Raw genomic sequence first — 124,916 nt, forward strand, 5'->3', positions numbered from 1 at the left:
TTTCCTACGCCCCATAAATGTGAGTTGCGGCTACTATTAATACCGTCTCGGGTGAATGTTACTTCATCGGTAAAAAGGATATAAATATGCCCATAGGAATACCCAAACCAGTACCAATTCTTCGTGAGCTGATCCTTTGCTATCTTCTACTGAATCCAGAATATTTTCTCTTCGTTCTAAGATTATTTTATAACTAGGAAGGAATCGTCCCGGTATTTCCCCCAGAGCTTCCAAAATATGCCCCTTCCCCCCACAGAAAATCGGTCCTGTATTCGCCCTTGTTTCAAAAGAATATGGTTTTTTATTGAAAAAGTTGTGAAATATTTTTAATAGAAGTACTGGTCTGGAAGTTCAAACTTCAAAAAAAGTTTACTTGACTGATGGTAATGATAGATCATCATTAAGTACTACTTAATGATGGTATATTCCCAAACAAAAATTTAATAGAATCTCAGACACTTTTGAATTGACATTTTTATTGCGAATCATATTATCTATATTCTAAATCATACTTTAAATACTTTTAAAGTAAAAGAACTAATCACATTTATTACATATTAACACGTGTTGATCTTTTATATCTATAGGTTCGTTTTATTGAACTGTTTAATAAAACTCCAATCCGTCGTTTTCGAAATTGTTCTTGTTTACTCACGTATCTAATTCTAATAAAAATATGAATGAATGTAATTTGACACAATTTTTTCCAACCTTGTTACATCTGGATAACGTTCAAGTTCAGTTCGGTAAATGCTACCAAAAAATCACATTAATCTATCTGACTCGATCTTGGCCGCTAATCAAAACCTTGAATTTTACTACGAGGTCTCAAATTAAATGTTAATTTATTTTTCTAAAAGAAAAAGCTCACAAAGCTGTGAGCGAACGGTAATAAATAATTTTGATATTTGGTAATAATAAAACAAATAAAAGTTTTTTAGTAGACATAGACATTCGCGCTGTCTCTTATAAAATATAATTTACAATTTCAAGAAAACTGTTAAGCCTTGAATGTTATATTTAATCAAGGTTGACGATTTTCCTTTGAATGTTATTTGTTATCGTATTCAAAGTAAAATGTTAAAAGTCATTAAGTTTAAATACATTTGGAAATTCCAAATTTTGTTTAAAAATATGTTAAAATATGTACCGCTATATCCACCGCGAGCCAACGAACTTGCCTTTGGATGAGATGGCGCGTTGTCCAAAAGAAGAATAGCTTTTCTTGATAGGTTTTTCTTTTTTAAGTAATCCTCAACAACGCAAACGAACTCATAAAAAAAACAATCTTTAAAAATTTGGTAATCCATCAATGCACTACGTACTATACATGGTGAGTAGGCAGTTTACTTGAATATTTTTTAAAAGCTCTTGGATTCTTCGATTTTCCAATAAGTAGAGGTCTTAATTTTAAGGATATAGAAGAGTTGCTACACATCAAAAGAGTTACTCGTTCTTTTGTTTTTTTTTATATCCATGCACAGTTTTTTCACTTTGAGCTGCCAGTGTTTTGGTTGGAAGCATTCTGAAATTAACTGAGACCCGTTTCGTCACAATTAAAGATTTGATCTAACGAGAGATCATGAGATCTCTCAATGTTAAATTAAACGGCTCAATTTCAGATGAATCGGCCTAAAGTTTTTCACCCGAAATGTTTAGACGTCGGATGCCATACCTCTTCTTGCATACGTCGAGCCAACCACCACTTGCAGTTAAATTCCCTAGCCGTCTTAAAACCGTTTGTGAAACTCGACAGCCTTGGCTTGAAGCATAGGGTCACTAATTAGACTTCGACGAAGATTAGAAAACCATAAAAATGAGGTTTCAGAAGTCTGTTCGTATTCACCTTTCTTCATAGTTTTCCGCAATAAATCACTTCCACCACTCACACTTCTATTAACCCATTGTTCAATATCTTTTCGTTTACGTGTCCAATCTCCCACAGTCAGTTCTCCAACATCTAGGTCAGAAGCAACTTTCTTTACTGACTCACCCTTATCCAATCGTTTTATATCACTTAATTTTGTTTCTAAAGAAAGCACAGGTCGTTTACGTTTCAAACTCAAATTGCACTTCAAGTTACGTAGAAACTACACAAAGAGAAGACATGAATGGACTTGTAAGAGCTTACAGTAGGATGAACCGAACAGCTAGCTATGATGACTCAATCTGACAGGTGGGGGAGTGGGTGTGGAAGCGGCCAGAAGAAGCATAGTGGCTAGAGCAATAACACCCGCTAGTGACTCGAAAATTCGGATTTCTACTTTTGTGATTTATTATCAGATGTCGCTAAAGTGTCCATACTGAAGCCATTTTATTGTTGCTTCCTTTTCGTCAGGAAAGATTGTTTTCGCGTTAAGAGCTTCTGTGAATAGGCGCTCTGATGATTCCTTTTAGGATGAAATACGTATAAGCGAATATAAAGAGGCACTATATTATGTGAAATCAAATCCCAACTGTTTCTTTTAAAAAAAAGTCTTTACCTTTCGAACGGTATCCATAGAATTGCCGTATCATTATTATTTTATGCCTTATGTTATAACAAAAAGTTACCTCTGTGATTTTAATACATTTGATGAGAAATTTTGGGGGTTTGTTAAGCACTTTAGGACCCCCTTTGAGAGAAATCACAAAAGTGAAAGTTAATCATTACAATTAACGATTTTGCCTTATTTCGATGTTTTTCGAGCAACAAATTAATTTAAAAATTTTAGAGTAAGTCATTTTAAAGTTTATATTATCTCTAATAATAGTTTATATTATATATATTATAGAATAATAGTTCACATTAATTACATTTTAATGATAACCAAAAAATCCGAAAAAAAGCGCGTTTTTCGGAATACGTTGTTAACAATCAAAAACTAATGTCGAAATTTCTGCAGAAAATATATGCGCATATGTAAATATTAATGGAAAACTTCTGGATGTCCTGTACAATATTAAATGTTGCTTATTTCCCTGAAGTACCCATCTTTGCAAATGTTATAAAATTATTGAAGAAAATTGATATTAAAGAGGCTCCGAATTCGCAATGTATATGTATAAAATTAACACATAAAATGTATAAACTATTCTAAGAAATAACAAAAATTATAACTGATTTCTACCAAAAGTTTTCCCGTTTTTATAAAATTTAAGTCAAATTATAACCATTTTAGATGCAGCAAAGTTAAATCACATCTAAAAATACGACGTGACAAATAAAATGCATAACAAATAAATATAAAATATAGACAGCTAATTTAGACACTTTCACAACCTTGACGTTTCGATTTTTTCGTTGAGACCAACACTTTTCGCTTAAAATATCCGCCACAATGTTTATGACTGTAACATAAACACCGAGCGGAGATACATTGTTTACAGTTGCGGAAGCTTTGCGATACCAAAAACAGTAGCCTTTAGTTTAGTGAGCACGTATTTTTCTGTTTCTTATTCCAAGGCAATAGCAAAAACTGAATAATTTTTTCATCTTTTTTTTATACCTATTAGCAATACAATGTGTGGCAAATGTATGGAATGCTTGAATTATTTTAATTTTAGTGGCGCTCAACAAGAAATTACAAAATTTATGTTATAGGCAGTGACGGTTCAATAAATGCACAATGTGCACGTGCACTCTTACAATTATTTTTATACAAGCATGTATATTGTAAAATTTATAATTCTATAAATAATATTTTTATCTAACTATTTAGGCCCAATTACGACCCACCGCACGGGCGCACTTCTCACTTCTCCACGATACCTCGGCCACAGTATATTGCTTTATTAGCAATATACTGTGCCTCTGCGGTTTAGATTGATTGGTGTGTATAAATGAGGCCACCAGAACCAGAGTGGCCCAAGTGATATTTTTTCATATTTAGACTTTAGATTTAGATTTAGACGTCATGAAAAAGATGTGAAATAATAATATTTTCAAAGCCACAGTGCCCCAAGATTAGTTTTCTCCGAAAATAACAGATGGCGACACTAGTATTGTTTTGGCATTGTAATTTTATACTTAATTTTAAAAATCATAGTGACCCAGGTGACTTGGGCCACTTTGGCATTGGCAACGCTTAACTGTCATTGTGATTATTAATTATTGCGAGGTTATTTGGGTGTTTCTCATTTTATAACAGTGTTTTAATGAGAAAATAAAAAAAAAAACATGAATGAAAGTGAGGACGAAGGCACGGACGGCACTGCATGTAACGTAAAAGGTAAGTTTCACTGTTATTTTACCAACAATTCAACTGTTATAACCTTTGTCAAGTTACATAAATAGTAATTATTGTTGTGTTTGTTTGCTGAAGATGTTCCTGGAGCTGTAGCAACTGCACATGATGGAGGAAGTGGGGTTGAAACTACTGTTAACATCGAAAATGAATTAAGAGATATACTTAGATCAAGCCCAGAGGAGCCCTATCAGGATTCAGGTTCCGAGTATGTTCCAGATCATCGCAGCAGGAGCTCTTCGACAAATTTGCAATATATTCTTGAAGATTTGTCTAATGAAGAAGAACAGTGGTCAGTTTCTACAAAGACGATACGGAAACGCATTCGCAAGGAAAATACGTGAAAAAAGAATGTGAGAAAAAACAAACGAGCTAAAGGTCAGGAATACACTAACACTAAAGGCGTTCTCGTTCTCGCTAAAACGATAAATACACAATATCGATGTACCTGTAAAGAAAAATGCCACGAGAAGATCGACCCTGAAAGACAAAGCGTAATATTTTCCAAATTTTATGTATTATGAAATTTCAATTTGCAAAGCTCATACCTGTTAATTAAAGCAAGATAATGCAAACAAAATGCAAACGATTCCACAACAAAGCCGAGAGAATTTTCCAGACTGTATCATTTACCAGATATGAACGGAAAACAAATTCGTGTTTGCAAGTCATTTATCAAACATCTCCTTCAAGTATCAGATGGACGTTTCACAAGGGTTTTGCAAAATAAAGCAGTTGGTGATACACCCCTATTGACAAGCGAGGTAAACATGTCCCAAAAAACAAAACCCTTGAGCTGAAAGAAAATGAAGTAAAGGAGTTCATTAATACTTTTCTAAAATACGATTCACACTACAACAGACACAAAAGTGAGACAAGACAGTACTTGCCACCTGATTTGAATTTGACAATAATGTATTCCGAATATAAAAGAAAGTCAGCGAACCTGTTTCTAAATACATCTTTGAAAAAATATTCACTGTTCAACTTATCATTCCATGCTCCTATAACAGATTCATGTAAGAAATGCGATAATTTCAAAGTAAAAATAGAGGCCTGTGAAAATAGTGAACATTTCAAGATGGCCGAATTTACCACTGCCAAGGAGATTCATTTAAGAAAAGCGGAAAGTGCCATGACACCACAGTAATCATATTTGATCTGATGAAGACTCTTCCAACTCCGGTAATTTCGACTGGAATATGCTATTATAACGTTTGGGACGAATCGACTGCATCCAGAGGGCCACAGGAAATAGGTTCATGTTTATTAAAATTTATTAGAGATAATGTACGTACAAAGAAACTAATAATGTACTCAGACCAATGTAGCGGTCAGAACCGCAATATAAAAATTGCGGTGTTGTGTATGTACATTGTATCAAATCCAGCTTATACTGTGGAACAGATTGATCAGAAATTTACAGTGAGCGGCCATTCCTACTCATCTTGTGACCGAGCTTTCGGCTTAACAGAAAAGCAGAAGAGGTATTTCTCAAACATATACATTCCGGATCATTGGAACACCGTGGTAACAGCAGCGAGAAAAAAGAATCCATTCAAGGTAGTACAGATGAAACGAAACGATTTCATATCGACGAAAGCCTTAGAAAGTAACATTACGAACAGAAAGATAAGCGTTGATAGGTCTAAAGTAGAGTGGCTAAAAATGCAGTAGATGCTGTATAGTAGGATGCATCCATTCTCCATGTATTTTAAATATTCTAATAATCCAGAAGTCTTTTTTACTGAAGTTAACTTCACAAAAAAAAAGAATTCTCAATCAAGATGCTGCTAACCTAGAGCTCGAAACACTATCCGGATGGAAGAAAAATCAACCCTGAAAAAAAGAAAGGCATTCTGTGTTTACTATAGAATATATTCCGCCCATTTATCATCAATTCTACCACCAACTAGCAGACTCTAACACTGCAAGAAATGAATTAGACGGAGCAATGAGCGATTTTTCAGTGGAGTAGTGTATAATGAAAACATTTAAAAACAATAAAAATGAAAGTTTGATTACAACTTAAGTAAAAAAACTAGCAATAAGTTTTAATTTGTAATTTTTCAGTTTAATAAAAGTCATTATCTCTGGTATATTATGCTTAATTTTTAAAGTATTATGCTGCGAACTAAGCAATGTGTTTAATATGTATTTACTTAATTTTCTACATTAACTCGAAAATTTCACTAAACTATTTTGGCCCATATCTCTAGTTTTGATTTCTATCACTTGGGCCACTCTGGTTCTGGTGGCCTGAAATTTAATGTGATCATATTGTAATTGTAACGTGTACGGCACATATTATACATTTAAATTTTGCTGTGTTGCTTATAAAGTTCGAAACAAGTTAAGAATGGATGATTTGTGAATGTTAGCGTAGAATATTTAAAATCAGTTAAAATTTCTGCACTATTTTTAGAAGAAAAATTAGAAATTAAAAGTGCCGGTCGTCCTAAATCAAATTTGTTATTTTTAATTGGAAATTCTTTACAGAAGATCCGATTACAAAGAACTTTCTGAAGCAGTCCACTTACCTACATTTTTGACTGAAAATAATTTGCAAAATTTTTCTGAAATAATAATTTCTTAAAATAATGAAAATGAAATAATTCTTCTTAAATAAGTACTTGTTACGATGCCAATCGCAACGGCAACCGAAGGAGAACAATGTTTCTCTATATTGAAATGTATCAAAACATTTCTTAGAAGTACTATGGGCCAGGATCTACTAATTACACTCGCAATGTTGTCAATTGAAAAAAAAAATTTAAGAAATTTCACACACATATAATATTATATCTAATAGGTAAATCTACAGCTGGCGCTGTTTCTCGCATTCTAATTTTCAGCGTTTTCTGTCAAAGCAATCTTCAGTTTTTAAGTCCCTGCATCTTCGACATCTCTCCATGACTGTCTTGATCTACCTCGTTTTCTTCTAGTGGATGGAGTGCATTTTTTTTGACCATCTATTTTCAGGTATTCTCTGCTGGTATCCATACCAGTTTAGTCCTTTGGCTTAAATAGTGTCTAGTATGTCTAGGTCAACTTCCATTTCTCTCCTAATGCCTACGTTCCTCACCCTATCAAGTCTAGTGAGCCGGCAACATCGTCTCCAATAGTCCATTTCCATGACCATTTATTGAATAATTTATTATTTTTTTATTTTTATATAAATTATTAATGTGTTATTAAAGAATTTATCTCAAAAAAAGACAGGCGACTTGACTTTTAATACAAAACTTGCTTATATATATATATATATATATATATATATATATATATATATATATATATATATATATATATATATATATATATATATGCTGTCACTATTTTTCCGGGTTTGACTCCGCGTTGTAAAATGCTGGTTTTCTTGAAAACCATTGTTTTGGCGACGTTTCGGCAAGGTCTCACTTGCCATTCTCAAGCCTGGTGGAACTACTTCTCGTCGTTACTCGATTAGGACTGGGCATTTCGGCGCTCGTTTAAATACTCTCTCGGCGGCGCGCGGGCTCTTGTGATTGGTCCTGCCTGTGTGCGAGTGGGCGGGGCCTTGTCTGGCGGTTTCGCTGTTTGTTTTTTCTGTGCGTTAACTGAAGTTGAATTTTTTTGGACGGTTCTTTGCAGAGCTGGTTTCCATGTTGTTGGAAGTCTTTGGGCATCATCTCGAGTGTTTAGGTTATTTGGATATTTTTCTATTTCTATGGCTTCCCTGATTATTCGCTTGGTTTTGTGTTCGATGTTCGCTAGCATTGTTGTCTGTTCTAGATCGATTGTGTGTCCTGTTGTTAGGGCATGTTGTGCAAGGGAAGATGTCTTTTCTTGCTTTGCAATAGCGTTTCGATGTTCTTCTCGTCTTACTTGAATTCTTCGATTAGTCTGTCCGATGTAGGATTTGTCGCAGTCTCCACAGGGAATCTTGTACACTCCTTGGTTTTCTAGTGGGATTTTGGTTTTTGCGGAGTTAAGCATATTAGCAATTTTCTTATCCGTGTTGAATATTGTCTCTATTTTATGTTTTAATATTTAATATATATATATATATATATATATATATATATATATATATATATATATATATATATATATATATATATTAAAATTTTTGATTTATGATTTATATCACACTTTTCAATTTTGTTATCTCAGGTTTTACTCGTGCTTCAATATCTATACTTTACAGCTGATGGGTTAGGTCCAAAGAATAACGGAATAAAACAACATAATATGATATGAAAATAATGTAATAAAATAAACTGATTAAAATACCTCCAAAAATTATTAGCATACAATGTTTATCAAACAAAATTCGTTCTACGTACGTGAACCTTCAATAATGAATGGATAATATAATACAATTACAATCTAAAATCCAGCTTATTATTCTACATAAACAAATCAAATAATATTCAGTGTCCTTCCTAATGCAATTTTGATATATCGATTGTACCAAGAAAAATTTGTATGAATTATCCAATTCTCTCCACAGCTCCGTGTCCCCTCTCAGAACAAATTTGATCTCCTTCGACTATCGACAACTTATTCACACGTTACTAATATGATATAATATTATTTGACCCAAAATTTTTAAATTGAATATCTTATGAATGTTTCTCCCGTTGAAACGCTTCCTCTGTCTTGAGTTGTCCAATTCCTCGTTCTATGCAAAATTAACTATCAGTTTTCAGCAGCCTCCTATGTAATTTGCAATATTAAACAAGATATTGCAATTTAGTGTCTTCAATGCTCTCCTTCGAATGCACGTACCTTTCCAATGATGCTAGCCTCTTTTCCTCTCGCCAAACTTAATCTCTCGTTCCGAAATAAACAGCGATACGTAGAATACAAGTAGGAAAAGTTTACTTACAAATTCACCAACTCACAACTTATTCTTTATCACTTACTACCCTTGGAGACCAACTCGAAAACCAACCATTCATTTTAAGAAACTGGAACTAACTAACTCTCTCATCTCCTCTATCCATCCATCCAATCTCTCATTATACACACACACACACATCCACTTTCCAAATTAGTCTTCTCCCAATTAGTCTTCTACATTCAGCAATTCTTCAAAGTCTTTTTTGAACTATTAATTTCTTTATCGGGATTACATATTGGGTCTCCATTTTTACTTTTACTATAGCTTGTCCTTTTCTTATAGCCACTTTTTATTTCTTTAGGGTCGCTATAAAAGTTTCCTGTTTCTTTCCCTCTTTTTTTCTCACATTTTTCAATTTCTATTAATTTATATTCTCCCTTTCTTATTTAAAGTGTTTTTTTTTATTTGCCGCGTTTAGTCCGACAGCAGGGTACTTGTTTGTATGCATGGAAGAGTGGATAGTTGAAAACTATTCTATCTTATGTAAAATTTTTCGCTGAATACGATTATTTAGATCTCCCATCTTAAAAAGTGGTACCAATATTTATAAACAATTTTTTTATGATCAAATTTTCAACAAACTCAACTTAACTTTTAGTCCTAAAACTTTTTATATGGTGCATATTTCTCTAAAAGCTGCACATAATTAGAAAGTTTGAACATATTTTGACAATTTACTATTGAAAACTGGAAGAAACTATTTTTTATACAATAAATACAATAAGTATACAATAAATATTATATATACATACATACAATAATAAATACAATAAGTATACAATAAATAGTATTATACAGTTTACAATAAATAAACACATAGCTTTTCTCACTTGCAGAACCACAAGCACACAGCGGGCTTGTAACAAAACACCGCTATTTTAAAATTTCTATAATAGCTCGATGCAAGTATAGCCTGGCGTGTGCTTTTAATTCTGCAAAAGCGAAAACCTATTTGTTTATTGCTTTTTAAATCAATGAAGAAGAAAGTTTTTTCCATTTTTTTAATAGTAAATTATCAAAATAGATTAGAACTTTCTTTTTATGAGGACTTAAAATTAGATTAATTAATTAAATCTTCGGTTTCTCGACCTAAAATTTTTAATAACTTTTGAACTATAACCTCACCATTTCCTAGAATTTAGTGTCTACATTTTTGATACTCAACTATAGTTAAATTCATTTCATGCAGATGCTGCTCACATACGGCGATGTCAGTTGTGCATTGAAAAAATATTTACTATGATTGAGGATTCATAAGTAAATCGAAAAGAAAAGAAAAATAAATTGTTTATTTACTGTCATTTTTTTACATTAGTTAAAGATTAAATTTTCCAAATAAATAGCCACTTTATTATTGTGTGTTTAGGTTTCGACTACCTTCCTAAATAACAATATGTATTAATCTGTAAGGAACTAATATTTGCATTCCCCTTTATATTGCGCCATATTCATGAAATAATTAAAAAATTTGAATTTTCAAAGCGGTAACAAAATCTTTATAGAGAAGTCAAGGTTGTGTTAATTAAACCACCATTAATTGTCTTACATGATTCATTCTCAAGCAATAAGTAAATTAGTAACTACAACATTAAAAATAACAATTTTTATATAAGGAATTGTGGAAAATTATATAATATAAAGGTGAAAAAGTGTGTATTCAAATTTAGCAGTTTTTCTTTATATCGACAACTTTTCCGATTTTTTTACACTTTACTTTTAAACAAAATACAAAACTTAAAAAAAAGTTGTCGGTATATTTACCAGATAATACTTTGCTAAAAATGACAGCAAACCGAAAAATTACAAACATGATCATATACACTGGAATATTGCAAACCAGCAAAGTATAAACAAGGACTATAGAGGAACCAAACGAGATCATTACTCCAACATCACAAGAGGAAATATACGAACTAATAAAAAACAGTTTCCCAAGGAAAGCACCTGGTACAGATCATATAACAAACAGAGCTCTGAAATACTTACCAGCGAAAGCCATAGTAATTCTAACAAACATAGTAAACGCGATACTAAGATACAGGCTCTTCCCAAACCGATGAAAGGAAGCCCAATTCATCATGATTCCGAAGCCAGGAAAGAACAACATATTCCCGCAAAACTACAGGCCGATAAGCTTACTTCCAGCAATCAGCAGATTCATCATCAGCAGACTCCAGGCAGAAACAGACCGGCTAGCACTAATCCCGATAGCTCAGTTCGGCTTCCGAGCAGACCACTCCAGCGAGCTACAAGTACTCAGACTAACAGAGTACATAACAGCCGGATTCAACGATATACAATACGAAGGAGCCGCCTTCCTGGATGTAAGCAAAGTATTCAACAGAGTCTGGCGTAAAGGGCTAATATACAAAATGAGAGGCTATGGATACAGACTGATCTACTTGGGAAACCGGGGCGTCGGAGTTCTAATAGGAGAGAGAAGTAATGAGATATGATGCGTTCCATAGATGGCAGCACAAACTTTCTAAACAGCAGATACTGGAATAAACGTAAATAAGTCAAATCAGAGGATAGTTCGTATCTCTATCAAAGTATACGATCACAATCACTGGGTAGGCCCATTATTAATGACATTTTACTTTACAGACATCCTTTAAAAAAACACAAAAACGGCTTCGGTCACCAAAAACATACTAATAAAACCGACGAAATCCAACAAAAAAATTAACAAAAACCAAAAAAACCGGGGCACGAAGGGCCCAAACCCTCGAGCAGAAATTCGCCGAACTGGGCGCAGCCCGGAGCGAAGACTTGAGGCCCGAGCAAGCAATTTAGATTCGCGGATAAGTCACAAGAAGATAGCAGGAGTAAAGCACCTCACGCAAGCCTGCATAGATTGTTTGGGGTACAATGTTGGAGTTGTTGTACCCAGGACTCCCCTATGAAGAGCGTTTGGCTGATAGTGTGCCCCTATCGCGCATCAGAGTGGAGAGTGATATAGGGGGGAAAGCGATGGTCTGGAGCATTGGAGCGCGGTGGGGTGATTCCTGTTCTTACACGAAATAATACACCTCACTAAAATGAATTGTAACACCCGAACGTCATTTCAAGGGGTGTACAAGTCTCTCAGACTGGGTTCAATTAAAATGCTTGCTTGCTTGGCTTTATAAAAAATTTAAGGTGTATACGTCTTGCTCACACTATATTAACATGAACCTAAACAAAGCTAAGCTGATATATATTCACCACCATTATCTCATACCAACCAGCCTTACTAAATACACTATGAAAAAATAGAAACCTTTGACACTGACTGTATAGAAGATCGCTAAAAATTCGTATGTATTATAGGTATGCTGATTATGTTAAACGTGATAGGGCTAATACTCAGTTTTTTAACACGTTTCTAAACAATTATTCTTATAAGCAAAAAGTAAAATATCCTAATACTCCTAATATAGCAAAACATTTTATGTAGGAACATCCTTTAATTAAACTTAAACAAGATTTTGTGTTTGTCTCTGTATACATTAAGCTAAGTAAAAACTTAGGTATCTACTCAAAACGAATTAACCATTTACTGATTGTCTTCAATCTACAGACCCTATATAAATGGGAAATTAAAACAGAGCATTGTCTGTTATAAGAGCTATAAAATGTATTAAGTGTGTAAACTATTAACTCAAACAAAAACATTATACATATAGCATTATTATACCCGTATTTAAGTTTTTTATCTATTGTGTTTACTCTCAGCACCATTGACTTCGTATTATTAAATCATTAGTAATTCAAGCTATTTACATAATCAAATTAAACAAATATACATGGTAAATGCATCTCTCTTGGGAAACAACCTTCAACGCGAGGACATTATGACATTTACTTACTGTTCACTTGTTCAGGTCAAATTTTTCTTATCTGGTTTGCAAGGTCGTCCACCTTAAGTTGTTAGATAATTTTATACTTTTCGCATTTTCTGTCTTTTCTCCACGAAATGACTTAATAGCTTTAATAGAGCCCGAGTGAGTGAATTTTTCCAACAGTTTCTACACATTTGCTTATACGGCTATTAATATTATGGATTTGTTATTGTAGTACAAACAGGAAGAACGAATCTACTGAATTTTGTATTGCTTATACGCCTATACGCAAGTTTAACTCAAGGAAAACAGATAGAAGAAATAGATAAAATGTTCCGTTTGGTTGTAAAAATAACTAAGTATTATATTTTATTATTTACAATAAATACCTATTACTAACATTTGAAAAGCATAGAATTCTGCGTTTATGTCACGTTTAGTTTTTCTACAACATGCCTATTTTACAACGAATACTACTCAAACAAAAAATATAATTAATTTTAAAAGAAGGAAAAAATAAGAAAATCAGAACTTATCTAGAAAATCTGATGCCGTTCAAAGATACAAACTATTCTTTACGGAAAGCGACCAGAAAATTAAAAGAGCCACAAGACGCCATACCTCTTTTAAAAAATGCCAAAGGCAAATGGACAAGAACAGATACAGAAAAAACCAAGACATTCGCAGAATATCTTTCTAAAGTATTTAGTCCATTTATCAGAGAAGTGTCTGTAGAACAAGAATAAGCACTTCATTCTTTTCTTGACGCTCAATATCAAATGGAACTACCAGTCTCCCAATTTAACGTTAAAGAAGTAAATCAATCAAATCAATCAATCAGTTTATACCGTTCTACGCTTCTGATTTCCAGTCTCCATTTATCTCGGTAAAGGTTTTCTTCAACTCCCCTCTCCCTTAAGTCTTTATCGATTCCTTCTCTCCAACTTATTCTCGGTCTACCTTGCTTTCTTCTTCCATGTGGAGTCCAATTCAATACTTTCTTTGATATTCTGTGTTCATCCATTCTTTGGACGTGTCCATACCATCTTAGTTAATTTATTCTGATGTCCTCTGTTATATTGAGCTTAACACCCATAATTTATCGTATTCTTTCGTTTCTAACTTCAGCCGCTCTTCTCCAGAAGTTCTAATAAAATAAAACAGGTAATAAAAAATGAGATAAAACCCAACAAGGCGCCGGGATACGATCTCATTACAGGTAAGGTCCTTCAAGAACTAACCCATGATTGCTACAGAATAATTACAATGAATTTCAATGCTATGTTAAGTCTGCACTACTTCCCTTTGCAATGGAAAGTGGCACAGATTATACTCATTCAAAAACCTGGTAAAGATCCAAAAGATGTCAACACATATCAACACAGATTAGTTTACTCCCAGTCAATTCTAAGGTTTTTGAAAAACTTCTGTTGAAAAAAATCAAACCAATATTGGACAAAAAGGGTCTTATACTTGACCATCAATTGGGATTTCGTAACCAACACGCTACAATAGAACAAGTTCACAGATTATACACAACAATAAGAACTAGTCTCGAAAACAAGAAATACTGTACTGCAGCCTTTTTAGATGTCTCTCAAGCTTTTGACAATTTGTGGCAGACAGGACTTCTGTACAAGCTAAAGAAAAACCTACCTTACACTTACTTGAAACTGCTTAAATCATACCTTACTGAAAAAAGATATTTAGTAAGGTATAGTGAAGCCTACACAAAACTCTAACCCATCATATCTGGTGTACCTCAGGGTAGTGTACTCGCAACTGATCTTGTACCTGTTATGTACGGCTGACTTAGCAACAAACAATAACCTTACGTTTGCAACATTTGCAGATGATACTGCTTTCCTAACATCTCATAGTAATCCAGTTATAGCATCAGAGATACTGCAACCACATCTAAACAAAACTAATGAATAGTTTAAACTCTGGAGAATTAAAGTAAATCCCTCAAAGACCACACATATTACATTGACTCTAAGAAGAGGTATATGTCCTCAAGTTAACCTCGATGAACAACCTTTACTTCAAAAGGATGACGTGAAATATCTAGGCATTCATCTGGACAAACGATTAACATGGACCAAACATATATGGACGAAAAGACTACAACTAGGAATTTTTTGCAGAAAACTTTACTTTATGCTGGGAAAAAACTAACACAACAAGCTGCTGATATACAAAGTTCTAATAATATACGTTTGGTAATATGATTCGCAGCTCTGGGGATGAGATAGCAAATCTAATGTTATGAAAATACAAAGATTTCAATTTAAAACTCTAAGAACAATCGCTAATGCTTGGTATATCCAGATTGACGCCTTACATAGAGATCTGCAGGTACTAACAGTCTGTGAAGAGTGCAAAAGAATGTCTGAACAATATTAAAACAGGTTGAGCGTGCATCCTAACACCCTGGCATACAATCTTCTCCACAACCAAAAAGCGAAGAGATTGAAGCTGTATGATCCCTTGGCCCTACCAACCCGTTCCTAACAGTGCCTACAGTAGTGGAAGCTACGCCTTCAACAGCGCTCAGCCATTGTGATCTGTGCTGCTTTTAGTATTCGTGTTCGTGTATGTGTGTATGTGTGCATCTCACCGGTAAACAAGCTAATATTTGTGTTATGATGTTTTGGTCACTGGACCTTACATCTCTCTGACATTGTAAAGACAAACAATTTTACTTATTGTTTTTATTGTGAAATAAAAAATCTTAGATGTTAATATAAAAAAAATAAATGCATATCAGTCACTGACGATGAACTTCCTTCGAAATTTAGGTTTATACTTATCAACGAAATCAAACACCAAAGCAACACCAAACAAAGATGCACAAGGTTATCAACAACTTCTCGAGATACTGCTCTACACAAACTTTGTGAAAATAAAGGCTTTTAGCTGCATAAATAATGGAATGATAAAAAATAAACTTATCTTTTACATAAAATAAAACAATTAAGAATATAAATCTAAGTTTGATTAGAAGTCTTCAAGTAATCTCAAAATTATCTGTATTTATATGTCGTCGACAATATAGTGGATAAATCGAGACATGCAATCAAAAAGTAAAAAATAGGTAACAAATTACTATTATCTTCCGCTCTACAAAATGTCAGAAGAATAATTATCCTCTAATAATATCTAATAGAATAAAGAAACATTCAAAAGTGACATAACTCCGTGTTTTGAATTAAACAATTATTATTACGACTTCGTTTGGTATAGGTTTGGACAGTTAGTTATTTGTGGGTGAGAAAATGCCGTCATTCCGGCGAACTAAATATAATTTTTCGTCTCTAATTAATGTTAATTTATACGTAACAAATAATTAATGCCCCGCTGACCTCAATAGTAGTGTGACAGTTTTTTCAAACTCGAACAAACTGTAAACGCTTCAAAAATGGATTTCCGGTCATAACGACGCCAATAAAATCAAGCTAATATAAAAAGAATTTAAGTAAGTGTCTAATTCAGGTAATAAAAACCTATAAAATATAAAATAAGATTATATAAGATGGTTTTCAACCTATTTTTCTATGTTACTATATATATTTTTTTTGACGTAGACATTTGCCATTCAGCCAGTCACAACATATAATATATTTAATGTGAATAAATCACAATTTTATAATTACACTGACGAAATTATTGAAGTGGGGAATAAAAGCAAGTCAGAATCAACTGAATGTTAAAAGAGATGACAATACATAACATGAACTAGTGATGAGGAAGGAGGGAATAGGAGAAATATATAACAATGGGAATCGGTAAGTCGAATTTTGCGAATCTAGCAAATTAATCATATAATAATCGAATTCAAATGGAGAAGCATTACAAGACATTAGGAGATTAAAAGAAACTTTACGAAAACGGTAAAAACGGTAGTCCTGGCTTTCTTTCTCTAGTATTGAGGGCTTTGAGCCATTTTGACTTTTGTTTATTGTTTGAGTAGTGTTTAAGCAGTTATTAGAGATCAAAAATATACTTGAGCAGTAGTGTTAGTAACAGCATGGTTATGTTGCAGTCATTGAAATTGTACTTATCAAAAATAAAGATTAATTTGGTTCAGAATATGTCATCTTTGCCAATCCCAGTGAGAGAAGTAAACAAGCCCACACGTCGCAGTAAGATATTACCTATTTTTTTATGTACGCTGCAACAGCAGATTATATGATTGAGCTGAATATTTCCGTTTGATGTCCAATATGAAAAAGGAAACACTTTTAAGATACACTTAGAAATATTTTCCAGTGTAATGCAGTGTTAGTGATTTTTGAAGGGGTAATTTTTTTTATGTTTCGATCACTTTTTTTGCATACAACACTAAATTTTATATATAGATTGTAAGAACTGAAAAACTGCATATCATGATGTAATAATTGCCCAGGTAAATTTTCATTTTTTTAAATATATATATATATATATATATATATATATATATATATATATATATATATATATATATATATATATATATATATATATATATATATATATAAGCGAGGTTCCTACAGCCTCTGCCGCTTCTCGTATTTGGACTGCTATCGTTTTCTGTCCATCCATTCGTCTTCTTTTATGGCTCTATCTTTCATTATGTGCCGTACATTTTCTTTCCAGGCAACTGAAGGCCTTCCCCTTCTTCTTATTTGCTGTGGTATGTAATTTAAAGCTTTCTTTGTCCATCTGTCTTCAGTCATTCGCTTCACGTGACCATACCACACTAGTTGTCTCGTTTCAATTCTGTCTACACTGGAATACACACTCTCCTTAGAAAATCCATTTCTAGTACTTCTATTCTTTTTCTATCTTTTTTCCTGATGTGCCAAACTTCTGCCCCATAAGTCATAATAGGCTCTACCAAGGTTCGATAGATTGTCAATTTCGTTTCTTTTCCATAGTAGAGAGTTTAGAATGTTTATCGCTTTTTTTCCCTGCTGCGTTCTGTTTTCGATGTCTCTTTTGGTAGTGCCTTCTTTAGATATTATAGATCCGAGATATTTATATTCATTGCATGTTTTTGTGTTTCTAATTTTTAACTCTAGATCTTCTTCATCATCTCCTATTTTATGATACTCTGTCTTTGACATATTCATATTAAGGCCCCATTTTTCATATTCTTTCTTTAGTTTTCTAAACATGTAGTCCATGTCTTCCTCATCATTCGCTACGACTACCTGATACTCATCTGCGAAAAATAAAGTTGTTAGACATTTACCACCGCCTATGTCTATTCCCATTCCGGATACTTGTTTCCTCCACTGCTCTGGCGATGATTGAATATATATTTTAAATAAGGTCGAAGATAGACAACATCCTTGTTTAAGCCCCTTTGTTATTGGAAATGATTCAGATATAAAGTTTCCTTCTTTAATGACACTTCTTGCATTTTTGTATATATTGGCGATAGCATCCACATACTCTTTACTGAGACCTACTTTCGTCAATGTTTGAAACAGTTTTTTCAAAGGTACCGTATCGTATGCCTTCTCTAAATCTACAAACAATAGGTGCGTAGATAGATTCAGTGCCTTCCGTTTTTCGGTTAGCTGCTGCAGAACGAATATACCATCAGTGCACGATCTTCCTGCACGAAATCCATTTTGTTCTTCTATGTCTTCGTATCCTGATTCTATTCTTTCTTTTATTATTCGACCGTACAACTTCCCCACTGAGCTAATAACAGTTATTCCCCTATAATTAGAGCATTTGCGTTTATCCCCTTTCTTGAATATTGAGCTGATGTATGCAACATTCCAATCATCAGGGATATTTTGTCCTTTTAAGCATTTGTTAAATAGTTGAACCAACATCTCATGTAATATTTTTGGTCTATACTTTACCAACTTAATGGGGATGTCTCCAGGTCCTGCTACTTTACCATTTTTCGATCTTTTGAGGACATCGCTTAACTCTCCGGTTATTATCTCAATTATTTGTGTATGTTCGAATATTTCTTCCATTTCGATCTCTTGGAATTTACATATATATCATCTGTCAGTAAGACCTCATAATGATGTTTCCACTGTTTCAGATCTATTAACTGTAAGTTAGATGTTTCCTTTCCTTCCCTCCGAAGAGACTTTATCACCTTCCACGCTTGCCCAACTCTTGTTCCACCCCTATACCTATCCACCTCTGCACATTTTCGATCGCACATCTCATTTTTACTTTTCACTACTTCTCTTTTTACATCTCGATTTAATTTTTTATATATCTTGTAATCTTCTTCCTTTCTCGATAACATCCATTTCTGATAAGCAGTTTTCTTCTTGTTTACTAACGTTTGCATATTCTCCGACCACCATTCTGATTTTTTGTTTCATGTTTGTCTTTATACCCCAAAGCTTCACTTGCAGCTTCATGAATGCATTTTTTAAGTTGCTGGTATAATTCTTCCGCTGATATATTTTCTCGATCCACATTTTGTAATTTTGTGATTTTTTTAAATAACATTCAATATTAAGATCAGTATTTGTAAATATGTTTACCAGGTCATCAAGAGAAATTTATATTAACTTTCTATAAAAATGTAAGAAGGCATTAAATTGTAATGAATCTTCTGTAAGATCTAAATTAATATGTCAAATTAAATAAATGTTTTGGCTGATAATAAATATGGCTTGTACGTAACAGTTTTTAATTTTTTTAACAATCTCTTTTTCTCTTGGACAACAGATAAATAACATACAAGGTAAGTGTGTTATTTTCCTGTTATTTGACGATATATATGTACATTGGTTATCGTTTATTGTTATCTGTTTATATATGTTTGGTTTATATGTATATGCTTTAATATCGAAAAAATCTGTACCCTTAGACTTGTGTTGGAACAAGTTAACAAATGACAAAAAGACATAACTGAGTTTTGTGGACTTCGAAAAAGCCTTACACTGTTCTTTAATTAAAATTTTTAATATAATAATAGTAATTGTAATAACATCATATTAATTTACGAAGCCAAAGTTTGTAAAGCTAATAAAATTATAACAAAAAAACTGCAAACTTTTGTGAATAAATCTTTAAGAAATATTCTGAAGATATACTGGACCAATATAATAACCAATACAGAACTATAAGAAAAGAGAAAACACGACAACATATCTTCTAAAATCAAGGAGAAAAAATTGAAATGGGTTAGCCATATATTGAGGAGGCCAAAATAACAGCAAGACAAGCACTAAAATATATCCAGCCAAAGGAGAAAGAAACGGAGGAAAGCCAAGCATTATTTGAAAAAAAATCCAACTAGAGAATATGGAACACGGAGAAAAAATGGGATTTAAATGGTGAAAAGTTAAAAACAACAACAAATAGAAAAAAATGTAAAGAACTTGTACAAAGATGATCCAGGGAATCCTATTGTGAACTGAGATCCTATTAAATAAATATCTTTAGTAGTTACTCCAAAGAGTAACTATTCAAAATACAAAGAATGGCGTTGAATAAAGTTATGCCACTAGAGACAAAGCCCTTTAATTTATTTCATTAAGAGCCCACTACAAATTTGAACTAAGAGATTTACAACAGTATCTAGGTTAGAAGGTAGTTCGTAGAAGGTGTAATACCTTTGACGAAGAAACCCCTCTATTCAAATTACCAAAATACACAAAACCACACAAAATTTACACAAAACAGGGTTGAAAGTAATTTATTTGGCCAAAATTGTTTTCACTTGAAGAATATCTTCTCCAAAAAAGTATATTGGAGTTTGACTACTATTAGTGAACTTATGTTTCTGTGGTTTCATGTTAGGAAGTTATACTCCTTCCGTTTCGGATCTTTTATAATATCCGTATGCTATTTTTTTAAAAAGTTTATTTCTTCTAAAGATTTTCCAATAATCAGTGCTCTATTTCTGAGTATTTTCGTTTTCTGGTTTTCTTACATTCCTTGTAGACTTTACGCTCTTATCCTGCTATGAGCTCTAAACTGTACTGGAGGTATTAAAGGTAGACTACTATAAAATGGACCAATATACGAAAGTTAATAAAAGATAGAACATTTGAAATATGAAAAGCTTTTCGAAATATCTTAGACTACAGTATTTTGTATACATATATTCAATTTGCATTAGTTTCTTGTGTTAATCTCATTAAATTTTATATAGCCGCTCAATAAGACTACAGCATATCTAAAATGACAGAAGTTTATTGTCCCACTAATTAGTACAATCTTTATATCATTCATTAAACTTACATTTCTTTAATAATAATAATAACTATTACGTACACATATAAACATTTTAATACAAAGCTTACTTGATTAAGCGGCGTTTATTTAATAGATGATGTAATCATTTTGTTTTGGATACGAATTTTTTTTAAATTCTTAACATTGTACATAATTCCATTTCTATTTTAATTATTATTATATTATAAAACAATAGTCAAATGTTTCATTCTAAAAGGTTAAATAATATAGTTTGTTTCAATCTCTCGTTTTTGCTTGATGTGGTTTGTAAACTTTTTCTCCTCAAGAATTCCCATTTTCACATAAAGTTTGGAGTTTTAAACCTGGCATATGGGCATCCCTCCTTTACACATCGTTACAAGGGGGTGTGAGACTATGATATTATAGATTGCGAGAAAACCTGAGCCACGTAATGGTTAGATTAAGTCATATATACACACAACCAAACTTATATGGAATCACCCAGTATTTCTTACTAATAATATAAAGGTTTTTGTTGGAAATACGATTCATAATTGATAAAATTTGATCAAGTACACATTGAAAAATTTTATTATTTGTGTCAAGTTGTAAAACCGAGACGTCAAAGTAAAGTTAAGTTTCTGTTCAAAAAAGGTAATATGCCCTACGTAGGTTTATCAGATGTTCAGAGGGGAAGAATTGTTGCTCTTGTTGAGCAGGGAATGTCACAAAGGCAAATTTCAGCTACCCTACACGTCTCGCTGAGCGTTGTTTCAAAAACATATGCAAGATTTTTAGAATTGAGTACACTCAAGAACAGGCTTAGAGAAAGTCGTCGTAGAGTAACTAGTGATCGACAAGACCGGTTTTTAGGTCAAATTGCTAGAAGAAATCCAACCTCTTCTCCTCCGGAGCTCCAAAGGCAACTTTTGCAGACTACAGGTATTGACATTTCAGTTGAAACAGTACGAAAGAGACTTCGTTCCCAAAATTTATTTAGCAGGAGGCAGTTGAGGGTTCCCGAGTTATCCAGACAGAACAAAATTGATCGGCTGAATTGGTGTCTGGAACACCAGAACTGGACAAATGAAGAGACAAATGTCCTTTTTTCAAAATGAAACCAGAATTGGCTTGAGATCAGATGACTGTCGAATTCGGGTTTTAAGAGGTCGAGGCAGACAAGCTCGACTGCAAACTGCATATCCGTTCCAAAATATAAAGGAGGAACTGTAATGTTTTGGGGAGGTATCATGATGGAAGAAAAAACACCTTTGCGTCCCTTACGGCAAAGTTTAACGGGTTGCCAGTATGTCGATTTGGTACTAGAACCCATAGTTAGGCTGTGGCGAGGTGCAGTGGGAAATATTTTCATTTTCATGCACGATAATGCCCCTCCACATATCAGAAGAGTTGCCACAGACTTTCTGGAAACTGAAGATGTCACTGTTCTGAGCTGGCCTGCCTGCTCACCTGATATTAATCCCATTGAACATGTGTGTAACCTCGTTAAAAGAAGGATTAAAGCTCGAAGGGATAATCCAGGTAATGCGGATCAGCTCATTCAAGCCGCTCTAGAAGAATAAGCAAACTTACCTCAAGAACAAGTTGACGATTTGATTAGAAGCATTCCCCGTCGGATAGAATCTTGTATTAGAGCTAGAGGTGGTAACACTGACTATTAAAATAAACAACAAGATTGTATCTTTCTTTAGTCAACCATTGCAATGTTTTCATTTGTTCGTGTTTTTTTGCGTTTTTGTTCATTTCAAGCATTTGTAACATTTTTTGATTGTTTTCTTTTGATAGTAATTTAACTGGTTTAGTATGAAATGTAGTTCATTTTCCATTTAAAAAAATTTAGTAATACTTTACAAAATCGGAAATACTGGGTGATTCCATATAAGTTTGGTTGTGTGTATTATAAATTAAATCACGTATAAAAAATGGATGGTGATTTCTGATCATACAGTACGAAGATACATGCTTAAAATGCCTTTCCTAGTGGACATCTACCCACAAGAGTAATGGTGTAGATAAAACCAAAAAGTAGGCTGCAGGATAATATCTGTATACACAAACGGATCTAAAATTGCAGAAGGGTCAGGTACAAATTTAAACATTTCTTCTGTTTCTGCGGAGAACAAGCAGAAATCGGCTCAGAATCATATCAGGCTTCCTTACTGGATAAGCGCCAGTCAATGTGTTCAATTAAAGCATGTACAAATGTGAAGTAATTAAAATAATTTCTTTTTAGTTTCAGGAATGTATCATAGGTGTGGTTCAAAATAATTAGGAGAGGTAATTTAATATTATAGAGACAATAGCTAAATCAAGTTTATAAAATAGCTTACCAATATTACTGTTATATACACTCGCGCACTGATAGTTGTCATATAAGCAGGGTTTCAATCGCGGTATTTACACGCGGTGGTTTCTCGTATGAGTTTTAATCTGTCTTTCGCGGATTAGTGATGTTTTTCCATAACGAATTCGTGGTATTTTTTTAGTATACACGGTATTGTTTCTTTGTGTGTAGTCGTTCATTAAGAAAGGATAGAAAAGCGTCTATCGTTTACATAAATCAAATTAAGAGAGGTCGAAAAAAGAGAGCTCTCAGCTTATCAGCTCTCTGGTATAGGTTCCGCAGACAACAGACGTATTTTCCGCCTCTCGACGTAATGTTGAAATTATATTTTGAGTCAATATTTCCGATGTCTCACCATGAACGGACTCAAAATTCAATAGTTTCACATGTACACCTTCTAATGGTAAAAAGTATCTAACAATAATCGGTGCCAGTTTGATGTGCTTTTTATTTGAGGTGTCGTTAGTAAAAAAAGCGTTCTGTAAGTCGGTGTGTAACTCTGAAAAAGACAAAGGTGCCAACACATTTAAAATGATCGCTTCACATTTGATTCTCGCAACCCCAAATTTTGATTCAAAAAGTTTTGAAATCAATTTCGACGTACAATCAGATGTTTTGAAGCTTATATCATCAGTACTTGCAATCGCCGTTACACCAGTCTTGTGTTTTGAACACTTTAAGTGATCTTTAATATCTGCTCGCCCACCGTGTGCAATTGAAAATTCTGAAAAACATTGCTGGCATTTCACCCTGCTATTGTCACTACAAAGCTTTTTTATAAAAGGATGATCTTTTTAAAGTTCGCTTGTGAATTTGCAATTTCTTTTCGGCATTTTAAATCAAACACAGCAATTAAATAAAACACAAAGTGTTTTCGTATTTTACCACCGTTCACAAAAAAAACGAAATGTAATCACACTGCAAATGACTAGGGTAAACTGAGATCTGTTTTAATTCATCAATTCTTGATTTTTTTAATGTTTATATTCGTTAACGACTCACTGAATTAATGTGTTTAAGAAATGTGATACGGTGAATTGCTGAATTGGTCATTTTGATGATTTCGAGAATTAAGCACGTCTTCTGTGGGAACCCTATTAAAATATCTTATCAATCAGATGTGCAGTCATCATTATTAGAATTGTTTATATAATGCGAACGTGAATAATCTTATTTATTATCATATCAGTATTTTTGTTTTTTTTTTTGTTAATTTTTTAGACACATTATTTAATTCTAAGGCAGTAAGAAGATCGTCGGATCAGTTAGTTATCTATATTTTCCTTAGTTGTTTCTAAATAATCTCATCTTGTGCGATAACTATTTGTTCGTCAGCGAAATCTAAGATAGGTAGGTATTGTATTCACCTTGAACTAGTATGTCCACTCATCGCATTTTTTGTTTCGTAATTTCAAACGTTTTCTCTAGGAATATTTTGAACAAAGTGTGGTAGAGCAGCCCGCAGTAGTCATTTATCTATATATTTTGTTTACGATTTTAATAAATACTTCGTTGAAAGTGCTTTCGCTACTTATGTTTGTTTTTGTGGAACTTCAATATAGTTTATTGCTTCCCATAGTTTAGTTATAGATATTAAGTAGTATGCCTTGCTGTATGGTTGATAAATACTAAATGAACTAGTCTATTTTTGGTCTTTTGTCTACTTGAATGTATCAATGTAATCTACCGGCTGTGAACTCTATTTGATCTGCAATATTTTCCCTCATATTAATGTCATACATTGATCCTATGATATTTCTTGTATTTTTTCTTATCTCGTTCCTTATATTTGGATGCAATATAAATATGTTTGTGTCCATTTGGTCGGTAAATCTTCTAAATGCAACAGTATGTATCATACTGAGTAATTTGTGCGATCCATTTTTAAATAGTTCGTTTAGTATGCCTCCGGAACTTTCAGATTTTTATTGTTAAATGTTTTAATTTATTTAATTTAACTGTCATTGTTATTTTTTAACTTTCATCGTCTCTAGCAAAATGTAACGTCCAAGGAGAACAACTTAAAATAATTGCAATAAAAATCAAAAGTATTTATTTTTTCCATTTCACGGATATCCCAATTTTTAGCATTCCATATTTTTATTTGTTAAGATCTGAACCCAAAATAATTTTTATCTAAATTTAAAACAAATACTAAAATATATGACACACCCAAACTGTAAAATTAACATTTCTAGGTTTGGCAAAAAACTAATCGGTTTTACAAGGTAAACACAATTACAGTCACTTTTATTGTCAACAAAAAACTACACAATTGTTAATAACTGCACAGTATGAGATGTTATCAAAAAATTATTCGACTTACACATTATACAATTCTCATTAATTTGTTAAAAATCTAAAAAATATTGTTTAATTATGGAAATAAGTGATAATTCTAAAAATAAAAATAAAAATCTAATAAGAAATTAGTAAATCAGCTTAATGTGTAAAGTTATTTATATTTTGGAACAAAAGATTTACTCTCAAGAGGCCATGTGATGCAATATGACGTTATCCAAGGGCTTTATGAGAATCAGAAAACCTTAGAAAACTTTTTGATATTTTTAATGATGGTATGGTAAATCAATTATTCAGTAATACACACAGACAAAACTTGATAAAATGTTACTATGTCATCTTTACATGCTTATTTCTTTGAAAAAAAATAGAAAAAACAAAGTTTGTTTAATTTATTAATGTTTGTATTTTGAGAACGATTTCCGAAGTGGAGATTGAAACGTCAATAAACTTATTTTAACCTTCCATTGTGGCTTATTCCCATTAAAATAGTAACTATGAATTATCATTGATTAGTCATGTTTGAAATAACTTTGTTTTTTATTCAGGAAACCTCGCCTTAAGACTCTTAAGAGGTAATATCAGGTACAACAAAATTAACCATTATGTTTGAAATAAATGCCGATTTCTACAAATAAGTCAAAGTATAAGCAAACCAAACTAATCTAAAATTGTTTCTGTAAAGTGCTTACGTGCAATTTGCTAGTAGTTCTTTTAACAGAAATACAAAATTAGTCTTCAGATATGTTACAAGTTAAAATAATTCATGGTCACTCACTCACCTCACTCTTACAAAGCCAACGATCTATTCAGAGAGGAAACTAAGATATTTAAATAACTTAGATGCTTAGATAGATATACTGACGTGGATTTCATTGTGACATTTTCAGATCTAATATGGTCCTCTAGTCCTAGATTACGTTCTCTAGCCTGACCCTTTTTAAAAGGTCTAATAACTTTGAGACTGAACCTTCCATGTAGCTCTTTGCCGGTGTAGGCTCCTGCCTTTACTTATTAGGTCTGCCGTAAATTTTGGCAAATATTCTCGTCTGTTTTTGTTTTGGTGAATTGATACACCATTCCAGAGATTTGTGAGCTACCCACTTTCTTGTAACCGTTCTTGTTACTGTCTTTACAACGCCGCAGAAGATTTCCGGTCCAATGAATGGCATTGATGAGCCTTGTTTGGCCATTTCATCTGCTATTTCATTGACCTTATGACCATCGTAGCCAACCAGGCTACGGTAACCTTGCGACAGTCTCCTAGTTTATTTAGGAAACTCACACAATCCCATATAATTGACCTCTACAGAATTGATAGCGTTAAACGCTGCCTGGCTATCCGTGAAGACGGCAATTGAACGGTAAGTTCTTTTCTGCCTTTCTATTTTTTCACGCAGTCATGGATTGCTATTATTTCCGCCTGGAATTGTGACATCTTTAGATAGAATTACCAGGAAATATATCCCTTGCTTTGATTCGACATAGTATCAATAGTTTAGCACAGTGTTTCTTAAACTGTGTATTATTGGGTCCATGGTCTTATCTATGGACATTTGAATTAATAAATAAATGCAAGTCTCGTAATCGTTAGGCTCGCGAGCGTGAGTCAGCAAGCATGATCCGACCGAGACTGACCGAGAGAAGACGACCAAGATAACCAAGTGAAGTGAGCAAAATAAGTGCGCGCATAGAACCTTCCCCATTGCCATATCGCGCACAATCCTGCACCACACTTGGATAAGACTCACACTTGGGCTGATTTATTATTCGTATGTTAAGATTTAATTACGCGTATTCATATTGTTTTATTTTGTGTTGCGTTACAATGTAGATAACTTTATAGATATTGCGTTTTTAATGTGATTATAACAATCAAACGCTGGTTAAAGCCAAATAATTCCGCGTTAGACGAAGCAAATGCAACACCATTGACTTCAAACGTTCATAAACGACGTAAGATTTGTGACGAATACTTAGCTTTTGATTTTACATATATTAATTTAAATGGTGAAGAAAGAACTAGTGCATCATATGCTACGAAGTTTCGGCCAAATTTCGACGTCATATTAGAAACAAAATATCAAGACCTACGTGAGAAATCTCAATCATTTTTCAAAATCAAAGCCTCAGAGGTAGAACTAAGCCACATAACTATAATTATGACAGCTACTGGGGCCATTATCGAAAATGTTGTATTGGTGTCTTACCAAGTATCCTTATTAGTTGCAAAAAGTGGTAAGCCTCACACCATTGCTGAAGAATTAATACTACCTAAAAATTCTGATTTTCACGTTTTCACGTTGGAAGAAAAAACTTCAAAAGAATTGAACGTTAAATGGTTATTCAATAGTACACTGAAGAATAGAATTGTTGATATATCAGGAAATGTTAAAAAGCAATTGATTTTGAATGTTAAGGCGGGTAGATTTTATGCTTTGCAATTAGATGAGAGCACAGATATTAGCAATGACCCCAATTTGCTTGCATTTGTTCGTTACAAATTTAACGACGGGATAATTAAGGATTTTCTGTTCTGTAGGCATCTGCCTTTGCATACTACAGGTGAAGCAATATTTGAAGTATTGAATGACTTTATGTCCACTCATGAAATACCGTGGGATAAATGTGTGGCAGTTAGTACGGATGGTGCTCGGATTATGACCGGTACACGAACAGGGCTTCAGACGCGCGTGAACAAGACGAATCCATCTATTATCTGACATCATTGTTTAGCTACTAAAAATATGCCTGATAAATTAAAGATAGTGCAAGCCGTGAATTTTATTAAAGTCAAGCCTCTAAATTCCCGTATTTTCGGTATGATTTGAGAAGTCATAGGAAGCATTCACAAGCAGTTGTTATTGCATGCTGAGGTTCGTTGGTTGTCTCGTGGGAAAGTCGTATCGCGTGTTTTCGAGTTGAGATCAGAATGTTTTTTTGGCAGCGGAAATAAACATGCTGATAATTTCAATAACTTTGATTGGCTTATAATGGTGGCATATTTGGCTGATATCTTCAGTACCATTAACAAGTTGAACTTAAGTCTACAAGGAAGAGGTAACATCTTCCAAGTTGAAGGTAAAATATAAACTATGATAAAAAAACTTGACCTTTAGACTAATTTTAAAGTTTTTGGAATATTCTGGTGGGGAAATGTTACCAACCTAAGTAGAAGAAGAAATTATTAAATACCTCCGTGGTTTGCTGTCTTCTTTTCGGGATTATTTTCCAGAACCCGGCAGAAATAAAAACTGAATAGCTGATCCTTTCAACGCAGATGTTTCAGATATCATCGACTTGACAACGATACAGGAAAATCAATTCAGCTTTAAAACGTAATTTAAAAGAATCTACTTTATCAAGTTTTTGGGTGAATATAAAAACAGTTTATAAAGAAATATCAGAAGAAGCACTGAAACATTTACTGCTTTTCTCATCCACATACCTCTTTGAAAAGGGATTTTTTACTTGTGTATATCTCAAAAACAAATACAGAAACAAACTACAATTGGAATCCGATTTAAGATTACAACTAAGTAAAAATATCAACCCGAATATAACAAATTTAGTAGCCAAAAAGCAGCACCAACATTCATTAATTTTCATAAAAATGTTTTCTTCAGTACTTAAATAAATTATTTTAAATTTATTCCTGTGCTCTTTATTAAGGGGTATAATTGTGTTTAATATTATATGGGTCTGCGGACTGAAAAAGGTTAAGAAACGCTGATTTAGCAAATGAAAGAGATGCAAAACCCTTAAAAGAGCTATAAAATTACAGTTTACAAGATGATTTCCTGAGGTAGTAACAAAAACAAATATAAATTCCAGTATTCCAGTAGTATCACTTAAATTATTTATTCTAGGTTAAATGAAACCCGCTTCAAACTACTTAACCTACAATGACTTAAAAGCATTGAAGCTTTAAAAAAGCAGGCATCAGAAGGATTCTTAAGCGCCGACAATAACACACTACGTATTCACTACTATGCCATATTACTAGTGTAAATGTATTGTCCTAATATATAATATTTATATATACTGTAACTTTGCAAATATTACATATTTTGTACATTCTGTAAAAATTTTACTCATCATATTATGTCAATAAATGCTAAAATATTATTTAGAGTCCAAATTGTTGCGTTTAGACTAGGCGTGATCTGTAGAAATTCAGACCATAATGAACATTTTCCATAGGAAGCTATTTTTTTTTGCTGGAATCCCTTCAGGATGTGCCCAGTATCGATAATCACGATATGCGCCAGTCTCAAACCCTGTGCTAAATTTTTTATTTAACAAAATCTGAAAACAATTGAAAATTTCTCATTTTTTTGCTCCTATTTTCGTTTATAATTCGGAAAATATTGATCCTAGAGAAAAAACTATGAGAAGTTAAAAGTTTCGTTATTCAATTTTACATAATATTTCGTTAGCTAGAAATTGAAAATTTAATGTTTATTGTTGAAAAAATAGCAAGAATTGGAAAAAAAAAGTACAAAAAAATGAAGTTAATCCTTTAAATGTTTATGACTTTCTAAACTTGACTAACAAGCTCCATATTCCGCGTAGAAAAACTTTTTAATATGTTTAAAACGTGTGCTAAATTTTGTTAAGATCGGTCGGGTTTTGCATAATAATTTTGCAACCCAGTCTACTGGAAAAAAATCGCAAATTTTCAAATTTATAGTAGGTCCTAAATAAGGCTCTCAGATAGTTGTAAATTTTTTTATGTAAAAAGGAAGGCTCGAACTTTCAAACGCTTTTTGTAAAATTCAAATAATTTCACTAGGAGAGCCTAGAAATTTTTTTAAAGTTTTAAACATTCTTTAGGCTTATAAACAAATTTAATAACTTTACAGCTTTAAACATATTAATTTCAAAATTTATACACTTAAAGAACATTAAAAGACGCTTCTTTAAAAAAAATACCCTCGTCTTGTCAAGTACTTTTTATATGAAAAGTTTTACGTAATGCGCTTCATGGCAACATCCATAAAAAAGACAAATAAAATCATTATTCAGAAATATTAGTTGCAAATGTAAAAAACTTTGTACAAAAACATGCAGTTGTATCAAACATGGTCTCAAATGTTCTGACTTTTGTCTTCACTGCAATGGTCAGACATGTAATAATATTGAATACAGTAAAATATTGGAAGAAGTTGAACGAGATATGGATATGGAGTCGATGGATTCCTTAGATTTTCTAGAGGCACAAGATAAAGCTACAGATGAAGGAGAAGAAACATTAAATTTACAGATCGAGGATGAATATATTGAAATGGAAAATGAAGGTTTTGGGGAAGAAATAAGACCTGAAGATTCTTGTCCTTCCAAAAAAAGAAAAAGACTTTAAAAAAAAATTATTGAAGATTGAGTCAAAATAAAGTATATTTATGAAAAAAAAATTTTTTTTTCGTTCGCCTTTGTTTTAACAATTTAAATTATTTATTAACAATTTATAAATACATATTTGCTTACTAAAAGTAACAATTTACTTCAATGTATAAATTGTAAGCTCAAAAAAAAATGCATGAAGAAAAAATGCAATTACTTGTTTAACATACAATTGTTTATTGCAAATTTCCCAATTTGCAATTAAAAATGGTATTTGAAAATACGATATTTGAAATCCTTGTCGTCCGAGACATCGATTCAAAAAAAAAGAGCAAAATTGGTTAACAAGAAGCCGAGATAATGCAATTTTTAGCGCGTGCTATGATTTTGAACTCGCTGATTCACATTTCGAGTGAATGTCCCCCACCACTACCTCTCATGCATTCCGAGCGACATTTTACGCGAAAACTGTTTTTTATTTATCTTTTTTATGGATGTTGCCATGAAGCGCATTACGTAAAACTTTTCATATAAAAAGTACTTGACAAGACGAGGGTATTTGTTTAAAAACGAGCCCTCTATCACTTATGGTTACACATCAAATGTGTGCCAACTTTGACCTTCAATATCTCGGCAACCAGTAAGCCGAATGTATATATTTTTTTAAAGAAGCGTCTTTTAATAGTCTTTAAGTATATAAATTTTGAAATTGATATGTTTAAAGCTCTTAAAGTTATTCAATTTGTTTATAACCCTAATATATATAAAAAATGTTTAAAGTTTTTAAAAAAATTTCTAGGCTCTCTTAGTGAACCGATATGAATTTTACAAAAAGCGTTTGAAAGTTTAAGCCTTCCTTTATGTGCAAAAAAATTTGCAACTATCTGAGGGCCTTATTTAGGGCCTACTATAAATTTGAAAATTTGCGATTTTTTTCCAGTAGGCTGGGTTGTAAAATTATTATGCAAAACCTATCCGACCGATATTAACAAAATTTAGCACACGTTGTAAACATATTAAAGGGTTTTTCTAGGCGGAATATAGAGCTTGTAACTCAAGTTTAGAAAGTCGAAAACATTTAAAGGATTAACTTTATTTTTTATACTTTTTTTCACAATGATTGCTTTTTTTTAACAATAAACATTAAATTTTCAATTTCTAGCTAACGAAATATTGTGTAAAATTGAATAACGAAACTTTTAACTTCTTATTTTGCTAAATAAAAAATTTAGCACAGGGTTTGCGACTGGTGCATATCGTGATTATCGATATTGGGCACATCCTGAAGAGATTCCAGCAAAAAAATAGCTTCCTATGGAAAATGTCCAATCCAAAACAGATCCCGCCTAAACTATTTCTTTTTACTTGAATTGCACTGTAGTAAATTGTATAAACCTTTCTTTTTGCGTGAATTGTGCACTAATAAATATGTACCTATTTACAATTTTTTATCGTTTATAGTCGTTGGGAATTTTTTTCGGAAGTTGTGGTTTAGACAAACCTTAAAATTTATTCGAGATATGAATGAATCTCATTAAAAGCTGTTAATATACACTTTTATCACACAAATTAATACAATCTACTAAAAATAAACTTGACTATTAAAAGAAATTAACCAAAACATATTTTAAAAGCCTTGATGGTTTAGTGAATTTTACAAGTCCTATTTTTAAATTATCTTAAAACTTGAGGAATGTATATTAACATAAGATAAAATAATAATCTTATTATTGCTCAACTTTTAACCAATCTAGTCATTCTTGTTTTAATATTTACCTTGACATTACAAATATTTTTTAATGAAAGAAAATATCCTACATTAAAACTGATAGTTAGAGTGCCCGTCGGCAAAAAAGTTTATGATAGATAGGAACTCTCTCCAAACTTCATATTGGCAGCAAACACAACTTTTCATATTGCCTGACGGAACTTGGTTTCCAATTTTCCTAATATGACGGGTGAAAATTTTCTGGAAAATTACGAGGAAAAATGCCCCAAAACCAAAAAAGTCGCAGAGGGAAATCGTGTCAGATCCGGCCTAATGAAGCGATACCCAAAGTTTGGAGATAGCATTTATCATAAATTTTTTTGGTCGCGGGCACTCTAATTATGAGGAATTGCGTTGAAAATATTATTTTAAACAACTCTAATAAAATACTTCACGAATCATTCAATCATTAATAAATGCAGTTTTTATAATACAAGATTCCAATAATATTTGGCAATATCCATTGGATTTTCTGAAAATGCTAAAACATGTCGATTTCTATTTTAATGGGGACATCTTTTAACGGTATAGGTATCTGTCATTTGTCAACCCCCTCTCTTCCAGTACCAAAACCTTTAATTTTAAATAGAGAATATACCGTGTGTGGCATATCATTAGACAGGTATTTTGCTGGAGAATTCCGGCATCCATGATTTTTTTCCTTATTAACCATTTGGAAAGCATTTAAAAAATTCTTTCTCAAGCGAAATACCTGCCTAATGAAGGTCTAGTCCTTATTTTAAATTAACGGTTAGTGGTACTGCAAGGGAGGAGGTTAACAAATGACAGATGTCCTTATCGTCACCCATTTTGAATAAAAATTTAATGAATATTGGCAAATATCAGTGTGGACTCTTTTAAATGACCAACCCTATATAAGATATACTAATTATTGCAACATTGATCCGGAATCAAAATGAAAAGATTATACCGATAATTATCGCACAGGCATGGCCACAGCGGGTGCTGTTTAACCACACTAGCTTTCCAAAATCCAAAAATTTTGTCCAAAAATCCACAATTGGTTTATTCTTAGATTCAACGCAGTCCTAAAAGAATAATGGAAAATTTTACGGGAGGTCTACGTTCAGCAGTGAACAAATATAGGCTAGTTGCTGATAGTGAGTCCAAAAAGGTACGATGTTTTTGAGGAGATTGTGAAGATCACAAATAATACGTTAAAAACTTTCAGAAATATGTTGGGCTTGTCGTGCAAAGGCAGTTGCTGTGGTCAAAGATCAACTTGTGGCAATTATAGAAGTCTTTGAAGAGACAATTGATAACGCAACTGCTGCAAAAGCTAAAGATAAAGGGATACTACGTCAAATAAAATCCTTTGATTTTATTATGTTTGGAAATAATGCATCCTATTTTGCAAATGGTTGTCAAAGTTAGCAAATTACTTCATTCACCATACATATATATATATATATATATATATATATATATATATATATATATATATATATATATATATATATATATATATATATATATATATATATTTGTGAAGCTATAGAAGAAGTTTAAAACTTCAAATTGCTTTAATAAGCTTCAAATTGACATTCCTACTTAGAAAAAACGTAAAGTTTTTACTAGATTAGAAAATAATGCTGGAAATGCATTTAGAGTCAACGATAAAAAAAGAGTGAAACTCTTTGTATTTTATCCGCTTTTAGACTGAATGATTTAGTCATAATACGATAAATTTGACTAATAATCAACATAAATTATTTATTTAGTAGACAAAATCATGTCGTTAAATATAGATGAAAAGGAAGTTAATATTTAAAATACATCTCAGAACATTTTTATTTGAATTCTTCTTTAAAATTAGAAGCTGTAGTAAGATTTTTAAAAACAAGAAAAAGTACAAATTCTCTCGACTGCTTGTCTCAGCATAATAGAAAATCGATGTTTCCAATGTATAACCAACAAATGGTAAAATTTGCTGCAATTCCTGTAACAAGCCGTAATTGTGAGAGAACAAAATCGACACTGTGATCGACAATATTGCAGGACCATTTGGAACATCTAATGGTGCCTTTTGTTGAAAAAGAACTTACTGTAAAGCCGCGTTTACACGATGACAATTGGCGAGACAATTGTCAGAAGACAACTGACTGGCATGAAATTATTGTCTTCGTCTAAACACTTCAGGCCAATTGCTTTGCCAACTGCCCTCACAATTGGTCCAAAATTCAGTTGTCTCCGGGAGTAGACTGAGGACAATGAGCTGCGCCCAGTGAGCCCCACCACCACTCGAAATCTCAATTGTCGCGACAATTGGCGCCGTGTGAACTGTGTAGGCCAGTAGTGCTGTCTTGTTTTTTGCTAGTTCCCTCACCGGACACCACAGATGACGAGCAGTCGGCCATGTTTTAGCTGTCTAGTGCCATAGCAATAGTTAGCCCCGTATAAACATCTTCTTGTTCAACTGGACTGGCCTCCGACAATCCGCAACCACGTGATGACAATTGTCCAATGACAATTGTCTCGCCAATTGTCATCGTGTAAACGCGGCTTAAATATCGATAAAGATAGTGTAGTTGACGAATTTAAAAAAATCGTACCATTCCAGCGCGGAATGGTATTCTAATGTGTCGTTATAATAAATTTTTACTGTCAATCTGAATTTTGAATATGTTTTTTATATGTAATTATGGCTACCCATATTTTTGTTATGATCACACAATAATTTAATATAAAAACAAATGTAACTAATTTCAAAAATTTACTGTTCTAACAAATATTATTAGAATTTAAAAAATGATTCAAAAAAATTGTAAACTGTTTTTCACATATGAAAATTTCATTGTTGGAAATTAAAAAAAAAGTATATGGGGGGAAGCAAGATTTTCAGCATTGAAACTCACACTAAAAAACCTGGCCACACGCCTATAAATTATCTGCAACTAATTATTATTATTATGAACAAATAAATAATCAATAGGGAGATGGGACAAAAAAAAAGAACAGCACTGGACAAAAATTAAATCACTTATAAAAGTTACAGGAAACAATAGCAATAAAGATGCAATTAAAAATTCATAAACATGATGTGATGAATGCAAAAGAAAACTGGATAAGCGAAAATAATTATTAATTATAAAATAAAATAATAATTGAAGAATATAACCAGAAAGTCAAAAAAAAAAATAATAAATAAAACATTCAAAGAAAAAGAAAGAAAAGAATATTAAGAATGGAAAAGTTAGATTATAATCAAAGGATTTTGGAAGAGATAGAAGGGAATTACCGAAATAAAGATATTAGGAATTTATATATTAGGTAAGGAGTAAAAAATAAAAATAGGTCATATTGCTCAAAAGCGGTATTTTTAAAAAATGTAAATGGATAATCGCTTTAAAAAACAAGAAATTTTAGAGTGCTGGAAAACATATTATGAGCAGGCCTTATCAATAATAAAAGCTTAGGAAGCAATAATTATCGCTGAGATATTCCAACATGCAGCAATGCGTGTATAATAGAAATTCATACAACCTGAGCTGAGAGGCAATATCGAGCAAGTTAAGTAACTTAATTATACAAATCGTTGTACAAAAAATGTAAGAAAATTATATTCAGTAAAAAAGTAAGACAAGGCGATCTATTCTGACCAGTTCTCTTCAGTTTTGTTTTAAAATAAGGAAAACGGTATAAACATAACAGGGCTGATCTATCATCTATATTTTAGGATGTGTCAATAATGTTTGCGGACGATATAGCAGGAAAGAAACAAGAACTAAAACAAAAATAAAAAGACCTTGACAAGAAATTACTATTTAAATGGGAATAAGCCACAATTAAAGGTTAATATTAGTTTATTGACAATGTTTGTATTTTAAGAACTATTTCCGATGTGGAAATTGGAACGTCAATAAAATTACTTTAACCTTTAATTGTGGCTTATTCCCATTTAAATAGTAATTACTTTAACATGCCACAAGAAAATAGCTTCAGAACAATATTAAGAAACCTTGATGAGAAAACTAAAAAAGGATTATACATGAACTAGTTAAAGAACAAATATATGGAGTGAACAGGAAACATTAAAAAATGGTCTAACATTAAAAAGTACACATAAATACTCAAGTTCAAAGAAACAGGAAAATTTGTATACCTTGGAACCACCGTAATACGAGAACCCAACAGTTAAGAAATTCATAAAATAATAATGGCAAAAATATTTGTATCCTTTGAACACATTAAGTATTATCACAAATTAAAAAAAAAGAAGACAATACTGAAAAAAAAATGAGTATGAATGAAGGCAGACGATCCTGTAATGAAAATACTAAGAGGAAATAAAATAAATACTACTAGGAAATACTGATGTCAGCATCTTGGATAGTCAATGGTCAAGTGCCAATCCAATTAAGTAAAAAGTTAGAAAATTTTGTTAAGGGATCCAAGGACCTCATCCTCATCGTCAGTATAAGAACATCAAGCCAAGAGCCTACATGGCCGGTAGCACTATTAATATCTAACATGATTAGTTTATAATTTTGTAGTTATCAGAATTTCTGAAATATTTGCCCATCCCATGGTAAGTTTAGTTCTATAACAATTCTAAACGATTTGAAAACGGATGACCTAACACAATAAAATAATGTTGTTCTTGAAGATCAAATCATAAACTAAAGATGCTCTTGCAGTTCTATCAACGGTACAGCTAATATATTAGAATAATACCGAGTTTGTAAGATTTTGTAAATAAAGTAATTTAATTAAAAAATAACTTGGATGGTAGCCAAAATTCCATAACGCATAAATACATGAGATTGAACATTTGTATTTTAATAAGATATAATACAAGCCGAGTTAAAGATTTCTATACTGTTAATAAGACAGATTTGCCAACTTTTTGGTAAGTAAAATTCAAAGATTCGTTTACCTAGTTATTATAATCTTCAATTATAATATTCAATGAGAGAAAGGCGGTTCTTCAAGAATACTAATATCTATATTATGCTAGTTCCTCTTCATATTTAATGTTTACCTAGGCTGATTTTCAGTCTGAGTGGCTGATTTACCTAACCAACTTTAAGTTGTAAAAATCCATCAGAAGACATGTTTACAAAAGATACATCAAATTTTAATAATGTTCAAAACAATTTCAAAAACTTGGAATGAAATCTATACCATTTGTTATGTTTACAAACATATTGTGTCATGTATAGAGTATTTGACCGATTACTTACAAATTCCACTCCCTTTAGTATTCCAGGTGTCGTTTTGAAGTAAGCTACATTGATCTTGATCCACCCCAAGGGCTGTTCGGCAGTTCCTTGCCTTGGTGGCGGAGGTTTGGCTGCATTGTTGTTGGGTGCTTCTTGCACATTTACAACCGTTTCCGTCATCATTGGTTAAGTGTTTCACAAATTCTACGTATAAAAGAATGTGCGAAAGAAAATTTTTCACTAACACTTGAAAGTTGCGCGTATCGCGATGTCACAGACCTGCGACGAGGACTCGAAGTTGTTGAACAGAAAGTCGAGGAACAATTCAAAATGTAGCGGTCGACCGCGCTGCTGGCGAACTGTTTAATTTTCCGCTGGTGTTGCCGGCTCTGAAAAAAAGTAGATGTTATGATGAAAAATCATGGTCAGTTCGTCAGTTGTATTGTCAGTGCTTATAAAAATTAGGTATTTCATTTTGTATTCTAGGCTATTTATTAAATATTTATACCTGATATAAAATAGTAGGACAATCATATTAATTAGTACACTTTCTAAACAAGTACATTTGAAATTACGGATTAAAAACTAAATAACATTGCTGGAAATATTATTTTCTTGGGCATAGCTAGTACAAGTTTGATATTGTTTAGATATCATTACTGAAACTTTTGTATATAATAGTTAATAAAATTCTGTGCATTGACAGGACTCAATACCTGAAGTTGTGTAGATATTATTTGGCCCATTATATACATATCCTTTTCTTTTTTATACTGGTATTCAAGCGAGGAAAGTTTAACTAGTCTAGCTGGATTCTCAGTTAATTTAGTAGGTTATTACAGCCCGTAACTTCATATTTACTTTAATAATACGTAGTACAAATTTAAACATTCAATTTTATAGGATAATTTAATTACAGCTAAAGATTTATGGCTCTACAATCTACTTGCACCTGTGGCGAACTCAGGGGGGTTTTGGAGATTAACCCCCCCCCCCCCCCCAGAGCATAAAAAGTATAGTATAGTAGAAAGTAGTAGTAGTAGTAGTAGTAGAATAGGAGAAAAGTAAAGAATAGTACGAAAATGTAACTTATCTTTCACACACAGCACAAAAAATCCAACGCTGATTGAATAATTAAATTACAACTTTAAATATGTAGAACACAATAATTATTGTATAAATACGCAATAATTAATAATATATTTAGATATAGACACATAATATTAGGCTTATGACAAAAGTAGACAGAACGAGTCTGTTGCGAGTAGCATGCGCCTACAGGACTGTATCTGGGACTATCACGGGTTGTGTTCCTTTGCTTGTGTTAGCAGTAGAAAAGAGACATTTCTATGAGAGAAAAGAGCATTTGACAACAGCTATAAAAAGAAGAAGAAAGGGAAAGATCAATGGAAAGATGGCAAGAAGAGTGGAACAACAAGGAAGATGTTACCCAGTGGACCAAGATGCTGATCCCAAGCTTAAGGGACTGGGTAGATTGTCTGTTTTAGGGCGTATCTTCATAGGTTCAGAAAGACAGATACAGATAAATGCCTATACTGCGAATATTCCGACATTGTTACTCACACAATGCTGAAGTGTAATAGATGTACAGTGGAGAGAAACAGAATGTATAAAGATGTAGGTATGAACCCTGTGACTGTAAGAGAAATAATCGTGAAAATGATGGGAAGTACGGAGGGATGAAATAGTGTTCACAATTACATCCGAGCAGTCATTAAAAAGAAAGAAGAAGAAGAGAAACGCGATCCGGGCCAACGACAGAGATAAGATCTAATTACTATTTTAATGGGAATAAGCCGCAATTGAAGGTTAAAATAAGTTTATTGACGTTGAATCTTTGATCTTTGATCTTGCACTGATAACTTGTTTATACTACAACAATTAATAGAAAAAGAATAGCGGTTGCTACCGAAGTACATCTAGCCTTAATCGACCTAGAAAAGGCGTATGATACAATTCCAAGACTTAAATTGTGGCAAGCTTTACAACAACTCGACATTAGTCTATACCTTTTAGGAATAATTACAGAAGTATACAGGGATAACACTACTTACCTAAAAATCGGAAATAGACTATCAGAGCCAATAAAAGTAACTAATCAGAACCGTGTTCCATGATTTCCATTATTTCTTATGTCATCCAATGTTTTCGGATTTGTTCTTTCTTTTGTAAAATTTCGGTCTGTGTCTTTATAATAGAATTTTTTGATTTTACTCCACATACTGTTTACATTCTCAGTATTTTTCGTTTCTAATGTTACTCTTTTCATTTCTTGATTTATATAAGTTGAAGCCTCACCACTATTTCAGTTATCTTGAGCAACTGAGTATTTACCTTAGAACTTTTGGATTGTATTATGTTTTTTACTCTCAGTTTATTTTTTGAGGCAAGGAGGTTATGGTGTGATGGGACATATACTCCAGTGTAAGTCTTAACTAAGTCAAGGAAGGTATAAGGAATTTCTAAATCTTAGATTGGTTTCTTTAACGTCGATTTTATTTCTAATGCAATTTTGTTTATTATCCTGTGGTGACCTCCATGTATACAGTCTACGGGTGGTAATCGAAACTATGTGGTCATAATCGCCAAGGTTTTCTTCTTAACAAAATTGAGCCAATCTGTCGCCTCTAACATTTCTTGTTACTAAACCATAATCAGCTATTATATTGTCCACACGGCCTTTTACTATCTTTGCATTTAAATCGCCCGTTAGCATTGTAATCTCTTCCATCCTGGTGTATTGTACAAGTTGTTTTAGTTCATAAAAATGTTCTATTTCAGCTTCTGATTTATCTGCAGTATAAAGTATCTTCCGGAGTAATATATCGTTTTATCCATTATCAATGTTTTACCGGAACTAGGCCAGCGCATTTCGCTTATGCCTAATATTTCTAGGTTGAGTCTGTTCATTTCCTGAATCGTGTTGTGGGTCTTTCCTTGTTCGCACAAGCTTCTCACATTCCATGTTCCAAAATTTAAAAATGATTTGTTCTCTATATAGTTATTTGCCACATTCGGGTGGCTCCTTCTCGCGGAGATTCTTAGCAACCCTCGACCATTAAAAGTCCGCTGCGGACTAGGGCCCATGCGATTGACCGTATTTTGCATGGTTATTGTTCTAGGTAAATCTAACAATCTTTAATGTAGTGGTTTCCCTTTGCTTTCTACATCCTTATGCCGTTAGCCACATATAGGTTCATTCGCCTTTGTAGCAAATTTCTCAACTCCAGGACAAAATAGTGCCCCAACACTTACTAACTCATCCGCTCGAAGCCATAAGCATCCAACCAGGATCCATAATTATCTAAAATAAAAAGAAAAATTGGAAATCTATTCATGTAAATACAACGAGATTGAAGTACTAAATTTAAACAAAAAAAAAAACACTTACCAACCTTTTGTGATACTCTGAAAATGCACTAAATTATACTAAATAGTATTAAATAGTAACAATTTATTATTATTATTAGATTATTAATAATAAAATAAAATTTTAAGGCAAAAAACACTGCACGTCATCACTTGGCAAAACTCGGATCGTACAAACATAACCTATTTAGAAAAACAGAAACCAAGAGTGAAACCTTACTTTCAAATAGCATAGGAATTATCATGCAAAACAAAAAATACATTTCATGCGGACAGTAGAACATTTAAGTTAGATAAAACAAAAGTTAAATAGTTCTACCGGAAGCGATTCCGCGTCCATGTGCAGCGAACCTGTTAACAGAGCGTCTCCACTTTTTATTAGTTCAACATTGATGTTTTTTTTAGCCTATTAACTTTTGTTTCATATCGTCTATTGATATAATTCCTTTCTCTGTTGTCTGCTTTGTCAAGTATTATTTCATCCTCATTTAGCTTTTCTATTTCCTGTCGAAAATGGTTTTTTAAGAATTCAGTTTATATTTTTAATATATTTCTTTATGTCGCCCCTTTAGTCTTTGCACATTCTTGTTATAGGTTAAAATCCCTTTCTGCTTTTACTGATAATCAGTTTTTGGTAGAATTTTTTATTTTTTACTGGCTTATTTACTTCTTCTAGCTCCGGAAACTATTTTTTCATGGATTATCCTTTCCTGTTTTCTTATATACCTTGAATTTTTTAACGGCTTTCTGATTTTCTTATAGGTTGTAACCGTTTCAAAAGATTTAAAAGAAAATCATTATAAATTTCAATAATTTTTTTTAAATAAAACTTCTAACCCCATCTATCTGTCAAGTACCTACCTGTAGCCGACTCAAGGATTCTTCTGTAATTCCCAAATATATCCGGTAGATGAGCATATTTTTCAACTTGTCACTCACGCCCAATTTCCAGAATCAGGCGCCATGATAGCGCTTCGCTCTTTTCTGTTAAGACCGTCCAACCGTTAAGACGTGTTTCCAAAGTGGGTCTCAATTTCAGAGGTGAGCTAAGCAATCCTTTTCTTGTCCATATTTCAGATAGATATTTATTTTTTTAGACCCTTATTGGAGAGGCTATAATGCTGATATTATATTTCTAATACTCGTCGCAAGATAGTATTGCTATGGAGTTATTCCAGATCATGGCCCAGTAGCAGTATCTTTTTATGGAATACCTAACCCCTCTTATCTAGGATGGTGGTGATTTGATATAGTACGTAGCTGAATCAATGGTTTATTTGGTGACTGATTAAATAAGAAGAGAAACAGAGCAGATTAAGGTTGTACCAATTTTATTATACCTCCTTTCAAGACAACAGAAATGATTATGAACTCAAAAAAATGAAAATATAGTGAAGTGTTCTAATTTAATTTAAAGGTTTATTTTCTTCATTGTTCCTAGTTGATAAATAACTATATTATTTTCAATGTAAACAAATTTCGAAATTTGGGGTTAATATATATATACATTCATTTTCTTTATAACCAATTCTTAATTTAATACGATACAAAGATTTTTTGTTTATGATAATGTTAACATAAAATAATATTTTGGAATCCCTTTGGGATGACGTAACTTTTAATGTTTTCTTTTTGTTCATTACTAAGAAATAATAAAGAATAGTTTTCTTGTAAACTTTCAATAAATCTTAATTTTTTTTTGCTCTTCCCCTTCGAGGATAAACCAGGGGTGGCGTCCAATAATAAATTATAATTTCATATTATCTAATTGTGCTTGAATTTAAGATATGATATAGTTTCTATATGTTTAAGAAAACCCCGCCCAATTCTCTTCGACAGTGAGCGATTCTGGCTTGTATATATCATTGTAGCACGGCAGTGTTACAAGGTACAATTTGTCGCTTTTCAAATTATTTATTTATATTTTTCTTGTATAGAAAACCAAAAAATATTAATAAACAATAATCAAATAATTACAAATAGTTTATTGTAGGACCAAAGATACGACTATTAAGAAATATTATAAAAATAAAAAACTAATATCAATCATTGGCTACATTCTTGGTTCAAAATACAGTAGAACTATAAATTAAATGTTTACATGCTATTTTACAATGTACAATAAAATATATCCCAATCTTCATTAATGTTTAAAAAATGCAACAAGTAGTGTTTAAGTCAAGGATTTCTTAAACGGAAGACTGACAACATGGTTAGTTAAAGATGCTCATGGTAAGGTAGGACATTGGAGGACGCGCGCCGTTAGTAGCTTGTTGAGGCAATACGAAGAATGTTTTAGCAAAGCATATGTGAGTATGTAGGTATGTTCAAGGAAACAGCGTAAGTAAGCCAAGAAATTAATGATATACAGGGTGTTTGTTTTTCAGTTTGATTGAATAAAAATCGTCCAATGAAGTATTTAACTTACAATTTTGTTTCTTATGCTAGGATACTAAGCAATGTATATACTTTCATACACATCCAAGTAAATAACTAAAAAAAATTGTTTTTCCAAAAAAATGTTTTTTGCTACACAAATGCCAAAGTTGCCAATAATGGTCACAAAAATGGCTCCTTTTTTTTAACTAATGGTTCCCTTATAATCTTTTTATAATCCTCATAAAAATAAAATAATATATCTTCTTTTTCTGGCCATTTCCAGTCATTGCTTGCTTTTTCCATTGACGAAACTTCTGCTCGTTCCTGGTTAGCCTTTTATTACTTTTCCTATAACAAAGGAAAAATTTAATCATTAAAACATAACTCCCTTGTAACTCTAGGAGACGTAAAAACAAATATATTATCCTCTATAAAAGGTATATAATAAAATACCCAAAAGGGCTATATCACAAATACATTACAGAACGTTTTAGGAATGTAAATTCCATCATCAGTGTAACGAAGTATACATGCTATGAGGCACTAAAATATATGGGTGAAAACCCATTAAATGTTATTAATTTATAGATATGTTACATTATATATTATTATAAATTAGGATGTTTAAGTTACCGTTGGAATTGGTAATATGGCGACGTATGGCTCTACATAGCTGAGACAAAGTGTCTTCGAGGACCTGTTGATAACAACTGATAAAAAAAATCGGTTGCCTGTAAAGTCGGTTTTACGGGCGAAGATTTTACGTGACAACGTCTTTTTCTCGGTAGAATATTTATTGATATGAATATTATTAAATTGCACAATAGGAACAAGGAATTGAATGAAAATAAGAATTGCACAAATTTTAACTATAGAAATATATTTTGTTTACTAAAACATTGTACATGTAAACTTAAACTTAACTAATTTCTATTTGAGTGATTTTGTTGAGGATAGGACGATGATAGGAGAAATATGAAATGAAAGGAAGTGTTTCTGCTGTAATGTGTCTTGAACGCCAAGAACGCTCGAGAAAGACAGAGACACAAGCACGCACCGATTCAACGCGCCTAATTCTCTAGTGCTGCGCGCGCAGCGGACCGATCATGTTTGAGTGGGAGAGAGACGCAAGGCATTCGCCGGTCCGGCGGGCCTCTCTCTCGTTCGGTGACTCATCGTAACAGACGTGAGTGGGCGTTACACTTTTTCATGAATGACTCCGAGCCACAACCTAATTTAAGACGTTGTCACGTCAAAAAGATAAACATACAAATGTCAATAATAACTTACCAGCACTAATTGCAACCCAAAGACTAAACAACTTGTCGCATAGATCAAAACAAACTGATTTTCGGAGCGCCAAAGTTTGACGTACGATAGTCAGGCAAAAAACATTGTCACCTTACGCCGAGTTCGTCTTTGTATTTTTTTCTGGCCAATCAACTATTAAAACTAATCCAAAAAATACTCGAATAAAAAATAATACCATAAGAATGTAGATCAAGCATCCTAATACCTCTTTTCAAAAAGGGAGACAAATCTGGTCAGGAGAACTACAGAGGGATTAAGGTATTAAACGCAACACTAAAATTAACAATTAAAGTGATAACAAATAAACCGAATGAAATTATAACATTAGCAGAAAAACAACAAGGTTTTAGGTGAGGAGGATCATGCTACGACGCTATTTTTATAATGAGGCAACTGCAAGGAAATTTTACTAGAATACAACAAACCAACCTATTTATGTTTCGTGAACCTTAAGAAGGCATTTGATACGGTCAAATTAAAGGACGTTATCCACTTATTGTAGGCAATAAAGATACATTTAGAAATAATCAAATTAATCAAAAATATCTACCAGAACAACTGAACAATACAATAAAAGTAAATCTAAGAGAAGAACTTACTGAACCAATTGAAGCTGTCAATCGGATAAGATTCCCTAAGCCCTGTATTGTTCAAACTGATCATGGATGAAATAATAAAAAAAGTATGAACGAAAAAAGGATACGAATTGGGAGAAAAACAACTTAAAATAATCTGCTACGCAGACGACGCAATACTAATCTCTCAAAGTAAAGATGATTTACAACGTATGCTTTACCAATTTAATATAACCGCCAAAAAATTTAACATGATAATTTCCAAAATGCATAGTTATAACAGAAAATCTACTAAAATGTAAATTGCAGATGAAAAGTCAGATAATAGAACAAGTAATGGAGTTTAAATATCTAGGCATCACATTATCTAGCTAAGAAAAACTCGAAACATAAGTGGAAGATCAAAGGAATAGAGCAAACAGAGTCGGAGAATGCCTGAATAAAACAATATGGAGAAATCAAAATATCGGGAAAGAAATGAAAGGCAGAATTAATAAAACAGTCATCACAGCAATAATGACATAAGCGACATAACACGACTCGACACAGAGAGAACAAAAATAATGTTAGAAACAGCAGAGATGAAAACACTTAAAAAAATTGATGGTAAGACACTACTGGACAGAGTTAGAAGTACAGAAGTACAGACGTAGATGCTAGGTGGAGAACATCAAGGACTGGGTAAGAAAGAGAAGAGTACAATGAAAGGAAAAAACCACGAAAACGATGGAACAACTTACTAGAGGCGCATTGGAAAACGGAAGTCATGTCTACCTAAAAAGAACAAGAATTGTTAAAATCGTTGTGCTTACTACAGAACCGAGGTCATCATCTTAACTTGAATCTTGCTTTTTTATCTTGATAATGCGTAAAAAACTATATTCGTATGAGAAGGGGTTATTATCCCTTGCCCAATCTTCGTCTTTTATCTGAGCTTATGACCTGCATTGGGACTTCTAAGGTACTCGATTCATCAATGTGGCATCAGAGACAGGGTTAACACAAATATGAGAGTTTGTAAAAACTATTTGTGCATAAATATGAAATCTAAATAGACACACCTTTCTAACAGCATGTCTCTGGAATTTACCACGTGGCACTATTAACCAGACTACATTTTTTTTTATTTAAAATCTAATATAAAGAAAAAGAATAGAGATAACCCAACAATTTTTTTTAAATGTAGTTTAATTTGTACGGATTAAAGAAAAATATAAAAAGGCCAACATTTCTCATTTTAGGTTTTGAAAATAAAGGCTAACAATAAGCATTTTTAAAAAAATCTATAAATTTTTCCTTTTTTATGCTATATCTTAAAGGGAAATAATCATATCGATATATTTTTTTAGATTGTATTAAATTAAATATTGATTACCATCAACTCCTACATTAGAGTTTGTAATAAGGGTTGAGTATTATTATTTGCAGTGTATCCCTTTTTCATCCATCTACGTCCACCCTTGGAGAGGAGAGTGGGTGACTGATATCAAGAAAAACCGGTGAAAACCGATGTAAAGGTTGCTATTCCGGTTGCTAGTGGAAAAAAATTATCATGTGCCAAAAGAAGTACATTATTGCCGGACCAAAATCCGAAAGGAAGAGGGCCTTACACGGTGTTGTCTAGTCGATCGTCCTCTACGCAGCACCAGTCTGGAGTGCGGCGGTAGAGATAAGGGCCTACAGGAGGCTCATGACACAAGTGGACAGAACAAGTCTATTGCTAGTGGTATGTACTTACAGGACTGTGTCTACGGCTGGCTTGTGGGCCATCACTGGATGTGTTCCGCTGCATGTGTTGGCAATGGAAAGAAAAAGCTGGATCAAAGAAGAGACCTAATCCTTACTATGGCCGAGAGAAGAAAGAAAAGGGGAAAGATCAATTGAAAGATGGCAAGAAGAATGGAACAACAGGATGTGGCACAATGGACAAAGCTGCCGATGCCGAACATAAGCGACTGGATGAACTTTGATCACAGGCGTCTGGATTATTTCCTAACGCAGGTGTTCACAGGACACGAGTGTTTTAGGGCCTACCTCTTTATTCGGAACGGCTGACACGAATGAATGCCTATACTGCGGACACTTGGATACTGTGACATATACGATGTTAGAGTGCAACAGATGGATAGTAGAAAGGAACAGAATGAAAAGAGAGACAGGTGTAAATTTTGTTATAGTAAGAGAAATGATTGAGAGAATGATTGAAAATAAAGCAGGATGAACTAGTGTACACAACTGTATCCGTGCAGTGATCAAGAGAAAAAGAGAAGAAAGACAGCGGAACCAACGGCAAAGGTAAGAGAGAAAGATGCTGTAAGTCGAAGGTAGAAAAGTAAGTTAGACTGTATGAGGTAGATTATGTGAGTTACACTGTGTGAATCAGACTGTGAGAAAGGAGGAAATGTCTGGCTGGAAGTCATTCCGTACTAGGAGTGATGAGGGTCTTCCCCGCAATGGATCCTGCACCAAGGTTAGTTAGATGGCATCCTGGACTAAGATGTCTTTGATGATTCAAGACCCACCTCTATATAGACGAAAAATAGAAGATTCTGTAGTAAAGAAAGAAAGAACGTACAAAAGTCAATCAACAGATTACATAAAATTTTACTACGGAGAACTGTTAAAGATTCAAAACTTCCGCTAGAAAGCAGAAAATCCTGTTTCCTTGACTGTGGCTTTAAAAGGTGATACTGCTGACGTTTTACGATCGATTCCTAAGGGCCAAGGAACATGTTAGCAAACTTTACTTATCTGACTGGGAAAACGATTTGGAGATACCCATTTAAAAATTTACATAGAACAACTGAGAAGTAGAATCTTCACCCATTCCACATAACGTCATTTTTGGTTATGCTTACGTTCAGCTTTATTAGCCTTACTAACTTACTTGAAATACTCAGCCGGCTCATTGCTACAAACAATTTTATCCTAATAATTCTACCGTGCTTAGGCTTGTTTAAAATTAATGAATATTGTCTATAACTTTATTCTATAGGTACTCATAACAACTTATCTGAATTTCTTTCAAAGCAAAAATTTGATCCGTTGTAGATCTGTTGATTCAGCTTCATATTCTCTTAATAAAGTTTCTGCGCACTCATTTAATCTCCTCAGAATTCTGCTCAATAGTTTGTAGCAAGTGCCAAGCACAACAAAACCTCTATAGTTCTCGAAAAGCATCGATTCTCATTTTTCATAAATTGAGAAATGCGTACATTAGACCATTCTACTGGTAATTTCTCTTTTTCCCAAATATATCCAAATAATTTAGCATTAGCTTAATAGGAAAGCATCTAGCATCAAGCATCGCGTTACACAGTGGAACGAATTGCTGAAAACGTGGAAAAAAAGTATAAATGGATCTATGCCAATTTGGACATGGATGTGTACCATAAGGTTTTCAACCTTGCTGATTACGAATTTGATGTCAAAATAGAACAATTCGAAGTGGTCGTAACAGGTACCGTAAATTTTTTGACCTCGCTGATTACGAATTTGATGTCAAAGTTAAAAAATTCAAAATGGCAAATCCAATATATCCGAACACATTTTATGAGATTTAACTTAATTGGACATAAATCGGTACTGGAACGTTTTCGTCGTCGCACAATACGAATTATGATAAGGTTCTGAAACTGTTTTCTTTTGGCATGTCTAAGTTTAACCCAGTTAAGGATTAAGCCACTAATGATTATAATGACAATTACATTTTATCTAAAAATTTGACCTTTTGATTTTCACTCCGGAAATCGTTCTCAAAAAAAGATTATTTCATAATTTTGTTAAAAACTGTATATAACCGCCAAGATTGTTGATAAGGTTACGTCATGTCACAAAATTGGCGATTGACTCACTTTTGGAGGCGATGTTATTGGCAATAGCCATATTTTGGCTAAAAGATATGAGTGGATGTTTTCCCCATGGAAATTTCACACTCTGACTATTCTAAGTGTTCGGTATTAGTAATATATGCTGTAAACGTTTGTATGTATGTAGAGTGCTCGTGTTTACTGAACGTGTGTTGTGTGTTACATATGTATTTTGTATGATAGAGGATAATGTGTATACGGGGATTTTTATTCCGCTATTGTTAGTATGTTCTTGTTGGTGACTTCTTCTTCTAGTATTGGCAACTAAAACCTGCTACATTCTGCCGATGGGTTTGCTACACTTTTTTCTTCGTTGAGCAGGATGAGGGCTGTCCCTTTGATTTTTTTTTTTTTCATGTCTGTTTCTTTTATGACTATTGTTGCATCTTTTCATTGTACTCTATGTTCCTGTCCCAGGCATGTTTGCATATCTGTGATCTGTCGAAGTCCCTGTTTTTTATGTATCTTAACTAACTAACAATTAGTAGTCTTGCGGCTTCTCCCACATAGAAGTTGTTGGATTCACAGGGTACTTTATATATGTAGTTCTTTGATCTCTCTTGTGTGTTGTTAGGTTTGATTGAAGTGTATTGGTTGCTTTAAATGTTGTACTTGGGTCGTGTAAAAAGGATGGGAAACAAGAACAACATCCCAACAACCTTTAAAACAACCAATACACTTAGATATATTATATCCAAAACCAAAACAAACAACACACAAGAAAGATGAAATAACGGTATCTATAAAATACCCTGTGAATCCAACAACTTCTATGTGGGAGAACCGCAAGACCACTAAGTGCCATGATAAACGAACATGCATCAAGAACAGAAACTACTTAGAGGAATCCCAGAAAAGAAAACATGTCTAGGACAACAAGCATAGACTACAATGGAAATATACATCAATAATCATGAAAGAAACAGACATGAAAAAGAAAAAACTCAAAGATGCAGCCCTCATCCTACTCAATGAAGAAAAATGTGTAGCAAACCCATCAGCAGAATGTATTGGCTTTGGTTGCCAATATAAAAAGAAGTAAACAACAAGAATATACCAATACATATGCAACACACAACACACATACACAAACTCTCGGACTCAAAACTTTGTAGCACATAATAATGCAGAGTAATCAGAATTTAAAGTTATATATGGCAAAAATCCGCCCTCATATCTTTTCATCCAAAGCATGGCTGTTGCTTACAACACCGCGGCCAAGTGTGTCAATTTTCAATTTTGTGAAATGATAACTCTGTAAACTTTTGCGGTCATACCAAATATGGCTGTTATGCCCATATAGGTATATATTATGTTAATATATACTACTATAAGATAGATATACATTCTTTTCAACAAAGTTCTAAATAATTTTTTTGAGAACGATTTCCGGAATGGAAATCAAAACGTCTTTTTGTAGTTAAAAATGTAATTATCATTACAATCAATTGTGACTTAATCCCATATAAACACAATATGTAAGTAAATATTTTAGGAATAAATGGAAGATTGGGAAAGTCCTATAAAAACTGTAAAGAGAAAACAAAACTACAAAGTTACCAAACGAAGTTGAAGAACAACCAAACGACAGTCAATAACAAATACATCACTATTGGGAAAACCAAATAGCCATACCATCATTATACAGCCTCTCTATTTGCGTTCACTGTCGGACATAGGCCTCCTCGAGGTTTTTCAATTTATTTATATCTTCTACTGCTGCAACCCAAGTCGTTGAGATTCTATGGATGTCATCTGACCAGCGGGTAGGAGGACTGCCTTGGCTGCGTTTTTCACTCCTTGGCCTCCATTCCAGAATCTTCCTTGTCCATCTTCCATCCCGCAATCGTGGGAATCATAGACAAACATAACCTGAATTATTAAAACTATTTACCTATGTAAAATTATGAAAACTATTATTGCACCAAAAGGTTAATTAAAGTAGGCAGGAATCTAGCAGTACAAAATTATATAAGGACAGAATTCGAGAAAGGGAAATGAAACACAGGATTCAATAAGGTAGAAAAATTGTAGTTTATCAAACTCCTTTTATAGGATAAAAACATCTCAAATAAAAATAAGACACATTTAGTAAGGATACTATAAAATTAAGGATATCATAGTACCTACTAACTAGAACCAGACATTTATTACAGCAGCTAATATCTGTAAAAAAGTGGGCCATCCATTCTCTCGCATATTTACCGCTGTTAATTAAGAATTCGGGATGAATATTCTCAAAACCTGGGGCTTTACATCCTTGAGAGCTATAGTGACTTCTTCGCAAGTGAAAGGGCGAGAGTATTCGGTTTCTGCAGATTGGAATTTTAAAGTTTTGAGCTCTCGTTTTACTTTGATTGTGTGTGGCTTGTCTTTTGGGGCCCTAGATGCCGATACCAGATGTGAGGCAATAGTGTTTGGGTTAATTGTTGTTTTGTTCCTTGTTATGGGAGTTCCGCTTCCTAATTTTCTTGTGTAGTGTCCATGCTTGCCTACTTGATGTTTGAAAATTAAGACTTTCTACAGTTTCCGTCCATTTTTGTTGTCTCGCTGCATCTAGGCTATGGAGCAGTTCATCGGCTAATTCTTGATCGCCGCTTTCAAGGAAATTTTGGTACAGTTCTTCGCTGTTATGGGACCAACCAGGAATATATTCTTTTCGGTAGCCTCTTGGTATATGATTCTTGGCCGTACTTATTACTGCTCCAACGAATCTTTTGTAATTTCTGATGGTAGGGGGTATCCAGCCTAGAGTCTTGTCCAGTTCTGCAGAAAAGCTACCCCAAATGGCTTTCTTTAGATTCCAACGTGGGCGAGGGATTGATGTGATTATAGGAATCTGGGTTCCATTAGGGACGATTAATGCAAAATTATAGTGGGCGATTAATGCAAAAAGGAAACAGAATTTAAATGCCATTACCTCAAAAACAATGTTGCAGATGCAGGAGATGCAACAGCTTTCGAAATATTGATGAATTTTAAAATCAGCCTGCAAAAGTCCATAAACTTAATAAAAAGTAGTTATTTTGAAAACTCTTTATTTCCATCTGCCTAAATTTTTCAGATAGTCAATATCACTTTTACAAAAGTAATTTTGCACCTTTAAAAATACAAGCATTTTCATTAATTAAATGTCTATCCACTAGTTTATTATAATATACTATATCTATGATCTATGAGTCTATCCACAATAAAGCAATAAATTGACTATTGACAACAGGTGAACAGGTAAGATAAATGTCATAATGTAGAAATTTGTGATATTGCCACACCTTCCCACAAAATATTTGTTCAATTAATAGGCAACCAACATTGCAGTTAGAATAACAACTCATGTTTACATGAACAGTATTAATTTCAGACATTTATTTAAAAAACACGTTTGTTAAATATTTGTGACCTTAATTTTCAAAAATTTAGTGCGTTTTTAGACCACACCGCTTCGAAAACACTCTCAATATTTGTTTTTTGTAAAAGAATACTATTATAATGTTCTTGTTTACTTCTGTCTGCAGATAGAAACCTGGCAACACTGTCTGAAGAATACAACAAATAAGAACTCTTGTTCTTGTGGGTCAAATAAAATTGCTATGCTGTTGCGACATCAACACCGGACCTCAATTCGATTCTCGTCTAGCAGTCAAATACTATCCTGTTTTGATCTCATTAAGTTATTCTTAATATCCAAAGTGAAAGCAGTGTTTTTGTCATCAATAGTTCTCTGCATAGTATACTCGTTATCTGGACAAATGTTATTGACACCAGGTGTTTACTTTTTTCCAGAGGAATGTATACAAACTATGACAACAGAACATAGGAAAATTTAAAATTTCTCTGTGGTTTCTCATGGAATACAGGGTTTTGGTAAGTACTAAAAATTAGAACTTCTACTTTAGTTTTGGTTAGCTTTAGATAGATTGAAGGTATTTTGTAAGGTGTACTTGAAATAAATTATTGGTAGGTAAAACTCAAGATTTAAAACTACTAATATAAAAACTGATTTAACAGGACCTGGTCTTAATAAATTATTTGAATCTTTATTGTTCGTATTATAGTGTCTTATAAGTCAAAGAAACACTCCTTAACCAACTAACAAATCATAAAACTAAGTACTAGTCATCAAAGAATATCAACCTTGAATAAATTGTAAAATTAAACAGTTCTTGTGTATTTTTATGTCTAATCATGATAGGTAGGGCATTTATTAGTTTATATTGTTGAAAAGATTCTGACATTAAATATGTAGATTTGTGTAACTAGTATTGTAAAAAAGGATTAAATTTTGATCCCAATTTAAGGAAGGAAATGTGTCTGAATATAATAATAAATAGAGATATATTTCTTATTATGTAAATATATTATATATGTTTATATATATATATATATATATATATATATATATATATATATATATATATATATATATATATATATAATATATATAAATTATATACCTAATGGTGAGAAGAGACTGAGTGAGCATAACAGTCTCATACTGGTATATGTGCTAGGTCATGGATGGAATAGGTAGCAACTGAAGAGCTGATAAACTTGCTAAAAGAGGATCAGCTATAAAATACTTCAATCCAGAGCTGGCAGTAGGGACACCAAAATGCACTATCAGTGACTAGATAAGGTGACAGTGAAACCCAACATAACTTAATTGTCAATCGAAAAGCATATCCAGTCACGCATATAACAAATGTATATTCAATAATCAGATGCTAATATGATAGGGCTGAAGTACAGAAGAAAGCAAGCAGGAATTAGCTCAGAATTACAACAGGCTTCCTTTCTCAAGAAAGGCTCTTGATCATAACACTTTTGAATCCATGAATAAATGGAATTATATTAATGGAATAATGAACTATTTGGCTGTAGTACAACCACTTCTAACTTGAATTGGGATTAACTAGGAATATGTGAGGAACAAATGTGTTAATGAATATTTGTATCAAAAATATTTAGAAAAAGTCCATGTCCAATGGTTCATGTAAGCAATCTGTTTTTATATTTTATGATAGGTCAAGTATGTATAAGTGAAGAACTGTGAGAATTATTATTACTTACATTGTAAATCATTATTGTTAGAGTACCATAAAATTTTGCAAATATGTAGATAATAACAAGTCATGTTGTCAACATGATTTTCTTCCATAGTTCTTATTACCTACAACAATGCTCCAAAATGTCCCTTGTTCAAGGATTTCACACCATATTCTTTTTTATACTTTATATCATACATATCTTTGTGTCTTTTTTGTGAACAGAAATGTCATCTGAAATTTTATTTTCTTCTAAGTAAGTATATGTTTATGTTATTATTTATTGTACGGTTTTATTCCATCATTCTTTACATTATATAAAAGTAAAACTTACAATGTTTCACAGCAGTTCTGTTCTTTGGCTATATTTTCTTATGTTTAATAATTTTATGCAGATTTTCACATACACTGATCAATCATTTTTATTTTTGGGTGTATTGTGTACTTTTACTTTCTAAGATTATCCGGTTATGTTTTTTTCTATAGTTGTCTACAGTGTGCAGTTTTCTGGTTATTATGGATTTGTCAGAAATCAACACAATGAAATTTATTAGTATTTTAAAAATAAGATTGGCCATCCAACCTTGATTCATACAATGCCATCTTTGGAATATGAGCATATAGTTAACACAGTTACCAATGAAAAGTCTTTAGTTTGTAATAACATGATTTTGTTAAACAAAAAGACAGTATTCATAATGGAGGCTCTGATCGGAGCTGATTGTTTTTTTTTGCAAGTTCAGAAAATCAACAAAGCATTTTACATTTAAGTGCTAAAAAATTGCATGCAATAGTAAGAGGAAATAACCCCATTTTTGGGAGTGATGGGATTGGTTTCTTCATTGACACATTATGCTTGGATATTTATTGAACCTGGTATAGTTTTTGGCAAAACACAAGATAAAACAATTCAGCCAATATTCATTCCTAAACAGAATCGTGATTCATCGCTGAATGCTACATTACGCCATTCTGCTACCCAATGCTGCCGTTCTCTGCACCAATTCAAACGTTGATGACAGTGGTCCGCAGTCAAAGGAAGCATTAGTCGTGGGCTGAATGAAACCAGTTCAAAAGCTCGAATGCGACGGTATAGTGTGAGCATACTAACAGGTCTACCTACTACTCCAAACCATTGGTCAACAATTGACGCGCAGTAGCATAACGGTCTCGCAGAGCCAGTAATCTAAAGCGCCTATCTTGACGCTCTGTGGTACGCCTCGGTTGACCAGTTGGTCTTCCTCGTGTTCCTCTACCTTCGTTTGTCCACACACGACAGACACGCATAACCGTTATTGCCGTACAATTAACACGACGGCCAATTTCGCGATACGACAAACCCATATCTCTACTATACGTAATAATTATACCCCTGTCAAAATAGCTAACATGGTGGTAATTTTGGTGTCTTCGAACTCAAGGCATTTTCTTACACACAATACAATTAGACTGAGGAATAATAACTAAAAATTTCTATCACAACCGGCTTTCACAAATCTGCCTCTTCACAAAAAATTTAAAAATAAAACTTTATTTTTACAAAAAGTAGAAAAGATAAAACACTGGTATTGTTATCATAGCATGTTTTAAATATAGTCATTCTGTTGCCAAAAAATTAAGTTCAACAAATTATTCCTTCTGGGTGTAACACTTCTAATGTCACTGAGTATATTTATCACATTCACAGTTAATTCAAAGGCATCATCATCTGTTGGTGTCATCGTAATGTTGGGTGGCGGTTTATGGGCAGGACTTAAACCAGAACAATTTTTGCATACCAGGCGTGCATCGCAATAAATCAAAAAGAATTGTCGAAAACATTTTAAAATTTTCTGTTATTCTAAATCTTAATTATGTTCCATCAGTATGTCTTATTAAAACAGAAAACCTTTTAATTTCTATAAATAATTTTACGTTGCAAACATAATGAAGATCGTTGTATAACTATAATTTATTACCAAATCATTCCGATAATAATAAAAGTGCAGGTTTTGCGGGACTTTCCGCTGGACAAAGCGACAATGCCGTCCCGCAGTAAAAATCCGCGGGACAAAGTGTGGGACTGCACGTCCCATGTGCATCCCTATGATCAATATTCTAGACGAACCAGATTTACAACTAGTGTATTGGTGTAAAAAAAAGTATCGCATTCGTGAGAGCATTTTTATGTTGTGTGGATTGTTTTTGTGTCTATTTTTAGTGATATACCTCAAGACCATTTTGTAAACGACAGACTTCTTAAATTGTATTCACAAATCGGTGTCATAATCCACCATCAATCGCTCCACTGCGTAACCACTGATCATTATATAAGGATGAATTACTGTTATATGTTTGGCCTTTGTCATTTCTTGTGTATTTATGCATTAAAATAAACTTTCACATATTCAAGGCACGACTTATTCATTTATTTTCGTGCTAGCTGATTAGTCTGATTAAATCCACGAAAAAGGATTAAAAAAAACTATTTTGAATTATATTTTAATTTCCTGTGATTATTTATAATAGATAATTAATTTTCGGCAACTTCATTAGTGAATCGTATTGTAATTATATAGTTCAAACACCAGGTCTTCCGTATTTCGCATTTTAATTTTTTAAGGACTGATAATTTAGAAATAAAAATCACAGTTAAATAGCATACATAATTCTTCTTAATATCATCAAGCCCAAACACACAAAATACCGACAGTTGTTTAACATTCCGATGCACGACCGCTTTTAGAATTATATGAGTACACGACGGTGGTCTGTCAGGACCAAAAGTTGTAATTTTTTTTCCAACCTTTGGTACATACAAATTAAAATTCTTTTTTGTAATACCTATTGATGTATGTTTATATTATATGTCTTAAAAAATGTTAATTCTGCTTTTTTGTATAGATATACGACGTCAAATAAAAACACTAATTTTTGGTAATCGTTTTATTGCTAATTTACAAAACTATAAAAAAATTTAAATGAACAACAAAAATTATGTTTTTGTATAAAGAATATGTGAAACAATTTACTTATAAACTCAAAACTAAATATTAACCCCCTGCGCAGAAACTATGATAACCTAAAATACGTTAGTTAATTATTTAGGTATGATTTCCTGGACATTCTGCGCAAGTTGCTGTCATATGCTCCATGCAAAATTTGCAAAAATAACGAGTTTTTCGTTTTTTGCAATACTTACAGTGAACTCTTTTATTTGGTGCTGGATCTAGTTGTTGTTGCATTGGCCGACCAGAATATTTACCTATTGCATTACGGATGTATGAATGTAACCCTGATGTTGTTGCTCGAGAAGTCATATAATCCTTGACCAACTCTAATGTCAAAAGCTTTTACAAATAATCTTCTGTTTTTGCTAAAATCCATATCTGGATTATTTGAGTACATTGAGAATTCGATAAAAAATAACTAATGGCCAGCGCTTAGTATTTCTGACAACATTATATGATGAAACCATTTTATCAGCCATATCTACACCACATTTTGTATCATTGTAAAATAAAATAACTTCGGGTTTAAAGCATTCTTCAATATTACTTTTTATAGTACCTAAGTAGTAGCAACTTGGTAGCAAGTAGGTCCCTTGGAACAGAAAGCAATCAAGGACCTAATGCTGACAAAAATGTATTGCTGCTTTCATACAAAAACCGAGAGTTATAACAATAATTTGAAAAACCTACTGTAAAAAAACATCTACAAAAAAGTTAAATACGACTTTACTGGAACTGTTCTGAGAAAACCTAATCAACATATCTTTGCTAGTTATATTTCACAACAAATTAAGAAAAATAAGGAAAGAAAAGATTTCTTTAAAATCTATTGTCAGTGTAACTGACTCTTTACATACGAGGTCGAAAAATATTTAATAATATTGATAAAACCATCAACTGGCCAGTCTAAAACTTCAGACTAGGACCGAATACCGAGTTTCGACGTAATTTCACTGCTTACTATAGTGTCAGTTGATAAGACATTTGAGTGCGTTAGTTTCCAGAAGATATCACAAATCTGTGTTGTCACTGCCTCCACCATTAGCAGATAAAAAGCCATTTTGTTAATTTTGTTATTTGGATAACACTTTTGTGATTTGGAGCCATGGAGAAGGTGAACTAACAAATTTCCTAAATTTGATAATTCTCAAAATTGAGATCAGACAAAGATCCAGTTTATCAAAAAAAAAATGAGAAACGTTTGTTTAGATGTTTCTGTATCAATAGAAAACCCAAATGGAAACTCGGACAGAGAGTATACCAAAAATCAATGCGCCGGACCGTTACTGGAACAACTCAAATCACCACCCTAAACTAAAGGAAATATGTTACGTGAATATGTGAATCTGAATATTTCTGATCAAATCTACCTTTTAACCAACAAACACTCCATAATATAAGAAAGTCTAAGATCAGCCAAGGATCCAAGATAACTGTTGAATACTCCAGGAATTTATCGCATTCCCAGTAATTGTTTCGAATAAACAGGTACGTATTAACACATCACACTACTCCTTACAGTGACCTATCCTCATTGGACGTTGGTAGTCACTCGGTAGCCCACAAAACCTTATTCACGGCTTCCCTAAATAATTCAAACGAAGTTTTTGCAGTCCATTGTCTCAAGTTCGTAAAGCACGAAATACGTCGTTTACCTGGTCTCCTTATTCGGTTCGCATTATGTGACCGACGGATAACTTGATTTGACAAACCAAAGTTTGACCGTTAAAAATTGTTGTTGTTGACCTATCCGTTGCAAGACAGCTTCATTGGTGTTCTGTCCACGATATTCGTATCATTTTACGGTAGCACCATATTTCGAAAACTGTTATTTTCTTACTGATGGTCTCTGACAAGGTCCAAACTTCTACGCCATACAAAAAAGTTAAAAACACTTATTATCTGACAATGGCAATATAATGTGTATGTTAAGTCGTAAGTTACACAGTAAATTCCTAATTTTGTTAAATATACTTCTGGATTTCTCGATTCTAATATGGTTTTGACTCGAGTGATTCCAATCTTGGTTCAACTTGCAACCGAGATATGTAATATTCTGAACTCTTGCTATAGTAAAATTCATTAACCGATGCAGGAAGATGTAAACATAACCACGTGTAGGCCTGCAACAGGGCCGCATTTGCGATTATTTTTTTGTTTAGTCAGAATATATATTATTTTATAAAATACGAAATTTATATTTTAATTTTGCAAAAGTAAGACAAAGAACCTGATTGTTTTAGTTGATATCCCATAATAGGAACCATTTATACAGGGCGAAAAACCCAAGAATTTATTTTTTTTGCCAACAATTTTATGTACAGAGTGCCTGCAAAAAATATAAGTTTTATTTTTAATTTTTACTATACTTTCAAATTTACAGTTTAGAATTTACAATTCTAAAAAGTTTCATAATAATAACAAAAAAAAATACTCATTACTCAATTATGTTGAAATAATATATATATATATATATATATATATATATATATATATATATCTATATATATATATATATATATCTATATATATCTATATATATATATATATATATATATATATATATATATATATATATATATATATATCTATATATATATATATCTATATATATCTATATATATATATATATATATATATATCTATATATATCTATATATATATATATATATATATATATATATATATATATATATATATATAATAATATAATTATTAATATGTCGTGACTCGTCACTGTTAAATTATCTAAATCTGAAAATTTTGGGGAATGCATATGTAGGTACTATAAATATGTCATCAATTTATCTTTGTTTATACGCCCTGCATCGCTTAATGAAAGTAGGTATAGTGTCTCATTAATTAATGGTTAACGATATAAATCGGCGGCACAACACATCCCTGACGAACTCCTCGTAGTATGCTAAGTATATTTTTATATACTTTAAAGTATATGTTTGTACTCCGACTTTATCTATCTGCTGTTGGTATAAGTTAGCTATGATCCTAAGATCATCCTTTTGTATTCCCGTTGTTTTAAATATATCTATGAGTTGTGGTGTCCTCTGTCAAATGCCTTTTTCCAAGGGGCAAGCGAAAAAGTTACTAAATCCACAAGGAAAATAATTCCTGCAGCTGGCTGTATACCACGTATCACAAAAAGAGGTTAATCTTTGTATATTGGGTATATTTTATATTTACTGTCCACATCTCCAGCTCTTTTAATCAGTACCTGTATGCTAAAAAGTGCCTCTCTCCTACAAAGGTCGTTTCTAAAGCCAAATTGAAATTCATCAATATACCGTTCTAAAATAAGGTCAATTCTTTCGTGAATAATATACAGAAATACCTTTGCGTGAGTCATTATTAAACTTATAGTTCTGAAGTCCTCAAATCTCTTTACTGCTGTTTTTTTACGTAAAGGTATAAATGTGGCAGTAGGCCAGCCATCAGGTAGTTGTCTATTCTGATATATAGTGCCAAAAAGTGCAAAGTATCTATATAGTCCTCCTCCAGAAGCTGTTCTCCAGCCTTCAATTTTCTCGTCTGTCTTTCATATTGCGTTGCCTGATTGTCAGTTATAATTGGCATCGCCTTGTTCGTGAAGAGGTCGGCTGCTTCTTTAACCTTCTTATGAACGTAAAGAACATCGTGTGTTTTATCAAAAATTTCTCAGTACATCTTTTCGTTTAATCTTCTTCGTTACTGTTTTGTGTACTTTTCTATATTATGTCTCATATTTTTTTTTGTTGTCTTCGCTGATCCATTAGCTGTAGAATTTCGTCAGCCATCCATGGGTTGTTTTTATTAACTACTTCCACTCTACTATCCACAGATATTAAGAGAGGCTGTCGATTCCCAGAGACCCCGATCAATTTTAATCGTAAAGAAGAAGCTCCTTATCTAAGAAACAGGATGTGCATCTCAGCACTACGAAATATGCAACTTCTACTCAGACGACTAACAAATTTCATAAACCTATTCGGACCAACCGATAGTTCCCTGGAAGACACGAAACCTATAAATTTGTAGGGGAGACGTCAATTAGACATAATTCCAGATACCAGATGTCGTACCATAATGAAATATGTAAGCCATTGAGTAAAGAAAAAGCAAAGTACCTACGTATAAAGAATTCTATATAACAGTCGATTATTTAGTATTTTATTATTAACTATTTCTTACATCTCATCTACTTAAGTGTAAACTAAATCCCTTGTTTACATAATAACCTATTACAATATTCAATGTCTTCTATTTCCAGACATTCCATTTTTGGTTTATTGTAATACTCCGAATTTTCATCAAGCCTTATATCTCCGTTAGCCATCTTAGTAAAGAACTTGTCGAAAGATTTTAGTTGGGGAAAGTGTCTTCTAGCGAGTAGATGTTTGTTAGTCACGTGATTTATGAATTCTTCTTCGTATACTTGGTCTAATGATGTAACTTTCAAGTGAGCTTTGGCCTCTTCAGCTGTAAGAAGGATGCAGTTCCAGGGAGCCCATTCTTTGTGCATGTCCCAACGGACCAATCTGAAAACAGTATTTTGTAAAAAGAATAATAAAAATCGGTATCAATGTTTTAAAGAATAACGAAAGATACTATGACTAAAGACAGACTAAATAATGATGACAACTATATCTTACTATCTTACTTATCTATTCTATAACTTACCTTAATTGGTAGATGTCATTGCACTCTGAGAGCGCAGAATGTCCATGCCAAATCTGTACAGTAATATGGTGAATATCTATATCTTGCAGTATGAAAACTACTGACGTTACAGCGTGATGTAATCTCTCGTAGTTTCTGATTTGCTTTAAGATAAACCTATAAGGCGATAGATCCACCCAAGGTTCATCGGCTTTGTCCAACCACTTGCAGGTGCGGCAGATGCGTAGCTTTTCCGTTCTAGCTGTCAATTTGAAATCCTCGATTGTCTTGAATTTCTGACATCTAGGGCAGTATTGTAGATTCTTTTCCATTCTTAGCTCTTCTTTATTCAACAGATGCCTGATAACAAATATTTAAATTATGAAATAACATACATACATTGGGATAAAAAAAAAGTAAAGAAGCCAAAGAAACATAGTTTCAAAATATTTTGGACATAATTCTAACTTATGATTTACATTTTTTATTGGGAATTGAAAGATGTAATAATCAACAAAAGAAAGTAAAAAATATGACCAAGGAGTCTTAAACAATACACTTTGGAGATTATCAATTAATATTCCCTTTTAACATCGCTAGTACTGTTACGCTTATTTTATTCATTCTGATATATTTTTGGTCTTTGAATAGTTTTAGAAGATGGTCAAACATCCATCCGTTTGAGGTATCAGGCTTTAAATTTGATTCTGAACATATAAATGGGACATCAGTTACAAAACAAAAAATAACATGAAAAGGTTATTATTATATTAACATTATTTACAAAGATCAACCGGGCTTGACAAATTACCAATGCTATAATGCCCCTAAAAAGTACAACCCCCAAGGCGTGAGAGACTTTTTTTGGATTGATTTCTTTCATTTTTCGTAATGATACACAACTATACATAGTTATACCAAAAAAATTTGATTTATAGTGCAACTTCATAAGCATCTGATTGCTGGAAATCCTAATTGAAATAATTTTTCGATTATAGCGATGTCTAAATTAAGATTTATTTTTGTACATACGTAGTAAGATAGTGCCAATCATCTGACATTTGTCAACGTACATAATTCTACTCAAACAAGATAACCTATTGTAAGATATTACTTTCCCTTTTCCTTATTGTACTTTCCCAAAGCCAAAAGGGTATTGTAACTAAAAGCTTGCTTAGAATACAATGCTGATTGAAAATATTGGAACCTCTATGTAGCAGATCAGTATTAAAGATTGACAATGCACATTATTATTACCTGGTAACATTCTCGTTGCATTCAATTAGCTTGAAATGATGCAAAACACCAGCTTCTATCCTCTTCTCTAATCCCTTAAGTTGTTTTTCGCTTACTCCTCTTGCTAACAGTTGACAAACTCTATCAATAAGATCATTCAATAGTTCGCTGTCGTGACATTGATGATCCTGAATGTATTGTTTTACCTCCAAATATACGTTTAGTTTTTGTTCGGTAGTAAGATCATTTTTCGTCAATTTTTGGTAAAGCTCGAAATATTGTCGCCCCTTCTGTGTTTCCAGAGTATCCATAAATATGTGTAGGCTTTTGTACCTACTGTACCAATCAATGGGATCACCTAAAAAAAGTAAGGGACTGCTAAAATTGTACCAATTTAAATAGACAATTTAAATATGGCTTACCTATTTTTTTAAAAAAGTTCTGTATCCTCTTATATTCTAAATCTTTTTCTACTTTATTTTTTAGTTTTTCAATTGCTCGTAACATTTCGATTTCTTTCTCCAACAAAAGATACAGTTCTGCAATTTTAGAAGCTCCACAATGCAAAGAAGTAATTCTTGCTATTTCAGATTTCTTCCATTTGTTAACCTAAAAGCACCGCATTATTATATTATACCAATAAGCAATATTACAGAGGGTGATCAACTTAATCTGCGGAATTCTCTATCTATCCATCCTGATACCTTCTGTTATCAGATAGACAGTACCATGGAATACCCAATTTGAAAGCGATGTAACGCAGAAACTTTTTATGTGAATGATAGAATAATAAACATGCGCAATACAAAACGGTGTCGTGCTAGTGCCACTTAGCCTCTCTTACTTAATTCCGGCTCTCAACTCGTAAGCCGGTGAACCCTGTAAATCTGAGTAACAATGCGAAAGACTGTGGTAACCAATCCCAGTGGTAAGCAGAGTAAGGACTAACGAGAGCGGAAGAAATGTTTTTTCGATAAGGCACTTGTATCCTAAAAAATAGATCGATTATGTCACCTGATATAGAGATAACTAGGCGGACCAACGCATTCACTTGCGTGGTCTAGTGGGTTCATGGATCTTTAAAAATATATCGATTACGTCACCTTATAAAGAGAACAGTCGATTCGATTTAGAGGCGGACCAGCAAATGCACTTCTTTGTTAGTAGTCCACTGGGTTCATGGATCGAATCCCGGCGGAGACCAGAAAAACAAAAAAGTTTATCGTAGTGGTATAAAATTTAAATGGATGTGCGACTTAAATTAGTATAATCGAATATTTCGGGTCAACTTATGGATGAGAAGTACATTAAGAGATCGGGAATTACGGTTTGGTGTTACTCATTAGATCGATTTCTACCGGAAACGCTTGTCAATACTGGAAAAACCGGAAAATGTTTATGAGAAAACCGGTGCACAGGTGCACAGAGTACTATTTGAAACTCTTGACAAATGTAAGCTACACATAACAGTTGTAAAAGAGATGAGACGGAAAGGAACTGGTATAATGGTAAGGAGGAGACATTTATAATCTACTTAGTTGTAAATCAACTTACTGTTGGTCTTGGATTTTTTTTTAACCAGACAAAAAATACTGTAATGAACTTTAAAGGCAACAACCACGGAATACTCATAATAAAAATAAAGTAGAAATTCTCTCATTTAAATACAATGGTAGTTTGCAATAACCATCGTCGGTGATATGAATGTGAAAATTAACAGACAGAGCAGAGAGCCTATTTACCGTCAACCTTGCAGCGTCTTTAATCGTGGCAGTAGCTAACACATATTTCAAACAAGCAATTGGACTTCGTAAGTCCTGGATTTTCACCCAACGTAACGGGAAGTCGACATTTGAACTCTTCGTGTAACTTTGCGTCGATTGATATAGGATTTCACTAATTTAAGCCATTCATTTTCGCCAAACTTCCGGCCATATGTTATTAACGGAAGTATATATTTATTGTCGTCTTGCTAAGGTGCGTCGAATAATATATCGCGTCTTCTATTTCGAGGACTTAAAAACAGTACTTCCGGTTGCAACTCTGGAACCGGAAGTCCGAGGTCCTCACCTGCAATCCAGTCTTTGAGTTAGAAGCTCTCATTTGACACCTCATTTGTCATTCTACCTGTTCTAATAACGGAGGAGTTGTATTCACGGAAGACAGACATGGATAATGTCTGAAGATTTCTTGGTTGAAGAAGGCACAGATTTAAGCAAAAATCTGAAGTTTGGTTTCTACTTGTATAACCAAGAAATTTTGGATTTCTTCTATTTTGGTTTTATTCTCAGATGTCGCTGTAGCGTCTTTATTGAAGTTATTTTATTATTATTTATTTTTACGGATGCGATGATAAAAACAGCTAAATCAATATGTGGAACTACAAGAAATAACAACAGAGGGAAACGAACATCTTGGTGGAACGATGAAGTGAAAAGAGAAATAAAAGAAAAGAAGAAATTATGGAAAGAATACATACAAGACAAAACACAACAAAATATGAAAATTATAAGAGACAAAGAACAAAAGTTAAAGAGATAGTTAAGAAAGAGAAAAAGAAAAGTTGGGAAAAATTCGGGGAAAAAATGGAAGAAAACAGCACATAAAACGTAAAATTATTTCACAGAACACTGAAAAACCTAAGAAGCAACAAAGAAACGAAACTGAAACAAATAGTGAACAAGGAAGGAACAATAATAAACGACGATAAGACAATAATGGAAAGATGGAGGGAACATTTTCAGCTGATACTAAATGGAAATCAAGCGAATACAGTGGAGAAGGAAAGCCACAACAAGAGAGTATCCATGAGAAACACGGAAAATCCAGAAACTATAGAAAAAGAAGAACTGGAAGAAGCAATAAGAAATATAAAGATTGGAAAAGCACCAGGAAGCGATGAAGTAGCACCAGAAATGATGAAATATATAGGAGTAAAAGCAAAAGAAAAATTGTTATACATATATAACCTAATATGGAAGAGAAAAGTAATACCCAGAGAAAGGACAAATGCAGTAATTATACCTATATACAAGAAAGGAAACACAAGAGACTGTAGGAACTATAGAGGTATATCACTACTATGTGTAGCAGCAAAAGTATACGAAACCATAATAGAAAGGAAAATTAGAAAAGAAATAGAACATAAATTAGAGGATGTACAAAGTGGATTCAGGAAAGGACACAACAAACAAGACCATATATTCACCATGCAACAAGTAATAGAAAAAGCCTTAAAGAAAAATAAAGAAATATATCTGAGCTTTATAGACATGGAAAAAGCATTCGACTCAGTCAAAAGAAAAGATATATGGGAAAGCCTAAAGAAGAAACAAGTAAGTGAAGAACTGATAGAAGCAACAAAGAGTATATACATGAAAACAACAAATACAGTAAGAATGTTAAATATACAGTCAGAACCATTTGAAACAACTCAAGGAGTTAGACAAGGGGGAAGTCTCAGCCCAGTGCTATTCATAAATGTAATAGATGAGATAGTGAAAGAATGTAAGTAAAAATTCAAGAATTACTGCATCGGTTGGAACAGAATGCAAATGTGTATAATGTGATAAATGCTGAGATGTGTATATTTGCAGACGACATAGTATTAATTGCGGAAACTGCAGAAAAACTGAAATACAACTTAGAGAAATGGAACCTAGAAGCAAGCAAATACAACTTAAACGTAAACAAAGAGAAGACTCAGATAATGAAAATATCAAGGAAACAAGGGACGGAAGATCAAATAGAAGTAATGATAGACCAATAAAAAATAATACAGACAAATTCATACAAATACTTAGGATCAGTAATCAACAACAAAGGAGACATAGAGGACGATCTTAACAACAGAATGGAAAACACAGGAAAAGTATTCCAAGCACTAAATAGAGGATTCCTTAATAACAAAGAAATATCAACAAAGACCAAGATGACAATATACAAAACAATATATAGACACTATAGTGACATATGGAGCAAAAAATTGGATATTAAACAAAAGACGATGAGTCCTGCTAGGACGAAGTACGTATAAGCGAATATGAATATTTTTAAAGATCATCCATAAACGCATATACCAAATACTTGATATGGATATTGAAGAAACCCAATTTGGACTCCGGAGAGGCGTAGGTACCCGTGAAGCTCTCTTTGCATTCAACGTACTAATCCAGAGATGCTTGGATGTGAACCAAGATATGTACGTCTGTTTCATAGATTGCAACAAGTCTTTCGATAAAGTCCGCCACAAAGGGCTGAGGACGTCCTCAAAGCAAAACAATTACAATACAATGACTTTCGAATTATAACAAATCTATATTATAAACAGTATACATCTGCAAAAACATTCCCAAGTGGAGACGCAGCAACTAATCATAATCTGCTCTGTGCTGGATTCAAACTAAAATTGAAAATAATAAAAACCCCGAAAGCTCAGAAAAAACATAATAATCGACTCCTAAGAAATGCCGAAATAGCAGATGAGTTCGGAAATAAGATAAGTCATGGAATTAAAAAACATCTAGAAAGATCTGAACAAGAATATATCGGACAAAATATAGATATAATGAATTCCGTCATGGTTACCATAGCAGACGAAGTTTTGAAATCAGAAAAAGGGCCAGTAAAGAAAAAGGATTGGATGACCGATAACATACTAGACCTTATTCAGCAAAGAAGAAATTGTAAAAATAAAGATGAGACTGGATATAGAGAAATATATCGAAAAATAAGATACGTGGTTAAGCGAGCAATATATATATATATATATATTGGTATTTGGGAATGGTATCACACATTCCCATTAACTCGGCTCATAGGGCACAGAGCTACCTTCTCTGTCGCTCATATGAGTAATTCCTGTCTGGCGCGTCCACGTCGCGGGGGTGGGCATCTCTTGCTTCAGTAGACCGGAGCTAGTAGATGGCTAAGTTCAGATAGGGACCCAGTTCCGTGGGGTATAACACGGCCCCCTTGCCCAGGGATACGGGTGAAGACCACAACGAAGATGAAGGTGGAGAATATAGTATTCGGTTCAGTGAATTCAACGGAAGTGGCAACCCTGTTTCTAGGGATAGTATAGAATCAACCTGGTGAAGGGCAGCAGCGATCACCAGTACTAGAATTAGGCGTAAAGGAAATGATCCTAAACCGGCTTCTTACTAGAATACCGTAGGTGAGACTGAAACAGTTAGAGGGCTACGGTACTGCGATGCGGAAAGCAAGTAGGAAACTACCGCATTATATTCCTCAGGACATCCGTCCGTAGATTTTTTCTTGTCATGTTGGAAGAAACAAAACAAACGGCCCCTAGTCCCGGGCAGGCCTTAAATGGCCAAGGGGTGCGAAGAATCTCCCGGTTTCAACTTGATAAGACAATCAAAATTGCTACGTGGAATGTTAGAAGCTTATTTGCAGCAGGCAAACTACAAAATCTAATTCAGGAAATGAACAGAATTAACATCGATATTCTCGGCATAAGCGAATTGCGATGGGAAGGCACAGGCATAATCAATACTACTGGTAAAACCCTTTACTACTCATGCAGTGATAGCACAGACCCTCACCACAGACATGGGGTGGGAGTTCTGATAAGCGAAAATTTGCGCGCCTCCGTGAAGAACTTTGTCCCGATCTCCGAAAGAGTCATACTTATTCAGTTGCATGGAAAAGTTAACATAAATATTATACAAGTCTACGCCCCTACAGCAGACAAGCCAGAAGAAGAACTAGAGCGATTTTATCAACAGCTAGACGAAGCCTTAAAGGTGACTAAGAATCACGAAATCAACATCGTATTAGGAGACTTCAACGCAAAAGTTGGGGAAGGAGCTGTAGATCACGTAGTTGGAAAATATGGTCTTGGTCAGAGAAACGACAGAGGGGACAGATTGATACAGTACTGTCAAGACAAAGATCTAGTCATAACGAATACTTGGTATAAGTTACCACCCAGGAGGCTTTACACATGGAAGTCGCCTTTAGACGGACATCAGGGCATTATAAGGAACCAAATAGATTATGTGACAATTAATAGAAGGTACAGGAATGCTATTACTAAGGTATCTGCATTACCTGGAGCAGACATAGGATCCGACCACAATCCCTTAGTAGCAAATATCAAACTGAGGCTCGCTACAGCTAAAAGAAAACACCAGAAGGCATCAGTAAACATTAGAAAACTCAAAAACAATGAAACAAATGAAGCGTACACAGAGGAAATAAACAATAGGTTCTCTAATATGGCAACTGAGAATGATGTTGAAAAGTCATGGACCACCATAAAAGAATCATTTGATGAGTTGAACAACACTTTTCTACTCGAGAGTAAAACAACTACCAAGAATGAGTGGATGACAGAAGAAATATTAGAGATGATGGAACAACGCAGGCAGTGTAAGATCAGGCAGGACGAAGTAGGGTACCGAAATATACACAGTCAAATTCGTAAAGAAATTATAGCGGCGAAGGAGATCTGGATGACTACACTTTGCGCCGAGGCTGAAAGCCTATATAAACTCGGCGACAGCTTCAATCTTCACAAGAAAATTAAGGAAATTGCTGGTGTCTTCAAGAAAAAACAAGTCACTGGTATACATAATGACCAAAATGAATTAATAACGGACCCTAGCGATATACTTAATACTTGGAAAATGTACACAGCCAATTTGTTCAATGATGACAGAACACAAAAACCACCACAACTGGGAGACCATTTGTATGGCCCAAATATTTTGAAAGCTGAAATTGTACACGCTATCAAACTATTAAAAAGTAACAAAACCCCAGGACCAGATGATATGTACGCAGAAACAATCAAGTTACTTAATGAAGAAAACCTAGACATTATTGTCAAGCTCTTTAACGACATCTACGATACGGGCCAGATTCCAAAAGATTGGCTCCGATCTACATTTATCGCCCTACCAAAAACACCACGTGCGAACTTCTGCAAGGACCACCGACTAATAAGCCTAATGAGTCACTTTTTGAAACTTTTCCTGAAAATACTTCACACTAGATTGTTTAAGAAATGTGAAGAAGTCAGTGGATGGAGTCAGTTTGGTTTCAAAAATGGACTTGGCACGAGAGAAGCGATCTTTAGTATGCAAACATTGATACAGAATTGTTTAGATCAAAGAAAGGATGTTTTTATCTGTTTCATCGATTACGAGAAAGCATTCGATAATGTAAAACATGAATTGATGATAAAATACCTACAAGAGTTGGGATTGGATGCAAAGGATATAAGAATCATTGCCAATCTGTATTGGAATCAGACAGCAACAGTACGTCTTCAAAATTCCAACGAAACAGAAGATTTCTCCATTAAAAAAGGAGTAAGGCAAGGTTGTATACTGTCTCCAATGCTGTTCAATTTATACGTAGAAAAAGCCTTTGCAGAAGCAGTGGAAGACTCTAATAAGGGTATTAAAGTTAACGGCATATTTATTAATAACATCAGGTATGCCGATGATACAGCCATAGTGGCAGATAACATCGAAGATCTTCAATGCCTTTTGAATGATCTAACTCTTGCAAGTGAAGCTCGGGGTTTGAAAATAAATATCAAGAAGACAAAATCAATGATTATAAGTAGAAATGATTACCCCAACGCAAAGATATATGTCTCTGGAGAAGAAATCGAACAAGTCAGGCAATTCAAATACTTGGGATGTTTGCTGAATGAGGGTTGGGACCCCGAGAATGAAATAAAGAGCAGAGTTGAACAAGCCAGAAATGCTTTTTTGAGGCTTCGTAAGTTTCTGACTGATCGCAAATTGGACTTCAACCTCCGATACAAGATGCTTAAGTGTTACGTGTGGCCTGTTCTCCTGTACGGAATGGAAGCATGGACGTTAAAGGCCAGTTCCATTAACAAACTTGAAGTGTTCGAAATGTGGTGCCTGCGTCGAATGCTCAGAATATCATGGACGGACAGGGTCAGAAATGAGGAAGTACTCAGAAGAGCGGGCTTACAGGATAGGGAACTTTTTAATTATGTAAAAAGTAAGAAGACTGCATACTTGGGGCACATTATACGAGGAGAACGATACACTTTTCAGCAACTGATACTCGAAGGGAAAATAGAGGGTAGGAGAGGTCTCGGACGTAAAAAAATGTCATGGCTGCGCAATATTCGACAATGGACAGGAATCCACAGCTATGAAATGCTTCGCAATGCTGCTAAAAACAGAATTATTTAATCCTGACTATTTAACATCTCACCTGACAAGACGATGTACGGTGGACGCCTACGCAGAAATGCATGGCACCTTAAGAAGAAGAATATATATATATCAATACGTCATTCGAACGCAAAGGTCAATACTAAGATCGTGGCTGCCAAGTACATTCCTCATTTTTACAAAAAATGGGTTATTGGTGAACAGTAATCTCGTGAAACGGGCGGAGCTTCTAGTGCGCAGAGAGAGAAAGTATTCGGCCAGAATAGGATGGAATTTGTCCGAACATTACCATCATTGACAAGGAAACTAAGTTCCTGTAGCTGGCTGTATACCATGTATCACAAAAAATTTACGTTAAAATCCTTTATAAAAGGTATATAAATTAAAAAACTCAAACGGGCTATGTCATGAAGACAAAACGTTTTCGGAATCCATATTCCATCATCAGTGTCTAGGTGTACATGTTTTGAACCACTAAATATCTGGGTAAAAACCCGTTAAAATTTATGTGTTGCAATTTAGTTTACATTATTTAGTCTAATATTTTAGGATGTTAAAGTTACCAGTGGATATGATAACATGGCAACGTACGACTCCACATGAAGTTGCTGGTCATGAGACGAAGTGTCTACGAGGACTTGATGATAGCAACTATTCAGTTGCTGATAAACTTACCGCTCAAGAGGGGGGGGGGGACTTTTTGTCCAAACATATTTGTACGGCATTTATAACTTAGGTAGGTAATAGAAAAATAATCACCTGCGCCCTAATGCCGTGCAAAAATAGTGGTACCAGGAACAAGAAAAATTTTCTATTTTCGGAAAACTTTTTCTCCATTTTCGGCAATTTAACACAGTATGACATTCATATACAAAGTTTCGGATCGGTAAGTAGATTAATTTTTTTGCACCGTACATTTCAGCTGGAATAGGGGTGAAAAATCTAAGGCCCAACCCTTAATTTGAGACCCCATACTTTGAGTACCGATAAGAATTAGCGGCAAAGTTTCTAAAGTTGTTATTACGTATTATAGCATTGATTTATATCTGATCCCTATTGGGTCAGATATAAAAATCAATCCCTAAAGATATCTCATACCTAAAAATGTCCTATGGGCTTGTAGTTTATACATATTTGAAAAGAATTACAAGTACGGTTACCTCTTAAATGATGTTTTGTTTTAAATTAGTTAGGAATGTATAATTGCTTACCATTGCGTAGAGCATCGCGAAATCTGACATGGTCAGGGGAAAAACTTTGCTAACCAAATCCTGCCGCCTTCTTTCTTCGTCCTCGACTCGTTCTCTCTCATCTGCTTCTAGTTCCAGCTGCAGGCGTTTATGATATTCCCAGCTCAATTCTTTAAGAGCTTGGCTCATTTTCCAAGCACGAAAATACCTAAAAGATTTTAAACAAGTTTTAGATATGTATATGAGAGTGAGAGTAGGTTTCATATTAGTTTTCAGAATTTACTAAAAAATCTTACTTATTAAAGAAATGATAAAAAGCTACAAACAAGAACATATTTAACTAAAAATAGAAATTCCCATTGTCTATGGTGAATTAACGACGTCATAATCGATGGATAATAAAATTATTTAATTATACGAGGGCTGTTTGAAAATAACGGTTTCTGTATGAATTACATAAGTTCAGAGGAATCTTCGAAATTTGATGAACTTTGGTAAACTTCTTTTATTCGAAATATTTAACCACAATCGAGGTCAAAGTATACTTAAACAGAATGAATGTGAAACGATGTCAAAAGTAAGTATTTTTTCACCAGAATCATGCAGCTGTCACAAGTCAACGATTTGGCTACCAGTTATTATCACTTGCTTCCAAACCTAATTAACTGGCTTTTCGATAAGAGAAAACGTTTAATAGTTTTATACTATTTAATTAGTTTCGCATTCACCATTACCTTCACCGCGATAAAAATTGCACAAGAACATTTTGAGACGAAATTTAAACGCGAACAATTTTTTGTCCATTTTTGTCGTAAATATGATATTTTCAAGGTATTCATGATTTTTCCTAAATGATCTTTAATTAATTGATTCAACGGAAGTATGCTCGATATGTATCCTGGCAATAAACCTGCAGTTTTATTGCCAGGTGACGTATTGATGGGCGTGTAAAGGGGGTAGTGAGGCGCAATACATGATGCCGTATCCTGTTGGCATCACTCAGCCTATTGGCTTAGGGCTGAGGGGGGGGGGGACAGGGGGTTGAGCTGAAGTTTAACTATCTTCTCCTAGAAAAACTATGAGTTATAAACGTTCAAGGAAGAAAAGCCGGACTGATCAAACGACGACGACTGTGCGAGAAAAAGGAACACGATTTGAAGGTTACGACATGGAATATTCGAACCTTATATAGATTGGGAGCTCTCCAAAATCTCCTAAATGAACTAGACAGATACAAAATAGACATAACTGCCATACAAGAAATGAGGTGGGTTGGAAACAATGTAATGGAAAAAAGAAGCCATACGATTTTCTACAGCTGCGATCCTAAAGATCACGTCTTGGGCACAGGATTCATAATAAACAAGAGAGTAAAGCATAAGAGATTTCAGAGCCATTAGTCCAAGAATGTGCATTTTATGTGCCCCGACAGAAGAAAGAGAAGAGGAAATTAAAGAAGAGTTTTATGACGAATTAGAGTCCGCATATCAGTTATGCCCAAAAAATGATATAAAAATAATCTATGGAGACCTAAACGTCAAAGTTGGAAAAGAACAGCAATTCCAACCCACAACAGGTAGGCACAGTCTCCATAAGCAGTCAAATTAAAATGGCAATAGGTTAATAAACCTAGCAAGATCACTTAACATGGTGATTGCTAGCACGTACTTCGCTCGCAAAGATATACACAAAGATACCTGGAAATCCGCAGATGGACTTAGTAAATATGATAGAACATGTCATTGTAGATTCGAGACACCAATCGAATATAATAAACGTCAGCACCAGAAGAGGGGCAAATGCGGATTCTGATCACTACCTGGTCGAAAGTAGGGTAAGGGCTAGAATTTCAAACATCAAAAAGGAAAGAGGCTCTAAACATGAACGATACAAGATAGAAGGATTCAAAGAAACAAACAAAAATAAAGAGTATAAAGAAAAGATAAACAACAAACTAGAAAACAGAATAACACATGAAAACCTAAATAAGGAGTGGGAAGAATGCAGAGACATCATAAAAGAGGCAGCTAAAGAAGTATTAGGCATAGAAGGTAGAGAAAGAAGAACAAGAACGAATGACTGGTTTGACGAAGAATGTCAGATTATAACAGACAAAAAAAACAGCATATTTGCTGATGCAACAGAGGCACAGAACCTGACAAGCAGAGGAAGAATATAAACAACTACGCAAAGAAGAAAAGAAAACTCACCGAAGAAAAAAGAGAGAATATATGAACAAAGAACTTCAAGAACTACAAGAACTAAGTAAATCAACAGAGACAAGAAAATTTTATCAGAGACTGAACAAAAGCAGAAAAGACTTCAAACCGAGAACAACGATGTCTAGAGATAAGGAAGGAAATATACTGACAGAACAGCAAGAGATACTAAAAGTAGATGGACAGAACATTTTACGGAAAAGCTTGAAGAAGATCGGAGAGAGACGAACCCTGACATACCATTAGACCAAGCAGACAACAGAGAAAAGACTCCACCAACAATAGCCGAGATTAGAGCAGCAGTAGACAAATTAAAGAACAATAAAGCACCGGGATCGGATTAAATAGCATCGGAGTTACTGAAGGAAGGAGGAGTGTGGAGTGGAATACCATTACATAAAAAAGGAAATCAATTAGAATGTGGAAACTACCGGGGAATCACGCTACTGAATGCAGCATACAAAATAATGCCCAACGTCATTTATGAAAGACTTAGACCACACGCTGAAAAAATAGTTGGCAAATACCAAAGTGGCTTCTGTAGACAGAAGTCAACAATAGACCAGATATTTGTTCTGCGACAGATCCTCGAAAAAACAAGTGAATATAACATCGACACACATCATCTCTTCATAGACTTTGGAAGCGCATATGACAATATAAACCGAGAATTCCTAATAAAAGCAATGAAATAATTTAATATACCAACACAACTAATAGAACTGATAAAAGAATCTCTAAAAGTAGAAAGTAGAATCCGGATACAAAATGAATTACCGGAAACAATAGATGTGAAAAAGGGACTACGCCAGGGAGACGTTCTATCATGCATCTTGTTCAACATCGTACTCGAGAAAATACTGAGGGACACAACAGTCAATACACGAGGAACAGTCATTAATAAAAGCGTGCAAATAGTAGCATTTGCAGATGATGTTGACATAATCGCAAGATCAAGAAGAGAAATGATAGAGGCATACAACCAAATAGAACGACCAAAAGACCAGATCAGACCAAAACAAAATATATGCAGGTAAGTAAAAACGCAGAAATAAGGCAGTCACAAAATATAACAAAGGAGAATACAACATTGAGGAGGCAAAAAACTTTATATACTTGGGATCCCTAGTCACGTCTGATAATAACGTAGCGGAGGAAGTGAAGAGGTGATTATTTATTGCAAATAAATGTTACCATGGCTTAAGTAGGCAACTAAGATCAGATAACTTCGCAAGAAAAACAAAATGCCAAATATTTAAAACCCTAATAAGACCGGTACGCACATACGGCTCAGAAACCTGGACACTCGTTAAAAGAGAGGAAACGTTGTTAGCCACTTTCGAAAGAAAAATCTTGCGACACATATATAAGGGCACAAAAGAAAACGGAATATGGCGAACAAGATACAACTCTGAACTATACAAAATATACCAGGATCCGGATATTATAACATTCATTAAAGTAGGACGGCTGCGTTCGATAGGACATACAAAATATACCAGGATCCGGATATTATAACATTCATTAAAATATGACGGCTGCGTTGGATAGGACATGTAGAAAGAATGGAAGAAGGCGAAATACCAAACAAAATATTCAAACATATGCCAGTAGGAAAAAGAACAAGAGGAAGACCGAAGCTGAGATACTTAGAACAAATAGAAAATGATATAACAACCTTAAAAATAAAAAACTGGAGAAAAAAAGCACGAAACAAATCAGAATGGAGAAGAATCCTGGAACAGGCCAAGACCCAAAAAGAGTTGTCGAGCCAGTGATGATGATGACGTATTGATAAGCAAGGCTATTTATTCATGTAGGTATATTGATTCAGCAAAAAAACTCTAGGAAGATAAGAAAATCTTTCTATATTTTATGATTGAACGAAAGTGACAATAAAAATAAAACTTACCGCATAAATGTTAGTTCTCGATCACATAACCATATTTAAAAAAAAACTAATTACTTTATGCCCGCTGCCATCGTATAAAAAACTGAAATGTTTCAAAACACGGCGTCTGGGTTTTATATACCCTATTTCCAGACAACGTGAAAGCGTTCATATAAACATGTTTAATAGATAAGTGAGTATGTGTCTATAATAGGCAATGGGTTTCGTGGGCTAAGTAATAAGTACTTTTAACTTAGTGTAGACACAGACGAAATTAATGACATGGGAAGTGAAGTACAGCATGCTTAGAGATAATAAAAAAAATAGTCTACAAGATAGTGTAGTCACATCTCAGTTCAGCACAAACAAAATTTTGAGGGCCGTTATTATTAGAAAAATGAAACGCTACAATCTTACTACTAATGTGCACGAACTTTCATACGGGAGTAAAATGGATTTTTTTTTCAACTTTAAATGCAACTTTATGCATAATTAGAAAATGAATTTATAGTTTCTTTTTTGTAAAACAAAGGAGAGCCAACAATTAGAAAAAATTTAAAAGATAAGGAATAAAGTACATTTAATGTTATTGCTAGGTTAAAGATAAAAACCTACCTCTGAATGGTTCTCACTTTGCCTTCAATATCTAAGCGTTTATCCCTTTCTTCCGCCGTTTCGTAAGCTCCCGCCGTAAGAATTTTATCCGTGACGTTTGGTATATATATTTGGGTATTGGTCATTTGAGTTGCATTGGCATAATCCATTTGTACCTTTCTGTTTCTTGTACTGTATGTCTGGGTGTCTCTGTGGTTCTTATTTTCAGGTGGTATTTTCGCAGGAGGAGGCCCCGTTTGAGTGTAACTATGGAGGTAGAGGACACCTTTGTAAAAAAAATAAGATATTGTATATCTGCATACTATGATACGGAATATCAGAAAATATTCTTTCAACATCGCAAGATACAATAGTTGAAATAGTTGAAGACTTCTAAAAAACTTTGTACAGCTCGCATAGCCAGAATAATGAACCAACAAAAAAGAACTTCAAAAGAAAAATAAAAAACGTTGTTAAATTATTAACAACCGGTTGACTTACAAAATGAATAATTACCAATCGATATAACAGGCTGGCTTTCGCAAAGGATATAGTACATGAGACCAGCTGCTGATAATGAGAACATTGATAGAGAAGGCAAATGAATATGACGGTATCGAGAAGTGGGCCATAGAATAAGTTATAAATAATTGTAGAATATATTCGATATATAGGCAACTAATACATAAGTGTAGGTAAAAGTTTATGGTCGGTATGGACCTTACGTGAGATGGAGTGAGAAACACCTGTTTAAAAAGAGAGAGGTATATTAGGTCCGATGAGAGGAAAATCGAATAATTAAACGAATATTAAATTACAAACCGAAGGTAAGATTAAACGTAGGACGTCTTTTAATTAAAATTAATGAAACCCCATTTTATGTCAGCATACATATATATTGAGTTGTAAGAAATAAAAGAAAAAGACACACTTTTTGTTAAGCCAAAACCTTTTTAATAAAATTACCTGTTCGGCTATGCATGTAACCGCCCAGCGTTGGTTTATGTATAGCTTTATTTTCAACTTCTACTACAATTTGCTTCCTATCTTCTCCATTTTCCACTGTAACCGTGATAATATCCGGAACTACAATATCCTAAAAAACACATTTTTAAGAAGATTGTACATTTTTGCAACAACTTACGCACTTTATAAACTTTTTCGATATCAATAATCCAATTAGAGGGATCATCTGTGGATATATTTAGTTCCAGAATTTTAGGTTGATCTGCATCTATATCTCTTAGTAGTTTATCTTCATCGGTTAAGGGAGTCTCTCTGTATGCTAATTGGAGATGTTCTTTAGGAATCCCAAAAATTCTTTCCAGATTGTCCAAAATCTACAAATATGAAGATCAAAACATCAGTGAATTAAGAATGAAGTAGTTCTGTGAATAACTTGATCGTGGGCGATCCCAGAAGTACCCGACCCAAGAAATAAAACTCAATAATAACTTTTGGAAAAAAATATATTGATTTTTTAACATAATGTCCTTTCAGCACCCTACACTTTTCCAGCGATGTTCAATAAGTCCGATACTCTTTTTATAATCATCAGTTATCTCCCCCTCCTCTCGCTCTTTCCAATGGCGCTACAGCCTAAATGGAGCCTTGGCCTCCTCCAAACTATGCGTCAACCCGTGACGGTCCTGAGCTGATTTTTTTCAGGTTCTCACGTCTAGCAAATATTGCGCGTCCGCTGCCACTTCATCCTCCCACCTTTTCCGTGGCCTTCCTTTTTGTTCTCGCGCCCTGCATTTTACTATCAAGGGCTCTTTTCGGCAATCTTTCTGTCTCCATTCTCACTACATGACCAGCCAATCGAAGTCTCTGAAGTTTAAGGAATTCTAGGATTGGTGCCTTTTTGAACAGTTGGTAAAGTTCATGGGTGTACTTGGACCTCTATACTCAGTTTTCGTTAATAGGTCCGAATATCCTTAGTAGTTTTCTTTCGAAGATTTCCAGCTTTCTTTTTGTGTCTCCTGCCATCACCCACGTCTCGCATCTATAACATACTATTGATCTGATAATCGTTTTGTATGACCTGATTTTCGATCTACAGTGTATGTTTTTGGATCGGAACATATGAGCGGGTGAAAAGTAAGCTTTGTTTCCATTTACTAATCTTCTTTGAATTTCTGGTTCTTCTGTTCCATCCGTGTTTAATGCAACTTCACGTGAAAATTTCTATAGTTTCAATATCGTCCTCCAATTCAACTGTGCGTCTGTTTCCCCTAGCTCTTGCCTGTGCTAGCTTTTTTATCTTTTGAATATTTGTTTCTAGGTCGGTTTCTTTTGCAAATGTTTTTAATTGTGAATATATTTCTGCCGTCTCTTGTGTTCTGCGACACACAATGGTGATGCCATCGGCATAGGCGGCAATCTGTATTGATTTATCTTTATTGTTTATGTGTTATATAGCTCAGAGGGGAAGCTTAGTTCTTCACGGTTGGAAAAAAAATTGATCATTGACCATTTTTCCAATTATGTGAACAGAAGATTATCCGAGGGGGCTAAATCTGGCGAATGGGGAGTTTGAGGTAGCAATTCAAACTTAATTTCATGAATTTTGGCCATTGCAATAACGGATCTATGAGCTGGTGCATTTTCTTGATGAAACAACACTTATTTCTCCGCTCAAACGTTGCAATATATTTCGCATAATACTCGCCGTTGGTAGTTTTTGCTTTTTCTCGATAGACAATGGAAATTATCCCACGTTCATCTCGTCCACGTGTTGGAGATCTTTCAAATAAACGAATAAATATCACATAATGATGACCAATGTTCTTCATTTTAACAAATTCACTGAAAAAGTTTACTATTGATGGCTACCAAACAAATGCTAAGCGATGTGGCGTCTTCAAACTTGAAACATTCTTTATAGATTGTGTACTTTCTAATGCAGTGATATTTTTCATTTAACTACCGCCTACATTACATACCAGATTACATAAAAACACTCTTTAGATAATATTTGTAAAAAAATTGGCATAAAAAACACCAAAACTGTCAATATTTTATTCTACCATGCAAAAATCTTATTATATTTAGGAAAAATCGAATGCGGTATACAAAATTCCATATATGTTCCATAAGAGTGATATAAAAATCACTTGTGCTGTTTCTACTCATTCTATAACATAAAACCGCCAACTATACTTTTGACGACATCACATGTCTGTCTTAATATTTCCCTGCATCATAACCCTAAGTAATTCATACTCCTCTCCTCTGATAATATGACCCAAATACTCCACCTTTATGACTTTATATTTATTTCATAGTATTTTTGCAGACGTCCCAGAACTTTGACATTATTTGTAATTCTTTCAGTGCATTGAATCTTTAATTTTTTTTGTAATATCACATGTCAAAAACTTTTAGTTTCTTACTAGAAAGTTAACCCTTCTCTTCATTTGTATATTTTATGGAGTATTGTTATCTACCTTTACAATCGCTGTTTGATATCATTATGTAGTATTTATAATTTGTTAATCTCAGCTGGCAACATTCTTCTCATTTAGCAGTTCTGCCAGTTTTTCGTATCGCATCCTATCAAATGCTTTCCCATAAGCAGTGAAGCCGGTATTTAAGTCTTAATTCCTATCTACATAAACTTCACTGCAATGAATTTATGCTCACCCTTTTTAATATATTCAAAATCTATTAACATCTTTTGGTCTAAAAGTAACTATAAACGATTATACTAGAATCACATCCCAGTCCAGGAGTTGCATCGACAACATTATGACCAATTTTTCTAAACATATCTACAGAGTGAGCGTATTTGAACCTTGTTTTTCTGACCACCGGGCTCAATTTTTATTTATTCACTCTAGGCATAAAGTTGTTGACATTAATCAAACATTTCAACGGTTTATTACTTCTTCTGGTTTACAAAAGCTTAAACGTGCGCTAGCTAGTACAAATATGGACTTTTCCTATGATATTTAATATTGATCCTGATTTTTTGACAGTCTTTCTTACCGAAACTTATCGCAATTTAATATTAAAGCATTTTCCACTAAAAAAATTATGACAAACTGCTGGAACACACCCGTGCAATGGTTTAATAATGAATTAAGGTCTTACAGATCTAATCTTTCTCTTATTAAACACATTGCAGACGCCACTAAGGATCCCCATTTGTTCAAAGTATATAAACAACAAAAAATTGAATATTATCGGAAATTACAAATTGCTAAAAAGCCAGCTTACTGTAATTTTATTACTAATTCCAATAATAAACCTAGAGACTGCTGGAAAATAGTAAATTTTGAAAGAAACAACACAAGATCCAGTTCAGTACAACCTGATCTACATCCAGACGAAATCAATCAATTTTTACTACAATTGCAGAGAATATAATTACATCTCTTCCCACTATTAATGTCGATGTCTTCTTCAATTATAGAAATTATCATTCTCCGAGCAAGTCCTTTTTTTTCGTCCCGTTGTGGAAGAAGAGGTCTCTCAAATAATAAGGTCTCAACATTTTGAGAGAAACTTACCAAATAGTCTTAACTCTTCTTTTAACTTTCACTCATCTTATTAATTTAATTCTATCAACTGGAGTATTTCTAGAAGTACTAAAATACTCAAAAGTGCTACCAATCTACAAAAAAGGTGATTCCTCAAAAACTGACAATTACAGACAATACAGATAAGCATTGTTTCTACTTTTGGGAACGTGATTGAAAAGGTTATCAAACAACAATTTTATTCCTGTTTTGAGTCAAATAATTACTTTAGCAACTCACAATATGGATTCAAAAGTGCTCGTTCTACTACGAACGCGGTATTTAATGTTGTGAGCGAGGTGATTGAGGGGCTTGAATGCGGCAATCGCATAGCAATTTCTCTTTGTGACTTGTCGAAGCCTTTTGATTGCGTTTCACACATTTTGCTCCACAAATTAAATTACTTTGGAATCAGAGGTATTCCTCGTAAGCTTCTTAAGTATATCTTTTATTTGATCAAAGTTCTTATCTATGTGGCAGACACCAGGCGGTAGTGTCAAAAGGTCATCACTCCGATTTTCTATCCGTAAAACATGGAGTCCCCCAAGGTTCGCTCTTAGGAACTCTTTTGTTTATTATTTATGTCAACGATTTGCCTAAATTCATATCTCCGTTTTCATAGGAAAAAATAATGATGATTTAAAAATGTCTCATGAGGAAGTTTCTACTAAATCTAGCTCATGGTTTGCTGCAAACAAACTAAAACTTAACTCTGATAAAACGCAAAATTTGGTTATATCTGCAAATAATTTACACAATGCTCCAGAGCGGGGTACGCCTATTCTGCAATATGGAGATTTCAAATTTGATGCTTGCAATGTTGCCAAATTTGATATTTTTCTCATATCAGTAGTCACTTTGATTTTTTCAATATATTCTGTATATAGTATTATGTCATTCGAACAGGTAGACCAAACCGACGCGGAGCTGCACAAATACATATGATATAAGTCATTCTTCAGTCTTGCGTGTATTACATAAGAATTATGTATGTATTTAAACCCTACAAAATCCAGTTGAATGAAGAGTTAAATGAAGATGACTCCCATCGTAGATTACAGATTAGTGAGGTAATGATGAATAAAATTGGAGTAATTGGACAAAAATTTAAGGGATTGGAGTGAGATAAATCCACACTGGATACGTGAAAACCATTCTCGGATATATAATAAATAATTATACTCCTAATACCTAAAAGTTTATTTAATTACCTCTAAAACAGTTTGCTGCGAAGTATATGTTTGGGTGAACCCTTTAGAATTGGATATAGTGAATTTGATAATGATTTGAGTTTCTGTGTACATCTTCGAAAAGGAAGGCCATTCCAAATCAGCATCTTTCATCCAAATTACTGTGGATTTATCCTTACAAACGCAATCACAATCACATTTTGGGCCGCATTTACACGTACATGGATCGCACGCCATTGTTGTTTTAAGAATAAAATTAGGAACTACAGGAAAAAGGTAAACATGCACACAACTGACACAATAAAATTTCAGATTTCCTTATGGCGGATTTAGCTAGCGGTTGTTATAGTTACTAATTTGGTTGGCTGTATTAGGCCACTACGAGATGCAAAATACATTTAAAAATGTAGTCAAAACTGAACTGTAGAACGTTGATTTGTATAATTAAAAATGTTTTATTTGTAAGATAAATACACTGTGTATTTCAGATGGCGTATTCCAAAAACTAGATTATAATATAAGTAATTATGGTATTAACATAGTATGTACATAAGTACGAAATTATTATTTTTATATTAACCATGTTTCACTAATCGACATATTCAAATTCTTTTATAAAGCTGATGTTGATTGAAATTGGCTGAATGAAAACTTTTCGAGTCAAAAATTAAAAAACTTTTGCTACGAATAACAAACGTATAAAAATAATAAATTTAAATATTTTAATAGTCCAGTTGTCAGAGATTTAACCTCTAAAAGTCATACGAAAACGCTGAATTTTGCTGATAATGTCAGTATTGGGACCTCAAAATAGGTCAAAAAAGTTTCCACTCCTACCCCCGCCCCGGTTTTTCGCCTAAAATCGTAGGGGGAGGGATGGAAAACATCAATTTACAAAGAATCTATACGCTGTAGAAAAATTTTTTTCAAAAAAATGTAGCTGAGATAATCTTGAAGAAAACTGTTAAATTACCATTTTTCTCTAGAATGAACCGTTCTCTCAGAAACAACGCTTGAAGCGACCGATGATTTAAAATGTGGGCGAAATAAATTTCGAAACTCGGCGGTAAAAATTCGAAATCTTTTGATCACAGCCCCCTATCGACTAAAATTAAAATGGTTTTTAAAGGAAAAGAGTGCAGTCTCGTCTGTAATTTTTGCATTTTGACGCAACTGAGGTCATTTTCTATCAATTTTTTACAATTTTCATAAAATCAATAAATTTAATCACTTTCATTGATCGATCGATTTTGAGTTTGGCAGCAAATATGAAGCAATTGAAATATGCCTAAAGAACGTTGATATTTCACATTAGAAAGGATCTCCCGTCACGGGAAATGTTTCCACGGAAATTGCATTAGGTGAAATTTGTAGCCGAAGTTGTGTAGTTTCGAAAGACTTACTTGTGCAATCAAAAAGAAGGAGTTTAAAATGTTTTAGATCTTTTGTAATGTGAATGTTTAAATTCACCGTTTTTTAGACATAGCTTATATTTGTTGCCAACACTCAGCTTTATAGAAACTGACTCCATTTGCGGCAAAATACAAAAATTTCATACGAAAGCTGCACTCGTTTCCTTTAAAACCCATTTTAATTTTTGTCCATAGGACACTCTGATACAAAATATCGAAATTTAACGTCGGTCGCTTCAAACGTTATTTCCAAGAGAACGGTCCATTCTATAGAAAAAGTGCTACTGAGCATTTTTGTTTAAAATTATTTTAGCTACATTTCTTGTCTGAAACATTTTTTTCTACGGCGCACAGATTCTTGGTATGTCGATATTTTCCGTTCCCCCCTTACGAGGGGGGGATTTTAGGGGGAATTCCGAGGATAGGAGTGGCAAACTTTTTTGCATCTTATTTGGGGTCCCAAAATTGACATTCTCAGCAGAATTCAGCTTGTTCAGCCCCGGATCTTTGTTAGCGCTGCTGTTCTTTGGTCGGCTTTTTTCGCGGCATATATTACATGTTCACCGAAGCTCTGTTTCTTGTCTTGAAGATTATGGCATCTTCTGTGTAACTAGCGTCAGTTCTCTCTGTTCTAGTCTCTGTTCTCTGTGTGAACAAGTTCAAGGGCTGTGTTTACCCTATTCATTATGGGAATATTCTAGAAGTGTTCCTTTAACATATCCAGATCGCCTGCGTAAGTAATTGCCTGTATTCCCTTTCTTAGGTTTATCTCCAGTATATCGTTATGGAGTACATTCCAGAGTAGCACCGAGCCCTGTGGCACTCCCGCATATGACATTGTGTCATCTTTAGTTATATTAGTGCTCCTGTCTGTGAAATAATCCCTCAAGATATGGGGATATTTCCATTTCTTCTTATAGTTTGATGATTTTCTCCCAGCTCGCCTTGTTGAATGGGTTTTTGATGTCCAGTAAGATTACCACCATCCACCTACGCCTGCATGCTTCTTTCTCCCTTACTCACCTGTTTTTGCTCATATAACCCTGTTTATTTTTCGAGGCGATTGAAATTCAATTCTGACGTCACTGGCGTCAAACATTGGATCTACATTACCGGCCGAAATAGCAGGGTTCAGAAGCAGTTAGTCAGGATCGAAACTGATGATGTCATAGTCGCTGTGAAATGTCGCCACAGGATCGTTCTTTTTCTTTTTTCGTATTTGAATTCGTGTATCTCCGTTGATATCGATCCGATCGTGACGTGTGAGGTGTCGTGACCAATGGATCATTTATCTTTCACCATATTAGTCCAAGATCCCAGAGCGATCAGACATAACTTATTTTCACACAGATGAAACCTTAGAGTCTCAGTAGCGTCTCGCGTGCTTTGAATACCTGCGTATTTATGAAACTTGCTGAGTGACACCTGGGCAGTTACCAGGTGAGAAAGGTAACTAAAAATAAGAGCTATTTAACTTAAATTTACATAACTGATTTTTATACATATTCTGTAGAATATTATTTTGAAAATACTGTAATAAGTGTCAGACACTTGTCATGGACCAGAACTTTTGTCAGACGCTTTAAAGCTCCACTAAAATTAAATGAACTTTACTTACTTTTACATGTCTGAATTTTAAATATGTTATTAATGGAACTATAATAAAGTTATATTTAATCAGTCAGACAAATTAAAATGACCAAACATCCCTCAAACACAAAAATTAGTTAACCAGAAGTATGAGCGCGAGAGTGCTGTGCGCATGAGCCTCAGAGTAAAAAATTCAAATACATTAAGAATACTTACTGTTTTCGATCCGATTAAATATTTTTGCATCTCTATTGAACTCTAGCATTAAGATAAATATTAAAATAAATTAATGTATTGAATATATTTGGGAAAATTAATTAAATCGGAGCAATTTGGTTTCATAAGAAATTATATTTACTTTTTATTGTTCTGAAGCTATTTTCTTGTGGCATTTTAATAACGTCAATAAACGTACTTTAACCTTTAATTGTGGCTTATTCCCATTTAAATAGTAATTATATTTACTTTATTGTAAAAGGATACTAGTTAAGATAATTAAAAAAAATAATTTTTGTAAAAAATCAACTGGGATTGATTGAAACAAACATTTTTCATATTTTAATCATCATATTCATTGTCGCAATTATTACAATTTTCATCATTCAACCAATCATGATGCTGATCATCCGAGTCATCATCTTCATCATTATCAGTTATGTTGTTGCTGACTGGTTCTTCCGCAAAAAATAGTTCAAAGAATTAAAAAGCAGAAAATCACAAACATAATAAATTCTAAACCTGAAATCAAAGTATAATACCTGAAGTTTGAAGGAATTCACTAACGTTAAAATTTTTTAAATTTTTGCAATCGAATTCTTCGTTAATATTAGATACGCTGTAATTATTTAAAAACAATTGAAGCCGGGCAGTATTATTGTTGCACGTATCAGTAAAACTATAAATTTCGCAGATAAATTTTTGGATTATTTTCAAAATATCTTTTTGGGTGCGCTCATCGGTGAACAACTCTGATTCTCCAAACTGCATGAAAGCTCGCTGATATTCATGTTTCTTTATTAATATATTGAATGGTCTTTGTTTACCCTTTTTAAAAAAGGCCAGATTAAAGTCACATCCAGTTAGAGCGTGAAACCCTGGCAAACTTCTACATAAAGATGGTCCCAAGTACTCGTAAACCTTTGTCAAATTAATGTATCCCTGGTTATTTCTGGTGCCTGCGTTTAACCATACATTCGAAACATCATTTTTTAAATTATGCATATGTCCAACATAATTATCGCAATGTCAGTATCAGAACATCTAATAACAAAATTTGCTTCAATGTCTACACTACAAATATGAAAAACAAATTTAAGTGTCAGCTTCTTCATGTTCAGGATACGATAAATGGTCATCAACATTCGATAAAACTGTATTATTATCAACGATGTAAGAATGACATTGTTTAGAATTAATTAATATCCGTTTATTCTCAATAAATGGCACCATTTCATCAGATGTCCAGTGTTGAATAAAAAAATCAACGAGGGCCTGTTTGAAATTAATATTTTTGAGTTCTTGCGAAAAATCTGACGGTCTAACTTGATCGGAACCAGACATGTTGAAATCTAATTGAGTAGACTCATGACGAAGGCCTCTTTTGTAGCCTTTGATCGAAGGAGAGAAATATTGATCAAAAATATCATAGAGTGAAACAGATTGTGAGTTAAAGAAGGAGAACCGAGTTATAGACCTCTCACTCACTCTGAAATGCAAGCACAGCACTCTCGCGCTCATACTTCTTTTTAACTAATTTTTGTGTTTGAGGGATGTTTGGTCATTTTAATTTGTCTGACTGATTAAATGTAACTTTATTATAGTTCCATTAATAACATATTTTAAAATCAGACATATAAAAGTAAGTAAAGTTCATTTAATTTTAGTGGAGCTTTAAAGCGTCTGACAAAAGTTCTGGTCCATGACAAGTGTCTGATACTTATTACAGTATTTTCAAAATAATATTCTACAGAATATGTATAAAAATCAGTTATGTAAATTTAAGTTAAATAGCTCTTATTTTTAGTTACATTTCTCACCTGGTAAGTACCCAGGTGTCACTCAGCAAGTTTCATAAATACGCAGGTATTCAAAGCACGCGAGCCGCTACTGAGACTCTAAGGTTTCATCTGTGTGAAAATAAGTTATGTCTGATCGCTCTGGGATCTTACTCTATATGTTTTGTGTCAAAACATACACAAACTCCACAGATCCCTTGTTGTTTTTAAGGTGATATGTGGTGCGCATTTTATGCAAGTTTCGTGTAAATATTTTGGTAATAATTGTTTGAATTAATAATTTTTCCTTGTCAAAAAATGTCAAATGGTCGATGATTATTTATTACCAAAATGGTCTGTCAATAGGAATAAAACATTATTTTTGAATTGATTTTATTTTTTTGTCTTAAGAATCAAGTCAAATATGATTAGTCGAATGAAACCGTAGGTTTCAATAGGTTTCCGTAGCAATCAATATCCCAACCCCACACACACACACACACACACACACATGACACTGTCGTAATAAGTTACTTGGGTAAGCGACTGGTCTATAAACTGCCCCTATTGATCAAATACCATTACACATTAAAGAAATTATTTAGCTGTATACTTATAGTAAGCAGTGTCCTAAAAAGTGTAAGTTACGAATATCTATTTTTGGATTTTAATTGTTTGAGGTTTATTTTTGTAGGAGAAAACTTATTATCTAAGCTAAGATATGTCCACAAAGTTTCAAGTCAGCCTTAATCTGTCTCCATTGCGAAGGAATTTAAATTATTTCGTAGTTTATTACAAACCAAGAATATTTTTATTATAATATAACACATGTTATGTGTTTGAGAATTCACCACAAGTGCAGTTAACATAATATATTATATGACGTTTTATATTTTTAAAATAATTTCTGAGCTAGAAGTCGAAATGTCAAACAACATATTTCTAACTGCGGTTATGGGCTATTTCGAAAAAAGATAATAATTAAAAGGAAAATACCACAAGAAAATTACTGCAGAACCAAATCAAGACGATCAGGTCTTTGGATCAGGATTTTGTATGCGTCTTTTTTATTTACTATTCCAAGCTCTTGAACCATATGTAACAATACTTTTTATGATACTTTTCTATATCTTAATCTTCGTGTTCCTAGAGATGTGGTTATTCCAAAGTATACTAATTAGTTTACGTATTGCTGAATTACCTTGTCCAATTCTAGCTACTATTTCGTTTGTACTCCAACCATCACTTGTAATGCTTCCTCCGAGATATTTATAACTATCAGTATTTTGATTTGAGTGCCTTCTAGGTCTAAGCGACCTCCTTCACCCCTGATTTTGATGGATTTAATGATAAACTCCACTTAGTATACTCTTCATCTATTTTTATTAGATGTAGTGGAAGTGGATTAGTGATTATTGATTATGAATATTCGCATTCGCGAATATTCGCATATTTTTACATATTGGCATTCGCGAAATTTGTGCGAATGTTTTGCGAATATGAATATAAGAAAAAAAAAATTTGAAGACTCGAAGACTGAAGACTTGAAGACTACAAACTATTGTACTATTCAACTACAAACTAAAAATTGTCTATGTGTTTTTATGTAAAGAGTTTAAACAAACAAACATAAACAGTTCGACTTCAGTTAGATAAGTTCAGATAAATTTAGTAATTGTAATTCAGCAATTTTCGGAACAAGATACATATATGGATTGTACACTACACTGTAATGTAATACAGTACAATATGATTTGTATAATTGTTCTGAAAATTACTGAATTACTAAATTTTTCTGAACTTATCTAACTACACACCTCGCGCAAATGAAACTGCCGGCAGTGCCGGAGACAATTAAAAATTAAAAATTACTCTTTCAATTTTTGTCGTCCACTAACACCCCCAAGTATTTAAAGTAGTCGACCCTCTGTAATTTATTTTCACCGATTTTTTTTATTTCTGTGACTCTGTTTACATCATCTCTTGTACTTATTCAGTAGGTACTAGCTTTTGTTTGTCGTCTGTGTATCCTTTGATTTGTGTTGAGCTTTGAATAATTTTTTCAGCTCTGCGTCTTTGAGTACTCGAGTGATTTTAATAATCGAGTTATCATTCGAATTATACATCACTCGTATACTACAAATAACTTACGGACATTTTCTGAACTGGGAACTTGAATACTCAAGGTAATCCAGTTCTTTATATATTTTATGTTATATAAACATTAATATTAACTAAAATAATAAAAGGATTTATTTAGTACATTTTTCTGATAAAATCTTTATAATAATGTATAATAATAGTAACATATATTTATTTTTAATTAATGTAGGATACACAATTAAGATCTATTACCTACTTGACCGGTGCTACCAGATTAAACTTCCTGTGGGAATCACATATAATTCTTTCACATAATATATTTCTTGTTTGACTGTTTTGACCGACTCAGTATAGTGTTTTTTTTTTTAGTTTAACCTTAGGCTAGATAGAGTCGATAAGCCGAAATTACCTTTTATCAAATTATTGCGATATTGAAAGTAAATAGGTAGTAGGTTGAAAATATCTTGGTTAAAGAACCTCAGAATCTGGTACAATACAACATATGTGCAGCTGATCCGCGCTGCTGCATATAAGATAAAGATTGCCATGATGATCGCCAACATTCGTAAAGGATAAGCACATCAAGAAGAAGGTTGAAAAATGAGGCCAGGTGCTAAAAAATCTGTTGTTTGGGAATATTTCGATAAAATAGAGGATCGTCAAATGAAATGAAGAGTATATATAAAAATATTCAGCTTCAGAGTTGTAGTAAAAATGTTAACCCAAGATTATCGATCTCTCTCTATAGAGGAAGACCAAGGTTTTATTTAGTATACTAACTTGCTGCAACCCCAATATAATAAAACTGTCAAATCGTAAAAAGCTTTCATATGAACTTCTTTCCAAAATGTATGCGCAGGAAGTTTCTAGGTTAGAATCATTACCTAGTGCTAACAGGAGTTATGTTACGGTAACATGTCATTTCATCTGCGAAGAAAAAATTTTCTTCAAAATGTTATCAACGGAAGAAATTTTAGGAAGCCACACATATGAAAAAATTCTCAGTGTTTTGAAGATCTTCTGTAGGTGGAATATTCTTCATAAAATCACTACCATAGTGTCAGGCAATGGGTCGTATATTAAATGTGCTATAAAAGATTTAAAAAAAAACATCACCACCTTTGCGCAGCACACACGTTGAACCTGAGTGTAAATGATGCTCTAATAATAATCCCGAATTTCAGTGTATTTTACGTAAGTATAAAACAATTGTGGGACACTTCAATCACAATGCATTATCGTGAAACAAACTCAAGTCGGTACAAAAACATATGGAGTTTCCAGTTCTTAAGGTAAAACAGGACGTAGCAACTAGATGGAATTCAACTTTAATTATGTTGGAAAGATTGGTAAACATATAGATAAGGCCCCAGAATTTCTGGATGCCAGTAATGAGGGGTCATGGAGGAAAGTTTAAAACTTTTGAAACCATTTGAGATATTGACAACCACTTTATTGGGAGAAATATATCCAACTTTGTCAACTGTGATTCCACTTGTATTCCAAACCTAAGAAGAAATCATTTATCGCCCAAAAATTTGGATCAAATTTTATTTTTAAACAGCACGTGAATGGTGTTTGTTCAGAAATTCATGTCTCTTTCGTCTATACAGTTTCGTAGCTTCTTGATTTTCTGTTCGGTATTTTTCTAGTCGTTCCTGCCTTCCATTCTCTAGCCATTTGTTTCTTGCAAGTTTTTTAGTTTAATTTTTTTTGACATTCTTCATCAAACTATGTTTTCGACCTTAAATTTTTTCTTGATTATTCCATCGTATTTCCTTCAAAGCTAAAATTTCTAGTTTATATTTTTTCATTTCTAGAGCTATTTCTTGCGTTTTACCTATTGCTAGCACGGTTTTGATATCCCAGGATCCGAATTTCAAGGGTTTTATTCTTCTCCTCCTATTACGTGTCTTTTTTTCTTTTGTGCGTCTTGTTTTGTTATTTTTGTTAGCTTTTTCTATTGCCGGGTATGTTGTCTTAAATGTCATAATTATAGGTATTGTCTCAGTACTTCTTATTAGTTTTTTGAGCTTCCTACCTCGGTGGTTTGTGTTTTTTCGGTCAGTTTACCATTTTCTTATGGTAATTAATACATTATCGCTTAATATTAATAAAACTTTATCGCATGGTATACTTTACGGTAGAAAAAAACGGGATGGCTCATCTTGAACAGAACGTGTGATGGTGAAATTGTTGGTTTTCTCCAATTTCTTTGACGTAATAAGGTAATCCTTAGCCGTGAATCAGTAGTTTCTTCAACTAAATAAATCGAGTTATCCGCAACAATTTTTCGAATTTTTCTGTCTCACCGTAGCAAATCTGGATATATTTTTTTCTTAACATTTCTACCGTTCTGCAATTGTCGCATCTCCCAGCTTTTGCACATTCCATTTTTTTCTAACCGTTTTATTTTTTTTACTGGTATTTGAAATTCTAGCTCTCAATGTTGAGATCGCTAGGCAATGATCTGAGTCTATGTTTGCGCCTCTTTAACTTCTGCAGTTTATTACGTCTGTTCCATGCCTTGAATCTATTAAGATGTGATTAATCTGACTCGTTGTTCTTCCATCAGGAGAGGTCCAGGTTACCTTGTGTATGTTCTTGTGTTCAAAATAGGTGCGCTAGCGACTGTTATATTTAGTGCTACTGCTAAGTTTATCAGTCGTAATCCATTATCGCTACTGATGTTGTGTAGGCTATGCTTTCCTATCGTGGGCATGAAAACTCGCTCTAATCCTATTCTTGCATTCATGTCACCTAATACAATCTTAACGTCATTTCGGGGACATCTTCTGTATTCTTGCTCTAGGTCTTCGAAGAACTGTTCTTTTATTTTTTCTGGATTTTCATCAGTTGAGGCATGCGCATTGATCAAACTGTAATTAAAGAATTTCCCTTTTAAGCGCAAATAACACATTCTTTGACTGTGGGCTTTAAAGTCAATAATAATGCCTTTTGTTCTTCGGTTTACAATAAATCCCACCCCATCCATGTGTTGGATTTCATTGCAGCTATAATATATCGAATGGGTTCTCTTGTAAAGAGTGCCAGTTCCCGTCCACCGTATGTCCTGCAGTGCTATAACATCTACTTCGTACGTGATCACTATGTCTAGTAAAGATGTGACTGTTCCAGTTCGGTACAGCGTTCGGGTATTCCATGTTCCTAATCTCAATTCCATTTTTCGTTTTCAGTCCTACCCCCAACCTGTAGAGCCAGGGACTTTTCTGTTAGGGGTTCCATACCTTAGTCTGTTTTGGTTCGCGGTTGGTATTTTTATTTCCCAGCTACCCACCGGTCCTATGACGCGTCCGACAGACAACTCCACACGGAGATTCATACATCTACTTATTCCTAAAAGCTTCACCGACACCTACGCCTCTTTGGATTTCGGAAAAACCCATCCCACTAAAAGTGTTTATATATGTTTCAGTTTGTTTGTATATTAGGTTTGTTAATTTTCACCGAAAACCTTTTATTACAATAGCAGATACGCCCAAAATAATTCAAAGAAACAAAGTTTTTATTACTCGGGTTATTGAATCAAAAATTTCGAGAATAGGTAGACACATTCAGAAAATATTGGCATTATACATTTTTTTTAATATGCAGATATACACAATTTCTTGTAAAAATATGAAATTTATGCACAAATATGCCAGATATGCTAAAAAATGCATTTTGTATATATTCCAATCTCTAGTCATCATTTACTCGCTAGTTACTTAAGGTCAGTTGTTTAAACAATGTATTTATTATTCTTCCTGTTCCTCTCTTTGTTTTGTCTTCGAAGTTTTATAGAATAATATTAATATAACTAATAACTATAATTAACTATTTCCTTCCTTAATGTAAATACATACATAAGCAGATTTTATGATTATTCGATAATATGCAAATTACTTCATCGCACACTTTCACAAACCTACCATCTGGCATTTGGATTTTTTTACTGTTACATCAAGTACAAATCTTTGGATTAATTAAGCAGCTTATTATCGTATTGTACAGTTAGTAAACAGTTGTACACCTATAACTATAAATTCGAAACGAATGAAAATGTAGTGTAAACCGTTTATAAAAACAAAGTAAGAAAATAGCTGTTCACTTGATACAGATTGTTAATTTAGAATAAGTAGGCTATTTATCTTTTCATTTTTTATATATACCACGTTCATAGGTAAACATAAATTGTATTGTCAAGGTAAAAGTGGTACTCCGTAAAAGAGAATCTGAATATTCCAATAAGACTTGATTAAAATATTCAGCTAGTAGTTCAGTCTATCTTCGAAAAAATCATCGATTTTACGTAAAAATCTTTGGATTTAGAAAAGGTTTTAAAAAATATATTATTATGAGGCGTAGCTGAAGACAAATCCGTGATGACGTGCAGCTGATTTTACTTTGTTTTTTAAACAATCATAAAAAGTGAAAAATCATTTTTTTGCCTTTAAGAAGGTTTTTCATACATTTGAAAGAAAAATAGTTCAAATAATAGTTGTAGATCTTAAAAAGTCCTTTAATCGTGAGAGTTTCTAAATTAAAATACATAAACAATTCAAGGAGAGTATAAAAGTTAATAACTTGACTTGAAATTGTGTCAATTTATGCGATATTGAAGTGTGCTAAATTTTGTTAATCCCGGAGAGCGAATAGTTACAACTCTACTTGTCCAAATAGTTACTCTAGAGATTTTTAGCAGATCGCAATCGATTCTTTGAGGCTTCAAATTTAAGATGTATGAAAAATCTTTTGAAAAAACCTTTTGAAAAATCGCTGACTTTTTAGCTTATAAACATTTGTAATAATGATATTTTTTTATTGAAAAGTCGCTGAAAAAACAATATTTAAAAAAAGAACCTTCTATGACCAATAAAAAACAAAAAAAGTACCTTGTGTAACCAACAGGAACCAAGAGCATTTTTTTCTTAAAATCATATTTCCATTGTTTATTAACATTTAAGGTCGCGGCATTATTATCATGCACGTATAGTTTCCGGCACGTAGCGTTTCCAGTCCAGCAATCGGACTGAGCGTTCACGTTTTCAAACATAGGACGTTTCAATTTGGTGCTCTTGTGTTCTTGCTTTTCGCGACAAAAATTCATTATTAGCATTCACAGTAAGGGTTTAAAGGTTTAAAACATTTTTTCAATGTGCTGCTGGAAAACTTGACTGGCAACAATAATTCCTATGTATTTCGTGTAATTAATACATTTTAGATGGATTAAATATTTGCGGTATTATTTGATACCTACTTACCATTTTGTCCTAATTTGCGTGCGATTTCCCTCCAAATATTTTCTTTTTTATTTGCATCATGATAGCATTTATCATTGTAGTTATATAAAATTTCTTTACCACGTACAAGTTCAATTAATTTTTCGAAATCCATTTTAACTTGTACTATCAAACTGTAAATATCAAAACAAAGATTTTTTTTTTAAAGAAGAGGTATCACTTCCGTGCAAAAGTCCTAATTGTTTATCACTTCCGTGTTTAATTGTCACAAAGCAATGAAAACCTATGCATAAATAACAAAATAGCCTCGAAAATTATTTTTTTAAATACTCTGTATCAGAATCAAATAAATACCTAAATAAACAACGAGGGGAAAACGACGGACTTCTAATTCACATTATCCGTACCAACAGGTTACGACTCGTTACGTAGCCGTCTGCATCTGTAAAATATTGTTTGCTAATATACTGAACGGATACGTAAGGTGTCTGATACGCTACGTTCCTGACAGTGTGAATTGTTTATATTTAAAATCATTTAAATTATATTTTTCGCAAACTAAACGTTACGTGCTGGAAACGCAACGTGTATGATAATATGCCACGACCGAAAATTAAACAGATTTTAAATGCAGATCTGAATTTATGATCCAATTTCACATAAAGAGAAGGAGTAAAAAGTTATAACCCGTTAAAGTGATGATGGTACTGGTAAAAAGACCGCCACGGAAAAGTTGGGAGAACTGTCCGAGTTCCTTTTTTTTAGAATGCAACTTCAAATTGAAGCAGGTTGGAAAAATTTTCAATATCTCGGCTTTTATGGCAGTGGTAGAGATCTTCTGTTCAAACTGTGCAGTGGAAGAAAAAGAGAAAGAATGCTTTAATCGCGCTGAAGTTCTTCTTGACGAAGATAGTTATTCCGAGTCAGATTATTCATTTCAAGAAATAAACTTCATAGAAGACGAAGTAAAACCTGCAAAGAAGCGGGTTAGAAGTAATAATGACGTTGATTAAAGAGTATTCAGATATATTTTTGGTTGGTGTACTTAATTATATAAAATTATTTAAATAAATGACTAACAAAATGAATATAGAAATTTAATGCTAATTACTAAAATTAAACATACTTAGGGCCAGTTGTTCGAACGCTAATCAAAACTTGATTGTATTCAAATATTTAATTACAAGCAAATACGTTACAGCAGCTGTCAAAATTATTAAAAATTGCTTATTATTATTATTGATTTGTAAATAAAAACATGAAATTTAATTAACATCAGAAAGAGTTTAATTATGGTTTATTTTAAATTTAAACGCAAAATAATAAAATTGAATAAAATAAATCAGTAAAAATATTAAATAAATAATAGTATATTACTTTATGAGGCGGAGAAGCATGACTTTTCTTGACGCGCCCGATATTACGAGCCGCACGAAGTGAGGCGCGTAATAGAGGGCCAGTCAAGAAAAGTCGCTTCTTTGCCGAATAAAGTATACTATTTTTTCTTCAAACGTAGCAATTTTCAACCATAAATAGTACAATTCATACGCTATTTTTACTCGAAATTAACTGTGACAACTATCAAAGTCGTCTAGATCTTAGAAATTAAAATAATTAAGTCGGCGGTGGGATTTGCGTCTCCCTGGTTACAGTTGTTTGACAGTTGTTTGCAATTATTAAAGACAGCTTATTGTTGTTGCAACCGCAAGCGCAAATTTAGTGCGAAAATGGAAAACCTAAACGAAATTGAGTCCGCGGCTAATGATGCAGTAGCACGTTTGGGGCCCTCCAAGTCCGGAATAAAGTATCGGTTAGCGTACAAGCACTTCCCTAATTGTACTTTTAATATTACTATAAATAAAAATGATGTTTAATTGTTGTTAATGACATTTGTATTGTTGCTTTGTGACATGTTTCATATTGTTGCCATGACAACATTTTTCCCTCCGCCGTAAAGAAATGGGAAAAAAAAACTGCTGCCGGCGGAGACATCAAACTTGACAGGATCAAGTTAGATAAGTAATGTCATCATTATTTGACGTTTGAAGAAAAAATAAATTTATACTTATTAGATACTGACCTTCAAAATCTTAAAAGTTTCATTAAATGGAATTATAATAAAAGGAAATTAAAAAACTATCAAAATAAATAAAATAATTAACTGTATTAAATTAATTTATAATCATTATTAGATATTTATTTTAATAATATACATTAATCAATAAAATTTTAACATTTCTTACGAAATACAGTAGACTCGCGATTATCCAAGCTAATTGGGATCGCGCATAACTCGGATAACGCGGAGATCGGATATTTGGTAAATTTTCCTCGCCAGCCTTAAACCGTTTGTAAAACTCGGCAGCCTTAGCTTGAAGCATGGGGCCACCAATTATACTTCCCAACCCAGAAGTTTGTTCGTATTATCCTTTCTTTATAGTTTTCCGCAACAAATCACTTCCACCACTCACGTTATTATTAACCCATCGTTCAATATCTTTTTACCCAGTAGAAGCATAGGGGCTAGAAGAATAACACTCGCTAGTGACCCATCTCTTCAGCTTACCAACAGCCAGCGCACACGCTTTCACTTGATCTCGCTCTCCAAGCTAATTTATTACATAATTTTGTTCTTTTCAATTACTACCTCGGTTAATCCAGAGGCTCGGTTAGTCGGGACTCGGATAATCGCGAGTCTGCTGTAATAGCAAATTTCAATAACTGTTTTATGGAAAAATTTAAATAATTTATTTTCTGCGATTTTTCTATTTTTCCGGGAGGTGAAAATAGCGCAGTTTTTATTATTTTGGTCTATTCTATCGAAATACTTCTGTGGAGATGTGGAACAACCCTGCAGGAGCCCTTTTGTTGTGGTGAAGTCTCCTATGATTCTTGTTTCCCATTTTAATGGACACTTTATTTTCTTTATACAGAGCTTTTGTAGCTTCTATGAGTTCCGTCTGTATTTTTAATTTGTACATTGCCTCCCATAGTTCTGACCTTGGTACAGAGTCATACGCCTTTCGCAAGTCCACAAATGCCAAATGTATATCACTATTTTTTGCTTTTTTTTTCCAACAGTTGTTCCAGTGTGTATATGTGGTCTATGCATGATCTTCCTGCCGTGAAGCCTGCCTGATCCTCCCCGATTTTGCCTTTTATCGCTTGCTCTATCTTTTCTCGCAGCATCTTTCCATATAATCTTCCTATTGATGATATTACGTTTATTCCTCTGTAGTTTGCGCATCGTTTTTTATCTCCTTTCTTAAATGTAGATGTCATATATGCCTCCGTACATTCCTTTTGGAGCTGTTCTCCATTTATGGCTTTCTGAAATATCCATTGTATCATCCGGTATAATTTTTTTGATCCGTATTTTATAAGCTCAGGTGAGATGCCTCCAGGCCCCGGTGCTTTCTTATTTTTGATTGCTTTTATGGCCGTTCTCATTTCCCTATCTGTTATCTCTATTTCTTGTTGTGGGGATCTGCTTCGTCTTCGTCTGTTTTCTTTTCCAATGAATTGTGGTCTTTGTTCTGTTAACAGTTCCTTGCAATAGTCCTTCCATTCTTTGTCCTGTATATTTCCCAATTTAATTTTTTCTTTTGAGTTTTGTTCCAATCCTCTCAGTACTTTCCATGACTCCGAAGTTGTTGTACCTCCTATGTATGTTTCAATATTTAAGCAGGTTCTTTCTCATTCTTCATTCTTTTGTTGTGTTGGATGTTGAACTGTAATGACAAAACTGTTGTTTTCATAACAATGCAATTTATTGAAAAATTTTAGAGTTTTTGTTTAGTGTTTAGTCACACATGAGAGGTGTGGAAGACATTCGATAATCTGTCGGAATATATCGATGGTGGCAATATTAATAACATATGTGGATATTTTAATATTTTATCGGAATTATTAGATGGATATATTTTAAGGGGAGTACATAATTAATCTTAGTGGTATCGCCAGAAAGCGTGATAGATAAATTCTGTTAATCTAATGGTATATGGGCGTAGATCCACAGAATATACTCGTCAAATGAGGTACTATTTCCCGTTGAATTAGGTTAGTATATTCGCCAGTGATGACACAGAAGGATGTAGAGATAGCGAAGTAACATGGGGCGACACATTAATCTGCATTCAATTTAGGAGTTAGTCTAAGTTTAAACTTCGAAATAAATGATTTTTAATAGTTTGTTTCAAAAATAAATACCCTGTAGGTACATAGCTTTAATTATAGCTTTTCCTTGTTACAGTTATGGTAAAATTAAGTCGCTTCAGCCATGCCCATGATGCTGCGGTCTACGTTCTATGAATATCCTTCTCATCAATCTCACCTTCTCGAAGGACTGAATTCTTTACGTACGAGAGGAGAATTACTTGATGTTACTCTAGTCATTGGTAAGATCAGTTTACTATAATTTTGATTACTCATATATACTTGCGGTTTTATGAGTTGAAAAAATAATACGTCTCATCCGCATACGTTGTAATATGAATTATAAAAGATGTATTTTATTTAGTGTATGTACTTAGCTACTTCACAGGTAAATCGTAATCACAGAGATTTTAGTATATAAATAAAATATATAATACAAATAATCACAGTAACAATACTAACAAATTCTACAAACATCGAATTTATAAATATATTCAATTGATGCTTTTGACCCGATTAAAAAATTGAATGGGTTGCCACTGTATGACCTAATATTACAGTCTTCTGCCAGGTGTTTAATAGTTTGTTGGTCAGCGCCACAGCTGCAGTTCGGGGAGGGTACTTTTCTCTCCACTGAGATCCTTGACCTTCTCTAAACTATGCCTCCAACATTGCCGGTCCCGCGCCGATCTTCTCCAGGTTCTCACGTGTAGCAAATTTTGCAAGTCAGCTGCCACTTCATCCTCCCACCTTTTCCTTTTGGTCGTGGGCCCTGCGTTTTACATCTAGGGTTCTTTTCGGCAATCTTTCCGTTTCCATTAGCACTAAATGAAAGTTTAACGAATTCTGAGATCAGTGTCACTTTGAACAGTTGGTAGAGTTCATGGTTCATCATTCACATCATCCAGCCTTCATTTACCACGTCCACTGCTGGACATAGGCTTCCCTTAAACTCCTCCATTCTTTACGATTTTGTGCTCTTTGTTGCCAATTTTTCGTAATCCGCCTGATGTCGTCAGCCCAACGTGTAGGTGGTCTTCCTCTACTACGTTTGTCTGCTCTTGGCCTCCAATGTGTAATTTTACTCGTTCATGATTGTACGGGTTAAAAACGGGGTATGAATCTCCATACACCGTTTTCGTTAATAGTTCCAAGTATCTTCCTTATGACGTTTTTTTTGAAGACTTTCAGCTCTCTTTTTGTGGCTTCTGGCATTACCCATGGCTCGTATCCATAACATACTATTGGTCTGCTAATAGTTTTGTAGACCGTGATTTTCGATCAATGTGTATTTTTGGAGCGAAACCCATGGGTGAGTGAAAATACGCTTTGTTTCTCTTTACTATTCTTCTTTGAATGTCTGGTTCTTCTTTTCCATCCGTGTTTAATGCAAATCCCAAATATGTGAAACTTTCTACAGTTTCAATATCGTCCTTTAATTCAACTGTGCTCTTTGTTTACTTTAGTAAACTATTTCCTCTAAATCTTGCCTGTTTTAGCTTTTTTTTTTGTTTTTTGAATATTTAGTTCTAGACTGGTCTCTTTTGCTGTTTTTCATTGTGAGTGTATTTCTGCTGCCTCTTCTGTTTGCGGGTCATAATGCTGATGTCATCGGCATAGGCGGCAATCTGTATTGATTTATTTGTTAGGAGATTACCTCTTCCTATATTCAGCTCTTATTACATATTGGAAAGTCGGTTGAATAGTGTCGGTACCAATCCGTCTCCTTGCTTTAACCCTTTGACTGTTGCAAAGTTCTTACTGAGCTCATAAAACTTGTGTCTATTAATTGATTCATAGTCCTGTTTGAAATTTATGATATGTTGTGGACATTAATGTCGCATTCCCACGATTTGTTTCACTGTGATTAGCTGCTCATTTGTAGTTATGCCGCGATAATTTTCGCATTTCAGTTTATCCCCTTTTATAGTTTGGGCTTATAATCCCGGTTTTCCAGACACTAAGGATCTTTTCATCATTCCAAATCTTGTTCATGGGAGTATGCCTTTGTCCTACTAGGTGTTCACCACCTAATTTATATAGCTCAGAGGGAACGTTGTCAATACCGTGTTATTATTTTGTATTACTTGTTTTACATCTTCCATCATCGGGGGTTCTATATTTTCGGTGTCTCCCTCAATGTGATGCATGTCCATTTGGTTATTTGGTATATTTTTTATATAATATATAATGTTCATAACCTAAATGGAATACTTCTTACTCATGTTACAGGTATTCTGTTTGTTTTTTTTTTGGGGAAAAACTAAAATATAAGCTAACATTACTAATCTTAGTCATTTTCATGTCAAAAAATAATTTATAAAATGTTTTTGGTTTCCAGAGGGTTGTGCATTCCGAGCTCACAAAGCAGTATTAGCAGCATGTAGTGATTACTTTCGAGCCATGTTCACCGACAATATGCTAGAAGCGACTCAAACTGAAATATGTTTAAACGGAATTACAGCAAAGGGTATATTTTTGTTGGATTATATTTTATCATTTGATTTGATTAAAAACTAAAACTCTGATATAAGTGAAATCAATCTTGCAGTTTGTTTCTCGATTACTATAGGTTGACCAAATTATATATATATATATATATATATATATATATATATATATATATATATATATATATATATATATATATATATATCAGACACTCAGTTTTTTTTTTATTTTTGTTGGAGTTTAAATCAAAATTTGTTTAATTTGTTTGACTTGTATTATTAGCGATAACGTTTTTTTCTGGTTTGAACTTGTTTAGATGTTTTGTGCGAACAACACTTTTGCACATCCGTTTTGTTATTAAGGTGAAATAGTGGTACTGTAATTAATTTAATTTGTGGTACTGTACCTGAATTTAAGTTCGACTGTAGGTTTTTGTATTGTCTAATGTTTAAATCTTGCATTAAAAAATTATGACACCAGAAGAAATAGCACAAGAAGTAGTTGCTTTACAGTATGATGGGCGGAGCATTCATTACATCGCAAATGCTTTAGGAATTTCTCGAAGTACAATGTTTGATACAATACAAAGATTTCGGGAAACAGGACGATACACCAGGAGACCAGGTCAAGGTAGACGAAGAACTCCAAGTCAAGTTGAAGATCGTTTTCAAGCATTATGTGAATAAATAATGTCCATAGAAACACTGAGGCTTATACTAGGCTTATCACAATCATTAACCAAAATATATTGAGGTATTTTGGACACATTACCAGACGAATGAAAGGCATGGAGAGGTTGGTGGTTGAAGGCAAATTAGATGGTTAAAGAACCCGAGGAAGATCGCCACTCCGATGGTCAGACCAAATAAAGTGCTCTACCGGTTACTCTCTGTCTGAGGCAGCACACAACGCCCAGGAGAGAGAAGAATGGATAGCAACCATTTGTCAAATACCATATCGTCACCACATCCTTACGAAGGTCAACAATTTAGAATTTCCCATTGAGTTTCCTACGACCCGTTTGACGATTCACCACCCTGTATAGCATTTTTAATGTATTTTTAGCCGTATTTTATGAGACTAGTTGTAAATTAAAATATTCAGATTTGAAAATTTATTTAAAAAAGAATTGTTTATAAAAATTGGTACCACTTTTTGAACTAGGGGACCTTAATATTCGTATTCTGCGAAAAAATTTACATAAGCTAGAATAGTTTTCAACTATCCACCCTTTCATAACCTCACAGAAATGTATCCTCACAGAAAGGTTTTCTTTTCATTAATGCATTGTCCGGTTACTATCCGGTTATCCGAATCACATCCTTGGTTCTATGAACACTGCAGTGTTTATAGTCCTCAGATAGGGTGCTAACTTGGTCTGATAACTCTTTCCTTCCTTATCCGGACTTAGGACCGTCAGTGACAGCTGATGAGCTACTCAATCCACCCACCAACTGTCCCAGGCGGAGTTAAAACTGCACCTAAGCCCATATATTCGATAATTTAATGAAATAGTAATTTCTATAAAGGAAAATTAAAATGACTTTAAAAATAATCGATTAATTATTTTAGGATTTGATCAACTCTTAAAATACGCTTATACAACTCGACTAGCCCTAAACTTAGCCAATGTACAGGATGTCTTGGAAGCGGCTTCACACGTCCAAATGGTAGCTGTCATCCAAGCTTGTTCTACCTACTTACAAAATCAAATAGATATAGATAACTGTGTAGATATAGCTACAATAGGTAACATGTTTTTTCTTCACAATAACGTTTTATATTTGATTTACAATGGTCTATCTAGTCTTAATATGTATATAATGAGTTCATCGTTCATTCCATTTTTGTGAATTTAATTGATGGACTACAATATTCATAACATTTTTCAAATTTACAACTTTTGCGCAAATGGCGTGTTGATTTATCATACAATGAAGTTGTAGATGACGCTGTGTAATATTTAATTCTTTTAATTTTTTATTAATCATGCCTACCAAACCAGTATTGTGACCCGTCATGTTCTTTGCATCGTCAGGTATCACATTTTTTAATTTTTTCCACTTGGGACAGTATATATTGAAAACATCTTAATAGTTTCAAAAATATATCTTCACCTCTTGTAGTCCCATGGAGGCTTTTTAATGCAGCAAGTTCTTCTGTTACAGAAAATTGTTTATCAATCCACGGATAAAAGTCAACAATTGAGTGGTGCTAGTTATATCGTTGCTTTCATCAAATGCTAGTTAAAAATCCTCAAATTGTGAAGAATTTTTTTTAATTTATTAAACATATTAGTTGATATTTTCAGTGCGTCGAATTGCTGTACGTACAGACAAACTAATTCTTCAAATTTTTAAATTTTTTCCACACACGTGTTTTGTTGTGCTTCTAATTATTTTTGTAAAGCATTAATTGTATTTTGTCTGAATTGAGATTCTAAATTATCATATTCATACGCCTATAGACTATTTGCAATTTAAGCATAGTGTTTTATTGTAATTATTAATAAAGAAGTAATCTAAAGTTCACTTTTCATTAAATTCTTGATTTTTTTTTTTAGTTTTTCTTTTCTTGATTTTTTTCATTAGTTTTTCTTTTCTTTCGTATTTTCTTCATTTTTCCTACGATAAAATTTGAATTATTTTACCAATACATTAAAAATAACATGTATTTCTCATTCCCTACTGTAGTGAAACATCATACGGTTGTCAATATGAATGTATTTCTGAGCAAAATGCAAATACAGTGGAACCTCGATTATCCGTCAGGGCACCGGACCGAGGGTATTATGGATAACCGAAAAGACGTTAACAGAACATTAAAAAAAATTATAGTATAACTCTCAAATTTTATTTGTATGTTTTATTTGACAATATAAGTGGGATTTATGTTAGTACAGTCGACTCAATTTGATTTAAAATATTCCGAAATATTGGTTTTATTGTTACTTCACATTTTGCAAGGGATGGATTTCTTAATCGACGTAAAATCATCAAATCTACCTTATATGCTTCTTGCCCAGAATACCACTCGATGAATTCTTGTATGTGCGATACAGCTTTTCTAGCTTCTTTACGCAAATCTTTGTGAGTTGCAATAGCATCATCAACATCGCCACCGTCAAAGTCTGTGTCAGATTTTATGTTTCGTCCGCCTCTATTGCCATTTCAACGATTTCATCCTCTGTCAGCAATCGATAGCCGTTTGCATCCTCATCACAAATTAACCATTCGTTTATGTCATCTTTGAGCAACGAAAACAAAACAGTTGATCCAACCATAACTTCATTTGTTACCGCATCACGCTCGGCTGTCACGGGAGCATTTTCATCTTGAGTTGATTCAGGCTATAATTTATTCCACGCTCTTTTCAGCGTTACTCTCGAAACATCAGCCCAAGCATCCACAGCATTGTCGACTGCATGTTTTAAATTGTATGCTTTCCAGTATTCTGGCAAAGAATATTCCTCTTCCATAACTAGGTTTTGAATAAATTTTTTTCTGTATCTTTTTTTGAATGTTTTAATGACCGATTGATCCATTGGCTGTATCAATGATGTTGTATTCGCAGGCAGAAAAGAGCACGTGATATTTCCATCGTCACTTCGCAGCATACCGGCTTCAGGCGGTATATAGACCGCTGGTTATATAGACAATATAACTTATGTATGAACGCTGACGGTTAACAGAGGTGACGGTTAATAGAGAGACGGATAATCGAGGTTCCATTGTATGAACATACCGTGGCAAACTGGCGAAATGAAAGATGAATGAATGCTTCACTTGCTAAACGAGCCGTTGTATTCCCTAGGGAGTGGGGATCAAACTTGGGCAGTAAAATAGGTCACCCACTATTGTTCTGTTAGCGGGCATTTTTGTCACCGTTGTTGATTTTTCCTAAAATTATATTGGTGCAAACAATTGCAAAGCGCTGCATGCAGCCAACGGGCCTCAGGTTGTCGATCCTTGCCTTGATAAACAATACATTTAAATAAATCTCATTTATATATACGATACATTTGTTATAATCAGTACCTCATTTGTTATAATCAAAAAAGCTATTATGTACTATAGTATAATAAATATTTTTTAGCCGAAACCTATTCCCTGAGTACTTTAAGCAAAATAGTGTACGGATACATGAGTGGCCATTTGTTGGAGTTCTCAAACAGCTCAGAGTTTTACAGACTGACACCGCAACAGTTAGAAAATTTGCTTGCCTTCGACTACCCAGTAGACTGTTCCGAAGCCGATGTACTTAGGATAGTTTTGACGTGGTTTTTTCACGTAGATACCAACGAGTGAGTTATTTAATGATATTACACTACGATTTTTCTAGTAGTATTGCAAACATTGATATGTTTATTAAGTTAAATTTTCCCCATTGCTTACCAACAGAGATCAACTTCATTATTAGTTACCAAGCATATCCAGCAAAAAAACACGTTAAATATATCGTTCGGAATAAACCAGGAATTAAAAAAAAAACTATTCATTTGACGGTTATTGATCGGTGCCGTGGATCACGCAGATGTATAAACAAATAAAAACGACAGAAATGCAATGTATCGAAAAAAATGCAATGTAGCAACAGAAGCGCAATGAAACGACAGATCGCCACATTTTTTCTATTCTTAAAATAAAGCAATTTAAAATAACTAGCTGACCCGGCGAAATTTGTACCGCCGTATTTTTTGCCGTCAATAGTATCTAAAGTATAAGATTTTAATAATTATTTTAATGCATTGTAATGTACAACAGTTTTAGTAATAATCATTGCAAATTTAAGGTGCACTGGAAAGTGAGGTCGTTTTAATTCAAAAGTACTATCATTTTGGCATTAGTGGTATTTTTGGAATAAGCACATCCTCGCCTTTAAACTTTCCTATGTTCTAAATAGCTTCAATCCAATTTTTCATGATTTTTCTAACAGTGAGTCTTATTTCATTGCACAATTTTATCTGATTCAGATTACGTGACGTAATTATCGCAGACTCAACCTTGAGCTGTAAATTGTGTGGAGGTAAGCCTAGCAAATCTAACAAATTTAGGAAATCTGTTGGATAATTGACTACTTCATTTGGATTGGTAATGGACTCTATTGACTTTTAATTAAATTATAATAAACTATAATAAAATAAAATAATAATAAATTTAAATAAAATTAAAATAAAATAAAATAAATTGAAAATTTATAAGGGAAATTCCCAGTGGTTGGCTGTATACCAGAAGAATCCAGAAGAAATAAATGACGAAAAGGAACCACATATTTTAAAATCGGAAATAGAAACTGTAATAAAAAAATTAAAAACTGCAAAATCTCAAGGAGAAGACGAAATCACGGCCGAAGCACGTAAAGAAATGGGAGATATAGGAATTGAAGTAATGTTCAAACTGTGTAATGAAATCTGGAACACAGGACAATGGCCAGATGATTGGTGTAAGCTCACTTTCATACCCATTATAAGAAAGGCTCACCAACTGACTGTAATAACTACCGCACTATAGCCCTGATCTCCCACGCATCTAGTTCTGCTAACTATAATTAACGAGAGATTAAAATCAATACTTCTACCACAGATCCCACAAGAACAATGTGGATTTGTCCCTGGAAGAGGCACACGAGAACAAATTCTCAATCTCAGACAAATTATAGAAAAATCTAGAAACATATCTGTGCTTCGTCGACTACTCGAAAGCGTTCGATAATGTAAATTGGCATAAAATGTGGGGAATACTGAGAGAAATGGGTACCCCCGAACATCTAATATACCTACTGAAATACTGTATATCAACAACACAGCAAACGTAAGAGTCAACAACATATATTATACTCCGATAATTTTCAACTAAAAGCCGGTGTTCGTCAAGGATGTATTATGTCTCCCACGTTATTCAATATATACAGCGAACACATCATGCGCATTGTATTCGACGGATGGCAAGGAGGAATATCAGTCGGAGGCCGAAAAATCAGCACTCTCCGCTATGCTGACGACACTTTAGTACTAGCATCATCACCAAATGACCTTGAATACATCATGAACAGACTAGATACTATTAGTCGTGAATATGGACTTAAAATTAATGTACAGAAGACCAAGGTAATGATAATCGATCGAATTAGAAATAACCAGCCGGGAATATGAAACGTAGCGGGGTTTGAAGTTGTAAGCCGTTGAACAACAGATCCTCGAAGACACTTTGTCTCAGGACCAAGTAACCGCCATACGTTGCCATGTTACCAATTCCAACGGTAACTTAGACATCTTAATTTTTAATACCATATAATGTAAAATATTTGTAAATCTATATCATTTAAAGGGTTTTTACCCATATATTTTAGTGGCTCACAGCATGTGCACTTTGTTACACTGATGATGGAATTTACATTCCGAAAACGTTCTGTATTTGTGTTATAGCCCGTTTGGGTGTTTTATTTATACCTTTTACTAAAAATTTTGAAATAAAATTTTTTTTGTGATACATGGTATACAGCCAGCTACAGGAACTTAGTTTCCTAGTGGATTTTTGAAACACTTCTGTCCCCAAACAAGAAACAATTAACCTGGTTCACTCTCTTCTAAGAGCCAATTCCATCACCTTGTCTACTACTAATTTCATTGTCCAGCTATTATAAACCTGCTTAGATTAAGTTTTCTTTGTTTTCAACAATAAATACTAAAGACAACCTGATGAGCTAGCCATGTTTCTCCCCTCGATTAGCTGATATATTTAGGGATCATTTAGAATCCACACAGATTATGAAAAATCCTGAAATACTCCATTGGTTTCTCTACATTGACGACTGTCTGTTTTCATTTCAGGTAACTCCAACTCAGCTGAACTATTACTCTCTAAGATCAACCAAATCCACCCCAACATTAAGTTGACCGTCGAACTAGAATCATCCCAGTCAATCAACTTTTCACAGTTACATCCACCACCTGGAAACCATTCCACTATCTCAGTCGAACTATAACAAAGAATTTAATACCCGCAGACAAAAAATAACAGTCAATAATGGATATGATCACAACATCATCAATAAACTCATCTATAGAAGACGTCTTAAAACCCTACAAAAGACTGCGTTCTTCTTAGACCTTACCACTAAACCTAATTACGTTTCACTTCAACATCATCATGAGAGTCTTTCTGGAGATATTCGAAATCTCATCAAACGTTCAGTTGAAAACATCCACATTTCATTTAAAGTACCCAATAATTTGGGCCAGTGGGCCACTAATTCCAAGTTGATCTTAAGAATGAAGATTCTTAATTTATTCTTTTGATGAACCCTGACGTATGCCACTTCTTCTTCTTAGGGTGCCTGTCCGTTCCGTACGTTGGCGATCATTCTTGCTATGATGACTTTGTTGGTTGCTATACGAAATAGCTGTGTTGAGGTCTTTCTATACCATGCTCTCAGGTTGGCAAACCAGGATATTCTTCTTCGTCCTGGGGTCCTTTTTCCTTAAATTTTACCTTGCAAAATGCATTGAAGTAGCTCGTATCTGCCTTAATTTCTCATTATATGTCCCAAGTACTGCAGCTTACGGCCCTTCACGATGTTGACCAAATCCGCGGTTGTGTTCATCCTCCGCAGTATTTTTTCATTGGTGACTTTTTCTGTCCATGGTATCTTCAGGAAACTTCTGTATAACCATAGCTCAAAAACCTGAAGTGTTGATAAAGTTTCCGCCTTCAGTGTCCACGTTTCTACTCCGTACAGAAGCACTGAGTACACGTAACATTTAAGGAGCCTTATTTTTTTATATCTAAGATGAGGCGTGGCTCTTGAACACAGAGGTCATAGTCAAGAATGCACTTTTTGCCTTTCCGATGCGACATTTAATCTCTTGGGTATTGTCCCACGACTCATTGATTATAGTTCCCAAGTAGTTCTACTGTGAGACACGTTAAATCCTCATTTGGTTCACATACAGATTTGCTCCAATTATGTTTTCCTTGCTGATGATCATTATGCCACAATAACAGTTATATAGGTAAAAATAATTTTGTTGATCATCAAAAGAAAGGACGAATTTGCTTTATCATTAGGTATAGTGAGCTAAGCTATTTCTTCTTCTTCTTCTTCAGTGCCTTATCCGGTCCGGATGTTGGCGATCATCAAGGCTATCATGGTTTTGTTGACTGCTCTGCGAAACAGCTCCGCTGAGGTCATCCCAAACCATTGTCGGAGATTTTTCAACCACGAGATACGACGGCGTCCCGGTCCTCTTCTGCCAAATACTTTACCCTGCATAACAAGTTGAAGAATTCGATATTTTTCTTCGTTCCGCATCACGTGGCCGAGGTACTCAAGCTTGCGTTGTTTAATTAAATTAAGCACTTCTTTTTCTTTTGTCATGCGCTGTAGGACCTCAACGTTGGTGACATGGTCCACATAAGATATTTTTAGTATCCTTCTGTATATCCACATCTCGAAGGCTTCGATTCGTTTTTCAGTGGCTTGCGTCAGTGTCCAGGCTTCAACTCCATACAGTAACACTGGAAGAACGTAGCACCTCACTATTCGCATCTTGGTTCCCAAACTGAGATCACTGCAGCACAGCAAGGATCTCAACTTAATACATGTAGACCGTGCCATTTCAATTCTGGATCTAATCTCTTGAGCGTAGTCCCATTGTACGTTGAGGGTAGTTCCGAGGTAAGTGAATCTGTCGACTCTCTCGATCTCTTCGCTACCTGCCATTAGTGCCCCGGGATCTAAATTTGTACGGCTGACAACCATGAATTTAGTTTTCTTAATATTAAGGTTCAGTCCGTATGTTACGCTCACAGTTCGCACTCGGTCTAGTAAGGCCTGCAGATCATTTAGGCTGGTTGCTAGTAACACAGTGTCATCGGCGTAGCGGATATTATTGATGTATTCACCGTTCACTCGGATTCCCATGTCTAGGTTTGTGAGGGCTTCATTAAAAATCTCCTCAGAGTATATATTGAAAAGAGTCGGCGATAGCACACATCCTTGTCTTACTCCTCGCATGATCTTCACTTGGTCGGTCAGCTGGTCTTCGACCTTGACCTTAAGCTATTTCTTACCGCAGCGAAATAATGTTCGTGTATTATAATATCCTAACCACTTTATTCTTTGCATTATTACTCCTATTATACTGCAATGATTATGTGAATTTTTTTAGTTTCTTGTTTCGTCTTTGTATATTTTTATTTATTAACCAAATTTCAAGCATGCTTTCCTCATATATAGTCAAAATATCAAAAAGTCACCAGGAATTGACCTAATAACACCAAAAATGCTAAAAGAATTACCAAAAAAGGGTATAGTAATCCTTACATATATATTTAACGCAATATTAAGATGTAATTATTGGCCTAACAATCTAAAAATTGCAGAAATACTAGTATTCCCAAAACCAGGAAAGGATCCAAGTGAAGTCTCATCCTACCGACCTATCATTCTGTTATCAACAATCTCCAAATTACTAGAAAAACTTTTAATAAAAAGAATAGATCCAGACTTTACAGGCGCAGATTGGATACCAAATTATCAGTTTGGATTTCGACGAGAACACTCAACTATCCATCAATGCCACCGAATAACCCATAAAATCAATTCCGCATTAGAAGAAAAGGAATATTGCCCAATGGTATCACTAGATGTACGTCAAGCTTTTGATAAGGTTTGGCATAAAGGACTTCTTTATAAAATTAAACAAATATTACCACCATTCTTTCGAATACTTACATCATACTTGGAAAACCGACAGTTTAGAACAAAAGTAAATGGAGAAATATCCAAAACGCATCCCATTAAGGCGGGAATTCCACAGGGAAGCGTCCTGGGACCTTTATTATATATATTATATACGTCTGATCTACCAACATCACATAACGTAACAATTGGCACATTTGCAGATGACACAGTAGCACTTACAAGTCACAAACACATTAACATAGCTACTCAACAACTCCAAGACTATTTGTATGAGCTTGAAAATTGGCTAAAACAATGGAAAATAAAAATAAATGAAAACAAGTCAACCCACGTAACTTTTACTTTACGACGAGAAACACCACCACCAATATATATCAACAATGAGGAAATACCCAGGACTAAAACAACCAAATACCTAGGGCTACACTTGGACCAAACCCTGTGTTGGAAAGAACACATCACCAAAAAAAGAAAACAAATACAACTAAGACAAAAAGAAATCAATTGGTTAATTGGAAAAAACTCCAAGCTGTCAATAAATAATAAAATTCTAATTTATAAAACAGTTATCAAACCAATATGGACATATGGCATAGAGCTATGGGGCTGTAGTAGTAAATCTAATATTGCTATTATGGAAAGATGCCAATCAAAAATCTTAAGAGCAATTGTTGATGCACCCTGGTACGTAACCAACCAAAGAATCTATGAGGATCTCAATATCTCAACAGTGAAAGAAGTATACCAGCAAAAGAAATTACAATACATTCAAAAAGTGAACACACACTCCAATCCATTAATTTCCGCAATACCTCAACATCGAGTTATCAGAAGACTAAAGCGACGTTGGCCAACAGACCAGTAACATGGACCCGTGATTCTCTCACTGGAGGGGAACACATCACGCCAGAACCAAGGGACAGGACCTAAACTCATCACATTAACTTATAGAATACATTGTTTTATTCTGATTGTTAAGTTATTAGTTATAATTTAAAAAAAAAAAAAAAAAAAAAAAAAAAAAAAAAATATATATATATATATATATATATATATATATATATATATATATATAGTCAATATCAATACGGTACTGATATAATAATATAATATAGTCTTTAATGTTTTTTGCAAAAACAAATTGGTATGCATACGCTTATTTGTGGATTTAAAAAAGTATAGTATATGTTATCCACGATATTTACGTGGGTTTTATCTAAATATTTCAAAATTGTTTTCAAATGTACATCCTTACATCTTTTAGGTTAGCAATCCGGTTGACTTACGCCTTGAGAATCATTAGATATATTCACTTCGTCGAAATATCCCAAAGAAAACTAGAGAGTATTCTCGACAAAGTATTCGAAGACAGAAAATGCGAATGGCAGCTCTACAAAATCATTCTCCAAGAAGTCTATCGACAAACTACAAACGAAGAATCTCGCTTCATATCGTCACTTCTTAACTCTCGAGGAATGGAGATGGCGGTGCTGAAGATTGGCGGTTTTGGGATGAGCGGCATCACGAACGAGATAACCTATTGCTTCGGTTCGGAGAGACAGTGGAAACATCTTACCTCGATACCTCATGTAGAGCAATGTAACTTTGGCACCGCCGTGTTCAATAACGAATTGTATATAGTTGGAGGATGTTTTAACCAGAGCTTACAGGAAAATATCCATCCGTTCGGATTCAAATATACTCCTAGGTAAATAGAAAGCTTTAAATTTCATATGTACAAAATCTATTCAAAATGTTCTACGTCTTTGGATACCTAATTGTCATTGTTATCTTGTATATACAAGTATTTCTGTTTTTTGTTTTCTGGAAATTTCAGCCGTACTCTCTCCGATGTTCATAAGGTGTTCAAGCCTTTTTTCTTAGTTTAACCAATCAAACATTATTGTTATATATGTTGTAATAGGTGGTATATTATTTTGGTATTTTTGCTTTTTCTCTTAAATAGTTTTATGACCTTACTTTGTTAACTTATGAGACTTATTTTTAAATTATATAGCAAAAGAAAAAATGGTCCTCAGTGGCACGCAAAAAATAATATATTTTTGTGTATTAAATACAGCGTTCACAGCTTTTTCTTGAACTAAAGAATAGGGTGTTGAAATAATGAATGAATATTCAAAAATTGGGCGAAACACCTTTAAACCCCCCTAAAAACGGGTTTTGGCGGGGTTAATCATATTTCTTCACATCGACACAACCTGAATCAATTTTCTTTCATAAATTCTGTGATAAAAAAATAATACAGCGCAATTTGTTTATTTTTATAGACCCTTAGGTTGAGTGTTCATAACCTAAAAATGCATAGTGATATTTTTTTTTGGGTAGCTGCAGGTCCATTTTTTTAATTTGTGTATTTGATTAAAAACTATATCTGATTCTTTTTAGATTTTTCCGTATGGTGCGCCACCCGAAAAACGAATTATGAATATCTCATTTGTTTTTTTTTTAATAAATATTTAAAAACAGTGGTATCCCATTTTTTAAGAGTTATTCTCTTCTTTTTGTTGTTTTGTGTCCATCTTTCTTTTATTTCTCACCTCTATGAGCTACCTTGCCCATAATCTATCAGGACTGAGCAACGGTGCCTTCGAGTCACATAGTGTATGAATGCTCTAAGTTTACTTCTTAGTAATTTAATTCACTATGTATGTACATACACTTTAATAAATGGAAACCGCATTAATCTTATGAATTAAAGGCTGTATTCGGATGAGGGTTTGTCTATGGTGTTATAAAATATGTGGATTATTAACAGGTTTTTAAATATCAGAACGTTTTTTCAATAAATGCAAAATTTATTCGAAGAAAATCATTATATAGCAATTAATTCCATTGAAAAAATATTAAGAAAAATTTACAAATTCTAAAAGGTTTACCAAATTTGTTATTGGTTTCCACAATTTGATCGACTTGTAGATATCATGTTTTTAAAATAAAAATTAAGTCAAATATCAATTTGAATCGAAAAATATTTTAAAATTTGCAAAACGACAAAATTTAATTGAAATTATTTAAATTATTTATTATCTTAAAATCTAAATGAACGCCCATATGTTATAACAACTATTAATCTTATTAAACAATCTCATTAAAATTGATTCCATGCAAACTACTGTTCCGCGTTTATAATTTCTATTTTCGGATATATTTATGAAAAGTCTGGCGCTAATGAACAGCTTTTGATGTATTATAATAATATTCTAATCATTTTTTTGTAGGTATAACACATGGTCCACGATAGCTCCGATGAAAATCGAAAGATGCCGTTTTAGCCTTAATGTTGTCGGTGAAATTCTATACGCCGTAGGGGGCGCTAGTGAAGCGGACGAATTAGATGTCAGTACCTGTGAATGCTACAACCCTCTTTTAGATTCTTGGTATATGATTCCACACTTGCCGATTTACGTTACACAACACGCAGGCGCCAGTTATGAGAATAGTTACGATGTGAAACTGTATATCAGTGGCGGAATTGACAGGGATAATGTACAGGTTGTTATATATTTTTTTACATTTATTTATTCATTCTTGGTCCTTGAAAACAATGGTTTTGTAAAATTTCAATTTATTATAAAACAAAGCATTCTTTCGGTGACAATGCACGTTTTCCAAATAAAGCATTTCAATGTGTGTACATCTCTTATAGATGAATGGTGAATTGAACCCATTTGTTGCTGACCCAAAATTATAAGAAATATTTAAGAGCTGAAGAACTGAATTAAGCCTTTATGTCCTGGGAATAATCTGCACTGAAAATCCACTCAAACAACCGAATAATACACTGGCGCGTGATCGGCTTGGAATGGGTTAACATGGGTCAATGCTGTTATTTTGAATCTATAAAATATCAAAGATATCATTAAATAAATATTTGTTTTCCTGTAAAAGAAGTGAATAAAAAAACTCAAAACGTTAAAAAATCTATTCAGTAATGTTATATACTAACAGAAAACAACATTTACGCGTGATTTTCTTTAGATGACACTAATGTGAAATTATGGATATGGCAAAAAATATATTATTAACAAATTATCTTGAACAAAAACGCTTCTTTGTAATCAAATTGTTATTTAAAAAGAAACACCAAAGAAAGTGTTCAGAAATTGTTGACGGACCATTACAAATTTAAACGGCATCTACATCCACTAGGATTAGTGGATAATCCAAGATGTCGCCCATGGAACATGGAATACGAAATGCCCCCTGCCGAGTCCTGGTCCATCAGATGTGGCAAGTCTTCGGATCGGTGCTTATCCAGCCGACCCACGTCAAGATGATTTCATTAAGGAAGGTGTTGGCTTTCTGTAACGTAACGAATCGTTTAAAGGATTAAATTCTGAGGGTAGCGGTATGGCTTTAGACGTTTGTATAAGCCTTCCCTGCTAGTCCTCTGATACGCCGGAGACTGAGATTTCACTGTGGTCTAGTCCGGACTGTAAATATTGGTACAATTGATCGGCTCTAGATGGTCGAAGTATCTTAATATAAAACTAAATATAAAAAGTCAGCAACAATCCTCCGCGTGAATTTACTAAGAAAATGAAGAGAAACATAGATCAACTAAATGTGAAAAAACTGAATCACAACAATTATATATAAATATAACCGAAACGTAAAAGCCATTTAATGGTCTGATTTAGACTTTGCATCTTAAAAATTATTTTGTCAAATAAATTTTTAATTTTATGGTTCGAATCCGACATGAGGTTTTTTTTGCGATAATTAAATATAAAAATTTGAAATTATGCATATATCGTTTGCTTTGAGTCACTAAACATTTATGTCAGTCTTGTGTTTAAAGTAAAACATGAAAATCTTAAAAAAAAATAGTCTTTCGTAAAAAATAAAAATCTTTATTAAAAAATAAAAAAAACGTTCTAAAATATTGTTATTTTAGAACTGTACTTTAGAACATTGTAAATGTATTTATAAAAAATGTTTTAGTCCGGCCCCGATATCTAGCAGATCATACAGCTTTATATCGGTTCTGACAAATTTGTTAATTACTGGTAGTTAAAATTAAAAATATAATTTAATTTTTATACTTGTTTGCAACAAATGTGACAGTGTACTGAAAATCGTAGAATGTTGTGAGTACAAAACTGCATTATTAATAACCTTAAAATCAGAAGTTTAAAAGGCAAAATATTTTATCGATTTCAATTCAACTTATCGATTATCGACAACAACTTTTTGCTGGTTCTTGCTTCTAACAAGTAATTAGGCTAGGCTGCTGTTCAATTTTATTAAGTGGCCAGGTCCGGCTTCAGATCCTCTGTGCCAATGTACGTAAATTCTCAGCGGGAAGATGGATGAACCGGAATCAGCTACTACCTTACGAAATATACCCACTACGTCACATATATCTTACTCCAATGCATTAAACAGTTTCAAATATCCTTCAAAAGACCAAGGTATTATATTTTCAACCATACAAGGAATAAAAGTTTTCGAATATATAAAAGCTGTTGGATCAATAGTACAGCCCAAAAATGTTGTTTGGGCATCCAAAATAGCAAATAACCGCATCTGCATCTACCTCTCCTCTAAATATGTAGTTGATCAATTTCTTAGCTCCCACAAATATATAAATATTGATGGTAACCAGATTGAAGTAAGAAGACTTATAACCCCTGCCCAGAGACTCATCATATCTAATGTATGTCCTACTATACCTAATAGTATAATTGAAGAGCACTTAAAAACTATGGGTATAAAATCCGCCTCCAACATGACGTTTCTACGAGTAGGCATGCAAGACCCAGAATACAGCCACGTACTCAGCTTTAGGAGGCAAATGTTCATAAGTCCTTTAGAAAATGCATCAACTCCTGACTCATTTCTAATTTCATTCGACAATACATCATATCGACTATACATTTCCATAGATGGTTTTAACTGCTCCAGATGCAAGATTGTCGGACATCACGATTTTGACCGTCCTTCTTTATCATCATCAAGCAACTCAATTAATCAAATGGAAACTGACCACCACGTGAATATACATAACTCTACCAATGAAAAATATAATCAGCTACAAGATCAACCACGAAACCAATACCAAGAAGATACCGAAACATTAATGGAACCAGAACCCAATACCATATAAAATCACGCATCAGCTACAAAGGACCAAACCACTTCCTCACAAACAAACAATGAATTACAAATTTTGAATCAACCAAAAATATTCCAAGATAATTCATTAGTAATTCAAAGCGGTAGAAAAACCACTGAAATTACTCCTGCAACTAAAAGACAAATATCCTCTCCTGAAATTCTTGAAAATTACCTACCTCCTCCCGATACTCAAAAACCTAAGAAAAAGCCTAAAACCCAAGAAGATATTCCAATTATTCTAAATCAAATTAAAGAAAAAATTGAAAATAGAAACCCTTCCTTTACACTTAGTTTTCATGAAATATGTGATTTTCTGGCAAATTCCCTTCACTCAAAAAACATCCTGAACGCATTGTTAAAAATTATTCAAATGAAAGCCAAGAAATAAAAGAAATTTTAAACTTTATATATTCTCAAATACAAAATAAAACTTTAAAAAACAATATCACCAGATTGAAGAAGAAACTGCCTCTCAACAGTCCTTCTTCTACTGACGAAACTGACTAAGAATCAAGTTCTCAACAATAAATAATTATCCTTTATCTGGGTACCTTCCCATATGGGAATAAGTGGTAATGAGGAAGTGAACTCTCTGGCAAGCAATGCAACCACCGACCAAAGTAAATATCAAAGCTCACGTGTACAGAGCGTGGCAAACTACTTAGGATCACACTGCTAACAAACTCAAAGAATGTCTAAGTCAAGTAGGAACCAAACTCATCTTACCAAATAATAGAAAAGACCAAGTCATCATCAACCGACTCCGAATAGGACATACTTTCCTTACACACAAGCATATCTTCAACCAGGAGGCTGCTCCGATGTGTACCAAGTGTAACACTCAGTTGTCAGTGAAACATTTAATTGTTGAGTGTCCAGTGTACCAGAACGAAAGAATCGCGTGTGCCCTTAGTGATAATTTAAAAAGTATACTAACGTCAAATTTACAGTCTTTATTAAGTTATCTTAAAATGACTAAACTATATACCAGATTGTAAAAAATATTTTTTTATGTAACAATATGTATCTTACTGTTTGTGTATGTCCCCCCGCTAATAACCCTTAGTGGTTGATGCGGGTATATTTGTTTAAATAAAAAAAAAATGTTTAAATAAGTAAAATTCTACAAAAATAAAAAATATTCCAAATAAACGTATTTGAACACAATGGTTGTTTTCGGTCAGAACGTAACTTTTAGTTTAGTAAAATATTTTAGTTGGGTTATTTTTATTATTATTTTGATTTATAATTAAGATGACTACTAATTAATGTTTTTTTACTAGATCTGTCTTAATTTGTTCAATAATTTGTTGTAACATGGGAAATTAAAATAAAATGTTTTTGGACGTCATACGTATAATTATACGTATTATTATGATTGACGTCAACTAAAACTTAATATGTCTTCCATCTTTTGCGTTGTTTTGTCGTATTTCAAATTTTAATATAAAAGATTTAATATAAAACTCATGTGGGATTCGAACCATGAGCTTCCGCGTGAAAGTATGATATCCTCATCATTAAACCATCAAGCTTCGATAATTATGTATTGACAAGAGTGTATGCGACATCCCAAATCATAGTAGAAATTATTCTTGATCAATAATTTAATTTTGGATTAAAAAATTAATACTAATTAAACAATTTTTACTTATATTTGCTTTATTGCATACCTATAATTATGACTGAAGTCAAATAGCTCATAAGCTAACGTCCAAAGGTGGGAAACTATCGATAGTCCTAATGTAATGTAAATTATAGGTTTTTATCGATAATTTCCCAACGTATTATGTTTTCTATCTTTTGCGTTATTTTGCCGGTTCTTAAGACACTCATCACTGTATACTTCCTTAAATAAATATTTAAAAATATATATTTGTCCTTCTAGGCGTTAGATTTTTTTTGCCATCAGTATATTTCATTTTATACCACAGTTATCATCTATGATTAACTCAAGTATTGTTTTGTAGAGCAATCAAATGTATTGTTATGATGTAAATCTAGAAAAATGGCAGATGTGCACACCAATGTTAAAATCAAGAGCAGATCATGTTATGTTGAATGTTGGAAACTACTTATATGTTTGTGGAGGATGGACAGAAGATAGTGAAACAAGATCCAGGACTTTGGTTGACACAATTGATGCTTACGATGTGGAGCGGGATCTTTGGAAGGTAATTTAGATATGTATATAGTTTTATGGATAGTATTACATGAGCTTATATGATTTTTTCTGTTGCTACTCATTTGTTGTAATTATTTTAATTTCTACCGATAAATTATGCGCGTGTCTTAGAAACATTGCAATGGTTATTCACGTTGGAAATTATTGTTATTCACGTTTACCATAATTATGGTATGTTGGCATTTTATTATTAGTTATTCCAGTTATTTTGTTTTTTTTTACATCAAATTGTATTCTCTATTATATATGGATCTACATGATCCACTTTATTATCTTCACGCCCCTTGCAATGCTGCTACACCATCTGTGAATATTAAGAAAAATATTAGTATCAGAACGTCGTCTTGGCTAATATCTTATTTAATGGCGATAGTTTTTTACACAAACTAGATAAATTTGTTTTCAGCTAATAGTTTCTTCTGATTTCAAAGTGTTTTGATTTCATTTACTATTTTTCATTTCAGGTAATAACAACAGTTCCTACTCCCCGGTATCACGCAGGTATCGTTTGCGTGGAGAAAAAAATCTATTTCGTAGGTGGTTTTAGCAGCGATGATGCCTTCGACAGAGATACGGCAGCCATAGAGCACTATGATCTGGATACCGGTCAATGGACGGTAGAGGATAAGTACCCTCAGGATATCTGGGAACATACCTGCGCTTCCCTCTACATTCCGAAATGTCGAGAAGACATGGAAGTCTTGGCGGGGAATGAAGCTACTACGTGATTTTTATTTATTTTTTTATGAGATTATAAAAGATGTATAGTAAATATATTTATTTTTTAATAGTCACAGCTTATTTCTTACGAATTAGGCAAAACGATTGTTAATGCCGATCAGATCAAATTAAAACTCTTTAATATAGTTGAACGTGGGGTTGAGTTTAAAAAAAATTTCAAGTTGTGAGACATTAAAAAATCAGTAATAAGGAGATTGTAAATGAAAAATTACATTTATAAATGCGCATGCACAGAAAATAAGGCTGAGGATAGTAAGGGTGGACAATATGAGGAATTATATATTTTTTCATAAAATATCGTATGATATGAAAATCATTATATGGGATTTTAATGCAAAAATTACATCGAAGATCTATAGAAACAAATAACTAATACTGTAAATCTGTGTGACAGAAATTTAATAGAATTTGCTTTTAATATAATATGTTTACCGTGAGTTTTTTTTATTATAGAGACATTATAAATCCAAAGATAAACTAGCAAACAATACAAAAGCAGAAGATATAGGAAGTAGATGTGAACAACTAATACAAGGAACACCGGAAGATTAGCAATAGAAAATGGTGAAACAGCTTGATTTTATTCGAAAGGGGGAAAGTCTATAACCATATAGACATATATATCATATGCCAATCCCCCTTCCAGTCCCACAGCCCTTTAATTTGAAATATGGAATATATTATGTGTGTCAAGATGAACAACAGTTTGACATTAATAAACGTCAAATACAGTCGAATCAAAATAACTCCCGAAAAGATTAATTTTATAGTGGTTTAATAACATAGTGAATAAATAAATGTAAGAACTTAGTGAATAAATTTAATGACTTAGTGAATTTGTAAATAAACAAATTGTTTCTCCGTAATCGGGGAACAAAGCTCAGTAAGGACGTCCTTTCAGGCGAAAGACCACTTAATTAATACCTAATAAAAAACGTGCGATGGAATATAATAATTTTCAAACAAGCGATATAAGTAAAGTGCTACTCTGCCTATAGAAAATAAAAAGGATATTAAATATTAAATGTTTCTACCTGGTCTCAGATAAGTCATCATAATCATCAACCTGTATGAGTCCACTGCTGGGCATAGGTCTCCCTCAGCTCTTTCCCTCTGTCTTGTGCGGCTTGCATCCAGTTATTGGATGCAAGCCGCACAAGACAGAGCAGATTTGATTAACTGTGGGTTTCTTGAATGTTTGTCAAAAGAAATGAGGCGGGTTAGGCACTGAGGGTTCTTTATTTGCCATGGAGGAATTGAGGACGATTGGGAGGAAAAGCATTCTGGGAACGTGTAGTTTAATTGATTTAAATAGCTTCTAATCCTTGCGTAGAAAGCTTTGGCAGTTCTTGGCTTATTTATGGAGAGATTTGGGAATTTTTCTGTAAAACAATTGTGAATAGTAGGGTTTTTTGGGTCAGACCCGATTTTTGCGGCGTATGCTACACTTAAATAAAGTCTTCTGTCTTCTAAGGATGGTTCACCAACTTCACAATAAATACTTTCGATTGGTGTTGTGCGAAAAGCTTCAGATATTATACGTAAAGATAGGTTGTGAAGACTGTCAAGTTTTTTTAGCAGTGTCTTAGTGGCTGTAGAATACACAGTAGATCCATAATCTAATTTTGATCTGATTAATGTTCTGTATAACATTAAAAGTGTTTGGCGATCCGCACCCCATTCTTTATTGGCTAGATTTTTAGAAGATTTAATCGCTTGTGACAAGATAAGATTAAATTTTTTATATGAAGTTTCCAGCTTAGAGTTTCTTCGAATGTCATGCCCAAGAATTTTATTGACGTTACACGTTTTAGGTTCTCATCACATAGTCTTAGGTTGGGGGTGTTTGTGATATTTTTCTTAGAAAACAGGATGAAACGAGTTTTTTCAGTGGAAAAACAGGAACCTGTTTTTTGTGACCAGAGTTGTAAGTGTTGTATAAAATTTTGTGTGTGACAAAATATATTTTGTATATTTTTACCTTTGCAAAAAACTACAAGATCATCCGCGTAGACGCGTGCTTTTATAGGCGATTTTAGATTTTTGAGAATATCATTGATTGCCACTATAAAGAGCGTAGGACTTATAACCGAGCCTTGAGGAATGCCATTTTCTGGATACATTATATCTGATGTTGTGTTGTTTGTCCTAACTCTGATCGTCAGGTCGTCAGTCCCTCTAATTGGTGGGCGCCCTATACTCCGTATTTCTTCTTATCAGATAAGTATAATTTAGATAATATTTGGGTATATATTGAAAAAATTGGAAGCGGTAGACTACATTCCATGACAGTGGGCCATATATTATTTAAAATTTTGAAACTAACAAACGTTAAAAAATAAAAAGTATTGGCAGAAATCGTATGAAGGTTTTACTATCATAACGATGATAGTCTGGCAAATAAAAATTGAAATTAGTCATCCAAAATCATGCGCCGTAATGATGCTTGTTTGATCTGTATATACATAATGTCTGCTAAAAACATACCAATACGGGTTTATTTGGAAGAAGTCGAAGAATAAATCGAATCATGCATTACATGAATCTACGTATTGCGTATACGGCAGTTAACCAAACGAAACGCAATTAACAAGATTTAAGTTTATGTCTGAGAAAAATTTATTTCTGTCAAATATTAGCAGAGTTCTTCTTTTTATGTAGACATGACTTTATCTGTTTTTCAATGTGCCTCCCGTAAGTTGTCGTTCCATCGTTTTCGTGGTCTTCCTATAGGTGAGCCGTCTCTTCTACTCTACTTGTTGTCATTCAGTTTATACGATCGTTCCATTCTACTCTTCTATTTCTTACCCAGTGCTTGATGTTCTCCACGTTGCATCTACGTCGTATATCTGTACTTCTATCTCTGTCCCATAGTGTTTTACCATCAATTTTTGAAAGTGTTTTCATCTATGCTTGTTCTAAAATCCTTTTTTCCTTGTTTGTACCAGGTCGTGTTTCTGCCGCGTATATAATTATTGTTCTGATGACTGTTTTGTAAATTCTGCCTTTCATTTCTTTCCCAATATTTTTATTTTTCCTATTGTTTCATTCAGACAGCCTGCTGCTCTGTTTGCTCTATTAGCTTGATCCTCGCCTTCTGTTTCGAGCTTTCCGTAGCTAGATAACGTGATGCCTAGATATTTAAACTCCATCACTTCTGTTATCTAATTTTCCAGCTCCATTACTTTTATCTCAACCTAACCCTAACCGAGTCTATTTAATAACGGAATTAATAAATCTCCTGACATTACGTCGAAAAATCTGTTTACACAGGTAAATAAAGACACAACATATGAATCAACAGCTGTAGCAAACAATGAAGCAAATACTTTCCTTTTACAAGCGTCAATAAAAAACTGAAAATTCCGTCAAATGAACAATTGGAATACAAAGTAAACGCTTAACTTGTATGAAAAGTTTAAATATTTTTGGCACCTCGAAATCACCCAGACGAACTTACAGTAAATATGATAGATCATGGTATTGTAGACTCTATTCGCTAATTGTAGAATATTCGCTTGCAATTAGATTATTCAGAACTGTAATAATATATTATATTTTTTTCTTATACTAGTACTTACATTTAACAATTTTCACAGCTTAATATGTCTATTTAAGAGAGATTACGATTATTCTCACTATCACTGCTGTTATCGCCTGTTAACGTAATCACAACGGGTTCGATTAAAGTGTTAACATTAACACCTAATTCCCACATTCGTTTTTTTACCTTCCGTACATGCGAAATAGCATTCTGCCGTACTAATGGCGTAACCTTATCAATAGCAGTATTTAGCAGACGCTTCAAATCTTCAATTTTAAAAGCTACATACCAGTTTGTTTGTGCCCAGATTAGCTCAATGGGCAATGAATGCCGAGGTA

The 124,916-nt window shown here is 33.6% G+C and overlaps 3 protein-coding genes across 3 annotated transcripts in view; 1 reads left to right on the forward strand and 2 right to left on the reverse strand.

Moving 5' to 3' along the window:
- Nucleotides 1–38,404, reverse strand: part of LOC140445127 (uncharacterized) — a 134,891-nt gene extending 96,487 nt beyond the window's left edge. The window contains exon 1 of the mRNA XM_072536967.1: nucleotides 38,092–38,404. Within this exon, the coding sequence (XP_072393068.1) occupies nucleotides 38,092–38,253 (162 nt within the window). The 5' untranslated portion in view covers nucleotides 38,254–38,404. The remainder of the gene's footprint in view (nucleotides 1–38,091) is intronic.
- Nucleotides 38,405–52,999: 14,595 nt separating this feature from the next.
- On the forward strand, nucleotides 53,000–121,083 carry LOC140445129 (kelch-like protein 26). The gene is made up of 9 exons (XM_072536969.1): nucleotides 53,000–53,458; nucleotides 99,909–100,053; nucleotides 102,153–102,281; nucleotides 103,835–104,011; nucleotides 106,358–106,565; nucleotides 113,232–113,675; nucleotides 115,207–115,480; nucleotides 120,079–120,282; nucleotides 120,758–121,083. Exons 2-9 carry the CDS (start codon nucleotides 99,936–99,938, stop codon nucleotides 121,019–121,021), a joined length of 1,818 nt encoding a protein of 605 aa, XP_072393070.1. The 5' UTR covers nucleotides 53,000–53,458; nucleotides 99,909–99,935; the 3' UTR covers nucleotides 121,022–121,083.
- LOC140445128 (IQ motif and ubiquitin-like domain-containing protein) lies at nucleotides 61,783–83,656 on the reverse strand. The gene is made up of 9 exons (XM_072536968.1): nucleotides 83,336–83,656; nucleotides 78,750–78,941; nucleotides 78,568–78,697; nucleotides 77,623–77,887; nucleotides 72,919–73,105; nucleotides 63,941–64,127; nucleotides 63,540–63,876; nucleotides 62,304–62,642; nucleotides 61,783–62,161 (listed from the first exon to the last, which is right to left on the reverse strand). Exons 1-9 carry the CDS (start codon nucleotides 83,549–83,551, stop codon nucleotides 61,837–61,839), a joined length of 2,178 nt encoding a protein of 725 aa, XP_072393069.1. The 5' UTR covers nucleotides 83,552–83,656; the 3' UTR covers nucleotides 61,783–61,836.
- Nucleotides 121,084–124,916: the final 3,833 nt, after the last annotated feature.

This window comes from Diabrotica undecimpunctata, chromosome 7 (genome assembly GCF_040954645.1).
Source record: "Diabrotica undecimpunctata isolate CICGRU chromosome 7, icDiaUnde3, whole genome shotgun sequence".
Taxonomy (NCBI): Eukaryota; Metazoa; Arthropoda; class Insecta; order Coleoptera; family Chrysomelidae; genus Diabrotica; species Diabrotica undecimpunctata.

What these genes read in the sequence shown, in the direction of transcription:
- LOC140445129 (XM_072536969.1), top strand. Translation starts at nt 99,936, where the DNA reads ATGCCCATGATGCTGCGGTCTACGTTCTATGAATATCCTTCTCATCAA. An exon ending in TGATGTTACTCTAGTCATTG is followed by an intron (nt 100,054 to 102,152) that starts GTAAGATCAGTT and finishes TTTGGTTTCCAG; the next exon opens with AGGGTTGTGCATTCCGAGCT. An exon ending in AAACGGAATTACAGCAAAGG is followed by an intron (nt 102,282 to 103,834) that starts GTATATTTTTGT and finishes TAATTATTTTAG; the next exon opens with GATTTGATCAACTCTTAAAA.
- LOC140445128 (XM_072536968.1), bottom strand. Translation starts at nt 83,551, where the DNA reads ATGGCGTGCGATCCATGTACGTGTAAATGCGGCCCAAAATGTGATTGT. An exon ending in CGCAGCAAACTGTTTTAGAG is followed by an intron (nt 78,942 to 83,335) that starts GTAATTAAATAA and finishes TCATATTTGTAG; the next exon opens with ATTTTGGACAATCTGGAAAG. An exon ending in TCGCGATGCTCTACGCAATG is followed by an intron (nt 64,128 to 72,918) that starts GTAAGCAATTAT and finishes CGGTGCTTTTAG; the next exon opens with GTTAACAAATGGAAGAAATC.